At 35.1% G+C, this 129,236-nt stretch overlaps 9 protein-coding genes and 4 pseudogenes across 9 annotated transcripts; 3 read left to right on the top strand and 10 right to left on the bottom strand.

Annotated features, from left to right (window-relative positions):
• Nucleotides 1-2,200: 2,200 nt before the first annotated feature.
• On the bottom strand, nucleotides 2,201-13,313 carry LOC120334333 (dipeptidyl peptidase 1-like). Its single transcript, XM_039401816.2, has 9 exons — nucleotides 13,085-13,313; nucleotides 12,733-12,833; nucleotides 11,747-11,970; nucleotides 5,548-5,712; nucleotides 4,927-5,047; nucleotides 4,133-4,265; nucleotides 3,481-3,566; nucleotides 3,045-3,197; nucleotides 2,201-2,757 (listed from the first exon to the last, which is right to left on the bottom strand). The coding sequence occupies exons 1-9, from the start codon at nucleotides 13,245-13,247 to the stop codon at nucleotides 2,473-2,475; spliced, it is 1,431 nt and encodes a 476-aa protein (XP_039257750.2). The 5' UTR covers nucleotides 13,248-13,313; the 3' UTR covers nucleotides 2,201-2,472.
• A 1,093-nt stretch (nucleotides 13,314-14,406) lies between these two features.
• On the bottom strand, nucleotides 14,407-16,687 carry LOC144432425 (deoxynucleoside triphosphate triphosphohydrolase SAMHD1 pseudogene; annotated as a pseudogene).
• A 9,754-nt stretch (nucleotides 16,688-26,441) lies between these two features.
• On the bottom strand, nucleotides 26,442-27,890 carry LOC120334558 (deoxynucleoside triphosphate triphosphohydrolase SAMHD1 pseudogene; annotated as a pseudogene).
• An 8,604-nt stretch (nucleotides 27,891-36,494) lies between these two features.
• On the bottom strand, nucleotides 36,495-38,477 carry LOC120334369 (deoxynucleoside triphosphate triphosphohydrolase SAMHD1 pseudogene; annotated as a pseudogene).
• Nucleotides 38,478-41,024: 2,547 nt separating this feature from the next.
• Nucleotides 41,025-43,642, bottom strand: LOC120334334 (deoxynucleoside triphosphate triphosphohydrolase SAMHD1 pseudogene; annotated as a pseudogene).
• A 1,886-nt stretch (nucleotides 43,643-45,528) lies between these two features.
• Nucleotides 45,529-59,638, bottom strand: LOC120333966 (myosin-7-like). Its single transcript, XM_039401394.2, has 38 exons — nucleotides 59,472-59,638; nucleotides 59,159-59,265; nucleotides 58,517-58,660; nucleotides 58,262-58,418; nucleotides 57,895-57,922; nucleotides 57,691-57,793; nucleotides 57,347-57,439; nucleotides 57,201-57,264; nucleotides 57,024-57,122; nucleotides 56,830-56,933; nucleotides 56,336-56,474; nucleotides 56,119-56,237; nucleotides 55,679-55,828; nucleotides 55,398-55,568; nucleotides 54,984-55,157; nucleotides 54,505-54,737; nucleotides 54,123-54,296; nucleotides 53,836-53,959; nucleotides 53,613-53,749; nucleotides 52,977-53,232; nucleotides 52,475-52,717; nucleotides 52,040-52,216; nucleotides 51,497-51,877; nucleotides 51,101-51,238; nucleotides 50,688-50,795; nucleotides 50,482-50,608; nucleotides 49,765-50,080; nucleotides 49,406-49,589; nucleotides 49,012-49,177; nucleotides 48,794-48,897; nucleotides 48,481-48,617; nucleotides 48,081-48,273; nucleotides 47,818-47,993; nucleotides 47,367-47,520; nucleotides 47,112-47,282; nucleotides 46,537-46,737; nucleotides 46,299-46,433; nucleotides 45,529-46,082 (listed from the first exon to the last, which is right to left on the bottom strand). The coding sequence occupies exons 1-38, from the start codon at nucleotides 59,566-59,568 to the stop codon at nucleotides 46,059-46,061; spliced, it is 5,808 nt and encodes a 1,935-aa protein (XP_039257328.1). The 5' UTR covers nucleotides 59,569-59,638; the 3' UTR covers nucleotides 45,529-46,058.
• Nucleotides 59,639-61,328: 1,690 nt separating this feature from the next.
• On the bottom strand, nucleotides 61,329-62,756 carry LOC120334133 (nuclear migration protein nudC-like). The gene has a single exon (XM_039401584.2). The coding sequence runs from the start codon at nucleotides 62,629-62,631 to the stop codon at nucleotides 61,621-61,623; it is 1,011 nt and encodes a 336-aa protein (XP_039257518.2). The 5' UTR covers nucleotides 62,632-62,756; the 3' UTR covers nucleotides 61,329-61,620.
• Nucleotides 62,663-64,162, bottom strand: LOC120334134 (small ribosomal subunit protein uS15m-like). The gene has a single exon (XM_039401585.2). It carries the CDS (start codon nucleotides 64,074-64,076, stop codon nucleotides 63,360-63,362), a length of 717 nt encoding a protein of 238 aa, XP_039257519.2. The 5' UTR covers nucleotides 64,077-64,162; the 3' UTR covers nucleotides 62,663-63,359.
• Nucleotides 64,163-69,257: 5,095 nt separating this feature from the next.
• On the top strand, nucleotides 69,258-71,894 carry LOC120333968 (transmembrane protein 231-like). Its single transcript, XM_039401395.2, has 2 exons — nucleotides 69,258-69,417; nucleotides 70,219-71,894. The coding sequence occupies exon 2, from the start codon at nucleotides 70,226-70,228 to the stop codon at nucleotides 71,159-71,161; it is 936 nt and encodes a 311-aa protein (XP_039257329.2). The 5' UTR covers nucleotides 69,258-69,417; nucleotides 70,219-70,225; the 3' UTR covers nucleotides 71,162-71,894.
• An 879-nt stretch (nucleotides 71,895-72,773) lies between these two features.
• On the bottom strand, nucleotides 72,774-85,590 carry LOC120334702 (uncharacterized). Its single transcript, XM_039402209.2, has 8 exons — nucleotides 85,401-85,590; nucleotides 83,399-84,775; nucleotides 82,704-82,958; nucleotides 81,685-82,485; nucleotides 81,202-81,499; nucleotides 79,493-79,647; nucleotides 78,705-79,194; nucleotides 72,774-74,147 (listed from the first exon to the last, which is right to left on the bottom strand). Exons 1-7 carry the CDS (start codon nucleotides 85,501-85,503, stop codon nucleotides 78,725-78,727), a joined length of 3,459 nt encoding a protein of 1,152 aa, XP_039258143.2. The 5' UTR covers nucleotides 85,504-85,590; the 3' UTR covers nucleotides 72,774-74,147; nucleotides 78,705-78,724.
• A 20,586-nt stretch (nucleotides 85,591-106,176) lies between these two features.
• LOC120334156 (ornithine decarboxylase-like) lies at nucleotides 106,177-114,973 on the top strand. Its single transcript, XM_039401607.2, has 13 exons — nucleotides 106,177-106,338; nucleotides 107,531-107,671; nucleotides 108,006-108,215; nucleotides 108,677-108,850; nucleotides 108,919-109,091; nucleotides 109,181-109,315; nucleotides 110,209-110,374; nucleotides 111,179-111,365; nucleotides 111,763-111,896; nucleotides 112,018-112,144; nucleotides 113,271-113,358; nucleotides 113,954-114,023; nucleotides 114,456-114,973. The coding sequence occupies exons 3-13, from the start codon at nucleotides 108,105-108,107 to the stop codon at nucleotides 114,537-114,539; spliced, it is 1,449 nt and encodes a 482-aa protein (XP_039257541.2). The 5' UTR covers nucleotides 106,177-106,338; nucleotides 107,531-107,671; nucleotides 108,006-108,104; the 3' UTR covers nucleotides 114,540-114,973.
• Nucleotides 114,974-115,122: 149 nt separating this feature from the next.
• LOC120334653 (glucokinase regulatory protein-like) lies at nucleotides 115,123-122,345 on the top strand. Its single transcript, XM_039402160.2, has 16 exons — nucleotides 115,123-116,297; nucleotides 118,376-118,519; nucleotides 118,944-119,017; nucleotides 119,089-119,155; nucleotides 119,275-119,423; nucleotides 119,497-119,537; nucleotides 119,634-119,698; nucleotides 119,764-119,930; nucleotides 120,130-120,287; nucleotides 120,359-120,429; nucleotides 120,546-120,675; nucleotides 120,949-121,046; nucleotides 121,127-121,297; nucleotides 121,365-121,439; nucleotides 121,894-122,031; nucleotides 122,119-122,345. The coding sequence occupies exons 1-16, from the start codon at nucleotides 116,169-116,171 to the stop codon at nucleotides 122,239-122,241; spliced, it is 1,800 nt and encodes a 599-aa protein (XP_039258094.2). The 5' UTR covers nucleotides 115,123-116,168; the 3' UTR covers nucleotides 122,242-122,345.
• A 93-nt stretch (nucleotides 122,346-122,438) lies between these two features.
• On the bottom strand, nucleotides 122,439-126,776 carry LOC120334654 (protein unc-93 homolog A-like). The gene is made up of 8 exons (XM_039402161.2): nucleotides 126,565-126,776; nucleotides 125,885-126,034; nucleotides 125,318-125,502; nucleotides 124,424-125,071; nucleotides 124,104-124,277; nucleotides 123,419-123,653; nucleotides 123,042-123,209; nucleotides 122,439-122,578 (listed from the first exon to the last, which is right to left on the bottom strand). Exons 1-8 carry the CDS (start codon nucleotides 126,701-126,703, stop codon nucleotides 122,484-122,486), a joined length of 1,794 nt encoding a protein of 597 aa, XP_039258095.2. The 5' UTR covers nucleotides 126,704-126,776; the 3' UTR covers nucleotides 122,439-122,483.
• Between the last annotated feature and the right edge of the window lie 2,460 nt (nucleotides 126,777-129,236).

Genomic DNA, 129,236 nt, shown 5'->3' with positions numbered 1-129,236 from the left:
TATTGCAGGTGATGTAGAGATGTTAATTTCAGAAGTAAGTTTTGCCTGACGAGTGATTCAGCTAAATCTGCTAACTAGCCCATGATTAAGAAAACCGAGGCCATTAATAAACATGCAAAAATGGGCACTTGTAATTTATTTCATAAAGAACGACCTCATTTACGAATTTAACTGGCGGAGGTATACTAATACCTTGATACACAAACAACAATCATAACGTTGTAAATCCGCGAAAGACTCACACAAAAGAAGTCATTTAAAAGTCATCTCGTTTATATTCTGCTAGGTAACCGTGTACAAAACATGTAACTAATATCCGAATCCCTCGCGTTGGTTTTCGAATGCGCCTGGCCAGATTTACAAGGTGAAAAAACAGAGGTAAACACTTTTTATTTTTCCTCCGTCTCGTGTATGGCCAACTCATTCGAATATCAAAACAACTTTCATTGTATTCGGTAGTTTACTCCGCCCACTTTATTTAATACGGAGAACAATGTATCGAACAGACGATATATGTTGTCAAACAACACTCGTACAATAGGCGGGGGTATGTCTGATGTTTCGCAGAATGGAGGCGTTGCAAGGGACAAAGTTGACTACCGGTAGGCATCGAACGGGTGTGGAAATCACAGTATTCATTAAGTTTTGCTCTGATAAACATAGCGACGTTTTTCAATGCCTGAAAACATGTAAGTAATACCGCCACAAATGCATAAGTACATGTATCTGAAATAAATTACTGGCTGACTAATACCATACCCCACGAGATGCTGTGGTAAGCCATATGATTAAGTCCGCTCGCTTATCAGCTTCTTTTTCTCCTGGGATAAATAGAAAAATCCTATCATAAATGTCCAATTTGAGATGGACAGGGCGCTTGTAAATATAGTTGGGGAGTATGAGTTCCATTCGGCAGCTCCAGGTTCAAATGAGACGACCTTGGGCTGTTGGAAAATGTTGGCTAGCTCTTCGTTTTTGGACACGTCAGTGTACATAACGATCGTTTCAATATTTGGTCATGATGAAATCGATTTTCTTTTCAAATACTAGACCAATTGCTTTGAAATTTTCAGTAGTTGAAGATTGATTTTTTTGCCAGAAGGCTATTACTTTTACTTATTTCGAAAATATCTGTGGACTTCAAAAGATTCGTTTTTTATGTGTCAGAATAAGAAAAATAGCGACACCTTGTGACGTGTCCATGTATTTAAGCACGGCTCTTTTGTCTTTATGGACCTTTCCCCGAGCATCGACTTCCTTGTTTATTTCGTAACATTGGCCAATCGGCAAGATGCAAAATGTGACGTAACAATGCACCCTTTTCGCATCCGCTCAGACACTTTTTTTACTCAGACAGATTTTCAAGCGTGGTCATAAACATTACCTCGTTTTCAAACTCTATTCGTTTGTTTTCTGTTGTGTTTCGGAGACCTAAATATAAATCAGGTAATTCAATGCGCACTCTGTCTTCCTAGGAGTTTTAATTTAATTACAGTAATAAAAAAATTAGTGTAAAAATAGCTGTGATAGACTAGGCTAAAATTCTTTACCGATACTTTTTAAAAAACAGATTGTTGTATGCGATGAATCATAATGATGGTTTGAACACATACCCTATTATACAGGCGCCAACTCGCAAAAGCACTCTTAAAATAGTCCCGGAAATTTTGCATTAGTAAAGTACAGGAAGATTGTTTCGGGGGTCAAAGGTTCATTGTTCAAGTTCGGTTGCATATTTTGGCCAAGACACGCAAATCAAATCATACTATAGTGAGTCCAGACCACAGCTCCGAAAATTTTGCAAATACGAATGCGAACCGCACTACAACAACTCTTCGTATAGAAAAGAAACTATACGTTTTCTCGATCACTCGACTCGGCGGCGTGCTTTCACACCACTGTCTTACGCCTCCGGTTTCAATTTGGTGCCGACAAAGTTTTGTTAACGTCTCAGCAACATAATGTTTTTCATAGATTGCGATTTCGGTTTGTAAAATGTAACTTTTTACGTCACACTTACATGCCCCACCAGTCTAGGTGGGCAAAAACCATCCTATGTATACCGTACGTTCTATTAACGATCGAACTTCTTATTTGAGTATGGGTCATTTAACCATAAATTCCAAATCATTGGGTCAAGGATATATATACCTGGTTTGGATTGGGGGTCTCCGTAATGGATGTAAGAAAACTCGTGGCGTTCGGCATTGCACATGAACTTTTATTTGCTTGCATTTGAAAACATTGCTGCATAAAATAACACTAAATGAATAATCGCCTTAAAAACTGATGAAAAGGGAAAAAATTACTTTACTCTCATTAGGAGTTCAAAGAGATAGTGTCATGTGTACGTTTGGTGATCATATCGATACAGAGCTAGATAAAAGTTCCTTGGTGTAATTTGATTAAATAAATGATAAAATCAGTAAAATATGATGGAATAAGATAGTTAATACAGTACAAATTAGCCTTTTACATGTCGGTCATCGGAAAACTTTCAACAGCCAAACTCTCCATTCCACATTCATCATTGCCACGTCTGATTCTGAAATACCCCTTTTCACCCCACTCTGGACCCCAGCTATTTTTAACGGTCCAGTATTTCTCACCTGATTTGGGGTCAGCCCCGTAACCCACTACAAGAACTGCATGGTTTGTGAGCTCAAAAGGATCAAACCGTAGGTTATTTGAATTGCTTGAAACTTGGAAAACGTGATGGTAGATACCAGTTTTATAATGCATGAAATCAGGATATACCTAGAATAAAAATCACATTTCAAAATCAACAACATGCCTAAACAACTTTAAAAAATGCCAATGTCAGGGGGTACCAAACCATCATGCGTTAAAATTAAAATGCATGTCATCATCCTTGCTTACCTTCTATTTTGGATTTGTATGTAGCCGTTGCTACAAAGGTGAAACAGCAAGATAGTATGGAAATGATAAATTGGAACAATATAGGTAATCTCTTTGCGCAATATAAGAAGTTAGAATATGATCTAACCAGAGTTTACAGAAATATACAGGGTAACCCCCGTTACCTCGAATCCCACTGCAACTGGCCCGTTCTTGACAAGAGCAAGTTTCATCAAATCTTCAGTGCATCCTCCATAATAACCACCAACATACCAATAATCATCAACATAGTGACGGCGACAGTTTGGTTTTGTCGGCTGGCAAGACGAATCTTTTCCCTAAAGAAAGTAGTCAAAATTATTGAGTTGCACATTTATCTTTATACAATATCTGAATAAGATTTATCAAAAAATACACAAATTTTTTAGATGTTCAATTAAAATCAACATCACAAGCGATGAGTCATATTTTCAGACTTTTCAAATACAGAACTCGTAGGTACTCGTACTAGTCCAATTGCCTTTTAAGCGGGATATTACCATACAAAATAATCCAAACAATTTAAAACAAAAATCCGGTCCAATTTGATCACAAAATACTGTTTCTTGTAAAATTTCATACTTGATAAGGATAGCATTCTTCATCAATCACTCCATAGTCTTGTGCATATTTACCAGCAATTAAATATGGAAATCCGCCAGCACATCCTGTAACACATTGAAAATTTGAACATCAACTTACATACACAGGCCAGAGTTGAAGCTTGGCAATGGGATGTGCAAATCAGAATACCAAATACGAAGGATCCGATAACGAGATCAGATTTCCATCTGTTCGGCGCCAAGTGTTAATTATTGTATTTCGGATTTCTAATTTATTAATCAAGGCAGGCGTTTTTTCTCGCGTTGTAATCTCTCTCGCTTGATTATACTTGCTCTCTCAAAAAAAAACGTAAAAGCGACAGACATCAAACACGGTAATCTCATCCGAATATTCAAAATGAGAAGACAGCGGTAACACCTTGAAGCAAAAACTGGTTGCACAATATTTGCGTTTACCATCTATTTTTTTTTATTTTCTCATAGTCAGGATAAGTAGAATAATTACAATCATTTTTGGGTCAAAATTAGGTTCTCCCAGATTCATAATCGGAGCTGAAGTTGCAATTTTCTTCAACGTGGAGTCAGGAATCGAAACTAGATTCTGGTGTAAATTTTCCAATACTCAATCTATGTGAAATACTCGGTTTTGCCTCTCCCATCCAATAACATACCTTGGGAATAATTTGAACATGATACAACTTCCTGAGTTGAAAAGACAGGAGTTTGTGAATTGTTTGATCTAATTCTAATTCTTGCTTCCAACATTCCCATCGATGCAAAGGTATAACAGCTTCCACATTGCCCCTATATAAAGAATGTTATAGAGAATTTAAGACCATATGAATATTCATAGTTTCCAGCATAATATAGTTGAACAGAGAAAGCTAGCACATTACACTAATTGCTAAGCCACCAGTTCTCAACCAGTGGGCCATGGCCCACCTCTGGGCCATTTTGAGGTGGGCCACAGACCCATAAAAAGTTGCCAGTTTTATTTGTGTCACTATAGTTCATTTTGATTGTAGCAGAATGACTTACGATGCTGTTTTCTGCTACTGAGTAGTAATTTTCATTCTGATTATTACTAATGTGAAAGTGTCAATTTTAGCGGAAAGATTTGGTTTTTCTTGTAGTTTTTCCTTTGTATAGAAAAGTTAATGGCCACGGAATTTTTGTTGAACAAAAATGGGCTACGAAAAAAAAAAAGGTTGAGAACCAGTGTGCTAAACAATAGGAATACGCTGGCAAACGGCCAATGCACTTTCGATTACCATGCGCTGGTTAGAATTCCATGGGGAATAAGTATGTGCAAGAAGATTGCTGATCCACGTAATCAGTGGTCGCCTTGATACCAGTCCAAGTTAGGTTCCACCTACCTGCTGTTCGTTTCGTATCCACGACATAGTTATTGTCCACAAAACAGCGCGATTTGCCAAGCATCATAATATTCGGTCTTATTCGTTACCTGGTTTCTGATTGGTGAAACATAATCGACTCCGCCCACATTCCTCCAGTCATATGAATCGGGTAAGTCCTTGAATTTACTCTTCGTTTCTGCATCCAGTTCTTTTTTTGGTAGTTTAGGTCTGGAATAAAACAATCAAATAGCCTATAATAATTGAAGATTTGCATATCTTTTTAACTACCTCTGAGTTGGTGTCAAAATTTTGGATCCTTTGAGGTCCAAAAAATATGACAAATTTCTGTTAGAAACTTGAATAGCATTCAGTCAACGCAGCATTCTAAACGGATAAATAAAAAAAACTTGCATACGCTAAAGTTTTTGCAAACAAAATTTTTTTTTTTTTTCAAGACAAAAAAATTTGGAGACAAAATCTCCTTCCAACTGGAGTTGTCAATCGAGTAAAAAAATGTTCAACCAGTGTCTTGGAGTAGCAGTCCCTATTTAATGGCTCAAAGATTTTTTTTTACTGTAAATTTGCCCAAACTCTACAAGGTATACCAGGACAATAAAATCATGTTCACATTAAAATATTAGGATACAACGAGAACATGAAAACAAATAGCCAAAAACAGTTTGAGAAAGCTTGTTTTACCAGATTTTAATCAAATATATTATACTCACACACTTATTTTTCCTTGGCTGTGCCCAGCCATCCTCAACAGATCTCGATGTGTAAGTTTTTCAAATTGTTCATATCTCCCAGCCTCCCATGATGATTGGACTTTATTTAATTCATAAATGAATTGATTATCATTTTTAAACATTTCATCCAATCCATATAAATCACTGTAAAATATAAAAAATAAGTGAATATAGTGCTTTCCACGGCCATAAAATAAAATTAAGTAAATGGAACAATTATTTTACAGTTATTTTCCCAGAAATCAAAATGAGAAAAAGGTTGTGTTCCATCAGCGAGTTTTGAAATTGTGGCGTTGCCATAAGCAAAATAAATGCTGCCAAGTTTTTACGCAGTGAACTATTGAGCAAACCTTACCAAAACAAACACCACACAAAAAAAAAAATTTTCTGAAATAGAAACTCGCAAAAACCTGCAACCCAATTTCGGGTCGCAACCCGTAGGTTGGGAAACACTGAGCCAAGTAACCTGTAATAATTATAAAAACTTTCATTTGTATTTCTATGTCAATGAAAACATAACCACACATGAATACATGGTCTAGAATTCCTTACTGAATTCAAGACCGGACACGCCCCCAACCCCTCCCCCTGCTGTTCTATAATAATATCTAGAATTGAGGGTTTAAAATATGGAACACAAAAAAATTCTGAATCAATTCGAATAGTCTGTCAATATGGACATTCCCAATTATTAATCTAAATAATCAATATCATATATACCGGTGATTGATTGTGAGTGTGGCAAACAGTGTTCACTATTAGCGCACTTTTTTGCGAAAATTGCGAAGCACTTTCGCAACTTTTTTTAGGGACTGCGAAATAGCACTTTTTTCCGATTTTGAATGGAATAAAAATTTAAAGTTGATAAATATTTTCGAGTATTAAGTTGACAAATAAGTAACATACTAGTACTTTTGTAACTCAATTCTGCATATCATAACGATATTTACCGGAATTCTAACCTATGAGATGCAGACATAGGAGATAAAGCTTTTGCATTAACGACAAAATTCTTGTTTATAATATGATTATTATACAAGCACACCGATTCCGCTTCTCCCGCAAAAAACGCTCCCGGGTGATTGAAACCAGATGTTGGAATAATACGCAGTGCTTTCTTTGAAGAGAGTGGTCATGTGACTATCAATGATATCGATGAATTCAAAATGACTATAAAAGTGTTAGTAACATGTTATAGTCACTTTGGATGAATTGTGACCAAACTGCACGATTTTCAAATCAGACGAAACTTTTAGCAGCATGTCACAGATTTGAAAAATCACCAAATTCACAAAATACCATTAAGTGCCATTTTATTGTAATCACAATGTTGAAAGGAGTGGCATTTTCCGTAATTTTGCAATATTTACACAACTATTTCTCATTGATATGCGAGGACGGGTGGGCAAAATTCAATATTTTTTTGAATCGAATATTTTTAAGGAGTACCGAATAAACGTGGTGGAAACATTAAAAAATTGACAACAAAGCCTTTTTACTGGTTAATTCCGTTGTAATCGCTAATTGTTCTTGTCACCGAACGTTTTGGCAGCGATATCCAGGTTTTGGGTAATCTATATTCCCGCCATCTCTTTTTTACAAATATGAATTCTTGTGGGTCGGCGGACATCGAAGTTTTATATTTCGGGTTTACCCGTTCGTTCACATCGGCAACAGCTGTTGAAGACATTGAGGACAAATTAACATTTGCGTTGGCTTTAATATTACCTATCAAGATTTGTAAATTTACCGTCACAATTTTATGCGAATGGTAATATTATTGTCCATACCGTGATGCAGATATTTATTAAGACGATAATTAACTTTCTCATGTATTTCTATGGTGATAAACTTCGCAAATCTGAAATTGTGACAATCCTGAATGTTGATTTAAAATAGTGATTGAATAATTCGGCAATAAAGGCATTTCTGCGTGGTCATAAGACGAGATGACGTTAATGAACAGCACTTCTTTTACAGGATATTTTACGTATGCGACTTAATGCTAGAAAGATTGGGCTCGAGTGCTTTTTTTTTCGAGTGCTCGAGTGCCTAATAGAGGTCAGGCGCTAATTGTAACTAATTCCCTCAAGTTTCAACGTGTTTTCAACAAAACAATACCCCGGCGATAATTATAGCTTAAATGTTACCGAGCAATTCACAATTTTATTTATGGAATTTGCAAATTCACCAGTTTCTTGACGATTTTAATATTGTCACGCCCTAATTATTAGTGCAAAAAATACTCCCCTCCTTCGGCGGCGGTTTGACGGGTTCTTTGTTCCATTCTTCAGAAAGTTCTGACAGGGAGGATATAGAATACTGAATCCGGAGGGTTGAATCCCTGTCCACTTACTGGTGATTTTCCGTTTTGAAATGCGTGAAACATTCTCTATTTTAAATTAAATGACGTTTCGCGGGCTAGAGTTCTCCCCGAAAATGATGTGTTCCAGACGTTAGTTAGACGATAGATAAAACATTAGATTAATAATTTTCGTGACGCCCCGTTTTCGAAAATACAAAGTTATATCGCAAAAAATGCGTTATGATACATTTGGAATGAATCATTATTTACGGTTAATTCAGATCATATTTTACTCTTCATGACACCCGGTATCCGAAAATACAGTTGTATCTCGAAAAATGTGTTTTGTTACTTTTAAAATAAAACATTTTTGCAATTAATTTAGATCATATTTTACTTTTCAATACACCCGTTTTCGAAAATACAAGGTTATATCGCAAAATGTGTTTCGTTACATTTAAAATAAAACATTTTTGCGATTAATTTAGATCAAATTTTACCTTTCACGGCAACCCGTTTCCGAAAATACAAAGTTATATCACAAAAAAATGCGTTTTGGTACATTTATTTTGCATTCCCAATAAAATACATATTTTCCCTAATTAAGGTCGTCGATGAATCTGTTCCTGTCGTTCAAGCTCGACACACGTTTGGACGAGTGTTGGGCGGTTTTTTGGTCGACGATAAATTAAAAAGTTGCCACACGTTGTTTGTATAACGATAATAACTGAAAATTAAGATTTTATAATAGAAGTGAATTTGTCTCAAGATGGTATTTTACGATTCCTGCCAACAGAAAATAAACACGCTGACAGGCTTGGTTATAATTGATATTCGTTTAATTTATTTTACACTATTAATAAACGCGCCAGACCAATTGCGACCATATAAATTGCAGTCGCATCGGTATGGACTGTATGTTTTTGGCGCTCTCACATTAATAATAATTTTCAACAAAACAATACCCCGACGGTCATTAAAACTGATTTCGTTACCGAATATTTCACAATTTTATTTACGGAATTTGCAATTTCAAGATCTCACTTGACGATTTTGATGATGTCATGCCCTAATTATTACTGCTTAAATGCCCCAAAATACAACAAATGTAATCATTTTCGACGATAACAGGCGCAACAATCCGTAAACGAGCCGTTATAACGAAATTCGCGATTGATTTTACCTCTCTCTTGTTTACAATTTTAACATCCCGCCGGCTACGTATGGTCGAATAAAATGTTCACATATTCGAAACATGACTTGGCCAAGGATGGAAGGGATCACTAAAGAGCTAATAGAAAGTACATACGCGAGGGTATGATATTAATATCGAGAATATTTGTGAGCATATCACAGGACGGAAATATTTTGCACTCGGCTGTTTGTTGGCAGAACAACGATACGCTAAAGTTAATTGATCGAATACAGGGAAGTATTTATTTATCATCTCACTTGCGAACATCGAGGTTTTGGCGGAATTGTACGATCATGTTGTATTTCTTAAATAATAACTTTTTCAATAAATGTTCATTTTACTTTTGCCTCTTTATTATATGTCGGGTTTTCATTTATTTTAAATTCGAAATTGTCCGAAATACTCCAACAGGTGTATAAGTACAATAATAATAGTACTTACCAAAGTACTTACCAGGGAAGTTTAATACACACGATGTGTAGAGGGCGTCGTAACTCCCGTTTATTAATTATAATTTTTTTTACATTCTGCTTAAAAAACAACGGCAGGGCAGTCATCTCACGTAACTCTCGCGACCAAATCTTTTTTGTTTTGTATGGCATCGTCTTGGCGACGAATTTATTGCCGACTGAATTTTAATTGTGTTTTAGGATAAGTTATTTTCTGTTTGTTGGTTTCTAAACTTTACAAACTTGGGTAGCAATTACTATTAATGTGAGATTTGTGCATATGAACGATTGAATATCGCGACTGGATGTCCGATATCTGAGAATGCGGAATTCTCTTTCAACATTAATTTTCAGGATATCAGCGTTCATGTGGTCGAATGAAAGTTATTTATCAAATGGATTGGTATTTCGAGACACTCTCAAAATTATTTGGGATCCACTATCATATCATTCGTTTGATTCGTTTTTATATTCATGTTTTTCTCAAGAATCACCCTGGTTATATTTAGTGTACCTTCGCAAAAGAAAACTCTTTGGTGTCATCGTTCCTATTAGTGTAATTGAAATATATGGAAACCTCGCAAGTGGCGTTGTGATGCGAATATTTGATACTAGGTCAGCAGCATTACAAAGAGTGCTATTTATGAATGCTGAAAGTACATGACATTACTAAACATTTTGCTAAAATATTAAGTTTTCTGCCCGGGGGGGGGGGATATTTTGCACGGGATGGATATTTTGCACGGGATTTGAACAAACGATCCACCCTGTAACTAATATGGTTTCCTGCCTGCCTCGTGTCTGTTAGATGAAAGGAGTAACAAATGTGAAAGTCTTTGCTGTTTACGCGAGTAAGCAACTGACACTGTGATACATTGCATGAAAGTTTTGTCCGGGCAGGTGTTAGCAGATGTCATTTCGTTGCCGATGAATTCGCTTGTTTTAATTAAACATGAATTCGCTTAAAGGGAACTCCGTTGACGAAAAGGCTTCTCTTTAATTCATAATATTAACCGAAGGAGCGCTTTTTTGAGTATCTATGCCGTTTTAAATGGGTTATATGAAAGGCTAGGGCACTAACTTGTTAAAATCGGCAAAAGCACTTTCGCACTTTTTTTTTCGACTGCGAAGCACTTTCGCACTCCTAATTTGCTTAGAGTTAACACTGGTGGCAAATGAATATCCTCAAAATAATAGAATTACTGTAGTACAAAGCAGAAATTGACTATTATTGAAAAATAAAGCTCTTAAAAATATCAGCAATCATGGCAAAATTACATCTTATGTATCATGACAGTGTACAAAGCTCACATACCTAGATGATGTCATATTATGATACTCTATATTTGGGTCAAGCTGGATTAATATCTTTCATGGGATACATATTAAAATCTTGATAAATAGGTCAACAATACTATTTTATTGTATTAAAAATGCTGATATGGATATAGTAAGTTTCTAATTGTATATAAATGTGTGTCAATAGGATCAAATGGCACTGCTAGGTCCTATTTAGTACAACAAAAGACATCATGTGACTGTAGAGAATAATAAAAAATTATTTGGTACCATGTGACCTAATTTTGTCAATTCATGAAAAATTGAAAGTTTGAAAATAACCACATGATTTACTAAATTTGCTATCTCAGCTATTGAAATTAGCAAACTGTTTCAAAAAAATTTGGTCATCTTTAAAGGATAATTTTCTGACTAATTAATTTCAATATGAAATATTTAAAATATTCCACATTTGGTATATGCAAGTATGGAAAGTATATTTCACTAGAATAATTGGAATAACATGAATATGATTTAATCAGTTTTTGAATTTGCCCCAGTTTTTTCAAAATCCAATGTTTTGCTAAATATAATTTTTTTTTAGTCGAACTAATACAATTCATTGCTGAAATCAAAAATACCTCTAATACAAATAAAATTTGAAAATTCAGTTTGTTTTTGGAAAGTTTATAAATATCAAACGGGAATATCGGTCGGACCGAAGACTTGTCAATCAAAACTGCGGTTTCGATTCATGACCCTATAGTGACACACCGTGTGTACCATCACTAATTAATACCGATCTTAAGATCAATAAGTAAAAACTCAACAATATTAAAAATTTCTTACTTAAATTTCTCATTTAAATTGAGACCTTTCACACAGTCGTTTAATAAACACAAAATAAATGCAAATGAGAAATTGCATGCCCATAACTAGGCCTATACTTACGCATCAGGATTCTTTGCAATTGTCGGTGGATAATCCCAAATCATTTTATATTTAAATTTGTGTGTTTGCTTGACGGCGACAATGCAATTCCATTCTCTTCCGAGAGCATCATGCGCCCATCCATACATAGTACGATTGCACCAATATTTAGAATAAGTTGCATTTACTTTTTGCCATTCAAAGAATGCAAAAAATTTTCTGAAGCCAACTTCAAATTCAAAGCCCTTTTAAAAATATAAAATAGATGGAACAAAAGAATATATCATTATGAAAACAAGACCCACTTAAGGGGGTTTTGAAGGGTTAGTACGTTTAATCAAGACTTAGGTAATTAAAAATATTTACTACTAATATTTTTAAATGTTAGGGTAAGAAATGAGTATATTCCAGTTTACCCTGTTCTATTTTAGATATTTAATTTAACGCTTGTCACATCTGACATCCCTTGTATACTACCAATAATATAGAAAAAGGTTTTATTCTGAAAATTATTTAATATACATAAATTGAAAATGCAGAGTTCTGGAGAGCAAGCGGAACCTTCAAGAAAGGTATAATTAAAACATTAGAAACCCAATGCACCTGCTCACCAACATACACACAAATAATTAAACAAAAATACAAACCTATGTAAACGAGGCTTGGGCTAGAAATACCGTAACACACAAAATAAATGTAAATGAAAAACCTCTGGGCCGTTGTATTCTCAAAATAACTTCGCCATAGATCACATTATCAAGGTCTAATCTACCTATAACAGGTGGTGGTATTCAGCCGGTTCGCGCCGGTTCTATAGAACCATCTCCTGGAATTTTATGAGATCAGCGAACCGGTTAGCATTACTTGTTACTGTCAATGTTCTGTTTGTAACAGAATCGGCTGAAAGATAAGACTTTTGTGAAGAAACCGGCTGACAAAAAAAAATGAATCCCACCACTGCCTACTGGCCTATAACTCTCGTTAGGCAAAGAGTCATGCATTTTTACCTGGTTATAAATAAGAGTAAAATTTCCTTCTTCTCCATCTGAATCTTTGATCAACTTATTCAGTGGTGAAAATGTAACTAAGACTTCTTTAACAAAAGCACCTAAAAATAATCAAATAATGCACTGAATCAACTTATACAGTTATATCTGTACCGTAGCCTATATCAGTATATGTTTGATTGTTACAAATATTCAAAGGAGATGAAAATCATTTGAATCACCACACTCAAACACGAAAAAGTCCTTTCCCAATGTGTAAAGTCTTCAAATAAGTCATGGCAGCATGATGTTAGAATGCTCTTAACTCTGTAATCGCAGAACTGTATAATCATTCAGCCACATAAAAACTTACCTGGTTTTTCTGAGCATTTGACTGTTTCTCTTGTACCAGCAGGTCCAATATATATATTCCATTGTCCTAGTAAATCTTCATATGTGCAGTTTGCAGGAGTGTCAGCATACACAGATAAAATTGTTGATAAAAACGATAAAATCATAAAGGTTTTTGAAACCATTTTGCTGGTTTATCACACAAACTGGTATCTACAATTCTAAATCACAGCGAAAGAGTATAATTAGGCTACAAATCTGATAACATCGAAACAGGAACAAGTTCCTGAACTCGTTAATCGCAATTTCAGAATTTAGACAATCGTGCGAGTGTTGCAGTGTTGGGTCACAGCACCGGAATCATGGTATGACGAACTACGAAGTAAACGATATCACTTCTGTATTTATATTATACTATCCTAGTCGGCCGGCAAATTGTGAACATGAAAAGATATTACATTCAGCTGAGTTTGCATACATTTCGCTTGTACAGTTGTAAGCATACAATAATCTGCAAAACAAAAAACATCTCAGCGACGTTCGAAACAGCACCGATCTTCGAGCCAGACTCATAAACGGAAGAATTAACAGTGCGATAAGTCCCCGTTTACGATTCATCCGTAACTGTAATTCAAAAAAATAAAAAATAAATTCGCTTTGTACCGCATATTTACGAATAAATATCATAACTATCAACAAACGCAAATATGGAAAGTGGCAAGATATAAAAATTGGCAAACAGAATCAGGCGCTCAATGTTTGGGAATCACATGATCGAAACTCGTGACTATTTGAGTATTTGTCATGAACATTCCTATTAAACCAGCATTTGTTTGTCTCGGGCAAAGGGTACTTGAACCTAATTCAAACATCTATAGTATTGCTATCATTGCATCCGTGGTAGAAAGCGCCTTTTTGTCAGTACCCTTCCACAAATAAGATAGTAGTAATTTCACACGAACAGTCAATTGCCTTTCCATCCACGTATATTCGTGCAACGACCTGCACCTGAATATTTTTCTAGCCGCAGACATTTGCACCACGAACATTTGCACCCACAGACCACAGCTTAGTCAGTCTAAAAGCGTTTATTAATTTATGTTTGATTTACATTACGCAAATAAAAACCTTTATTTTCCTTTGTTCATCCTTCCCCCATTAGCGTGAGCACGCATACAATTTCAACACAAGTTAATTATTGAAATAATGTAATTCACATGATTATCAAAATAACTAACGGCTCTGTCTTCTTACGTAGTTCGCTATATGAATAAACTGTCTTATCGGATTTCCTCTCCGCTGGGATTTGGGTTGCCAGCCGTCCTTAATTTCAAAGGACAATCCTTTAATTAGGCTTTTCGGTCCTTATCTTTTTATAGCATTTAGAAAATATGCTAATTGTCCTTTCCAACGTCGTTTTGCCCGGTAGTTATAAGACTGTGTTTGATCAGAGACAATGCATAACATGTTATGTGAAATCTATGGTTTGATATTATTCCTTTCTTAAAAAATCGCCTTCGTTTATGTATTTGCAAGATTTTAATTCTTCTTTTAAATTTCGTTTTGGTCCGACTCAAATAGACAAAGAAATAACGATTTTATTAACATTGTTTGGGCCAAAGTTAAATAAATATTAAATGAAAAACAAATGAAGATTGTTTTAATATATCTTTTTAGCTTGTATATATATAATTTTTATTACATTGTTTTCTATTGTTCTTTCCTGCAAGTTACAAAATAAATGATGGAAGAAATCTACGTCCTTAAAACTTTTCATAGTTGGCAACCCTACCTGGGATAAATATGTAAACTTATCTTATGCCAATGAAGAAGATGTGTCAAATGGGCACAGATTTATGGTAATAAATCAGATTTATTGAAGCACGATAAATTTAACATATATTATATTACATATATTATTCTATCCTATAAAGCGAATCAATCGAAAAAAATATAAAGTAATAGTCAAAACAGTAGAATAAACTATTATTGTTGAATCTTGAATGTAAAATTAATTTTTTTAATATTCAAAATGTACAATTCGAAGCACAATTTGTTGATTTAAGACGTGATCCAGCCAAAATATTTCTTCTTCATTTGCGTGCTAAACTTGCTACTCCTTTACAGGCCCTCTTATTAGTGCCTTGTTCGGCTTTTGACTTTCTCTTGCGTGCTTCCGGCATTTCTTTTTTCCACCAAGATTCAAAAACTTTCTTAGCCTCTCGAAACTTTCCTGGATCTTTACAGAATATTTGCAGACGAAATTCTTCGAATACAGGTGGCAACATGCTGGAAATATCGACTTTCAAAATTGAATCAGCAACATTCGGTTTTTTTTTAGAGTAAAAATTATACTGCTCAACGGGATCTTCCCGTTTCATTCCGTAGTTTAGCTTCACTATTTTTACAATCAAATCTTCTCTCAAATTTTGTTGGAAACCAATCTTTTCTTTTATACGTTCTTCCGTGTACTCCGGTCCTCGTTGGTGATCTCCCATCTTCTCGTTTGCCACTGTCTGATAAATTTCTCGTCTCATTATTCTTTCAAGTATTTCTCTTGACTTCTCCAATTCCTTCTTTGTCGAATTCAAAATTGTATGAAAAATTCCATCATCAAGTTTCATGAAGACACTCAACTTTTTTGCACATTCTGACAATTTCATACCATCGATAGCGTGTTCATTAGCATGAACCAAAGCCTCGGTGAACATTTCCTCAACGGCATTAACAACGGGGTGTTGGTAAGCCCTACGATGAAGGCAATACCTCGTGTGAAACATTTGGTATAGATTAAAGCATTCTTTCTTGTGAACGCACAATTGCCGTTTTCCTTTTACCTCACATACTCTCATTAATTCCATGAAACGATTGTGATCGAAGCCATTCTGCATTCCAAGCTGATAGCAATCTCTTGCAATGTAATCCCACTTGTCCACGTCAACTTTATTTCGCTCATTAGAAATTATCTCATACAGAAACTCTTTTTTAGACGGTCGGCCTATTTTTTTTCTCTTTGGTTTTCCTGTGATCATTTCTTTTATGAAAGTCCAATCATTTTTATCAAATTTGAGAACTGCTTGATCGAATCGATTACTTTTATCTTTGAGTAAATATTCAAACATTTCATACGAGATCTCTTCATGTTCAATTTTCTCCACACCCACTGCACTATAGAATTTATTATCAAACAAGTGGGAAAAGGGGCCGTGGCCAAGATCATGACAAAGACCAGCGATTTCCACACAAAGAATATCTTTATCTTTAATTCCAAGCTCTGGTTGATTTTCCTTCAAATGGCGGACAAGTTTTCCTGCCAAGTGCGCTGTTCCAATGCTGTGCTCAAATCGGTTATGGCAAGAACCTGGATAGACAAAGTAAGCTCCTCCAAGTTGTTTGATATTTCGGAGCCTTTGAAACTGTGGTGTGTTAATTATTTTAACCAGAAATGGATGAAGAGAAATGGTGCCATGAACAGGATCATTGAAAACTGTGTATTTTACCTTATCTTCGATGACTTTTATTTTGTCAAGTCCCATATTTACTTTACCATGTGCTATATTCTATAGCTGAAAAATATAATTCATTGATGAAAATTTTTGAAAGGTTATTTACAAAGCTATCAATGGATGCCGTGGACCTTGTACACCTACTGTACTTCTTTTCATACATACATTGTGACTGATTTGCAATAAAACAATGTAGAACATACAATGATTGCTTTCACTTTGACTACTCGCGGATGATTTGCGAGTTCAATATAATATAGGCTATATATGATGAAAACGAGAGATTTGGGTTTTCCTTTGAACGACCTGAAGTTGCAATCTAGGCTCAACATATAATTTATCTTGTCCTGAATTGAATATAGGACGCCTTTGGCTCAATGCGTTAAATCTCTTCAGCGTACTTGTCAATTGTAAGCCAATTTTCGAAATACAAACTCTCTTCCGTCGACGAAACTTTTGGCACTTCAGTCCTTTTCAGATGCTTTGCTCAGAGAACACTTTCACTATTCAGCGAGCGAGTTCCTTTGAAAAGTGAAAAATAGTAGACAAAGTACCATAATGTAGGCCTACTTCCTCACAGTGGGAGTAAAATAAGATATTCAACTCACAATATCCGGTATATATATCACATCTTATGAGAATTAATTTTTAACCAAAATATTTCAATTCATCACGAGAAAAAAGACATCTATCTCTTCGCGACAAACAGCTGCTGGATTATATGTATATCTCAGTTAATGATTCATATATATTCACAGTAAATAAAACCTTTGTTTTTTGCTCATACTCGACTCACACGCTCTTTGTTATAGCAACACAATGACGCCGCGTTAATTTGTTTTTCATTACTCATAGGTCATAAGCTCAAAATGCATAACTAAGAGAGAAGTTGCAAAACAATTCTTACACTGCAAAACACCTGACATTAACTTCCTCCTAATTCAGCAGCATTTTATGAAAATACAAGGAAAGAAATAGCTGCGTGAAAGAAATTCATTACTGAATATAGTATATATCATGGGTGGCCAACACGTCGATCGCCACGTCTCAAATAGCCGATCGCGTCTGGTGTTGAGTAAATTTAATAACATACCCCAAAAAATTGCCTTGAACCAGTTTTATACATCGCCTGTTGTGAAGAATATAGTACTGGGCATGCGCCAAATACGATATACACATGCAGTAATTGGGTATGGACAAGACCGATATTGCATATTATTATGTGACAAATGCAAGTTTCAATATTGCCAAGTATAGGAAATGAACGTACTGAATGCCATCTGTCTTGACTGGCAAACGATCTTACAACAATTTCTGCACTGTGTGGAAGTTATTGTCTCACTCCAAGAGTAGTGTGAACAATTTTATTCGCAACGGTAGCAATGGCATCGGAATGCCCAATATTTTCTCTAATTCCAAGCAAGAAAAGAATCGGACTTGAAGAAAATTGTAAATTAGATACTGCAGTTTGAAATGTAACAATTATGGTTTGAGAATCCTAATTATTCGCTGTTTAGATAACATGGATACTCTTTAAGGTTTTTTGAGGAATTGAGAACACTTACGACCAAAAATTAGACAGGCTCTAGATCTGAATTGTATGATTTGAATAAATTTAAAATAAATGATGAAATAAAATAAATTAACAATCAAAGTGAAAATCCAAGCTTAGTGATCATATTAACGAAGGCCTATTATATATCTGTCACTTTGATACGCATTACCGTTGCACGTAGCACCGGGATAGCGGTAATATGTTAATGTTTTATTTACATCTCGCTATTAAAAACCTTTATCTTTATTTGTTCATCCTCCACCCATTAGCGCGAGAACTCGTACATTGTCTACACTATAGCTATTTATTGAATTAATGTAATTCAAATGATTATCAGAAATGACTAACGGCTTTGTCTTTTTCTGTGGTTCGCCACATGTTTAAGCTGACTTATCGGCTTTCCTCTCCCCTGGGATGAATATGTAAATCTTATGCCAATGGAGAAGATGTGTAATATAAGCAGAGCATTATGGTAATAAATCAGATTTATTGAATCTCGATAACGTATATATAGACATATATATTACAATATTATTTGTACAACATAATATTATGATTTAACTGCATACATTATTCTATTCTATAAAGCAAATTAATCTATTGAAATATAAAGTAATAGTCAATAACGTAGAATAAACTGATTCTGTTAAATCTTTGATAAAAATTAAATTTTCAAGATGTACAATTCAAAGCATAACTTGTTGATTTAAGACGTGATACGGCCAAAATATTTCTTCTTCATTTGTGTGCTAAACTTGCTACTCCTTTACAGGCCCTCTTATTAGTGCCTTGTTCGGCTTTTGACTTTCTCTTGCGTGCTTTTGGCATTTCATTTTTTTATTCCACCAAGATTCAAAAACTTTATTAGCGTCTTGAAACTTTCCTGGATATTTACAGAATATTTGCAGACGAAATTCTTCGAATACAGGTGGCAACATGCTGGAAATATCGACCTTCGAAATTGAATCAGCAACATTCGGTTTTTTTTAGAGTAAAAATTATACTGATCATCGGGATTTATCCGTTTCATTCCGTCGTTTAGCTTCACTACTTTTACAATCAAATCTTCCCTCAAATTTTGTTGGAAACCAATCTTTTCTTTTATACGTTCTTCCGTGTAGTTCCGTGTAGGTGATATAGTTTTACTTTTTGGCATTAGAATCGGATTCGAACTTTCACACTCTCCGAATTTGATGCCGGAGACGAAATTCCAAGCCAAAATCAGAATTTCATACTTCTAAAAGTGAGTCACGAAAAAGGCATGCAAACACCAGTTTTGATGTATATTGTTCACTGCAATAATTCAAATGTGCACATTTCCATACCGACCAAGCATTGCTATTTGTCAGCAATGAACTATTACTTTACTCAATATATTTCAATAAAGCCTTTGCTCTCTGCCTACCTTTCGTTATATATATGGTGACTATGTGCAGATAAAGCAGGATATAAAACCTCTTGATCTTCGCCCACCCTATTTATTGACTGATAAATATATATAAGGCGAAACGCGATTCAAAACGTGGCTGCGAAAACTTAAATTGGACGCTCTTTTATTTTGAGTAGCATACTGAAAAAATATTGGCTTGGACTGTCACACCCAGTAAGATAAGCTATCACCAGTCGGTAAAAAATATTGGGCCATGTTATATATATCGGTTTCTTCAGTCTAAAGCCCTTTAATAAATTATCTGTTTAATATTCGGAACGTCGATAATTTTAACCGAAATGAAGCGAACTTCGTAAACTCAACATAAAATTGTGGGTAGTTCTATTGTAATAAGAATAAATTCTTCTACGTAAGAACAGAGTACCGATACAGGAATGTGAAAATCCAACCTCAGTGATCATATTAACGAAAGCATATATATATGCAGTGGTGGGATTCGAATTTTTTGTCAGCCGGTTCTCTCACAAAATGCATATTTTTCAGCCGGTTCTGTTACAAACAGAACGTTGACAATAACCAGTAATGCTAACCGGTTCTCTGATCTCATGAAATTCCGTGAGACGGTTCTATAGAACCGGTGCGAACCGGCTGAATCCCACCACTGCGTATATGTCTGTCACTTTGATAAGCATTACCGTTGCACGTAGCACCGGAATAATGGTCATATGTTAATGCTTTAATTACATCTCGCTATTAAAAACCTTTATCTTGATTTGTTCATCCTCCACCCATTAGCGCGAGAACTCGTACAATGTCTTGGGGAGAGGCAGGTAAGTTGATACATAATTTAGTTTTACTGATCCATAAAAAATACCGTTTGAGTAATCGCCGTTCTGGTTTGTCCTATTTATTCATTTATAGGTCCCTCACATATGACCACAAAATGGGGCTCTCAGTCATTTCCTAACTTAGCGCTTACAGTCGCTAAAGTTTTCTTGTCAAACGTATCAAATATTCTGCCTGGTAAGGTTACTTGATGCGCAGTGGTAGTTTTTTTGATACACTCTGCATAAAGTTTTTCAAAATCAGGCAATTACTCCAAAAATGAAATGGAACGAGGCACAAATATCACATATAACTTGTTTCAAAAGAACGAGAGAGAAAGTTTCACCAGGAACGGCGGCAAAAAAATAAAAAAAGAACAAATAACTCATTCAACGAAATGGTTTTCTGGATGGTGGTAGACAGACAACCTCTAATTTACATTCCATTTACTCAAATTGCAATCAAATTTAAGTCGAACACATCTCCGAGCTGATCCTGCAAGAATTGTTGGCTGAGGTAGTCTGCATATTATGTCCTCATGCGAGAATGAAGTCCCATCATCTTCATTTGGAACAAATACAAAATCAGTGTGCTCTGCTTCGACAGAAACTCGACTAGAAACTTTCTTCAGAAAAACTCCCTCATACTCATTATTTTCTAGCAAATCTATACTGGCGATGTAATGTACATTTCTAGATCTCCCGTCTACTTTGACAACCACGCAATCACCTTCCATGATTTCTTCTGCAGATAATTCATCTTCATCAGTCGTGTCATCATATCGAACAACAGCACACTCCTCTTCTGAACTATTGCTAGTATTGTGGGGGCGAACTTTCCTATTTTTTGTAGCGAAAAGTTTTTTCCTCGAACTGCATATCTCGTTGTTCTTTCTTTTTTCATTCCCTAAGGAAATCTCTTTTAATACAGGCGTGGATGTTAAAATCTTTGTCTTTCCTTTTTTTCGGGAGCGCTTGGTCTTTCTTTGTGGAGCTTTTGGGATTTTTTGAATCTCGCTTGGCGATACGTACGATGAGCAAGAATTTGATAGGTCGGGATCTGGGTTGCCCGTTTTCTGGATCTGAAATGCTGATTCAAAAACCCTCGGTGTAGGAGTGCAAAGATTTTCAGTACTACAGCCCGGGGCCAGTGGATCCGTGCATTTTGAGGACTGTCCTGGTTTATTACGATCAACGCCAACGACTTCTCGGTCTGTCAAAGTTGCAGCTGCAAAATCTGCATCAGTACAGCAGTAAAAATATTGCGATTGAAAGGGTATATATACCAGTGCTTTGAAATCCAGATAGAATATTCCTCGATGTCATTGCTGACATTTGAGCCTCTTTTACAATGCCAGGAACATCATATATTGTAACAGTTTTCCCAGCATGACTACGTAGCCAACTCCCCATCGCTCTGTTATAACTGGCTTTGAAAGGACCATACACCGTTTTATCAAGCGGTTGCAATCGATGAGATGTGTGAGGTGGTAAAGTAGGCATAACTACTCCATTGGATCTTACCATCTCAACCGCACGTAAAGAAATATGAGACTCGTGGTTATCCAAAATCAAAAGAATTTTTCTTTCGGGAGTACAACGAGTCTGGCGAACCAGATGTTCTAGATCAGTGATTCTCAAACTAGGATTTGAGAGCCGCATGCGGCTCTCAACAACCTTTCCTGCGGCTCCCGTTAATGTTCAAAAAATTAATTATTTTCAAAGAAATTTTTTCATTGAAAACTAATCATTGACTCGAAATTAAAATGCTGAAGTCTATTAGTTAGTCGAATGGATTCCCCCGTGTTTATTTGCGTAGCGTTGACTAACCTATAAGATGCAATAGTGACGCAACAGTGAGCGTTTTCGCGGCCAATCGGACACTTTTCACTTGGAAAGATTTTAGACAGGGCTGTAATCATTGGCTTGCTTTCGTGGATTTTCAGTTTTTGTCGCATTTCCAGATCTTATGTATAAATCAAATAACTCGATGATTATTTTAATTTCTATAGCATTTTAATTTTGTTCCAGTAATCGAAAATAGTCCCGAAAAATCTGTCGATCATCTCAAGCAGCTACTGCAGCTTGCATCCTCAACGATTACGACCCGCTTTGACAAACTTATTAGAAATCAAAGCCTAATTAAAAAGCTGTTAGGGTAGGGTGGGCAAAATTGAATCTTTTTTCGAATCGGATAATTTGAATGTTTTTTTTATACATAACAGGGATCCAGAACGTCGGAGGTCGATACTCCATCTGGAAATTAATAGAAACATCAAAAAGTCGGCAATAAAGCGCTTTTTAATGGTTAATTTTATCATAATTTCTGGTTGTCTTTGTCACCGCGATCGTTTTGGCGGCGATATCCTAAAGTTGGTATTCTATATTTCCGCCCTTTCTCGTTTTTGCAAGAATAAGCGGTCGCCGAATTTCGAAATGTCCTATTTCTAGTATACCCTTGCGTTCACATCAGCGACAGCTGTTGAATACATTTTAAGGACTGATTTCAAAACCAAATTAATTCTATTCTAAGGTTATCCTCTGCCTTAGATTCGATCTTCCGTATCACCACATGTAAATTAACCGTGCATGTTTAAAGTGAACGGTAACCGAGATGCAGATATTTATTATAATGATACTTTTTTTTTCAACAAAACAACACCCCGATGGTTATTATAGCTAAAATACGTACTGAGTAATGCTCAAGTTTCTTTACGGAATTTGCTAATTCAGCACTTCACTTAATGATTTTGATTATGTCATGCCTTGAGGCTTAATTAACTGTCCAAATGCTTCAAAATTTACCAATTGTAATCATTTTCGATGATAATAGACGCAACAATTCGTGAACGAGTCAGTGTGCATTGTTACAACGAAATTCACGATTGATTTTACGTTCTACTCTTGGCTCAACGGCCATGCAGGGTCGAGTAAAATGTTTACATATTCGAAACATTACTTGGCAAAGGATGGAAGGGATCACTAAAGAGCTAATACGAAGTGCTTTAATAGGAGTAGGACATGACATTTCTTATCTGGTTACAACTTAATGAGTGTTTTCCATACAAGTAACTCATACCAGCTTTTGGAAAAACTTTTGGTCATTTTTAAATCCATGCTATTTACATAACTAGAGTGTTTTAACGACCTAAAATCGCCTTTTTCACAATGAAACGACGAAAAGTCATTTTAACATTTAGTTTTAAGCAACTTTATGTTCGGTAATGCAAGAAATGACTAATGACATGTCACCAAGCATGCCGAGTTTAAATCTGGGAAATTTATTTTAAATACCTAATCTGGTTTGACGTTTCTAAATTTACGGAACGGTCGGTACGTTTTTTTTTTTGCAAAATGATGAATTGAAAGGATACGTTAAGTGCAAAAATGAGCATATAACACCATAACGCAAAGACGACTTTTCAAATTTTTCTTTTTTTTCTGATAGCGTGCGCCGTTGGGAAATCTCGCACAATTGACGATTGAGTTGGGGACGCTCGAGTTCGGTGTACAAGCAGAGTGGCGCAGGTCACGTGGTACCGGATATTCGAATCGTAAAATGCCATTCGAATATATTATTATTAAATTATTTTGCCCAGTCCCAGTTGTTACGTGTGTTGTTGTGACGATGACTTAGTATTTTAATTACGCGCTTAAGGTTTGTTGCTATTTTACCTCGCGTTGTTTGTGTGCGGCTCTTCATACCTTTGAGGTTTGAAATGCGGCTCTGGGACTAAAAAAGTTTGAGAACCACTGTTCTAGATAAACGAGAAAAAGTTCTTCATTAATCCAGCCAGACTTTGTTGCTTGTCCAATGCAGCCCGGTGGCCCTTCAATGATAAAGTGTTGTGGAAGTTTACGCGCGGAAATATAAACATAGGTGGAAGCCCATTCCCAGAGGCGCAGATGGTGTAGACTACCGTAACCAGTTCACCACGCTCAGCAGACGTAGCTGCACCCACTTGTTTTTTACCCTTGGCTGTAACAATATCAGATGGGGTTTGAACAGTGGTGCACCCGGATTCATCGAGATTGTAAATATCTTCAGGGTGAAAATCGTCCACATCCATGACCTGTGCTAAGTTGTCGAAAAATTCACCAACCGTGTGACGATTAAATGCAGTCGCCCTTCCGAGTGAAGTTGCCTCTGGAGTCCGTGTGGAAAGATTTTGTCGTTTTTTGAACCCTAGCCACCAAGTTTTTCTCGCTTTTTTGTTGATCTTCGAAGATACTGGCATAAACAGCTGGTTTTGAAATGCAAATTCATAAGCTAGTTTACAACACTGTTCAGAAGAGAGTACAAAAAACATGTCGGCCAATCGTTTGACATGATTTCCCAGATCTTCTTCCATTTGCTGAGGAATAATATAATGTGCATGAGCAACAGCAGCGTAACCTGTAATTGCGTTAGGATTATTTTGCGCTTGACTATAAAACGAGACAAAGTCATTTTATCGATGCCATATGCTTCAGCTACACTCCTCAATGATCGCCCGCGAACAACATCGTCAGCCGCCCTCGACATCACATCCGGGGGAGTGCTTATGGCTCTGTTTGTTTTTCTTCTATAGAACTGAGGCATCACCTAAAATACGTTGAAAACAATATTGGCACCGTAAAAACATTGACAATGCCGCAAACCATAAAACCCGGTTAAAAGGAAGTCTGAAAATATATTTGCTGAAAAATATGCCTAAATAAATACGTGGGATAAATAGCAGGGTTAGTCGATACACGTATCAACTAATGGAACCACGATTGTATCAACTAGTCAACCTGTGGCCATTTTGAAAAAAGGGCCCGTAGTGGGAAGAAATCAAATCAGTATCCAGAAACATGTAGGCTGTTATGTAAGCGATATCATACACTACTGCAAGGAAATACTCGCTTGCATCGCTCAGTTACAATGCCTGAAAAAATAATCAATTTACCTTGATTTGACGTTTTCACTCCAGATCTCAAAAATTGATTTTTTTCGAAAATTTTAAACGTGCTGCAACCAACATCGTCAGACGACTAACAGAAAGGAAGATCATCTTTTAGCCAAACACCAGGTGGCGCATCAGTTTCTTAAAGTGCATTGCACGGCCGTGAGAAGCGCTGTATCATCTAAACTACAGCATCAACTAACCTGCCTCTCCCCTACACTATAGCTATTTATTGAATTAATGTAATTCAAATGATTATCAGAAATGACCAACGGCTTTGTCTTGTTCCGTGGTTCGCCATATGTTTAAGCTGACTTATTGGTTTTCCTCTCCCACGGGATAACTATGTAAATCTTATCTTATGCCAATGGAGAAGATTGGTAATATAAGCACAGCATTATGGTAATAAATCAGATTTATTGAATCACGATAACGTATATATAGACATATATATTATAATATTATTTGTACAACATATTATTATAATTCAACTGCATATATTATTCTATTCTATAAAGCGAATCAATCTACTAAAATATAAATAATAGTCAAAGCAGTGGAATAAACTATATTTGTTGAATGTAGAATTAAATTTTTTAACATTCAAAATGTACAATTCAAAGCATAACTTGTGGTTTTAATATGTGATCCAGTCTAAATATGTCTCTTTCATTTGTGTGCTGAAATTGTTTCTTCTTCACAGGTTCTCTTACTAGTACCTGGTTTGTCATCTGACTTTCTCTTGAGTCCTTATTTTTCAAAATTGCTGCTTGGTTGGCAACGATTATGCCGTTATGTACCATTGAGGTGTTATATACACCTCAATGTTATGTACACGGTCTAAAAACCTAATTGTACGTTTATTAGAGTTTCATCTACTTTTATTACGATTGGTTTCTCTTTGAATTTGGATTTTTTCTCCTTCATATATATATATAAAGAAGTTTGTAATAGCTATTTGGTGGTTTTCATGGTTTTCAAATTTGTTATATACACATATTATTCAATTGTTTGATGTCATGTTTTTTATGTTTTGTAAATAATAATGATTAGAAGCATAGGCGTTAACTAAATTTATTTATTAAGCTGAATCAGCATCGTAGGTGTCGCTGCTCGAAGACCTTCCGTGGTCCCTCGCGACTCCTGTCACACATATGAAGTTCTTTTTTTTACTTATTATATATCTTGCCATATTTCCGTGATATATATATATTGATTGTGTTGACGAATAAATGATGATTGATTGATTGATTGATTGAGTGCTTCCTGCATTTCTTTTTTCCACCAAGATTCAAATGCTTCCTTAGCGTCCTTAAACTTGTTTGGATTTTTACAGAATATTTGCAACCGAAATTCTTCGTATACAGGTGGTAGCATGCTAGAAATTTCGTCTTTTGGAATTGGTGAAGCAACATCCAGGCTGTTTTTAGAATGAAAATTGTATAAATCAATGGGATTTCCCCCTTCTTTCATTCCGTAGTTTAGCTTCACTGTTTTTACAATCACATGTTCCTTAAGATTTTGTTGGGAACCAATCTTTTCTTTTATAAATTTTTCCGTGTACTTTTGTTGGTGATCCGTCATCTTCTCGTTTGCCACTGTCTGATAAATTTCTCTTCTTCATTATTCTTTCAAGTATTTCTCTTGACTTTTCCAGTTCCTTCTTTGTAGAATTCAAAATTGTATGAAAAATACCATCATCAAGCTTCATGAAGACACTCAAATTTTTTGCACATTCTGACAATTTAATACCATCGATAGCGTGTTCATTAGCATGAACCAAAGCCTCGGTGAACATTTCCTCAACGGCATTAACAACGGGGTGTTGATAAGCCCTACGATGGAGGCAATACCTCGTGTGAAACATTTGGTATAAATTGAAGCATTCTTTCTTGTGAACACACAATTGCCACTTTCCGTCTACCTTTATTACTCTCATAAATTGCATAAAACGATTGTGATCAAAGCCATTCTGCATTCCAAGTTGATAGCAATCTCTAGCAAAATAATCCCACTTGTCCACGTCAACTTTATTTCGCTCATTGGAAATAATTTCATACAGAAACTCTTTTCCAGGTCGTCCTGGATTATTTACATCTTTTTCCCCGGTGATCATTTCTTTTATGAAAGTCCAAGCATCAAATCGATTTCTTTCATCCACGAGTAAAGTTTCCAACATTTCATACGAGATCTTTTCATGCGGAATTTTCTCTGCACCCACTGCCTTGTAGAATTTATTATCAAACAAGTGGGAAAATGGGCCGTGGCCGAGATCATGACAAAGACCAGCGATTTCCACACAAAGAATATCTTTTTCATCAATTCCAAGCGTTGGTTGATTTTCCTTCAACTGGCGGACAAGTTTTCCTGCCAAATGCGCTGTTCCAATGCTGTGCTCAAATCGATTATGACAAGCACCTGGGTAAACGAAGTAAGCTCCTTGAAGTTGTTTGATATTTCGCAGCCTTTGAAACTGTGGTGTGTTAATTATTTTAACCAGAAATGGGTGAAGAGAAATGGTGCCATGAACAGGATCATTGAAAACTGTGTATTTTACTTTATCCTCGATGACCTTTATTTTTATTTTGTCAAGTCCCATATTTACTTTACCATGTGCTATATTCTATAGCTGGAAAAATATAATGGGTTAAAGGGAATTAGCCTTTTTAATTTAATGATGAAAATTTTTTTGAAAGGTTATTTACAAAGCTATCAATGGATGCCGTGGACCTTGTACACCTACTGTACTCCTTTTCATACATACATTGTGACTGATTTGCAATAAAACAATGTAGAACATACAATGATTGCTTTCACTTTGACTACTCGCGGATGATTTGCGAGTTCAATATAATATAGGCTATATATGATGAAAACTTTTGTTTTAATGAAAACGAGAGGTTTGGGTTTTCCTTTGAAGGACCTGAAGTTGCAATCTAGGCTCAACTTATAATTTATCTTGTCCTGAATTGAATATAGAACGCCTTTGGCTCAATGCGTTAAATCTCTTCAGCGTACTTGTCAATTGTAAGCCAATTTTCGAAATACAAACTCTCTTCCGTCGACATAGCTTTTGGCACTTCAGTCCTTTTCAGATGCTTTGCTCAGAGAACACTTTCACTATTGAGCGAGCGAGTTCCTTTGAAAAGTGAAAAATAGTAGACAAAGTACCATAATGTAGGCCTACTTCCTCACAGTGGGAGTACAATAAGATATTCAACTCACAATACCCGGTATATATATCACATCTTATGAGAATTAATTTTTAACCAAAATATTTCAATTCATCACGAGAACAAAGACATCTATCTCTTCGCGACAAACAGCTGTTGGATTATATGTATATCTCAGTTAATGATTCATATATATTCACAGTAAATAAAACCTTTGTTTTTTGCTCATACTCGACTCACACGCTCTTTGGGTGACAGCACATTTGAACCTACGTACATTTGAACCCGTACATCTGAACCCGTAATTTGAACCCAGGACAATTGCACCTGTATACTCTTGCACCTATGGACATTTGCACCTACGGACATTTGAACCCATACATTTCCACCCGTGGATTTTAGCACCCGCATATAGATTGAACCCGCGGACATTTGAACCCGTGTACGTTTGCACCCGCGTACATTTGAACCCATGTACATTTGCACCCGCGGACATTTGAACCCGTCTACGTTTGCACCCGCGTACATTTGAACCCATGTACATTTGCACCCGCGAACATTTGAACCCATGTACATTTGCACCCGCGAACATTTGCACCCGCGGATATTTGAACCTACATACATTTACACCCGCGTACTTTTACACCCGCTTACAATTGTACCCACAGACATTTGCACCCATGAACATCTACACCCATGGGCATTTGCATTTACGGATATTAGCGTCTTCACATATACACCCGTATCCTTCCATGCTATATACTATAGTATACTTCGCGTATACTTCAAAATACTTCGCGATCGACTAATCGGTAATAAGGTCATAACAAAAATGAATGAATACTAAATACGCAGATAACCGCACACACGCATACAAAAATTCCACCGCTGCTCGGTAATAATAAGCTTGGTTCTGCGGGCGCATTCTCAATGAAATTGCCTCAAAAATTTGCATTTTATATATTCCATTCAATTTGTTAATTTGAATATATAATTGTACCCGGAGTAAATGTTTCATTATTTATTTTAGATTTATTCAAATCATACAATTCAGATATAGGGCCTGTCTAATTTTTAGTCGTAAGAGTTTTCAATTCCTCAAAAAACCTTGAAAAATATCCATGTATTATTATCACATGACTGCTAAAACTTCAGTATCTAATTTACAATTTTCTTCAAATCCACTTTTTTGCTTGCTTAGAATTAGAAAAAAATTTGGCATTTTGATGCCACTGCTACCGTTGCAAATAAAATTTATCACACATACTCTTTGGAGTGAGACAATAACTTTCGCATAGTGCAGAAATTATTGTAGGATTGTTTGCCAGTCGAGACACACGATATTCTGCAGGTTCATTTCTAAAACTTGGCAGCAGTGAAACTTGCATTTATTACATAATGATTTGCTCTATCGGGCTTGTCCATACCAAATTACTGCATGTGTATATCGTATTTTGCGCATGTACAGTACTATATTCTTCCTGTTTAATTAAAACACACAACAGGCGCTGTATTAAACCGGTTCAAGGCCATTTTTTGGGTATGTTATTAAATTCACTCAACATCAGACGCGATCGACTACTCGGTATATAGGATTGGAAGGTACACTTAGGATTCTTTCTCCAAATGCATACGTTGCGAAAACAATCAATATTATCACGGAATTCTCGATTATATACTCGAAGGCTTTAATACAACTATTTTCTATATATTTAAATTCTATTATATATTTATATTATACTCCATCTGTCATTGTCATCGCAATTGTCGATATCATAAGACTCAATGGACAAAATGTTCCGCTGTAGAATGCGAGCCAAATTGGGGAGTATGATTTGTGCTTTGAACGGTCGACGACTCTTGAAGAGCGCCGCGGGATGTGTTAGTTCGATCCCGCGCAAAGTTTTTCCTCGCATTAATGCCCTTTTTCCCTCGCAGACAATTCCAAACTGTTTCTTCAGGACGTTGCAGCTGCGAAGATGACAAGTCCCTTTGCGAAAATAAGTTGGAAACATGGCGCCTACATTTTCCAAGACCACAAGAGAAAACGACTTACTGATTTACAAAACCCACGAATATTGTAAGCGAAATGATCGGGTTTCAGATGCTACTCATTGGCGCTGCCGTCAGTTTAGGAAATTTCGATGTAAATCGACTGTTGTTACGATCGGTGAAAATGTAATAAAAGAACTAGGATATCACAGTCATTCTGGCGACAGCATTAAGACTGAAGTTAGGATCATCCGTGCAACATTTAAAGAAGCAGCATCAACACCATCAAATACATCGACAAGATATATTTTAGGTGAAGTATTGAATAATAGATCAACAGATGTACTAATGCGCTTGCCAGGCAAGTCGACTCTGGAGGCCAATATACGTAGAGTAAGGCGACAGAAAAATTGTTCACGTACGAATCCTACAAGTGCAAGCTTCGATATTCCGAGCGAATATTTAGATATCATTTTGCATGACACTGGCCCGGAATATCGTCATCGGATAATGGCCATTGGAGATCGATCACTACTTGCACATCTAGATAGTGACACATATCTTGGCGACGGTACATTTGATGTGGTGCCCGATATTTTCTTCCAGTTGTATACAATTCACTGTAAAGTGGGCGCATCCTATCCACCATGCGTATATTTCCTATTACGAGACAAGCAACAAGAAACATACGTTCAGATGTTGGAAGTGTTGAAAATCATTTTCCCAAATGCTAACCCCCCCAAAATCATTGTTGATTTTGAAATAGCAGCTATCAATACATTCCATGCACAATTTCCTCTGGCCGATATTAAAGGATGTTATTTTCACCTGTCACAAGCTATAATTCGAAAAGTTGGTTCTATCGGATTAAAAGAGAAGTTTGAATGTTTACCCTCTTTCAATCTGAAAATTAGAAGTTTGGCAGCTCTGGCTTTTGTTCCCATTAACGAGGTTGCCGAAGTCTTCACCTTGCCTTGCGACACCTTCGAAGATTCGCCCGAATGCAATCAACTTTTGCAATATTTTGAATCTACCTACATTCGTGGACCTCAAGTGGGTTCACGTCCAAGAGAAGCAAGATTTCTCCTCGATTGTGGAACTATGCCAAAAAGATTGAAATTATGCCTTCGGCCCCAAGAACAACAAACGCTGTAGAAGGATTTCACAACGCCTTACAAGGAATGTTCCGATGCAAACATCCGAGTATATGGGGTTTGCTGAATGGCCTACGAAAAGACATTGCGGTCCACAAACTGACTGCGGCAAATGCTCATGTAGGAGTTACGGCCCACCAAAGATCAAAGTATGTACAACTTGCTGTTAGGTTGTCAGTTAAAGTTTTTTCATATGGAACTGAAACCGACAAGCTGAGGTATCTCCACTCAATAGCTCAAATGCAGTCTATTTGATTTTGACTTTGATCGTGATATCGTAAAACTTCGTTTATCGTCATTATTTTGATTTGTTGTTTAACTATTGTATCATAATTGATAAATTCCCATTTTGTAAAACGTCCATAGCTACTCTATCTCAAAATTGATCGCCCATTCGACACAAATTTGTGAGTGATAACTTTATTGAGATATTAAAATAAATGTAATCCGTAACCTATGACGTCGTTTGTAAATTGCAATATCATATTCAACAGACCTTATATGCTGAATATGTTCGATTTACTCTAAATAGTGTAAACAGCAAGAACCATTTTTGGCCACGATAATGGTTTTAAAACTTCTTCACTTTCGAATATTCAACATATTTACATGACTTACGATTTCTATGTATAGTTTTGTTCTGACATTCTAATGAAACAATACTTCAATAAAACTGGCATTTGGCTATGAACATGTTGTTACAAAAATGGCATAGTTTCATTATCTTAATTTCATATTTTCTTAGAAACGAAGAATCTGTGCGTTTATTTATTTATATACAGACAATAGTATTCAATTTATAGATTGATTTTAGGAAAAATGGCAAAACCTGATTTGAGACAACACTTATTTTCAACAGTAAAGCGTGGTCGTGTGTATGCAAACATATAACAATTTTGTAAACATGCTAGCAAGAAAACATGAAGTGGCCACAGAGCTCCCAAATCTCATGCTGGGCGGGATATCATAGTAGGCGTTTTCGGTGCAATAATTTCAGAACAAACTTATAGGAGTTGACCACTAAAAATATTACTGTAAAGCTAGTTTTAGTAAGACCCTCATTTAAGACTTCATTGGTCTGTGAGATATTTGTTCCGTATTAGCCCTGGTTTCAGGTATTTCAACGAAATACCGCTTTCTAGGTCATCGTCTGTTTTGGAGATCGCGGCTAACGAATGAGATAAGGATTTACAAATGTCAATGTAAAAAAAACAGCAAAAGAAAAAAGACCTTGGCAGAACAATGTTGTTTATATCGTTAAGAGACGTTTATCCCTCGGACTACAATGACACTCAAAAATGCTTGCTTCGTAGAAGCGGGTAAATGCATATACACCAAAACTAACTACAAGTGAAACAGTGTTGAAATTTAGAATATTGAGCTTGCGCCTGTAACATGAAAATTATTTGCGACTGGAAATTGCCGTTAGGGCAAACATTTTTTGTGAAAATGTACGTGGGTTCAAATGTACGCGAGTTCAAATATAATATACGTTGGTTCAAATATACGCGGGTTCAAATGTCCGTGGGTTCAAATGTACGCGGGTTCAAATATACGTGGGTTCAAATGTCTGTGGGTGGAAATATACATGGGTTCAAATGTCCGCGGGTGCAAATGTTCGTGGGTTCAAATGTACATGGGTTCAAATGTCCGCAGGTGCAAATGTTCGTGGGTTCAAATATACATGGGTTCAAATGTCCGCAGGTGCAAATGTACATGGGTTCAAATGTACGCGGGTGCAAACGTACACGGGTTTAAATGTCCGCGGGTGCAAATGTACATGGGTTCAAATGTACGCGGGTGCAAACGTACACGGGTTCAAATGTCCGCGGGTTCAATCTATATGCGGGTGCTTAAATTCATGGGTGGAAATGTATGGGTTCTAATGTCCGTAGGTGCAAATGTCCATAGGTGCAATAGTATACAGGTGCAATTGTTCTGGGTTCAAATTACGGGTTCAGATGTACGGGTTCAAATGTACGCGGGTTCAAAGATAATGGAACCGCTCTTTGTTATAGCAACACAATGACGCCGCGTTAATTTGTTTTTCATTACTCATAGGTCATGAGCTCAAAATGCATAACTAAGAGAGAAGTTGCAAAACAATTCTTACACTGCAAAACACCTGACATTAACTTCCTCATAATTCAGCAGCATTTCATGAAAAAACAAGGAAATAAATAGCTGCGTGAAAGAAATTCATTACTGAATATATCATGGGTGGCCAACACGTCGATCGCCACGTCTCAAGTAGCCGATCGCGTCTGGTGTTGAGGAAATTTAATAACATACCCAAAAAAATTGCCTTGAACCAGTTTTATACATCGCCTGTTGTGTTTTTTAAAGCAGGAAGAATATAGTACTGGGCATGCGCCAAATACGATATACACATGCAGTAATTGGGTATGGACAAGACCGATAGAGCATATTATTATGTGACCAATGCAAGTTTTAATATTGCCAAGTATAGGAAATGAACGTACTGAATGCCATCTGTCTTGACTGGCAAACGATCTTACAACAATTTCTGCACTGTGTGGAAGTTATTGTCTCACTCCAAGAGTAGTGTGAACAATTTTATTCGCAACGGTAGCAATGGCATCGGGATGCCCAATATTTTCTCTAATTCCAAGCAAGAAAAGAATCGGACTTGAAGAAAATTGTAAATTAGATACTGCAGTTTGAAATGTAACAATTATGGTTTGAGAATCTTAATTATTCGCTGTTTAGATAACATGGATACTCTTTAAGGTTTTTTGAGGAATTGAAAACACTTACGACCAAAAATTAGACAGGCTCTAGATCTGAATTGTATGATTTGAATAAATTTAAAATAAATGATGAAATAAAATAAATTAACAATCAAAGTGAAAATCCAAGCTTAGTGATCATATTAACGAAGGCCTATTATATATCTGTCACTTTGATACGCATTACCGTTGCACGTAGCACCGGGACAGCGGTAATATGTTAATGTTTTATTTACATCTCGCTATTAAAAACCTTTATCTTTATTTGTTCATCCTCCACCCATTAGCGCGAGAACTCGTACAATGTCTACACTATAGCTATTTATTGAATTAATGTAATTCAAATGATTATCAGAAATGACTAACGGCTTTGTCTTTTTCTGTGGTTCGCCACATGTTTAAGCTGACTTATCGGCTTTCCTCTCCCCCGGGATAAATATGTAAATCTTATCTTATGCCAATGGAGAAGATGTGTAATATAAGCAGAGCATTATGGTAATAAATCAGATTTATTGAATCTCGATAACGTATATATAGACATATATATTACAATATTATTTGTACAACATAATATTATGATTTAACTGCATACATTATTCTATTCTATAAAGCAAATCAATCTATTGAAATATAAAGAAATAGTCAATAACGTAGAATAAACTGATTCTGTTAAATCTTCAATGAAAAATTAAATTTTCAAGATGTACAATTTAAGCATAACTTGTTGATTTAGGATGTGATACAGCCAAAATATTTCTTCTTCATTTGCGTGCTAAACTTGCTACTCCTTTACAGGCCCTCTAATTAGTGCCTTGTTCGGCTTTTAACTTTCTCTTACGTGCTTTCAGCATTTCTTTTTTCCACCAAGATTCAAAAACTTTCTTAGCGTCTTGAAACTTTCCCGGATCTTTACAGAATATTTGCAGACGAAATTCTTCGAATACAGGTGGCAACATGCTGGAAATATCGTCCTTCGAAATTGAATCAGCAACATTCGGTTATTTTTGAGAGTAAAATTTATACTGATCAACGGGATTTTTCCGTTTCATTCCGTTGTTTAGCTTCACTACTTTTACAATCAAATCTTCCCTCAAATTTTGTTGGAAACAATCTTTTCTTTTATACGTTCTTCCGTGTAGGTAATATAGTTTTATTTTTGGCATTAGATTCGGATTCGAACTTTCACACTCTCCGAATTTGATGCCGGAGACGAAATTCCAAGCCAAAATCAGAATTTCATACTTCTAAAAGTGAGTCACGAAAAAGGCATGCAAACACCAGTTTTGATGTATATTGTTCACTGCAATAATTCAAATGTGCACATTTCCATACCGACCAGGCATTGCTATTTGTCAGCAATGAACTATTACTTTACTCAATATATTTCAATAAAGCCTTTGCTCTCTGCCTACGTTTTGTTATATGATGACTATGTGAAGAAAAAGCAGGATATAAAACCTCTTGATCTTCGCCCACCCTATTTATTGACTGAGAAAAATATATATAAGGCGAAACGCGATTCAAAACGTGGCTGCGAAAACTTAAATTGGACGCTCTTTTATGTTGAGTAGCATACTGAAAAAATATTGGCTTGAACTGTCACACCCAGTAAGATAAGCTATCACCAGTCGGTAAAAAATATTGAGCCATGTTATATATATCGGTTTCTTCAGTCTAAAGCCCTTTAATAAATTATCTGTTTAATAATCGGAACGTCGATAATTTTAACCGAAATGAAGCGAACTTCGTAAACTCAACATAAAATTGTGGGTAGTTCTATTGTATTAAGAATAAATTCTTCTACGTAAGAACAGAGTACCGATACAGGAATGTGAAAATCCAACCTCAGTGATCATATTAACGAAAGCATATATATATGCAGTGGTGGGATTCGAATTTTTTGTCAGCCGGTTCTCTCACAAAATGCATATTTTTCAGCCGGTTCTGTTACAAACAGAACATTGACAATAACCAGTAATGCTAACCGGTTTGCTGATCTCATGAAATTCCGTGAGACGGTTCTATAGAACCGGCGCGAACCGGCTGAATCCCACCACTGCATATATGTCTGTCACTTTGATAAGCATTACCGTTGCACGTAGCACCGGAATAATGGTCATATGTTAATGCTTTAATTACATCTCGCTATTAAAAACCTTTATCTTGATTTGTTCATCCTCCACCCATTAGCGCGAGAACTCGTACAATGTCTAGGCCTACACTATAGCTATTTATTGAATTAATGTAATTCAAATGATTATCAGAAATGACCAACGGCTTTGTCTTGTTCCGTGGTTCGCCATATGTTTAAGCTGACTTATTGGTTTTCCTCTCCCACGGGATAACTATGTAAATCTTATCTTATGCCAATGGAGAAGATTGGTAATATAAGCACAGCATTATGGTAATAAATCAGATTTATTGAATCTCGATAACGTATATATAGACATATATATTATAATATTATTTGTACAACATATTATTATAATTCAACTGCATATATTATTCTATTCTATAAAGCGAATCAATCTACTAAAATATAAATAATAGTCAAAGCAGTAGAATAAACTATATTTGTTGAATGTAGAATTAAATTTTTTAACATTCAAAATGTACAATTCAAAGCATAACTTGTGGTTTTAATATGTGATCCAGTCTAAATATGTCTCTTTCATTTGTGTGCTGAAATTGTTTCTTCTTCACAGGTTCTCTTACTAGTACCTGGTTTGTCATCTGACTTTCTCTTGAGTGCTTCCTGCATTTCTTTTTTCCACCAAGATTCAAATGCTTCCTTAGCGTCCTTAAACTTTTTTGGATTTTTACAGAATATTTGCAACCGAAATTCTTCGAATACAGGTGGTAGCATGCTAGAAATTTCGTCTTTTGGAATTGGTGAAGCAACATCCGGGCTGTTTTTAGAATAAAAATTGTATAAATCAATGGGATTTCCCCCTTCTTTCATTCCGTAGTTTAGCTTCACTATTTTTACAATCAAATCTTCCCTCAAATTTTGTTGGAAACCAATCTTTTCTTTTATACGTTCTTCCGTGTACTCCCGTCCGCGTTGGTGATCTCCCATCTTCTCGTTTGCCACTGTCTGATAAATTTCTCTTCTCCTTATTCTTTCAAGTATTTCTCTTGACTTTTCCAGTTCCTTCTTTGTCGAATTCAAAATTTTATGAAAAATTCCATCATCAAGTTTCATGAACTCACTCAAATCTTTTGCACATTCTGACAATTTAATACCATCCATAGCGTGTTCATTAGCATTAACCAAAGCCTCGGTGAACATTTCCTCAACGGCATTAACAACCGGGTGTTGATAAGCCCTACGATGAAGGCAATACCTCGTGTGAAACATTTGGTATAGATTGAAGCATTCTTTCTTGTGAACGCACAATTGCCACTTTCCGTCTACATCTATTACTCTCATAAATTCCATGAAACGATTGTGATCGAAGCCATTCTGCATTCCAAGTTGATAGCAATCTCTAGCAAAATAATCCCACTTGTCCACGTCAACTTTATTTCGCTCATTGGAAATAATCTCATTCAGAAACTCTTTTTTAGACGGTCGGCCTATTTTTTTTCTCTTTGGTTTTCCTGTGATCATTTCTTTTATGAAAGTCCAATCATTTTTATCAAATTCGAGATCTGCTTGATCGAATCGATTTCTTTTATCTTCGCGTAATTCTTCCAACATTTCATACGAGATTTTTTCATGCGGAATTTTCTCTGCACCCACTGCCTTGTAGAATTTATTATCAAACAAGTGGGAAAATGGGCCGTGGCCGAGATCATGACAAAGACCAGCGATTTCCACACAAAGAATATCTTTTTCATCAATTCCAAGCGTTGGTTGATTTTCCTTCAACTGGCGGACAAGTTTTCCTGCCAAATGCGCTGTTCCAATGCTGTGCTCAAATCGATTATGACAAGCACCTGGGTAAACAAAGTAAGCTCCTCCAAGTTGTTTGATATTTCGCAGCCTTTGAAACTGTGGTGTGTTAATTATTTTAACCAGAAATGGGTGAAGAGAAATGGTGCCATGAACAGGATCATTGAAAACTGTGTATTTTACTTTATCTTCGATGACTTTTATTTTGTCAAGTCCCATATTTACTTTACCATGTGCTATATTCTATAGCTGGAAAAATATAATGGGTTAAAGGGAATTAGCCTTTTTAATTTAATGATGAAAATTTTTGAAAGGTTATTTACAAAGCTATCAATGGATGCCGTGGACCTTGTACACCTACTGTACTCCTTTTCATACATACATTGTGACTGATTTGCAATAAAACAATGTAGAACATACAATGATTGCTTTCACTTTGACTACTCGCGGATGATTTGCGAGTTCAATATAATATAGGCTATATATGATGAAAACTTTTGTTTTAATGAAAACGAGAGATTTGGGTTTTACTTTGAAGTACCTGAAGTTGCAAACTAGGCTCAACTTATAATTTATCTTGTCCTGAATTGAATATAGGACGCCTTTGGCTCAATGCGTTAAATCTCTTCAGCGTACTTGTCAATTGTAAGCCAATTTTCGAAATACAAACTCTCTTCCGTCGACGAAGCTTTTGGCACTTCAGTCCTTTTCAGATGCTTTGCTCAGAGAACACTTTCACTATTGAGCGAGCGAGTTCCTTTGAAAAGTGAAAAATAGTATACAAAGTACCATAATGTAGGCCTACCTCCTCACAGTGGGAGTACAATAAGATATTCAACTCACAATACCCGGTATATATATCGCATCTTATGAGAATTAATTTTTAACCAAAATATTCCAATCTATCACGAGAACAAAGACATCTATCTCTTCGCAACAAACAGATGCTGGATTATATTTGTATCTCAGTTAAGGATTCATATATAATAAATAAAACATTTCTTGTTTGCTCAAATTCGACTCACGCTCTTTGTCATAGCAATGCAATGATGCTACGTTAAACCTTCTTTGATAACTCACAATACCCGGTATATATATCGCATCTTATGAGAATTAATTTTTAACCAAAATATTCCAATCTATCACGAGAACAAAGACATCTATCTCTTCGCAACAAACAGATGCTGGATTATATTTGTATCTCAGGTAAGGATTCATATATAATAAATAAAACATTTCTTGTTTGCTCAAATTCGACTCACGCTCTTTGTCATAGCAATGCAATGATGCTACGTTAAACCTTCTTTGATAACTCACAATACCCGGTATATATATCGCATCTTATGAGAATTAATTTTTAACCAAAATATTCCAATCTATCACGAGAACAAAGACATCTATCTTTTCGCAACAAACAGATGCTGGATTATATTTGTATCTCAGTTAATGATTCATATATAATAAATAAAACATTTCTTGTTTGCTCAAATTCGACTCACGCTCTTTGTCATAGCAATGCAATGATGCTACGTTAAACCTTCTTTGATAACTTTATTTGTCTATCATTACTCATAGGTCATAAGCTCAAAATGCAATACTGAGAGAGTAGTTGCAAAACAATTCTTACACTGCAAAACACCTGACATTAACTTCCTCATAATTCAGCAGCATTTCATGAAAATACAAGGAAAGAAATAGCTGCATGCAAGGAAGTCATTACTGAATATAGTATATATCATGGGTGGCCAACACGTCGATCGTGATCGGCCGGTTGATAGCCACGACTCGAGTAGTCGATCGCGTCTGGTGTTGAGTAAATTTAATAACATACCCCAAAAAATTGCCTCGAACCAGTTTTATACAGCGCCTGTTGTGTTTTTTAAAGCAGGAAGAATATAGTACTGTACATGCGCCAAATACGATATAGACATGCAGTAATTGGGTATGGACAAGTCCGATAGAGCATATTATTATGTGACCAATGCAAGTTTCACTACTGCCAAGTTTAAGAAATGAACGTACTGAATGCCGTCTGTCTTTACTGGCTAACGATCTTACAACAATTTCTGCACTGTGTGGAAGTTATTGTCTCACTCCAAGAGTAGTGTGAACAATTTTATTCGCAACGGTAGCAATGGCATCGGAATGCCCAATATTTTCTCTAATTCCAAGCAAGCAAAGAATCGGACTTGAAGAAAATTGTGAATTAGATACTGCAGTTTGAAATGTAACAATTATGGTTTGAGAATATTAATTATTCGCTGTTTAGATAACATGGATACTTTTTAAGGTTTTTTGAGGAATTGAAAACACTTACGACCAAAAATTAGACAGGCTCTAGATCTGAATTGTATGATTTGAATAAATTTAAAATAAATGATGAAATAAAATAAATTAACAATCAAAGTGAAAATCCAAGCTTAGTGATCATATCAACGAAGGCCTATTATATATCTGTCACTTTGATACGCATTACCGTTGCACGTAGCACCGGGACAGCGGTAATATGTTAATGTTTTATTTACATCTCGCTATTAAAAACTTTTATCTTTATTTGTTTATCCTCCACCCATTAGCGCGAGAACTCGTACAATGTCTACACTATAGCTATTTATTGAATTAATGTAATTCAAATGATTATCAGAAATGACTAACGGCTTTGTCTTTTTCTGTGGTTCGCCACATGTTTAAGCTGACTTATCGGCTTTCCTCTCCCCCGGGATAAATATGTAAATCTTATCTTATGCCAATGGAGAAGATGTGTAATAGAAGCAGAGCATTATGGTAATAAATCAGATTTATTGAATCTCGATAACGTATGTATAGACATATATATTACAATATTATTTGTACAACATAATATTATGATTTAACTGCATACATTATTCTATTCTATAAAGCAAATTAATCTATTGAAATATAAAGTAATAGTCAATAACGTAGAATAAACTGATTCTGTTAAATCTTTGATGAAAATTAAATTTTCAAAATGTACAATTCAAAGCATAACTTGTTGATTTAAGACGTGATACGGCCAAAATATTTCTTCTTCATTTGCGTGCTAAACTTGCTACTCCTTTACAGGCCCTCTTATTAGTGCCTTGTTCGGCTTTTGACTTTCTCTTGCGTGCTTTTAGCATTTCTTTTTTCCACCAAGATTCAAAAACTTTCTTAGCGTCTTGAAACTTTCCTGGATCTTTACAGAATATCTGCAGACGAAATTCTTCGAATACAGGTGGCAACATGCTGGAAATATCGACCTTCGAAATTGAATCAGCAACATTCGGTTTTTTTAGAGTAAAAATTATACTGATCAACGGGATTTTTCCGTTTCATTCCGTAGTTTAGCTTCACTATTTTTACAATCAAATCTTTCCTCAAATTTTGTTGGAAACCAATCTTTTCTTTTATACGTTCTTCTGTGTAGTTCCGTGTAGGTGATATAGTTTTATTTTTGGCATTAGAATCGGATTCGAACTTTCACACTCTCCGAATTTGATGCCGGAGACGAAATTCCAAGCCCAAATCAGAATTTCATACTTCTAAATGTGAGTCACGTAAAAGGCATGCAAACACCAGTTTTGATGTATATTGTTCACTGCAATAATTCAAATATATATGCACATTTCCATACCGACCAAGCATTGCTATTTGTCAGCAATGAACTATTACTTTACTCAATATATTTCAATAAAGCCTTTGCTCTCTGCCTACCTTTTGTTATATGTTTACTATGTGCAGATAAAGCAGGATATAAAACCTCTTGATCTTCGCCCACCCTATTTATTGACTGATAAACATATATAAGGTGAAACGCCATTTGAAACGTGGGTGCGATGGCTTAATGGTTAACGCATTGGACGCTCTTTTATTTTTGAGTAGCATACTGAAAAAATATTGGCTTGCACTGTCACACCCAGTAAGATAAGCCACTTTCATTCGTGTGCTGAACTTGTTTCTTCTTCACAGGTTCTTTTACTAGTACCTGGATTGTCATCTGACTTTCTCTTGAGTGCTTCCTGCATATCTTTTTTCCACCAAGATTCAAATGCTTTCTTAGCGTCCTTACACTTTTTCTTTTCTGGATTTTTACAGAATATTTGCAACCGAAATTCTTCGAATACAGGTGGTAGCATGCTGGAAATTTCGTCTTTTGGAATTGGTGAAGCAACATCCGGGGGGATTTTAGAATAAAAATTGTATAAATCAATGGGATTTCCCCCTTCTTTCATTCCGTAGTTTAGCTTCACTATTTTTACAATCAAATGTTCCTTAATATTTTTTTGGGAACCAATCTTGTCTTTTATAAATTCTTCCGTGTACTTTTGTTGGTGATCCTTCATCTTCTCGTTTGCCACTGTCCGATAAATTTCTCTTCTCATTATCTTTTCAAGTATTTCTCTTGACTTCTCCAGTTCCTCCTTTGTCGAATTCAAAATTGTATGAAAAATACCATCATCAAGCTTCATGAAGACACCTAAATCGTTTGCACATTCTGACAATTTAATACCATCGATAGCGTGTTCATTAGCATGAACCAAAGCCTCGGTGAACATTTCCTCAACGGCATTAACAACGGGGTGTTGGTAAGCCCTACGATGAAGGCAATACCTCGTGTGAAACATTTGGTATAGATTAAAGCATTCTTTCTTGTGAACGCACAATTGCCGTTTTCCTTTTACCTCACATACTCTCATTAATTCCATGAAACGATTGTGATCGAAGCCATTTTGCGTTCCGAGCTGATAGCAATCTCTTGCAATGTAATCCCACTTGTCCACGTCAACTTTATTTCGCTCATTAGAAATTATCTCATACAGAAACTCTTTTCCAGACGGTCGTCCTGGATTATTTTCATCTGTTTCCCCGGTGATCATTTCTTTTATGAAAGTCCTATCACTTTTACATAATCGGAGATTTGCTTGATTGAATTGATTTCTTTCATCCGCGAGTAAATATTCCAACATTTCATACGAGATCTTTTCATGCGGAATTTTCTTTGCATCCACTGCCTTGTAGAATTTATTATCAAACAAGTGGGAGAATGGGCCGTGGCCAAGATCATGACAGAGGCCCGCGATTTCCACGCAAAGAATATCTTTTTCATTAATTCCAAGCGTTGGTTGATTTTCCTTTAACTGGCGGACAAGTTTTCCTGCCAAATGCGCTGTTCCAATGCTGTGCTCAAATCTGTTATGACAAGCACCTGGGTAGACAAAGTAAGCTCCTCCAAGTTGTTTGATATTTCGGAGCCTTTGAAACTGTGGTGTGTTAATTATTTTAACCAGAAATGGGTGAAGAGAAATGGTGCCATGAACAGGATCATTGAAAACTGTGTATTTTATTTTATCTTCGATGACTTTTATTTTGTCAAGTTCCATATTTACTTTACCATGTGCTATATTCTATAGCTGAAAAAATACAATGGGTTAAAGAAAATTAGTTTTTTTTCAAATTTGATGATAACAATTTTTAAATACCATTTACAGGGCTATCAAAGAACATTGTGAACCTTGTTGCTTGTACTCTTTTTTATATTATTTTTAATGGGTATTTTTACTTCGACTATCCGGGGATAATTCGTGTATATTGAACCTAATATATAATGAAGACTTTCGTTTCAATCAAACCCAGAGATTTTGAATTTATGGGGGCATAGGAAGGACCCTCTGACCAAGTTTTTCTTACGCAAGTATCTGAAGTTGCGAGACAGGCTCAGCTAATAAATAACTTATTTTGAACGATGTTTGTTTATTCTTACTGCATCATGTACTTACTGCAGTATGTAATGAAATATTCGGAAATGCATTATTATCTTATCTTGAACTGTATATATAACGCTTCTGGCTCAACACGTCGATGATAGTTGAATCTCTTTACATTCCTCTTTCTTTAGTCGTAAGCCAATTCTCGAAATATAAACTTTTTCCCGTCGACGAAATGTAGCATTGCTGTTCTTATTATACATGCACATTTTGTAACGGACCGTGTTTCTCTTAACTTCCGGAATCTTGCGGTTTTATAAATCGGTACTACTAACGGAATCCTATACCACCGGAATCCTATACATCTGTTTTAATAGCTTTTAGCACTCTAGTGATTGTCCTTTACTTCGCTCAGAGGTCACTTTCACTATTGAATGAGCGCGCGTTATCTTGCTTGAAGTGAAAAATAGATAATAAATAAATACAATAATGTACAGCGTGTGTACATAAGATCTTCAATTCACAATCCACGGTGTCTCATATTAGATATTATGAGAAATAATTTTTAACCAAGCTATTTCAGTTCATTACGAGTGCAAAGACGTCGCAACAAACAGATGTTGGGTTATATGTGTATCTCCGGTAATGATTCATACATGATATCCGTGCACTTATTCGACCCACGCTCTATTTATGTTATGGTAGCGCAATGACGCGACCTCAAACCTTCTGTGATAACGTTCATTTGTTTGACAAGGTCGTAAGCTCAAAATGCAATACCGAGAGATAAGTTGCAAAACTTCAAAACATCTGACAATAATTTACTCGTATTTCAGCATTGTTTGATGAAAATACAAGAACAGAAAATAGCTGCATGAAAGGAAATCATTACTGAATGATGTATGGTCGGGGACACGCATAATATAAAAACAATTGTTATAATTTAAATGTCTGCTATTATAGCGTAGGTGGCATCATACGCCAAATATCTAGCGTAGACCAGTATTGACTGGTTTTATTTTAAGAGGGCCACACAGCTTCGAGACTTCGTCTATAAAAGTGGTTTTTCTTTTCAGAGCCTGATTTGCGCCGAGCTACGTTTCCCAATCAGAAGGCAACTCCCAAAGGAAGTGAATTCTGTCGTTTTTGTGAAAGATAACGTTTCTTTTTATTTACTCTAATATTCTTTTTTGGTTCTTCTTTATTAATACTTTAACACTTATTCATGCACACATTATAAATTAAATAAACTGTGCAAAAGCGGGGGTGCGACTTTCACATAACACTATCTAAAGATACGTTGAAGATTAAATCAATCGAGTAGTATTTATGCACAGAGTGGGAAGAAGAATGAGCTCCAATATAAGCGAAAAGGGGAGTTTAACGAACCACTGGTGGGTGGAAGGTAATGGATCTTTTGTATCACCGACTGGCGCGCTTATGCTTCGCATCTTGCCTATAGTTTTGTGATGTTATGAAGTCAATGTTTTTGCAATTTAATTTTGTAATGATGTTATATCTTCAGTTAATGTGGAACTAAGGCAATAGCACAGTAATTCTAAATGAGAACAGCATTGTATCACAACATATATTCATGTTAAAATTTTATTATTATTATTATACAATGTAATAATAATAATAAACTGCGAAGAAATCAGGAAAGACAAAAAAAAATTTAAAAGTAAGGCCACGAAAATGCCGCTACATATCGTATCGAGAGCACAGGGTACATAAATAAACGGAATAAATAGTAAAAAAATGAGAGTAAATATGAATCCATAATTATTTTATGAACCTATATCAAATATGAATATATATATTAAATTGGATTATGAAAAGAATCAGTCAGACTCGAAGGTCTATTGAGTAATACAATAAAATGTTTATTAAAAGTATCGGAGAAAAAGAAAAACTACAGCAAAGATGTTATGGCGTATAAGAGAGCGATGTAAAACAACCAGGTAAAGATAAAATTGAACTCATCTAAAAATCTACAAGATATGTTAAATAAAAATTACAATCAAAGCGACGTGAAAACATAATGAACATTGTTATGACCAATTCAAAATTTAAATTTGTTGATGTTGAACTTCTGTTGTATATTTCGGCAACAGGTTCTGCTTATTCATCCAGAAAATCCATTCCCTGGAACAAAAAGACAATTTTTTAATGGCCATTGAAACAATCGGTTTTTAATATATATAACTGTTACTAAAGCATGGTATGCAAGATTTTTATCAGCGGTTGAGGGTTCAGATTCTAATTATATATATGGAATACCAAATTTTAAAATACAGAAATTTTGAACCGCCTCAGAACTTTGGTTTATAATAATCAGATTTTAATACATTAATTGCATACCTTGTTGCATCCTTTTTGTGCCATGGGTCTCAGTTTATTGAGAGCCGATTCAGCCATATCAGCGCGCTCTTCTGCATCATCAAGATCATGTTGTACCTTTCGGTATTTGTTCAAGTTTGTATTCGCTTCTTCTTCCTGAAAATGATAATGGTTCATATTTTAAAAAGAAAAAGAGTTAAATTCAATTCATATCAGAACAAACGGTATTGGAATGCGTAACCTCCTATTATTCACTTACCGCAACTTCAGCTTGTCTCTTGTATGCTTTCACTTTAGATTGAAGTTTCTCAACAATTTCTTGCATATGGAACAAGTTCTTCTTGTCTTCCTCAGCTTGGTAAACAACTTCCTTCAATTTACGTTCCATTCTCTTCTGTTGTTTCAGTGCCTCAGCATGACGAAGTTGCTCAGCATCAAGCTCGTGCTCGAGAAGTCTCACCTGAAACAATAAAGACAAATTAAAGTTAGCACTGATATGTTAGCGTGAATTGTTAAAAATAATATAGATTTCAGTGACAGAGTCTGCTTTCTACTTCTATATTAAAACTATATCACTTTTGGTGAGAGCTCGAAAGCAATGTTCTGAGATAATTTGTAAAACTAAATTACAAAAGTAGCATTTTTATTTATGTAATTAAGCCTGAAGATGTTGCATTTGTCGGTGTGACTATTCGACTCAACACAATATTAATCGAAAAACTGGAAATACAGTATTAGACAATTCAACAAATTCGAAGGCGTTTTCTTTTTGAAAATATCATTTTGGCACATAATTCTTCCTACTCTGAGTCTATATACAAAGTGTTAACTTACTCTGTTTTCATATTTCTGGACTTGTTTCTTTCCTCCCTTGAGTGCAACTTCCTCAGCAGCATCTAATCTTTGTTGCATATCTCTGATTACTTGTTCATTGTTTTTCTTGATTCTCTCCAAATGAGAAGCAAGATCTTGTTCCTTCTTTAGTTCTTCAGCCATGGTTGCAGCCTGAATATAATCAAGATGTGGAATTTGAATAACGGTTAACCGAACAATTCAACAATGGTAGAACGTTAGAAATTTATAACTTACATCGACAACCGCTCTCTTTGCTTTCTCTTCGGCAGCTAGTTTTTCTTGTACTAGTTCTTCGATTTCTCCGTTAACGTTGTGAAGTGCACTTTCAACTTTTCTTTTTTGATTGACCAATGCAGTATTTTGTGCGTGAAGAAGGTTCGATCGCTCACTGGAAATAAAATAACGCAGGGTAATTAATATGAATTTCAGCTTTGGGGTAATCGAAGATACCAGTTCAGAAGTGATCCAATTTAGAATAGAAAACGATTAATATTTTCATACGAATCTCAGGGAGAGAAAAAATCGTCAAAACGGCTTAATCGTACGGCTAACCACCAGCTCATGTCTTGCCACCAGTCGAGATCGAGATCGAGATGTTAATGAAATTGTGTTCCTGAGGCTTGGCACAGTGTGCCAACCGCAGAGGTTCCATAACAACAGATTAAATTCTGGCTTTTCTCCTTACCTGCATTCAAGGAGTTCAGTTTCAGCAACTTTTCTGCTTCTTTCAGCTTGATCCAATCCAACTCGGAGTTCATTAATTTCGCTACTGTACATAGTTTCCCTTCTATCACAAGCTGCGAGTTGTTCTTGCAAATCTTCATTTTCTCTCTTGCTATCTTCAACTTGCAACTCGAATTCCTTCAAAAGAATATATAATAAGCATGTGATGAAAAATCTATATATAGTTTGCACATCAAAATTTCGCCCTTTCATAAGGGCATTTACCTTAATTTGATGTTGTGCTTGTTTGCAAGCTTTAGTCACTTCGCCTGTTTGTTTGTTGGAGTGAGCAAGTTTAACTTGCATGTCGTTCAAATCTCCTTCCAATTTTTTCTTGATTCTGTAAGCTTCTTGTCTGGCTTTACTTTCAGCTTGTAGAGTTGTTTGCATTGATTCGAGTGATCGTTGGTGATTGCGTCTAAGAGAAAAATTGTATGATATTCGCTGGAAAGTGGGAATTTACACAATTCTAGGCATTTGGGTTAGAGACATTTGAACACATGAATAAATAACAGTCATTACATGAACATTGGCAGTTAATAGTTTTTCAGTAAAGGCCATTCAAATAGTGATTGATATATCCATTTCTTTTACTGAATGTTCTTTATTGGGAAGATCATGTTACCTTTGGTTATCAATTTCCTCTTCTTTTTCGATGACTTTTCTTTCAGAGTCTTGTTTCATTTGTGCTATTTCTAACTGGAATCGCATAACCTTCGCTTCTTCGCCTTCCAAAGCACTCTCAGCTTCGTCAAGAGCAGCCTAAAGAATAACATCAATAATATTGGTAAGATTTAGCAAAAGATTGATAGTTTGAAGCTTAACCTACATAATTAATCTTAAAATACCAAAAGTTTTGCAAGTCTAGAATAATATTACTTGCATTTGCTTATAACAAAATAATAAATTATATCTTAGTTACAAATGGTTACACTTACCACAAGTTGTACTTTTTCTTGCTCCAAAGTTCTCTTAGATTTTTCAAGTTCGTGAAAGTTTTTGCCTTCCTCACCAAGCTGGTCAGTGAGGTCAAGGATTTCATCTAGATAAAAAAATTTACCTTTAATTTTCTTGCACACCAAATCGATGTATTTCAATTGCTGGGATTGACAATATAGCATTTTCAAATCCTAGTTTTATAGTTTATAAAATCTACCTTGAAGATTCTTGTTCTCTCTTTTGACTGTTTCCAATGCATCCAAAGCTTCCTCATAAGCATTCTTTGTTTTGAACAATTCAGTTGACAAACTTCTTGTTTCTTTTTGTGCAGTTTCTAACTCAGATCTTACTTCTTCTTCTCTATTTTTGTACTCAACAATAGTCTAGGAAAATACCATATTACTCAATCATGACGTCATTGTACAAAAGATGACGTCATACCACAATATGTGATATCACAATAACATTTGGTGATGCGATCGGTTCGATGAATATCTTTCTCAAATATCCAATTGTATTGCATCCTAAATGCCCATTATTAATATTACAAAACGTTTATAGCCACATACAAGAAAATTGATTAGTAATAGTATTCCAGTTAAATTACCAACCTTGTCGATGTTCTTTTGTTTCTTTTCGAGAGAATTAGCGAGTGACGTCATTTTTTCTAATTCGATGGTAATCTCTTCCATATCCATTTGCATTCGACTCTTGTTCTTTTCTAAGCTTGAGCATTTAGCTTGGTATGTTTCAACTTGTTCCTCAGCCTCTTGAAGTCTGGTGGCAAGCTTTTTCCTGAATAATGGAAATGGTTGGTTCAGCAAGGGTATGTACTGTGCCCTATTTTTTTTCTTATATATATATGCTATACAAACGTTGACAACACTTTTTTCTTTTAAATTGGCTATTCGTCTACTGTTAAGGAGGAATAGTAATTTAATTGCGTTAAATGTTATTAAATTTAGCTTACTTTGCTTCTTCCAATTCTTCTGTTCTTTGAATAGCGTCGGTCTCATATTTGTTTCTCCATTGTGCGATCTCGGCATTTGCCTTGGACAAAGAACGTTGAAATTCAGCCTTAATTTCTTGTTCTTCTTCATATTGTTCACGAAGAAGATCGTTGTCGTGTCGGGAAGCTTGAACTGCGTGAGCAAGAGCTGCTTTTGCTTTGGTCTCCTCTTCCAACATCTTTTTCAAGTCATCGTTTTGTTGGTTTGCGCTGTTCTTTGTTCGTGTTAATTGAGCAACCAAGTTTTCACGTTCTTCCAACAATCGGGAAATTTCGCCTGCAAATACGATGCAAAATTGAGACTCGAGTAAAAGTCGAAAAGAATAATCAATAACGACGTCCTAACTATCGTTTTGCTAATTTGCCGATGTTTTGAAAAAATTCTTATTAAATAGTTAGAGTGGTTAGATTGCTGATAGTTTGTGACCATTTTGTCATATTATGACTGGGATATAGGAAGCATAATGTGTTCTATCAAGCTTTGCTGGCTTTAGAAAATTTGCCACGTGGACGTTCCGCTTATCGATTCGGTGACCAACGGTTTGAATGCGCCAGTAACAGTACTTTGTGCCTATATATTATTACCTTTTATCTTGTAACAAATGATCATTAATGATTGGGTATAAAAAAACCAACTAGAATGCCCAAAGTCAGCTAAATTTAACTGTGCTAACTTACCATTTTCCGAAGTAAGTTTAGCTTTTGTTGCATTCAATTCGTTAACTTCCTTCACGAAACTGTCATTCTTTGATTTGGCTTCCCCAAGCTGTTCCTCAAGGGTGCGAGCCATTTTCTCATAATTGATCTAAAATAGAATAAAACGATAAAATAAAATAATTCTAGCATATTTAAGCACCATAAATAACTGAGTAATATGTATATACCTTAGCCTTAGTTACACTTTCCACATTGGCGGCTAAATCATCATTTTCCATCTTCAATTCGCTTCTCTCTTTTTCCATTTTCTGTTTGGTTCTTTGCAAGTTGTCAATCTGAAATAAAAATTGAGTAAAAAATACGTTCTTATGGAATATTGTAGGGCTATGAAGCGCGAAATTAGCATTTTTTGATGATATTGGTATCGTAATTGTATTTTCAAACTCTTCAAAGTTTGAAGTGTAAAACCAAAATGGGAAATTCATACTTCTAAAACTATGCACACCCAGAAATCGCAGTCGAGAGCCGGATAGTAAAATTTCAATTCTCGAGTTGAAGCCATTGTTTAAATTTAGCATAATTCGCAGTCGGGAGGAACTCCACATTTCCGTTAATTGCAGCAAAATAATACCATTCTTACCTGTTCACTCATATCGGCGGATGAGTCGGCATGTTTCTTTCTCAACATACAGACTGTTGCTTCGTGAGTCAAGTTGGATTCTTCTAAGTCTCGTCGAAGCTTGGCATAATCAGCCTCTCTTCTCTTGTTAACTTCAATCTGGAATGTAAAGTCACGAAAATTTGAAAAATGAAGTGTTTTTTCTAGATATTAGCTGATAAAAATGACAAATTCGATAAAATTTGATGATAAGAGAAGTAGCGGTAAACACATGGTAAAATTTTCACCGCAGAACAAATAAATTGCCAGAAACGCATAAGTTACAAAAATTGCTGGTATTTGCAGTATTCTAGCTGGTTTTTAACCTTTTTTTATGTCAAATAACATTTTTACAATTTATTTTGATAAAATTTTTACCTGTGCTGCAGTTGCCCCGCCAGCTTCTTCCAATCGCTCACTGAGCTCTTCAAGTTCACGTTGAAGATCAGCTTTCTGTTTTTCAACTTTAGCACGAATGGATTTTTCAGTTTCAAGTTCTTCTTGAATTTCTTCATTACGAGCAATGCTTTCTTTAATTTTCTTTTGTAACTGGAGTACAAGAGCTTGCTCGTCTTCAAGTCTGGTTGAAATTTGTCCAAACTCAAATTCCTGTTTTTTGATTTTTTCGTCTAATCTTTGTTTCTCGTTTTCAAGATCCATAACACTTTCTTGTGTCATTCTCAAATCTCCTTCAAGTTTTCTTTTAGTTCGTTCCAAATCCATACGCTGTTTCTTCTCAGTTTCAAGAGTAGCCTCCAACTAAAAATTCGATAAAACTTACAGTTATTTAACAGTTAGAGCTTGAAATTTCAACATAACAAATTATAGAGTACACACGTTCCCCAATTCTTTACATATTTCAATTTTGATTTGAAAAAATTAAAAAAAGATACAATTGAAAATGACGTCATGAATTCTTACGTCATCAATTTGGAGCTCCAATTTGTTCTTTTGTTTCGACAAACTGTTTACTTTATCTTCCTCTGATTGAAGATCATCGAGAGTTTGTTGATGGCCCTCTTGCAAAGCTTTCTTTTCTTTTTGCAATCTTGCAATTGTTTCATCCATACTTGCGAGTTCTTCTTGCACATTTTTAAGCTAAATTCAAAGAAATATCTCAAAGTGGTGTCCAATGGATCTTGTGTTTGCTCGACCTTGATGATCCATGACTCGACTTGAATGACCCTTGGCCCGACTTGACTCGACTTACCTACCACCACCATGTAAAATGCGTGGAGAAGCCTCGTAATAAATGTTATGTTGGATTTAAAATATTTCAGTCCTTTCAATATATATAGATTATCTTGAAAAATTGCTTGTCTAGGGCCTATTTCGGTTCGAATATGTGAAACTTACCTTATTCTCAGTGGCGTGTTTCTCTTTCTCTACTTTAGCTAAAGTAAGTTCAATGTCATCAATATCTTTCTTTAATTCTGAGCATTCGTCTTCTAATTTTCTCTTTTTAGATACGAGATCATTGTTCATTTCTTCTTCGTCTTCTAAACGTTCTGTCATTTCTTTGATCTTCCCGTCCAATTCCACTTTAGCTCTGATCAATTGATCGCATCTATCTTCTGCGTCTTCAATGCTATCTTGTTCCTAAATTTGGTAAAAATATTTGTGAATGGGGGGTACTGGTTTACAATTACAAATATATTCCAGAACTTCACATTTTCAGATATTTATCTTCGAATATATGCAGGTTCATTGCCAAAAAGATGTTTATTACTGTCATGGCTACATTCTTTTGGGAATGAATCCTATATAAGGCCTAATTATCGGAAATAAATTTGGGCATAAAAATTTGGATTACTGGCGAAAACCTACAACGGCATATATAAAAGCAATGTAAACTTACTGCTCTCAGTTGCAGTAACAAATCATTTTTCTCTTGAACGAGAGAAACTTGTGATTCTTCCAACTCCTTTCTTCTCTTTGTTTCTTTTTCAAGCGAAGCTTTCAATTCCTCATTTTCTTCTTCAAGTTGTTCCATTTCTTTAGCTGCTTCAGCAGTTGCCAACAAAGGCTTGATCTTGTACATAAGCTTCATCCAGTCCCAATCTCTTACACTGAAGAAAGCTCTCAAGTTGGACTGCAGACAACGGATGGCAACTCTGCAGAGGTAAATATACAGGAATATTAAAACAATGGTATTTTTCAAAGTGAAGAGTTATATTTTAAAAATGCGAAGATATAAGTCTAAATAATTTCTATATATAATATATAGGATATGAGTAATCTGTATTTGGAAAACGGAATACTTCATCGAATAATCGTTCAACCAAATTTTTGCTTTTGGTGGTTACGAATTTTTCTATCGTTCACCGCTGCAATTGTATAAATTGGCCTTTCATTTCGCAGTATAGAAATATTGCATTGAAAATCGTTTGTTTAAATTTACTATGTGCATGTAATATATTATTAAGTACCGTTTAGAGCAGTATATATTAAGATTTATATATTTATGTTATGTTCGATATTATATGTTATTTACCTTGATTCAATGAGTTTCTGGTAATGTTCTCTCATAATTTTAGATCGGAAACGAGCCTGGATAAGCTTGAAGATAGACGACAGTTTGTTGTCTCTTAGTTCTTCCAATACACCCAACATACCAGCACGGAAGAAGACCTAAAGTAAAACCATCGCATTGTAAAGAAACCTCAAAAATCGCAATCGCGATAAAAACAAAATTCCAATGAAAGAAATTACAGTACCTTGGTGTGACCTAATTTGTATTGAGTGTGGTCGATATCCAGAGAGCTCAAAATCTTTTCGGAAGCTTTCTTGTTGTCCATAAAAGCACCCTCTGGGACTGCTTCAGAATTTAGGATACGGTAGCTAAAATAGAAATGTAATTCCATTGTCACAAAATAAGGGAAATAGATCTAGTCGGCTGATCAAGGGAATAAAGTTTGAAAACTCCTTATGTAAAGTGAATTTCACGGCATATTACCATTATAAAATGAAATGTAATTACGTTGAGCAGTTACCAATTCCTTACCGTTGCTTGAAATCTCCATATGGCAGTCTGTTGGGGAAACCTTTGCGACAGATACGAATACCTTCCAACACACCGTTGCAGCGGAGTTGATGAAGAACAATGTGAGGTTCCATAACACCCGGAGTTTTAGTGTCGTTGGGAACGATACAACGAACGAAATGTGGGGCTGTAGATCTGTATAAATAAAACCGTTACTTGTTAATTTTCTGATGTAAGAATTGGTAGCGCATTATATATTTTAAAATAAAATAATACTAAATATAATTTGCTTCGGAAAGAGCATTAGGTTGGCATCGTTAAGACAGTGTTCGTTTAATGATATAATGTCGCCGAAATTTGAAAAATAAAGTTTAAAACTGTGTTCACTTCCTTATGTCGTTACCTCAAGTTGGTCATTAGTTTGTTTAAACTTTCTCTGTGCATAGAGGACACAGTGTTGAAGGAACCTCCCTTCTTTCTCTTCCCCCCTCCGCTTGATTTGGAATCCTCAGGTCCAGCATATCCTTCCCAAATCGTTTGCATAAGTTTAAGTGAAGATTTCTTGTAAAGCTCGACTACACTGGCGTTCAAAGGTTCCTTGTTCTTTTCAAGCCAGTCAGTAATACTGTATCCGACCTAAAGTAAATGAGGAAAATTTTAAACGTATACGAAGTGGAATATGTTATGCTAAATTGTTGTTGTGCGGTAATTTCTGTTTTTGTTGTTGGGAAAATGTGGTTTTTCTCTACAACTAATAAATTAGTCGAGACCTTTCCGGTCCGTTGCATATGCATATGCTTTCGTGTCCATATATATGAGCATTGCTCTCTTATTTATTAATAAGCCGTTTCGTTATTTTTACAAAATTATGAGATAACTTACCGTTCCGGCGTAGTGATGAAGTTCAAAATGTGACTCGAACTTTCCTTTCTTTACGGGTTTGCCGAAGCTTTTCGTCTTTCCCAAATGGTTTTGGTAAAGTTTTTCACAGAAGGATTGATCAGTAGCTTTGGGGAACATGCATTCTTCTTCAAGGATGGACATAATACCAAGTGGCTGTAGTGATAAATAGAAAAAGATATCGATTGGAGGCATATTTTAAATCGCTAAAATAAGATCTGGCGAGTCGTGTGATATCGAAACAAGTTATACTACGTGGTTAGTTTTCAATATGGAGTTAAGTTTTTTTGTAAATTGATTTCATGCTAGATATGGTGAAGCAATAAATTTGCGCAGTCAGCTGAAGCCTATTCAGAACGGGCCAACTAGAATGCGATAGGCACAATAATAACATACCTTTTCAATCAGTTCAATACAAGCGGCCAAGTCCATTCCGAAATCAATGAAAACCCAATCAATTCCTTCCTTCTTGTATTCTTCTTGCTCAAGAACAAACATGTGATGGTTGAAAAATTGTTGCAATTTTTCGTTGGTAAAGTTGATGCAGAGTTGTTCAAAACTGTTGAACTGAAAACAAATGGATAAAAAATGATATTGGTAAGATTTCGAAAATTCCATAAGTTTTATCATTCCACATAATTAAAATCAGTATTATGACTAAGTAAAATTCGAAATACCTCGAAAATTTCAAAACCGGCAATATCAAGGACACCAATGAAATAACTTCTTGGCAGCTTTGTGCTCAGACTGTTGTTGATAATCTTGACCAACCAGTTGAAATGCTTCTCGAAAATTCCTTTGCTGAGACCACCAATGGAATGGGCGACCTGTAATATAAAATTTGGTAAGATATGTACTCAGATACCATTTTCACGTTTCAAAAATAGAAACATTTAGATAATATTCCATGTTACTATTACAATATAATAATAAAATTTTATTTGTGAATTATTATAATAAAAGTGTTGCCAGTTAGAGTAGTTTTGTAGAGTGGTAGAGTAGTAAATTTGAGTAGTTTTAAAACGGATCATTAAAATACTAATACAATGTGCAATAAAATAAGACTCCGTTGTGAACCGTTAGATAATACAATGTACAATGTTGTCAGACCCCGTACCTGTGGACAGGTTTGTCCTTTGGTGACGTATTCGTTTCCAACTTTGACGCGTGGGTGGCAGAGATATTTCAATAGGTCGGCAGAGTTGAGACCGAAAAGATAAGCGACCTTATCAGCATCTGAAAAGTAAAAAGCGTTTGTTGTACTGTGCAATACCATACATGTTAACGTAACATAATCTACTCGCTATGTCCAAAATAACGTTACTTATTCGTACCTTCGGTTCCATCGGCTTCAGCTTGTTCTTCGCGTTGTTTGTTCTTAAATTTCATGTTTTGTTGGTGCATAATACCAGCCATCAATCGGTAAATACCGCTAATTTCTTCGGGAGTGAAACCAAGAATCTTGAAAGCTTCCTGTTAGCGAAACAGTGAGAAGTTAAAAGAAGAACGTAATTAAATACGAGAGAGTAAAGATAAGAACGTTAAAGTGTGAGAGAAACGAGATAAAAGAGATGAAAAAAGAGAATGAAAAATTCGAGAGAAAATCTGCTTTTCTCAATAAAAGAGAAAAAGATGAAAGATAGAGAAAAAGAGAGAGAATAGAAAGCAACGATTCAGAAGAGAATAAGAGTAAGAACAAAATTATGATGATGATAAAGGAAAGGAATAGGACAATGTAAAGAGGATCAAGTTTTCATTGGACCCAGTTCAAATGAAGGTGAAAAGAGGAGAATTAAAAATTAGGAAATGATAAATGAGGAAGACTCACATCGGTCAACAAAAGTTCTTCGCCGTCATCCAAGTTGTCAACTTTTACCACACCCTGGCTGATACTCTTGTAATCGTATGGGTCTTTTGTCACTAGAAGTTGGTCTATAAAATAAAATTATATTAATTGAATACAATGCGTCATGAAATGAATAAAAACTTCTTCTTCGAGAGTTGCAAATTTTTAAAACTCACCTAAAAGTTCTGGTTTTGATCCGGAGATGATTTGGTAGAAAATATGGTAATTACGTTCGCCACCTTGTTGCCAGATGACACGGGATTTTTCGAGCAGGTCTAAAATGGATTAATTTATTAATATTTACTTTCAATAGGATCTTCAGTAATTAAATGGGGTGGGAAAATTGTACTTACAATGCTCAATATCAGCCGAGGCCAAACTTCCACTGCTTCCAAAATGAATTCGAATGAATTTACCCTGAACAAAACAAGTTGATATATTGAAATTTTCATTAATCAAACTTATTGCACCATAAAATTATAACAAATGTAAAACTTACGAATCTGGATGAGTTGTCGTTTCTTACTGTTTTGGCGTTACCGAAAGCTTCCATAGCGGGGTTACATTGAACAATTTGATCTTCGAGAGTGCCCTGAAGGAAAGCGGAAGATTAAAACACAAATTGTAACGACCAAAAAAATGGTTAAAGACATACAACAACATTGATACGATTAAAAATGCTACAAGGCAAATAGTTGAAACATAACTCCATATCTAGTGAACTAATCTATCAATCTAAACCAGGAGACGAGAACACAAATCGAAAACTAGATGAGAATCCCTTTAGTCCGATAGAATCTATGTTTATATTTAATTGTAACTCAATATTACAGCCCAGCCCACCTTATCACTATTCTGGTTCATGGACTCTGCAGTAGCAGCAACCAAAGCAAAGTATTGGATGACTTTCTTGGTATTGACAGTCTTTCCTGCACCAGATTCACCACTGAAAATAAAATAAAAAACATTCGAATTGAATATTTAGTTTTGAAAACAACTGATAAGACATTGATATTTGATAATTGATTTTATAAAAAACAAACTTACGTGATCAACATAGACTGATTCTCGCGATCTAAAAATGATGAAAACGTTTATTAGTAAAAATCATTTCTAAAATAGACAAATCAACAACACAAAATAATTTCATGTGAAGCGACTTATTGACTTGTAGAGTGTAGGACGATATTTGGTATAGCATGCTGTCTAAGTAAAGCGTCCGCACATGGGCACAGAAAATCGTCCAGCCCCCTAAAATTGACATTTTAACTATTTAATTAAGCAATCAGCAATGAAAGGTATCAGTTCAAATTCACTCATTAGCAAATGCATGAAGAGAAATTTTTCAAGTTTTCGTATAAACGTTATTTTTATTAACGTTATAAAGGTTATTTTTATCAAATTTTAAACTCACTCATCAACATTTCGGTGTATGCATTGTCAGCAATAGAGTACAAGTGAGGAGGCATTTCAGTTCGCCTCTTTCCTTTGTAGGCTTGGATGACGTAGGGTGCGTACACTGGCAACATCTTGTACGGGTTGACAGTGACGCAGAAAAGACCGGAGTACGTCTGAAAAAAAGTAAAAGTAGATTGATAAAATCTTTAGTAGCTATTCCAAACTAACGGAAAAAGATAACTAGGCCTACTCTGATATCATAAATACATACGTAAATCATGAATGCTTCATAACGATCTTTCAAGTTATTCAGTACAGAAGCTTCATTGAGATGGGTCATGTTAACCATGTCTTCGCATTTGTTGTACCGAGGGGGATTCATTTGCTGAAGGTCTTCTTCTTTCAATGTGACTTCCTGTATACAAACAAATATAAGAAGTTATTTAACAATATGGAATGTAAAGAAATTAATTCTTGTAAAATTCTATATCATCAGAGATCAGTATTGGAATTGCCGGTTCAAGTTCGATGGAACCCAATGTCGAATAGCGTTGATTTCGCATGAATGCATAAAAAAGTTAGAATATTTAAAGAAAATAGTCGTTGCTGCTTTCAAATCAAAATCAAATTTTCTCAGCATTGAAGCTTGAATTGTTTAAAACCGATGAAGCCACTACGTAGGATGTCATTTAGCATGCTATTTGCAAATCTTCGCATTTGTTATGAAAAAGGTTGCTATATATGAAATTTGCATCGGAAGAATATGTCGATTCGTGCTAAGAGAATTAGGACGAAAATTATATTTTGACCAATGATCATTCAATATTGCCAACATTGGATATATATATATATTACAAAACTTGACAATGATAATTTTTTTTTAATTTCTTTATTCATTAATCTGTGTACAAACCTTTTCGCCGTCTAAAGATTTTAGCTTGCATTTTCCACCTTCAATTGAAAGAACTTCTCCTCTCAAATAACTGTCATTCTCGGCGGGAACCCAAGCGTATTTCTTACCTGTAAAAATAAACAGAATATTAATCTAAATTTCTAAATTCAATACACGCCCCTTCCGGAAACAAAATTGCTTTGTTATCTGCCTAAACGACTTCAATTGATTTCTTTCATCAAGAGTTAAGAAATGCCAGCTGCAATTTTCAGCACTTCTCAATCGTGTAAATACACCATCCAAAAATGGCTACACCAAAATATTTTGCGCTTACCGTCGGGTTTTTGAGTTTGCAATTCCAATAATTCCTGCTGGGACATGCGAAGGTACGGTGCTGCATCTTGAAACATAGAAAGGTCCAAAGTTGCCATGTTGATAAGTTCCTGATTAGGTTTACTAGACTGAAATGTTGCTCGAAATATTCGATAAACTGCAATGGAAATTTTAAGATTAACAGTAAACTGAAAACAAACTCGAAGCAATCGAAAGCAGGCCGAGTCTATTTCAAACATAAACAAGGCAATCGAAGTTCTGACGGCAACAACACATTATTTCATCTACATCTTGGCGAAATACATATATATATATATATATATAGTTGTTTGTTTCTCTGTATTAATAGTATCCGTTGCGCACGTGCCTTACTATTCCTTATTACTGGGATTGTACTTGAAAATATAATTGAATAAAAACCAAAAAAACACCAAAAGCAAAACATTCTAAAATGAATAATAGATTAATGATATCATGAAGCTAAAGAAATATTTTTATGCTGTTTTCGACTTTTTTATATACATAGTTCCTGTCGCGTTTGAAGAGGACTGCCCTTTCTGGTATTGCTAAAAATATTTCGCAACAAATCCTAGTACATTTTACGACGCTTATTAGACTTCTTACTCACAAGACACACACATGTGAATAATATTCTGAACACGAGATACTTTATTATTTAAGATAGTCTTCTCGCTCCTTACCTGCGATTCCATTTAGCACGAAGTAACATTTCGACAACTGTTTTACGAGGTGTCAGACAGCTGAGATGTTTTGTCGCACCTTCCGTTGAGCGATATTCTAATTGTACATGGAGGTGGACTAGAGGTGTAGTCTTCTGTCTCCATCGGGCAGTCACACATACAATACAACCGGAGCGATAAACTGGCTACAAGGAATGAAGAAATGAGACGGAAGTGTAACAAAAATGCGATGATAAAACAACATCATCTGAGTATAATCAAAAATAACTCAAAAAACTTCTCTCCACAAGATATCTGTATTCTTCCGTTTATGTTATAGTCTAATTTGTGCAAACAAAACAGGATCTTCGTCATCCTAATTCCTGCGTTCAAGCATCCTTGTGCTAACTTAACGTCCACATATCGATCCGAACTGAATAAGAAAAATGGAAAACCTGTAATTCAACGGTTCGTACACGTCTGGGTTTGGTCTGGTGTAGTTAAGTACCACATTACGTCACTGCGACATACTAGGGCCCGCAAAAATATACGGATTATCGTCCAAAACGAGCCGATGACCATCTATTTCTCTCGTCGTATCGACCCCGATATGAGATAATTCGTTATCGTCGGCGCAGATTCCATTTGTGGCGATTGTAAGTCAGCGATACTTTGGCAAGCTCTATCGTATCGTGAAATCGTAGTGACGTAATTTTCGGATGACGTAGTCAGGTGGGGTTAGGAATAACAAACAAAAATGGTTGTGGCACGATCTGAAGTACACGTGGTACTAAACTACACCCAATATCCTAGTAACACCTGCATCGGAGTATAATTTGATGAACTTCCAAGTAGCTGTAATATGTCATTTGTGTATACTAAAATTTTATTAGAAATAACCAATGGCACTTAATCTTAAAATACTTCTCCTAGGGCTCTTAATTTAAACTACTCTAATATTACAAAGGTTGAATGTGATCGACTTCTCGTCGTTATTGGTGCACTCACATTGCAGTTTAAAATGAATTTACCTGTCTTGGACTACTTTATCCAAACAAACAAAAACCCATTGACGGCATTGAAATTGTCATATGTCTGAAAACTCAACATTTCCACTTGATATACAGTTAAAAATTCTGAATTAACCCGCAGTAGTAAGAAGAATGACCAGAAAAATGTGAATAAAAAAATGAAGCATTTAATAACAAACTTTTCATTCTCTCAAAACTTGAGACCAATCATCAACATATGCAACAGTTCTATCATATTCAGTTTGACAGCATTTGTGCAATTAAATTACAGATTATGTATGATTATTCATTCAACAATGGAATGTAAAATATCATACAGTTACAAAATAATACATTGCAAAGTATAAATCACAAATTTCATGTGAATATGATTAGGGTTATCTAACCATCTGTTGCATTTATGAGGATACCAGGTTCATCATATGGATTTAGGGTTAAATCATGAAAATTTAGCTTTCGAAAAGTCCATTTCCGGATGTTGCGCCATAAATTTTTTCAACATGTCTTGCTTCTTTTGTTCTTCCGATGTCGGAAGACCCATTTCTTTTTGACGTTGATCGAACATCATCTTTTCTACCATTCCTCTTGTTTCCCCATCAAGATCACTCAACTTGGAATTCTCAGGGTTGACTTTTCGTGTATTGATTTCAGGGTCAGAGGTCACAAGTCGACTCCACCAGCTCATCTTATCAACTTTTTCAATATTAACAAGGAGTGCTTTTCTGTCTGTTATTGTCCAATATGATTCATCAACTTTAATTTCCGCATACGATTCGCCATCAATGATAGGAGGATGACCTTTTAGACCAACTTTCAAATGTTTGCGTTCGATTTCACAAACAACATCTTTCGATCGCACAGGAAAATTCACATTGAATGGCACTTTTAGTTCCAACTCTTGTAAACTCTGTGTCCAAGAATAATTTGGTAAATCAGCACCATTGCCAGCGTTCGGTCGAAGTTTTCCTTTATCAGCTTCATCCTCTTCTTCTTCTTCATTGTCTTTCTTGGTTTCTTCTTTTACCTCTTTTTCAGCAGAGTCCCCGTTTTCCATTTTACTATTGACATTTACTGAATTCTCCTTTTCTTTTTTCTTCGCTGATTCTTGTATTTGTCGTGCTTCTTCTTCCGTAACTTCAACTATTTTGCTTTCCTCTATTTCCTTTTGTCTTTGCTTCTTTTTTTCTTCCTCTTCTTTCCTTTTCAGTTCTTTCACTTTTTTTTCTTCCTTTTTCGTTTTGTTACTGAGTGCTATTTTTTGTTGTCTCTCCATCGCAGTGATTACAGCTTTCTCCGCATCTCCTGGCTCTCCTCCGACAAAAAAGTCTGTTTTTCGTCTCAAAAACGCAAAAAATGTGTCTAGTAGTTGGTGAACACCACCTTGGTGCTGTGTTGCAATGTGCATTAACAAACCATCCCAATCTTCTTCTTGTTTGGTGAGTTGTGCCATAGTGTTTTTTAAAATTTTACTCTTTAATAAGTCTGAAATATTAAGAAACGAATCATATTAGAAAAATAAGAAAGCCAGAGAAGCAATTCAAAGGTGATGAACCAATATTCATCAGTTGTAAAGGGGCTAAATATTTATCTAAAAAATTAAAATAAATTTTATGTTTATTGAGTTTAAAAAGACTGCACTATTTCTGGTCAAACCTCTAGGCATTGACCGCTTGAATGATGGAGGCATGAAGTCTCTAACATAGAATGTCAAATAGATAATGAACTAACAGTTTTGCATTTTTCAAATAAATGGAGAATTACATATTTCATATTACGAAGACATCCAGCACACCCAGTGCAACTTGACAATGTGAAAATACCACAAACAACATTATTATTGTTTCAATTATCTCATCTTTATTACACCAATTATTGTAATCGGATCACTTGAATAGTTTCTTAAACTGAATATTAGGGTCAGAAAGCAGAGGTCGGATCACTTGAATAGTTTCTTAAACTGAATATTAGGGTCAGAAAGCAGAGGTCAAGCAATTATGTTTTGGAAAGTATAGCTGGAGTCTGAGTTAAAATTTTTAATCCATAACCTGAGCTCAAATTTTCCTATTCTACTCCACCTAAAGTTAATGAATGGCTCAAAGTTGAATAAAACTCTATCATGTCTTTAAAGCCAGGAAGTGGTTGATTTATGATTAACCAAGGATTACAAGAGTAGGTATATCATGGTATAACTAATTCTCCTGATTTAATTTTCTCTTCAAATTTTGCTTGGAGTTTTGCTACTTCATCTCTGCGTTTAGCACTTTCATGCTTTTCCCGCTCGATTTCAGCGAAAGTCCGGAATTTCATATCCATGGTTTCCTCAGCACGCTTCGTTAATTTAACATCATAATCAGGCCAATGTATTAGATTTATATCTAAAACTTTTACAACAAGACAATATCGTTCAAAATTCATTTGTCTCAGTTTTAGCAACAAGTCGTTCCTGAGTTTTCTTTTTCTTTGTAATTTTTTTTCAAGATATCCACTTAAATATTCTCGTTTCACATACTCCTCTTGGTCTTTACGAATTGTGATGGTTAGACCAGCGATTTCCATTTCAAGCGAATCAAAGTCATATTTGTGTCTTTGCAATTGTTCACCATATTGAAGAAATTTTGATTCCAACTTTTCCTCTTTTGTACCAAACTCTAGGGTAAAAATTTTACGCACATTTTCCGGGGCGGTTTTCAGTGCTTCGATATGTCTATATTGTGGCCGTAGCATTGTCTCATCCAAGTCATCAAGTTGACTTATGCGTCTTCTTTCTTCTGGAATATCGTTATTAACTTGTTTTGCTGAACGCCTGGTTCGACATGAAATGCATGAATTTGTTGTGACTTTGAGAATAGTCAGAGGAATCTGATTAGTAACCGTCACTCTTAATGACTGTAACATGGTTATTAGGCTGTTAAACTGTCACCTGATCTAGCACAACACTGCATTGAAAAAATCAGAAAATAATTTGTAAAACACAAACAAAACACCTACCAGTATATTTTTCAATCAATCAATCATTTTAGTTTCTCCGCCGCAAAATATGGCTGTATGGCCACCTAGACCAGTGGTTTTCACCCTTTTTTTGCTTGTTGGCTTGCGGAACGGTTAAATTTCAGGACCGGTACCGTACAGTAAAAATAAAAAATATATCAAAGTTCCAGGATTCGCAAGTGCCTGGTTTTAGGGAGACCCCAGTAAACCTTCAAAATTTTTTCACTCAACCGGTGCGGTACCGGTAGGATAGGATAGGATTTACATATTTATCCCGGGGGAGAGGAAAGCCGATAAGACGGCTTATCCATATGGCGAACCACGGCCTCTCGTCCGGTTACCATTCCAAGTCGGGTACCGGTATGGGATTAGTCTTTACTGTATTGTTTGTTTTTCGGAACATGGACTTGGTGGTGGAGGAAGCCGTAACCGACCAGCGGTTACGTGAACCACCCAACGACGGCGAGGAGTCCAGCAATCCTCTCGCACATAACCATCCCTGCATGGGATTCGAACCTGCGAACCCACGCAGAGCAATTAGAGGTGCGGTGGCGAGCGTATTCCTAACGCTTAGCCCGTTGAGCCACACCGCCGCGCCAGCAGTACACCGCCGGTACTTATCCACACATTGGAAATTTCGGTAAATATCAACCCCAACATCATTATTAGTATGCAAAACATTTTGATTATGAACAAATAATAAATTTAAAATAAATAAAAGAAAGAAAGTGCTGGATACACCTTAATGCTGTAATGTGGCGCGGCGGTGTGGCTCAACGGGCTAAGCGTTAGGAATACGCTCGCCACCGCACCTCTAATTACTCTGCGTGGGTTCGCAGGTTCGAATCCCATGCAGGGATGGTTATGTGCGAGAGGATTGCTGGACTCCTCGCCGTCGTTGGGTGGTTCACGTAACCGCTGGTCGGTTACGGCTTCCTCCACCACCAAGTCCATGCTTCCGAAAACAAACAATACAGTAAAACTAATCCCATACCCGACTTGGAATGGTAACCGGACGAGAGGCCGTGGTTCGCCATATGGATAAGCCGTCTTGTCGGCTTTCCTCTCCCCCGGGATAAATATGTAAATCCTATCCTATCCTATCCTATGTGCTGAACAGACCACGAAACGTCGATTTTCGAAATCGCTGCCAGCATGATGCATTGGCAAAGCTGTTTGGTGGTGTATGGAGTTTCTTCCGGTTGGCCACAGACCGTAAAAACAATATTGCGCAAATCAGAGAAATTTTATTCGTCCCTCTCATTACATTGCCATGCCGTTTTTATTAATTGAATAAGCGAATTATAAAAAATTACGCATTGCATTCAAAAAACGATGTTACCACATATCCATCAAATCTAAATTTGCCTCTCACAAAGGTAACATCAAGGCAGTATGGAAAACAATTAATGAACTTATTGGTAAAAATAAAACAGGTTCTTGTCCTTTGATTGGACTCGATTGCAGTAATACACAAATTGCAAATAAATTTAATGAACACTTTTCCCAAGTGGCACAAACCCTGCTCGACTGTATGCCACAACCAGCTGGCTGTGACAAAAATTACATTTCATATCTTGGAAAGCAAGAATCCTCATCCATGTTTTTAAGGCCAACTACATCATTAGAAATAAAAAATATTATACGCGAAATGAAGCCCAAGTCAAGTTTTGGAATTGACGGTATTCCATTCAAAGTATTGAAACACGTTCCAGAACATATCATTGACATCCTGACATATATATTTAATCTTTCACTATCTAGTGGGTTATTCATTGAAAGCTTCAAGACATCTAAAGTTCTTCCTCTATTTAAAAAGGGTAGTGTTTCAGATCTTGGAAATTATAGACCTATTAGTCTTTTACCATCATTTTCTAAGATTCTTGAGAAAATAATGTATAGTAGAATGTCAAACTTCTTTGAAACTAACAATGTTTTCCACTCTCATCAATTTGGTTTCCGCAAGCATCACTCCACTGCTATGGCTGCTAATGTTTTGGTACACAAACTGACCAAGGCCTTTGAAAGCAAACAACATGCAATTGGAATATTTCTTGATATTTCAAAAGCTTTCGACACCATTGACCATTCCATCCTTTTAAGTAAGCTCTATCACTATGGAATTAGAGGCGTCCCATTCAATTGGATCAGGAGCTACCTGCAAGACAGGAAACAAATTGTGCAATATGACAACTCATTCTCTACAAATATTTGTGTCATGAAGCACGGAGTTCCACAAGGATCTTTACTTGGCCCATTATTTTTTCTAGCTTACATTAATGACATGTCCAGGTGTCTGAAATCCTCTGAGTCGATCATGTTTGCTGATGACACTGACTTGATTCTTCATGGGAAAAACCTTGAAGATCTACTCACAGTTGCAAACCAAGAACTAACCAACATTCATAGCTAGATGTTGGTTAACAAATTATCTCTTAATGCTAACAAAACTAAATTTGTATTATTCCACCCAAGCAAGCATAAAAGTGTGAGTAGTTCAAAACCACTACTGCTCAATGACAATGAAATTGAAAGAGTGAAAGAAATAAAATTTCTAGGAGTTATCTTTGATGAAAATCTATCATGGAAATCACAAATGTTGCATGTTATTGGTGAAACAAAAAGGAACTTGGCAGTTGCTGCTAAAGTATCCCAGTGCGTTAATCAATCAGCTTTACTAGCAATGTTTCAATCTCTACTACTAAGTCATATCCGATATTGTAGCTCAGTCTGGCTCCATGGTAATAAAACACTTGTCTCGAAATTGCAAAGCATTTGTAATAATTTTTTAAGAATTGTCTTTAGGAAAAGTAAACGTGAAAGCGTAAATCATTTCTATAAATCGCTAAATATACTCAAGGTTGAAGACATAATGAAATTTGAAGTATTATCATTAGTTTATGATTTTCATGACAACTCATTGTCAAACTGCTTTGACGACATACTAACCAAAACCACCTCCAATCGAAGAAGTAATTCCAATTTATTTATACCGTTTATGAGTAAATCTGTGAGCCAGCATGCCCTATGCTATAATGGACCTAAGCTATGGAACTCTCTCCCCTTGAATTTGAAGTCATTAAAATCCAAAAAATCATTTCAGAAACAAGTTAAGTCGTACTTGGTATCCAAATATTAAAAGTTATTTTCCCATAACCACACTGATATATATACTCTTTCGTATGAAATTAGCTACAACGTTTTGATAGCTCGGACACAAAAAATATTGAACCTTCATGAATGACCATGATAGAAAGTTGGGACACTCTTCACTTGCACATACTTATTTTCATGAAAATATTAAACAGCTACAATATTGCTATTGCTCCTGCAGCTGCTGATTGTTGTTGAGCCGGCAGTTAATCTCTCTCCACCTGTTCTACATCTATTGTTGGTGTGTCGGGTTCTGTAGCATGCACAGCAAATTATTTTATTTATTTATTTTTCAAATGGCTGTTTACACTCTGACATCTGCATGCGCATGTTCCCTTTTTGCTTAACGTTGGATTTTTGACATTACACATGCATGATCTTTGTTTCTATATGGGTGGTGTGATACCTTATGAGGGTTGTAGACCGTATAGTTTAGCTCCTGTACCTATTATTGTAATTAGGCGACCAGTGGAGATATATTGGATTCTCCCCTTCATTTTAATTTGTTGTGGTATTCTATGATTTGTTTTGTGTGTATACAAAATTTTATCCTAGGTTGAGGTTCTGCTGTGAAGTTGATGTGAAGGCCAACATACGAATGGTCAGTGTGGTTTGAGAGTTTCTGCATGGTTTGCGAGGAATTCACCCTGTGTCCCAACCATATTTCAACTCTGGTCTTTGAACTAGCGTTTTATAGATAGATAACTAATAATCAATATCTACTCGAAATAATAATTAATTCTAAACAAAAGTGTAGGGTAGTGCTGTTTCCAAATATGTAACCCTTGAATATCCTACTCGCAGATTTGTTTTCTGTTTTTCAGGTCGTTCTGTGATGATCAATACAATGGCTAGTTTATTGAATATAAATGGTGTCTACAACAACAAAATTCGCAGGCTGATGTCTCATCCACGATAAACTTGAACCTATTACGCCATAATAATTAAATGAAGAAATGATCCTGTGAAATAACAATACTAATTCCTTTATTCCTAATTCCTTTATCCTTGCAGAAGTCAATATCTAAGAATGAAAAAAAAAACCTTATAACCTTAGCAACCAACATATTCCTATACCCTGTCTTTCTACCTTAATTAATTATAATTACTCATACTTATAAAGTTACTGATAGATTTAAATACTTATTGCAATCTGGACTACAATTTGGCAATAATAGGCTCTAGTTTGGGCAATGAAGTGGTCTAGCCCACCTCTTCATGCACCCAATTCTGGCAACTTTGGTTGGGCATTTTGGCATTTGACTCCATCTATAATCAGCTTGACAATATATTTTTTTATAAAAGTTTATCTTTACTGTTCACTCCCATTTATAAAATTGATCAATTTGGCAGTGGCAATCATGATAAATTTATTAATATGGTGTGGCAAGTAATTTTTATTTATTTATTTTTTATTAACTACCAGTATGTAATTTTTCATGTTCCCTTTACTTAATAACTTCTATATGGTTGTGTGTGTGGGTGCGTGTGAGCGTGTGTGAAATATTTCAATTATTTTAGGTGAGTGAACACGTACCACATCTTCTTGGCAAAACCTTCCATCTTATATACATTCTGTACGTTTTAAACCTTATCTAAGGTTTTGTTCGCTCTCCTGATTTCATAATCAGTTTTTATTTATTTATTTTTAGCATTCATTTTATTGTTTTGCTGATTATGGAGTCGAAATAAACTTATACTTATTAAACTTATTATCCGGTACTGTTCATCAACTGCTTGCCACTCTGCGTCAAACACATTACCAATTTTAAAATGTAAAACGATGTCATAAATTTGAATAATTTTTAAAATTTCATTTATGTGTTTTGAAATAATGTAGTTAAAAATCGTTCATTTATACCTGTGTTACCTAACATCTTTTTTACTTCTGACTCTCTACTAGCCCCACGTGATTAAAATTTCCCCGTTTTTGCATTTGTGTACATTATTTCAAGCGGTTAGCCAATTATAAAATAAAACTTTGTTGTGGGCTTTCTCAGTTTCTCTTAAATTTAGTAAAATGTTAGTGATATACGGTAGTTAAATTGACATCCAAGATTGGTACCTGACTTCTACATTACTCCTAAGATCACTGGTAAGTTTAAAATATGTTTAAGTGAAAGGTGATCTTGCCACCTTTGGCAATTCTGTCTGGGCAATTTGGATGAAGTAAACTTTAACAATAATTAGCTTGGCGATATTTTTGATAAATATCATTTTTTCTGTTTACTTGTGTTTATTGATTTGGTAGTCAATGATTGAGAAATTTAAAAAAAAAATCAGAAATCATTGATATACAGATATAGGTGTGGGAGTGGCAAATATATTCTTTTTATTTTTGCATAATATATAAATCAGAGTTTCCCAAATTTTTTGGGCTGCGGACCCCTATTCGAGAATCTTAATTTTGATGGATACGCGCTATGTATCAATTTCCATTTATAACACAAATGACATTAATGTGATGGATTAGATTGCTTTCCACTGCAAAATTTTTCGATTCTAGGTCTTGACCTGTATTTTGTCATCATATTTATAAGAGTTGAAAATGCTGCCTCACGCATGTAGGACGTTGCAAAAGGCAATAAAATTTTAATTGCCTTTTCTGACAGCAATGGATATTCGTCCGCAACGCTCAACCAAAAATTTGCAATTGCTCTTTGATTGAAATCAATCATTAAATATCTATCAGACTTTTTTCGTATCGTTTCGTACCCTGTGCAGTTGTCACGGACCCCCGGGGATCCCTGAACCCCCAGTTTACCTCCAGCGACACCATTCTGTTAAAATTCTGTATGTTTTAAACCTTACTTCCGTACATACAACTTTATTCGCTTTTCTGATTCTGTAATGATTTTTTTATTTTCATCAGCTATTTCTTGTTTATTTTTCTTAGATTCAAGATGGCCGTGTTTGAGATCTACTCATTACCTGCATTGTATCGATACAAGTCGAGTGTTTGGTCGAAAGCTTCCTTCTATGTCCTGGCAGTGTTAGTTTTAACTTTCATACCACCTCTGCTAATTGCATACAGAAGCCAAGGATTTTGGATTACAACAAACACATATCAAGAACAACCAGACGTCACTTATAAGAAACAACTTCTTATTGTGGCGGAACTTGCAAACCCTGGTGAATATTTTGCATGGAGCACGTATGCAAATTTTAACAATTTATTACAAGGCAATTTACGTGTTCCCCAGGTGTCTTCCTTTGAACTTGATAATAATCGTGATGGTCTTAACGATCAACTCTCGCTTAATATAAGTGTTCCCCTCACATCTTCAGAACAGGTTGTTAGTGTTCACCTTCTGGTTATCTTTGACTACAAGTTATACAGAATGTCAACATTTGAAATGGAGAGCATGGTTTACGTATCACAATCTTCGGCTTTAGGTGGGGCGGGGGCGAAGGTGACTGGTGATCTTGGATTGTATCAAAGAGTGCCGTTATATCACAGAGGCACTGACATTAGATTCAATACTCCTATCATTGATTCGACAAGCACTTTTGCTTCAAGCTATGATTTATTTACTATCCTAAAAAACTACTCCCAAAGAAACATTACCACAAGACTTGAAAACTCGTACAGTGTATGGTCGCCTGGGCGTTTGCCCACGGAGCCCTTTGTTTTACAACTTGATGTCTTTTATCCTACAGAAGTGATAACCTACCAGCCTGGATTTTGGGAATTAATCAAATGGGGATGGGTCCAATATGCCACCATTTTGTTGCTCTTTTTATGGGTGTTTAAACGAATTAATAGAACTGTATTTGAAGGAAATGTCTTCAATACAGTAGTGCAACAACCAAAAGTGAAGATAATAAAAGGACTTTAGCATGTAGAGTGGAATTTAGATTAAACTATTTAGATGATGTGAACATCTCTGTTTTACATGAATATCAAGTGACTGAAGCTTTAGTTGGATTCCTGACCCTTTTTTATATCAAACTTATTCATTACTCAACTCTCAAGCATACATGTCACACTCAGAACCGGATATTTGGTTTGAAATCAGAATGGTTCGCTCCAGTATAATCAAACTGTGGCTAACTTGGGAGTTGAGCTTCTTCAGAACTGGAGCCACTAATACTTCTGGTAGCTTGATTGGCCTCAGCTTCAAGAAATTTTCAAGGCTCCAGCTCAGTCCTGATGAAGTCGAAGATAGGTTTTGTCAAGACTTTCAAGCTAGTCAGAAACAATAAATTCCATTTGACAAATATTGTGGCCATATTGCTTCCTGACTTTTTAGTTTGAAAAGTAAAACTCAAACACCAGACACTGGAAGACTAATTTTTGACTATAAAAATTTTGGTGTCGGTTCTGATTTTAACTGATGAAATTCAGAAAAAAGGGTTTGGAAATCAACTCAAAACTATTATAACAAAGTATTCTTTCTACTGCAATAGAGTATCAGTATGGAATAATTTCATTTCTGGTTGTATTATTTTGATAAACCAATGGTTTTATTTTGATTAGCAATTGAACGTAATTTGATATCAAGGTATTTTATTTAGTGATACCTAATATTTGAATATGAATATATTTTTACAAAAAAAGTTGAATTCTTGCTTACGGTATATCTTTGTTACGCAAATGCAACGCAAGAGGGATGTTGAAACCTGGTCAGTGCGGGGACTGGCCATGTTTATGCACATTGTAACAATGAAAAAAAAACTTACAATCAAATATGAAAATTGAAGGGTGAATGAATCTCATGGAAACTGGCATTAGAAATTACCATTGAGTGGGTGTCACACAGTTGGGAACACCATGCCATTATCTTAGCTTGTGTAATTCAGGAATACTGTACAGCAAAATGTCTTTCTCTCGACTTAATTAAGGTAGTCCACCCATGGATTAATGACCAATCAACCTTTACATCCAACGAACCCGGTCATAGGAAATTATGCTTGGCGGTGTGGCGTATCGTGTAAGGCGTTAGGGATACGTTCGCCACGGCACCTCTGATTACCGTGCGTGGGTTTGCAGGTCCGAATCCTATGCGGGGATGGTAATGTGCGAGAGGATTGCCAGACTCTTCGCCGCCGTAGGGTAGTTCACGCAATCGCTGGCCATACCTGACTGACAACCGGAAGAGAGGACATGGTTCGCCATAAGATTGAGCAGTCTTATCGGCCTTCCTCTCCCCCAGGATAAATATGTAAATCCTATCCTACTTGAATATATAATCACTTTTGTATTCACCTCCGGTATATTGCAGTGGATGTAAATAGGAGAGCAATTTGGATGCTACCTAGCTGCATATCTTCACACCACTGCTTATATCTTCATCAAAAATTCAATCACCCTCCAAATCACAATAGTTGCTGTGGCAACTAACTAAAATCATTTTTTGACAATATATTTTTTGTGCATAAAAAGCTAATACGAATAGGTTGTTCTTATGTGTCCAACTACCCAGCCTGAACAAACTACAAATCAACAAATTAAATCACATGAAACTATATTGTAAATTCCGATAAAAGAGAAGAAAAATGAATAATACGATAAAAGATAAAACATACACGATCATCCCCACATGCACACACTTCATATATAAAATAAAAACAAAACGGGTACAATATTCTATGTATGGCAGGGATATAGTCCTTTATAAAGGCAAAGATATTAAACTGTCCGAGTAATACTCAAACCAAGGCTCCTTTCTATTCATAAAATTGGAATGACCTTTTGTTACCACAATCCGGCTATAAAATATAATATTCGAAACATCATAATAGGAAAGGGAGAAAAAAATCTTGAATACCGAACTAATCGAAATACAGGCTTTAATGTGGCATTGTTACAGCATAAGGTAACAAAAACATATTTTCTGTGATTTTATGATCTGATAGAGCAATAATATTACAGTGTAAATTTTTTTTAATAAAACATAGGCTACAATAAAAATAATGATAAAAACAAGGCGATGCATTTTTGTCATAAATATAAAAAAGGGATAGGATATTTCATGCAAATTCTAATATTATACACATAGAAACCAGTTTTGCAAGAGATGGTAGAGATCTGTTGTTTGTGCTTAAACGTCGAGCATTTTGCCATTTTCAAGTTATATGTTATGAACTACATGAAAAATTTCCAATTAGATTTATTGTATACTTTTGAGGCAACAAATTCATGATGTCAAATACACTGAAAAAAAATCTTAAACAGGATGTGTGACATTTTTAAATCACCAAGCAGTTGCTAAATGTACTTTATCAATAACAAGACTTTCATATAATTGATCTTTTGCCACAAACCTTCAGGCAATTCTACCATTTAAAAGGAACATTATCAAAAATATCAAGACAATATATATAACGTTGGGGAAGACTGGAGATCATTCATTCATAACAAAACACTATATTCATGAAGATATGTATGAAACAACATATTATCAAGCACTGACTGATATTTCTTTTTAAATTCTGGTATAGACATTCAATTAGTTGCTTGGATTTCGAACTAATAATAAGTGCGGTTGTCATATTGTTTATCCAAAAATTACGTGAAATTTTATCACACCCTAAACACATCATAACAAAATTCAAATTATGCAACAAGCATCTAAATTTTAGTGCACTATTATGTCATAATCAATACGATGAATTCGTTCAAAGCAACTTTTTATTGAATCCAGTATGAAACAACTATAACAAATACATAATATATATATATAATGATTTAAATTGTCAACATTTTGGTCAGAATTCAATACTTTGGGAGTTTTCTTGTTGAAGTTTGGTGTCTCTATACGATATGATGAAATGTAGCAGCATCTATCTTTTTTTAATCAATATTGTAAATTCATTCAAGCACTGAAAAATAGGAAAAAGTTTTAGAATAAAAATCTACAATTTCATCTTCCATGGTACCAACTCAAGTTACAGCAATATATTGAATACAAGAAAAATGATCTAGCCATGAAATTTAGGTTAATTTTCTAATTATTGTTTACTTGAGGCAGAATTTGATAATACAACATCAAGTATTTCTGAGCTTCTAGTGTTTTTTTTGATTGCTCCCACTGATATACCCCTATAAGGGTAATATAGCAAAAGATATTCCAGGTGGAACGATTTTTCAACTTAAACAGGGATCCAATTACATCACAAAATTTTAAAAAATTTATTGCAGCGGTTTTATGACATCATAATGAATAGGTATCGAAAAAACAATGGCATAAAAGTGATGTCATCTTGTCCTCAGCACATGGCATACTTGACTAGACATATTTTACAATAGTAAAGAATTTGTGGAATCTATAACAATATACATTGACAACATGCCGACTGCCGGGACGCTTTAAAACAAAAGAAATGGTATTCGTCGACATAATATGAATGCAAACAATAGCATGAGTTCGCAGTCTGAAATTTTTTCAATTCAAAGTTGGCTTTTTATTACTTGTCTGGTATAGGACATCTTTTGGATATATCAGGTTGGGCCTGACCTACTTTGGCACAAACTTTTTTAATATTTATCGTTCAATTTTTATCTTCTGTACCAGTATGAGTTACCGTTAGGTTTAACCACGATTGTCGCTGCTCAATGACTAGTATTTTATTTCCCTGGAATGACATTTTTTTACATTCTGTATGTACTAAGTGTATTTCCGTATTGTGTAAAAACGAAATACTGACTTGTTGTGAAAAAAAAGTGTTTTCTATTCATCTATTGGATAGATTAATTCTCAGTGGTTAATGACCGTTGTTGTTGCTAGAAATCTACTACTTTTATTTATTTCAAAAATTTCTATGGACTTTGTGACTATGGGATTCATTTTTTGTGTGTGGTGATATCATCAAAAATAAGAAATTGCGCAACATGGCCGGTCACATGATCCATTTCAGCGGTCTGGTGGTCAGTGAATTCAGGGAGTTTTCTATAAGTATGACTAGCTGGTACTGTAAAAGATTTGATAATTCTTCATTTTGGCCTTTGTGTCTGTATATTTGGGCATTCATTTCACTGCATGCTATGCTCCCAATTACAATTACATAAGTGTATTCAGCTCCCAATAAAAAGCGAGTAAACACTATTCTTACACAAAGTGGAGAAGTTGAAGTCATCTTACCACCAATACCTATTTTTACTACTTATAAGACGTACAAAGCAAATACATTAGTGACTATAAAATCATACTGCAATAATAGATGTAGGACATGGAATGCAAATACATTTAGTGACTATAAAACCAGATTGCAATAAATTCCTTCATTTTTATATACTACTAGACAGCTTTCAATTTTGCAAAACTGATTTTTCCTTCTCGTGTAAATTTACTAAATTTCAACTGTGCTGTTATAAAACTCAGTGATCGTGACAAAATTCAATGAAGCATGTCAAAATTTGGTAACAGGATCATACGACGGATCAAATTCCGTTAATGCATTTACAAAGGTTAAAAATTCCGCATTTTGACCTCTTCAAGTCAAAAGATTCCGATGTAAATCCCATATAAGGAAACAGTGGTATAAATACTTGTTGCTATTGTAAACAGACGCTGAAGCTAAAGTCTGTTATCATTTAAACCGCATCAAATGAAAACAATCATTGTTCCAATTATTTAAACCTTGTTTTATCAATTATGAACCATCCATAAAACAAGCATACTATATCACCTTTCTATAATAAATTGCAGAGATATATTAGAATGGTTGGTAGGGTCAAACCTAATAGATCATAAAATAAATTTTACAATTAAATTATGGTTGGTCAGACATGATTCAAAAACCTATAGGCGAATTGAATAATATAAACAAATGTAAATGTTCGAAACTGTTTTATATCAGATATTAGATTGGTCAGAATCGATTTCAACGATATATTACTGAAACAAAATAGCTTTTTTGATCAATTAATATGTACTACACAACACAAGGACCTTCATATTCCCAATTTCATATAACGTTTACCTTTTTGTTTTTTGTACTAATATTATTACCCGTATCATACATAAGTCAAAAATTGAAAAAATAAAAAAAAAATTTATTAAAATTTTCACATTGGTGTATCTCTGTGCATACATACATTCATAAGGCAGGACCTTTTGACTGGTTGACGAGGTAGCATTACCATGCGCCATGGTTGATTTACGAAAGTAAACACAGCCTAAGCAATGTATGTAACACTCTTTAATGTCACATTCCATGCATTGCAGACACGTTTAGACCTGTTTAGACTGCTTAAAATCATTTTTCTAAGACCAGGCATGGGTTGGGGAAGAATTAGACTAATAAACCTCGGATTTTATTTATACATACTTGGCCCAAAATATTATTTATACCACAAAGTCACATTTTTTTGGCTGTGAAAGAATGTGTTACAGTTATACTTAATTTAGAAGGGAACAAAATTGTCTTTCTGACCACCAGTTGAGGAAAAGTGAAATCAGCCATAACATCCTTCCACGAGTTCATATTGTTCGTGAAACTAATGTAGGTGTATGGAAATTAAAACAATATTATGCAATATTCAGAAAAAGTCTGCCATGTAGACAGTAAAATGAAGTTTTTATTTGAAAAACTAGGGTAGCAGAATTTTAATTTTTTTCTCATTTAGATTTTTTTATGATGTAAATTAATTCAAAAATTCTATACCGAACTGTTCTGGTAGATACCTAACACATACTTGTGAATAATAACAGTCTATAATTGGGTTAGATTATTTTTTTGGCAATTAGCGGAATAAACTGAACCCACTAGTCACAACCTATTATTAGTATCTTAGATGCATGTGTAATGAATATACACAAATGAGGAAACCTGAGAGAGCTCATAACCAAAAATTAACATTAGGAAAAAGGTAATATCTATATTAGGAAAACCCTCATGGATTTACCAAATGAGGTAATTTTCCACTAAGTCTCTTTTGCAGGCCATAATTGAAAGAAAAAACAAATTTATACCACTTTGTGTTATGATCCATAAAATTCTCACAAAAAATTGAATTTTATTTAAAATATTTTCACATGGTAATCGACAAGCCACCATTTATGCTAAGTTATTATCGCGGTTTAACGCTTCACACAAACTGGAAGTATTTTCCGCATGAACGCAAGAATATTGTGTGGGTGTACATATCCATGGGTAACTTGATAACCCTTTTTTATATACGCGGAAACTATTATGCACTATTGCATTCATAAGTCATTCACATTGTCTCTACTTATAAATAATATTGAATGAAAAGTTGAAAGCTACGGTTGGTCTATAGATCACTAAGAAATAATGCTTGGAAGACGCACAAAATGCAGTATATTTTTACAAGTCATATAGGCAAAAAATAGTCCTGTTGGCATCAAAATTTTGTTATGAATTCAGTTCCCAACATATCTTCCCAAGTTAGGATTCTTAACCAGATTTATTTTATTCCAATCATTGTTTATTTAAATTTTTCTATTTCATTGAATACACCTTTATATGCCCAACATCAGTTGAATGAAGCACATCAAAGTTTTTTTTACCCAATTCAATTTATCGTACTTTAGAAACTTACTTTAGAAACTACAAAATTTATACATAAGTTCAAATAACATAGAAATTAAAAAATAAACTTTGTTTTTTTTTTAGTGAATAAAGGGATAAGTGTTACCCATCTCCCGTGATCGGTGAGAATATAACTAAATTTTGTCATTCGAGGTAATCTTCAGGTGTAAATTGGTTTCAAGTTTCAGCTAAATGAGGAACACGGCGCCAACCGGAAAATACCGTCTTTATTACTTCTAAGTGATGTAATCATACCTTTGCCAAAATTTTTCAATCTGGGGAACAATTATACAAATTATCCACTTTGCTAGATAATGTCTTATTATTTTAATCCGCAATATAGAAATATCTCATTCTCATTGGTTTTCAATATTACTTTATTTATGGTGTAATATGGGTTGGTTATGTATAACATGTTTACTCGTGTTGTAAAATTTCTTTAAAAAATGGCATTCATTAAACCAAAAAAATGAACTGTGATACCCTATAACAGCGTTTCTCAGGAATTTTGTTATTTACGAGGTGGAAATTCAGAAATAGTGCTTCATATTTGGTGCGGTTCCACTGATGTTGATCCGTTATTTGGTAATATTTGAATAATCATCATAGACACCATATAAATCATACTAACTGTGCAAAAGCATAGTAAGTTGCCCAAAAAACTGGCTAAGAGTTCTTCAAAGATTGAACAAATAATAGAATAGGAATTTTATATATATATGGAACGAAATATGATATCCGGGAATCACTGACACTGTACTATAATGTAAACATTGTAAATGCAATATAAAAGTGCACCCAACATTGACAGACTAAGCCTGTGGTTTTTCCTACAGTAAATCTCTATACAACGAATTATCATTTCAAACAAAATTTTACACTCACAGTTAAAAAACTGTAGCACATCAAACATTCGACTCCTTAGGTGCTCCGACAAGAATTGCATCGTTATGTGGTGGTTGGTATACTGCATGTTGTCGCTGATATGTTCTTGGGGGTATCGGAGGGGGTGAAGAAGGGTATGAACTCGTATTAGGTTGAGAGCTTGGTCTCAAAAGAGGGGCTTGGTGTGACCCAGAGTGGTACCCATTGGAAATTGGGGCAGATGTGGGCGGGTATGTCGATAATAATTTATGAGAGGGTTTTATTGGTTCTCGAGTCGAGGGAGAAACTGGCGGTGATTGTGAGAGGTTTTCACGAGAGAGTTTTGTTGTGGTACTTGATTTTCTGTTCTTTTGACAAGTCATCAACCATCTCATAACTCGAGCGTTTTTCTCAATGATACTGACAGATTGAGGGCCGCGTATTAATGCAGTTGTTACAGGGTCAACATCCATGGCTTCATCGGGACTATCCCTAACATAAGCAGATGCTCCTAGAAGAAAAAGAGATAAAAACACTCAGACCTTAGTGGGTTTGAGGAGCTTTGAGTGATTTAGGTCTGTTAACCTAAATGAACTTCATTTATCAACATGCAAAATTTTACTTGTAATTAGTTCACAAAAGACGGTGAATTTTATAGCAAAGTACCAATGGTAACAATAACAACCTATTGAAATGGCATCTATCTTACAATCATTATATATATATATATATTACTGTTCAGCCAAAACTTTTCTCGAGATGTGCAAAAAATTTAGAAAATAAAACATTAAAATTCTAATTGCACAAACCTGCAAACGAAAAATCAGACTCGCTGCTCAAATGATTTGAATACAAAGTGTCATTCATAGAAGAATGATGTGCCAAATTCATATATTCTTCCATTCCCATTGTTGAAAAGAACCTATCGAGTTCATGTTGATGAGAAAGGACATCTGACTTTGATCTGAATAAAATAAACATCAATATGGGTAAAATTGAATATTGAAGGCCAAAATAGCATGAAATTGAATGCATTGCATTATTAATATTGCTGATGATAATTACCGGTAGTCCCACTAGGTTGGATCAAACAACACAACATTGCATATCCAAAGCAACAAACCATTGCATCCGGGCACATTTGAATTTGAAACGTTTCAAGTAATTTTATTTTTCAATTCCTACTTTTTTCTTAAATTGAAAGTTTATTTCTTCCATAAAAGATTTTTTCAAAATCCATTTAAAGCTGAATGATTACGAAAAGGTCAAGTAGGAAAACTTCATTTCAAGATGCGTCACATGTTCACATCAAGAGTCACAGAGTAAATAAATGAGAAAATTTATTGACAATTTAAATTTGATGACGATTTTTTTTTACTAAGTTATGGAAAATTTAAACCCTTGTCCCAGTTCCAAGAATAAACTAATACCAATGTGTATACTAACAGCTGCCAAAATATTTTAGCTACCTCACCCAAATCCAAAAACAACATTTTTGCTTATTTACCAAAAACACCCACACTGGCAAAAAATAGACAAATTCAATAAATTTCTATTAATAATCAATACATAAAGTTCCAACAGAAGCAATGGTTTCCCAGTAAAAACAACATAGTGTCACGCTCCATTCCGAGTATATAAATGATACATTGTGTGTATCGATAACTTGTTGACATTGGCATACCAAGTATCATAGATAGCAAGTGGGCTCTATAGGCAACGGAGTAAATACAACAGGAGCCGTGTCTAGTCATCTACGTCTGGGAGTGTATAAGTTTTAAAGTACAATACGCAATAAAAACCATAACAATAATAGCATAGAGCTATTGAAATAATATATCAAAAAAGGTATCAAATGAAAGCTGAAATATAATCCCAAGCTTTTGTGAAACGGATTATGAAAATGTATGAACGTATACAAGACAGGTGTATTTCAAATCAATTGTGCAATATAGAGAAAATGTCCCTAGCAAGTATGAATTTAATATACATACGGCCACACAAATTTGGCTGAATTAGTCTTTGCCCATCCTTGAACAAGCATAATATAATATCGACGCAAATAAGGAATATATAGGATTTATCTCAGTCTTACAGCGCTCAATCGTAGATAACATTTGAACTCCTTTTGACGTAAATTAAGATTTATTATTGTTTTCGGTTCGCATAGGTCTGATGTATTGGTATCAAATGATGCTGTTGCCACTACAATTGAACGGCAAAAGCGAAACCTTTTCTCAAAGTGTGTACAAAATATATGCTGAAAATATTTTCACTTTGTGCTGGCATGTTGTTTATAAAAACTATGGCGAAATGGTTATTATTTATTATTATGAAACCAGGTTTACCAAAAGCAGAGTAATGTCAAAATGAATTTAAAATTCATTTTTATTGAAAAAAGTCAAGATGTGGTTTTAAAACATTTTAATAAATTTCAATCAGCAAATTTGGAACTTGTCATCTGCAGATAAAAATGTAAATTTTTCAAACAATTTCTCAACAGTAAGCAATGACCAACCTGTGTCTATTCCTTTTTAAAGACGAACTTCTCGATGATGTTGGAGTTCGCTTTAGTGACGAGTACGGAGTGGACGAGCACGACCTAGTGGGTGTTTGCGGTGGGGTCATTCTAGCCGCTTGCTTGTTCGGTGACAGTGTAGGAGATATCGGTGTTGTAGTAGGCCTTTTTGGATTGTGTCTTGTCTGTGATAAAGGTTGCCCAGGGAATGCAAATGTGGGCTTTATAGGAGTGGATTGTGGAACAATTGTTGAATTGTTTTTGTTGGAACGAGGCTTCAAATCATTTGCAGTTAAAGCTGAAAATAAAAACAAGAAATTTTGAGCAAACGAAGCGGAATATTGTGACACTAAATTTGATATCACAAAATAACGCTCCAACTTATAAGTCAAATATTTCATTTGAGCATTACATGTCAATGTTTAGGTCAAATATTTGCGAAGGTAGAGACCAAGTTCCGCAACTCACTAAAATCATACATACCTGTAAAAGGTTTATTAGCATTTCCAGAAGAACTTGAAGTATTGTGGGATTTCATCGTGTCATCATTTTTAGGATGATGTTGTTTTCTGTAATCGGGAACAACTTCTCTTCTAGACTTTGGCGCCAACATTGGAGAATTCGAGAGATTACCATCGTCAGATTTTGTTGTTGGTGCGACTGGGTGATCTTGGGGGTTTGCAAACCCAATTGGGGCGGAATGTTGCCGCATGGGGACATGGCGTAAATGTGTCGTGTTATTTGGTCCATCAAAATATGACGGCGTTTTTGTTGAAGATTTTGTATAATGACCAGATGAGTCAAGCAATTCCATTGAAGATGATTCCTTTTCTCTCGATTTTTGCGTCACTGATTTTGGTTTATTACTATAAGAGGCAGAAAACTCCTCTTTTTTAGACCTTGAGTTTGAGGAGGTTTTTGACCTATCTTGTCTCTTATCTGAGTTGTCTGAGTTACCACTACCCAAACTTCCCTCTATGGCACCTCCGAGCACAAAATTAATATTATCTGCCACGGATGAATTTTTGGTGCCAGCGTTACTACCGTTACCATAATTTGTCGCTGTGCTTAAATTTCCGAAAAAACTTTCTCGATTTTCAACTAATGTATTTCCATCCATGCTCGCAATGTCCGGTGATCCAGCAGAATTTCTTTTTATGTCATTATTTTTGGTGTTTTCTAAAACAGGGTTTATGATTTCTTCGATAGCTTCTGCTACGCTCTTTCTAGATCCAGTTTTTTGGAACAATTGTGAATTGGCATCCTTGAAAGGTTGCATTGAATCTAGAAAATGAAAAATTGGAAAATTAATCACAAAGAGATGAAAAATGATGACATTTGAACAAGGATATCTATCATAGGGATATTAAACATCCACATTTGTAAAATTTATTCAGAGACAAAATTTGTGACTAATGAAGGCAAACTGCATTTAATAAAGACTGTAGTAGTGATTTACTAATGAAATAAATAGCATAAGTATTGCCACAGTTTGCATTTACCTTCAGGCAGAGACATTCTTGATGATAAATTGCTCTTTCTTTGATCTGAAGTATAACTGCGAGGTCGTCTTTGTCTTGAGTGAGAATGAGATGCATTGGTATCCATTTCTATTGATGGTGGGGGTGTGTTCTCTTCACCAGATGTTTTGGTATATTGCGTATTATCAGATGCATGTAATATATCCCAAGATCGCCTTTTGACTCGGTTGCAATTCGAGCGTTTGGGTTCATTTTTGTTGAGATTTGATCCAGATTCTGAAATAAATGGGTAAATATTTAAGTCTAAGATCTTTTTCCCAATTTCTAAACAAGTTTTTAGCCATTGTACTAGAGTGCGTTCCTCTAAGATGAGTTCCTTTACTTTGGGGTGAGTTTGCATAAACTTGCTCTAATCAAAACATACGCACCGTAATTAATTTTCCCTCAATAACCAAAATAATTTATAAAAATATAAAAGAATAAGTCTGTAATGTAATACTACAAAATTATCACTGTGAACCAAATATTTGATATAAGAAGAAACGAAACGTATAGAGGATTTACTGAATTGAATACTTACCTATATCTCTTGAGTTTGCTTTCCCCAATTAATTTCAAAAACCTGGGTTGGGTAAAATGGTCTGAACAATAGGCATGCATGATACAAATACACTCCACCTAAAGCGAATACAATCTTATTAATACCAGTAACCCACCCTCAGTTTCAGTTCCCTCTTTACTGGAAACAGAGCTAGTTCTCTTTTTTAAACTTTCAATAGAATGAGGTTGAGAATCAGAACTTGCGGTTCGTCGAATATTCTCTTTTTCTTTCTTCGAACGAGGCAGCATAGGTGGTTTTGCTTCAACACGAGTGTCTTTTGTATCCATGGCATTTTCCGCAGTATTAGACGCATCATTTTGGAAGTTTTGAGACTTTTTCTGCAAAGCAGGATTTACAGTGAAAGTCGTACCACTGACTTTTTTGAGTCCAGACTTATATTCAGCAGGTACGCTCGTCTCCGAGTTTGTATGCCTTCGAGTGTGAATACGCTCGGACCCAATATTGACTTTCTTTAAATTTTGTCTCACATGTTTAAGTTGCGACCTCGGACTCAATAGAGGATTTGTGGCATTACTTGCTTCACTTTTGGTAACGGATAACAAATTGTGACCCATCTCTGCACTGCTTGTAAGCCTAGGATTATATTGGGTTGTTTTGTTAACATTCGGCCCAGCACTTGCAGACCGATACCTACGACCATTTGAGCTATTCGCTGATCTCGGTTGTCGTTCATTGCGTTGTTCGGTGTTCAGAACATTTTTAATCCCCTCTTTTGCTTTGCTTATATAAGTATTAAGTGCATTACTCGCAAAGACACTTTTGGTTTGTTGGGAATTCTTTGGAATGAAACTTTTGCTTTCAGATTCAGGTGATTTCATGATAATGGGTTGTGTTTTTGATCCCTCGTCTGCGGTGGATGCAATGGTAGGTGAAGGCGTAAAGGCATTACCAGTTGATCCATTACTTGACTGGCTATTCGAGCTATGTAGCTTTTCACGAAGTCGAGTGAGAAGCGGACTCGGAGGCGTAACATTATCATTTAAATTTCTGTTATTTTTCTCGATTTCACTATTTCGTATTGCCTTATTTTTCATCCTTTGTAATCTCCGTGTAGCCGTCATACTATGTAGTACTTCAGCATCTGTATTATTTAATTTTGTCGCAGGTTTCAAAACAGTTGCATCTTCGGTGGAGAGACGATTCTGTCTTCTTCTGGATGTCACAGGTGTAGCATTCTGTGGCTTTACTTCGTTATATTTGGTGAAGTTTGCCATAGCTTTCATAATGCCTTCAGTAGTGAAGTCCCCAGTAACATCATTACCAGTTAAAACTTCATCATCCTCTTCCATATTGATAGGCGAGCCAGTAGAAGCCGTACCCATTGACTGAGTTCCAGTACTGTCATTATTTGGAGGTGAGCTGGTCCTCAATTCCAAAGTGAAACGACGCTGTCGAACTTCCTCACTTTTCACATACTTGAATTTATCTGCCTCTAATCTCTCCGTTGCAGTTTTTCTTCTGTTTTCATTTCCTATGATAAATAAAATGAAAATTTTTTAACATCAGGGAAATTATTAATACCTATAATGAACATGATAAGCTAATAGAGGAAATCATTATCGGAAAATTAACAAGCTGTTATCATCCGATGATACACAATTTCAAAACTGACTTCAAAAGTAGCATGCAAGTAAGAGTATATAAAGGATTGATTCATAGATTGCTCGCAAGTCAAAACTTACTACTTTGCCACTTTATTATTTTGAGTTTTGAATATAATAAATCCTTTGTTAAAACTCTTTTCATAAATTATACTTTAATAAATAGTTATCATGGTAGGAAAGTTATGAGTTATGCTCTCATCTTTTTAGAGGAATTTCATGAAATACCGTACATTGCTATTTTAGCTTATCAGAAATAAAAATATGCTGAATGACCAGTGACACCTCACCAATTCTCAATATTGAAAAAAATGGTAATACTAATTTTATTTAGGTACGGTATACAATCATCATAAGCTACAGAACTACAGAAAGGCACTAAATAATCAAAAAATTTCATGACTTCCTCATTTGGTATATGGTTGAGAAAATCTGTCAAGGAATACGGCACTTTAATTCAATTATTCAAGCACTGATCTACACCAAGTAACTTACCAGAACGTTTAGAGTTCCGAAAGTATTCAGGTCCTTTGTTTAATATTCGCAGTGGGGTTGTACCTCCATAAGATGCTGGAGTTGATGGCACAGTGCTCATCATGTCAACGAATTACAGTGACACAACAATAAACAACTTACAACATTAAAAACTGTAAATAAGCATGATATTCTGAAAAAACAGAGAAAATTGCAATAACAGCATTATTACAGTATTATGAAAACCTGAACCACTGCAAATACTCGAATATATTCAAATATTGCTAGACTCATAATTAATTGGACTAAATTAGATATTTCGAATTCCTGATTTTAAGAAAAATTTAGAAACTGAAATTTCATATTTTGACCATTTGTAATCTATATCTGATAATCAATACAAAAAAATACACTCAATCTGGCCTCTGATATCCGGAATTTATAAAATGATAATTTAAATAGAATGAATTCAATAATATTCATACAATCATATTCAAAAATGTCACAAATTCCCTTACCCTACCCTGACTCTGACACGAAATGCGACAAAACAAAGGAGACCCAACCTCGCGAGGATAAGAACAAACTGAGCTACGATAGAGGGAAAACACGAAATATGTCTCGAATGTTCAAAGTAAAGAGAAAAGGTTCGTCCGAGCTACCATCCATAACGTTACGTAGACTCGTCAACCATAAACTTCCCCGTAGTGTTTTATGGTTGTTTTTAATCCTAAAATGTAATTTTGAAAGAGTTGCTACTATTTTGCGCAATGCTCTAAATATGTATAAACAGAGGATTAAGATTAAAAATGAAAGCGCAAGCGCGAATTTCACTAACGAACTCGTATTAACCTGTCAAATTATGAATGATAACATTTCCAGATGTAATTCCTCGTGATAAGCACATTACGGTGTAAAATGCACAGTAAGCAAGTGCTGATAAACAAATAGCAGGCCTATTTAGCACGAAGGCGTCAGCGAATACTGGAATAATTTTATGCGGTCGACTCTGAGAAATGCTTTGCTTACTTTACAACTTGATCAGAGGTTTGTTATTATTGTTTACATTATTGATCTATAATTTTGTTAATGAAATTAAGTAAACTCCTAGTTGCTATTTGCTACCGAATTTGAAGAACTCAATCAGAGATCGTGTGCAGTTGACAGTTTTATTAAAATTTATTGCTCTTAAAAAATTGACCAGCATGCGCAACCCGACAATGCGCAATGGTTCACAGCCAAATTGCCCAGGGCGGGATTATTTTCCAATTACGAACTTCTTAACGTTCCAGGAACACTTATACAAGAATTTAAACGCTGCCAAGCATCAGTTACAAATTGATTGTTCGTTACGACTAAACTTAAGCATGGCCTATAGCTACGCTATTTACGTATTCCATACAGAAGATTGCCGAAGTTGGTACAGATTTGAAACTGTACTGCATTCAGTAAATACGGCAATGTGTTTCCATAACAGGAGCAGGCTATCACTCACATACTACAAGTACATCTCTGGCATAGTTTCAAAAATACACTGTATTGTTCCATTTGCTTATTTATTATACCTATGCTGATCAAATGGGCGTGTTTTGAACTTTAGAACACTGATAGAAGAGCCTCAACAATGGTCATCAAACATGCGATGACGAACTGAGTAAACACGCGATCTCCTGGACGGTGCAGATAAGAACTGACGTCTCTAAATGGATTGGAATGTTAATTGCGTTTTAGTAAGATCAGTAATGTTTATCCAATTCGATTTTTATGCTCGGTATAACTAATTTGTTATATCATTTTTGAAGTTTTATAGCCTAATTATGTTTTTAAATTACAACCTAAAAGTAAACGTTGGAATATAAAGTAAAATACGACACCAACTGGGCTACGTACTGTAGTCTGTATTGCTGCTTCAACCTCGGTCTCTAGAATCCATGAAAATGAAAAGGAATTCTCAGGAATATTTGCACATATGGAACGCGGAAGTACCTCTACAATAATAATCAAAATCGGAAAATCACGGCATCTGCATATATAATATATTTCTTTTTATAAGCTGACAATCTAATCCCTAGCGATGTCACCACATCTGGTACTCTACTCACCAAGCATTTGTATTCTAGCACACGGTGTACTAATTTTACACGGTAATATTGATCTGAGAGAACACCGTTGATGAATTGTTAAACTGTTGATCTGGTTCGACTTGTCATCGCCTAATCTAAACTACAAAATTGGTGGTTTAACAGCATATTTCACATGCGAAAAGAACCATCACCCATCTGTAGTGTCATCTGTATAGCTACAAACCGACTTGATATTTAACAAAAATCCAGCTAAATTGCTAGTTTATTCGATGTAACAACAATTGGACAATTTGCCGAAAAGGAGCATTTGGTAACAAGGTCTAAACAACTCCTATGGGAAACTAGTATCTAATAGTAATAACAACAAAATAAACAGAATATGTTCAGCGTGTAAATTTAACACATGAACGACATCACCGGGATGGCTTCGGCGGTGAACAGTCCGCCACCATTTTAATGCTATGTTTATATATGATTAGAAATAAACACACGCATAAAATGCAACAAACCACCATCAACCTACTCTATTTAAAATCAATAGTATAATTGAAAATGATATTCGGCATCTCCTTAGAGACGCCAAATCGTCTGTACCGAAACAAATACAGAAAAAATACGTATGACCAAATCAAATTTACTATACCGAGTCAGGTATGGTTCATTGATGTAGTGCGCTGTCGAGTCACATTCTTCAATGGTACACGCTCTATCATTGATCGCAGATCAACAATAATTCTACTCCCAGTGGGTCGCCTTGAATCATCAAAATTCGACTTTGATATAATTTTAACGTTGAGTGTTAACATTATCATAGTTTCAAAATTGTCCATGTGTGATCATGAACCTAATTTGTTTTCAATCTAACCACAATCAACGCTGATCTAGTGTGAAATTGTAATTTCATTATTCAATATTTTAAAGTAATTTTGTCATTCGTCACGCCTGATTACTCAAATCAACCCTCCATTGAGCATTTGAGACTAGATCCTGTTTTACCAAGTATATATGAAACTTCGGTGAACGAATTCTTTCGAACTTTTCTATTTCACTTGTTGTCAAATAATGTATTTATTGATGTGATGTAATAAGATTTATAATTTTCGCTGACGAACAGGATGTACAATATGCCCTATTTCCCGTCGATCGGCGATAAAAATATTTTAAAATAGCTAAAAACGCAATTTCCGATAGAGATTTCCTTTCTGATGTTAGGAGTGATTTTGGTGTAATTTATCGCCTGTTGCGCTCACAAAGTGAAAAATTTGCTAAGGCAGATCTTTTCCGAAAGTTACCAAAATATCACCAGACAAAAAATAACTCTGTATATATTATTAAGTAACTTGTAATATTTATGATTAATTAATATGACAACCAGTCATAACTTTTCCGGGAAATATTTTTTACAGTATGATGAATCCCTTTGGCATAACAACAATACAAAAATGGCAAATTCACCTTACATCTGCGGCAAGATGCCCCAAGAGCAAAACCAACCAAATATTTCAATTCTAAGGAAAATTCTTGCACGAATGACAACGATTTAACAATCGACACAATGTGAGATCTTTCAGCTTAAACAGTTAAGCCTCGCCCGGTGGGTAAACAATGCATTCCAATAAATTCAAACACTATTACATTGTGAACTTAACCAACCATAGGCCAGAGAAAACAACAATATTATGCTTAATTTATCCAAACATCGGCCAGGTATTACTACTTCTAAGGCCATGCTTGTTGAGTGTTTAAATTACGCATGGCTAATAGCTTTTGAAAATCTTCACGTGAACGTGGGTTCGCACAGTAACGCCTGCTCAGACCACGTACAAGAACATCGGCGTCATGAAGAGGGAGAATTTCATCGAACAAACAAAAAACTGTTCTCTGCGTTCAAAGAGCACTATCACGTGGCGTCACACACTACTGACGCATACGATGAATTTTTTTTCTGTCCCGGGATATTAATACCCAAATTAATTCGACGTAACATCGCTATTTTATATATATATATATCATCAGCCACGTACCGCATGAAAACTACCTATATATATCCATTTTTCGGTATAGAACGTTACATAGGCAAGTTTTACTGAACTCCTCTCGAAGCCTGTACAAAATCTAATACCTCCCATGCCTATTCCCCAGAGAACTTTCCTTTTGCTAAAACACAGTGAACAAAGTAGCTAACAAATCGACATTACCAGCTTTTAGTAACGCAATCAAATTAAGTTCGTCCTGGGGGAAATCAAATTACGCTTTATCAACATTCTAACCACTGTATTTTTTAGTTCAGACAAAAGCTGTCGAAGAAAATCCATTAGACAAAACTTTTTGAAGCTTGAGAGCTAAGTTGTTTTATGCGCTATTTCAAATTTTAGAAGACGACTAGAATTAAAAATGAAATTCATATTGACCATAACTAATCGGTCGATGCGGTATAACTTCATGCGCGATTACTCACTATCCGTGTATAAGTACACTTGAGCATATAAAATTTTAGTGTTTTTCTTTTAGCTAAATCAACACGCCAAATTGTCCTATCTAGCTCACCGCGTTTACTCGTAATTAAGCTATTTCAAAATCAATTTTGAACCTACTTCAATAGGAATATAAAATTATTTCATCCTTTATTACCTCGCTGTCAGTTGGCCCTCGAAATAACGCGGTTTTCTACATCGCTTTCCCACGGAATCAAATTGGCGAAACCAGAAATTAAATCCGAAGCTTGGATATCGCATCGTTTGACTTCACTGGAAATTCGATTGCGTGTAATGGAAGTTTTTCGATTAGATTTAAGCTGAGTAAGTTTGCATGCCAAGTTCATATCAGATTCTTGTATTAAAGGGTAAAAGCACGTTCTTACTGCTTTGGGGAAATTCCGAGGATATATATTATGTTCGTAATTTATGGTACAAAAACTAACATTTGTATAGGATTTTAACTAGTTGGATATATGAGTATTTTTTTTTTGTTTGAACTTCCAATTAGAAAACATTCAGGCGCGTCGATATATAACCAAAACTGATATATAGGATTTTTCAAGGAAGTTTCAAACAAGCCCTGTTAACAACAACCTTCCAATACATGTTTTCAATTGCATTATCGAAATAATGTAAGGAATACGTCAAATTTATTCAAGTTTATTCGTCCTGGTCATTCACCATTTGGAAATCACTATTACATTCTGTACGATTTGGGCGGGAATAATTTGTTAATTTACATATCTCTAGGTATACTTTATAGCAGAAAACCTTCACCGAGATGTGATCTATCTGTCTGACAAACTGTAATGTTGTTTGTTTGGTGAGATGTCACTAAACCTCGCTAGTAATTATAACCTATGGGATCGTTGCACGTTTCATTTGAAGTTTATAATCACACGATTTATTTAATCGATAAGTCACCTAACTATGAACCTTCTCAACGGAGTCAGATCGGTTTAATACAAATCAAAGAATTTTAGTCAGCACTAATCTGCTATCACTGTGGGAAACGTTTGATTCCCACCAAGAATATTATCATCGTATAATACCTCATCATATTCGAAATGTATATATATTTTTATCCAATTTACTTATATATCAGATCAAGCGTGGGCATGATGATGAACCATTGCGACCTGACTTCGATAAAACCGGAGGTCAAAGTTCAAATAATACGTTTCAAAGAAGCCTGATTCAATCATGACCCAAATTGAAAATAATTCACCACCATCGTTACCAGATTTTATAATGTTTGAAAGACATATTACGTCATATGTTTGTAATCTTTACAGACTCATTTGGCACTAACAAGGACATAGAATATTACGTTAATCTAATTTAGTTCGACTCTAAATACTTGTGTCAAAAAGGTCTGCATCTTGCTCCGGTAAACGATTTCGACTATTGGAACCCATAGGAAACCGTCATCCATCAGAACGCGCAAAATCTAACACAGGGTTCATATGTTAAGCTAACGAATGATGAAATACTAAAATAACCCGTAAACATGATGAAAAATATTATTTAAACTTAAAAGATATTGGTCTCGTTTTGTAAGAAGGTCTGTTTAAAAGTCTATAAACAAATTAGGTGGCGATGAAATTTAAGATATGAGAATCTGCGTTTCTTCAATCTATAGCGAGGTGTAGAGTGATTCGTCTAATGATAGCGGCTACAATGTTTTCAGTGATAGAAATATCGTTTTCAAAATTTTTTTTTTTAAGTTACTACAGAAAATCAATTGCATTTTTGTTTACAAAGCGAGAACTAAATGTCTTTTTTGTTTGATGTCCCATATGTAATTCCACTATTCTTGCGAGTAATTTTGCAACTTTGATTTCAACTGCACATATATATAAGACCTGTTTGTGTGTTCACAAAACGTTTCAAGGGATACACAAAGCCCTAATTCAGGCGAACTGGTGGTTTAAGGGTTTCATGTTTCACGAAGATTCCATTTACATGCCAGTTTCACATGAAATAATCAGAGGAAAATGTCTCATAAAATGGATCCATTTACATGCCAGTTTCACATGAAATAATCAGAGGAAAATGTCTCATAAAATGGAGATCTACCTAAATCATTTCATTGATTAACTATAAATAAATCGAAAAACATACGAATTGTATCCTAAATGCGCCATTTTGTCAATAATAACGTCTAAATATTGATGAAGAAATTCTATATAGATGAACAATTATTGTTCGATCGATATTTATTATAAGTACAATCATCTCGATCAACCAACTCAAAATCAATGCGCAAGAAGCGAAGAAGATTCGCTCCTTGATTTGAAATATTGGTGTATCAAGAAAAAAAATTCTTCACAATTGTTAAATTAGAAAAGCGCAAGCGAGTAGACGACGTTATTTGGAAATTTCTTCATCTATGCTACATAGCACAATTAGCTCGATTAGTTTTGCATTTTGTGATCAACATATTATAAATATTCCCATATTTGACGACGGACATATACCGGTAAATGTACCTTTCACTTGCTACTACTTTTGACTTGCCATACATTCCATGCCAAAGAAACAATACTCCAAGCACCGACTGTATACTTAACGAATTCAAAATATTTTCGTCGCTAAGTCCCTTTGTTGCAGAAGGGAAGTATATAAAGAGAAGAGGTCCTTGTCGCTTAACTTCGGTCGTCACGTGCCCAGGGCTTACTTTTCATAGTATACATAAACCCTCGAAAAGTTCCTGTTTGTGCTCTCCAAATCTAAGTACCGGTATATATGTCTAAATAATCGATGATCAAGAATGGACGGCACATTGCGTAAGTGATTTCTGAAATAACTAAACTGGCTAAATCCGCTTGAATGGGAACTGCTTGCTACCTTGACGATACTTAAGAAACGCGAGCGACCCGTGAACGGCATAGCTACGGTATTTTTTTTATATCTTGATAGCCTCAGGGATCGAAGAACGATTGGCTAAATCGTCATTGATTTGACGAACACAATTTTACAAAATGAGCTTACCAAAAACCGCATGTTTTCGACAGAGTGCCACTTATCACCGCTTTTCATTCCAAGATTAAGCAATATTATAAAATATCATTACATCATCCTAATTATCATAAAAGAAATGCCTGAAGGTTTATAAGTTGGAATAAAGCCAATATGAATACAATTAGCTAAAAGCCAATCTCAACATGTGATATACTTAATTAAATCAACTTGAAGGCTACAACAATGCTGACTAGATACACAACTATAGCTAGCTTATTAACAGCTGATCCAAGAATGGTGCCATATGAACTTGAATACACTCGAGTCATTGCTCAAAACTATATTCGTTACCCAAGGGAAGCGCTCTACTCCTCGAGGCATTCGGCATCCTATTTCTTAGTCAAAATCTTTCTTATTATATTTTGATTGCCAAACAGTAGGCCTTCATCGTCCTGTGACAACTTGACGTGAGAGCGCTCGATAATTCCATGCATAATTCATTTTAGACCAGAAGGCCGTAAAATTTGAAACCTAGCTGGAAGACATTGTCTGATTACTCCTATCTATTGACCACTACCAATACAGTGGTCTTTGTTATAAAAACTCATACTTTATAATCTAATTGGCTCGCAAATGTGAGCTTGATAATTATTTCACACCGAGTGCAACAAAGAACGGGATTCCGAAGAGCTAAATTTAAAGTGACATAAAAGTAAGACCAATAATATTTTAGGTTTTTTTGCGCGATTTCCATAGTTATTAAATTTAAATTCCGAGTACTTACGTTCGATACCTGCATATTTCGCAAGATCTCGATGCGTTTTCATGAACAATGCCGGTGTTGTCATCTATTTGCCCGTCCTCCAGAAATGAAATACAGAGGAATGAATCATTTATTTCTCGGTTGGATTTGAATTCACCGTTGTTTTCAATTAGCTAAGGAAACTGAGTGATGCCATATTGGTGTTGAGAGAAGCCCAAGAGTGACGCCGTAACCTCTGAGATTTTACTAACATATTAACGTTACTTGTGTACATTTGTGTTCGCTCGATGAATCCCAACTGACTGCATATTCCACCAACCATCCCCCTGCTAGTTCAATTTCGAACTGGTCAGTCAATTCCAATCGCAGGTTGCCCTGTAGTCAGTTTTAATTGTTTTAGCAGCTTGCAACGTACAATGAACGTGAATTTCGACACGTCGTTAAGCAGCTATAACTAGTCAAGCGCAATATTTATGATTCTTTCGCTCGATGGTATTCTGATTGACGCGTGTAGATTGGAATATAAATACAAAACAGGTTTTCAAATTGTCGATCAAAATCGCAATTGGTTAATCCCACATCCTATTAACAGTAAGCCTTCCAAAAATGTAGACGGTTTGTTAAAATAGTGATTTTTTAGTACTGATGCACAGTTAACTGTACACATCTGGACATTCAGTTTTAAAGCATTATTTATGAGGCGGTCGTTAACCTAATGTGTTTTATGTGATCAAACATGGCTGCAAGTACACCGCGCACAAATTCGTGGCAAAATTACAACCCGAGCTTGGTCGAAGATGCCACAAGTAATGAACGATATGGCACAGATGTTAACTACATTTACTTTTCCATGTAGGTAAATAATGACGTAACATAATGTGAACTAAATTAAGACGATATGCGCACAGTCAATCGTTCACATAGTATATTTGAGGTTAAGTCGAAGGTATAGGTAGTTTTTACCAGAATACTAAAATTAACCCATTTTTTTATTGCGAAACATTCAACATGACTGTGCTTATTTCTGAGAATATGGATAGCAATCAACGCCAAGCAAATAATCGAAAGAAAATGCAAACTACCACTAGAGAAATAGCAATGACGCGTCTATTTTACGAAGTGTTTTGAACATAGAAGGTATATTTAATAAAAAAGTTTGTGGTAATCACATTTTAATACCAAACAAATATCGGATTATTTGTTTTAACATTATTAGATATAATATGACCAAGTAATTATGAATTGACGACGAGTAAGTTCCACAGTAAGTTTTGAGCATCGAGTTCAAAATTGCCACTCTGAATTCGCTGATAATGAAGTTTCTATTTAGAGACGCTACTTTTTCGTGATAATTCGAAGGCAGAAAAAAGGGGAAACATAATTCTGACATTCATCATATTTCGAGCACGGCACAACGCAAAGGTAAGTAATCGAGCTGAACATGCATCTAATATTATACATTTCATCTAATATTATATTGATAACAGATTGACGTCTAGTGCAACATTATCAAACGAGAGGGTATGAACTTGATTGCTTGAGTGTAGAATTATAAGAATGCCGGAATATAAGAATTATAATATAAGCCGGAAGAGATCAATTAGGTATATTGGGCGAAGATAATTATGAAAATTTCGGTAAACAAAACTATTAGTTCAAGGAGATTATTGTTCACTCTCGTCTAGTCTGGAAACATGCGCTGTCGCAGTAATAAATGTTTCACTTTGACGGTACAACGCGCTGTCGATGCTCCCTTTTTATTCCATGATCGTTTAACTAACCTAAGAAATCTAACCGATTTTTGGTGATATCAAGATGGAAAAGAAAACCCATGTTATTTCAGTTATATATTGATATAGTTTTGATGTGATTGTATGGAAACATGCTTCTTTACACAAGGTATTTCCGGATGTAGCATAAATATCCTGAAATTAGCAAAAAAGGTCACTTTGGATGGGCACATGGGTCATATGAATGCCGCTGTTGAATTACTATATAAAGCTCTGAGAGTAAGATTATGCAAACGGGATTCAATATAGGGTAACTGCAAGTGAATAAATATACCGAAATAAAGAAAATAGGCCATGGAAAAAAATTCGATGGAGAACTTCAAGTTTTAATGTTAGAAAGCAAGATAATTTTTTCTATGAAATTGTAAAAATGACGTCATATTCCCTTACATTCGATGACAAAACTTGTGAAGAATTTTAAACGGAAATCACAACAGAGATAGCAGAAATCTTATTACCAATTTCCCCAAAATCAAAAATTGACTCTAGTAATATTATGGCAACATTGGTCTATTTGCCATGTTAAGTGTGTTCGAATTTTCAAGGTGTATGATAGTTGAAATATACAACAAACACCCATTCGCTGGATGTTAGCCAAACTTTGAGTCAAACCTCAGTGTGGACTTTTTCATACTGCATTGTCTCTATGTCTGAAAACGCCTAATTGCTAAATGCAGTTCTAGTGAGTAGTGACCCTCTTCGTGGACTGTAGGAGCACTTAACACCGACACGATAGCCATCAATCAAACCATAGGCAGGTTGGAAAACCGTGGTAAAATTTTATCAATTAAATTACATGCTGCCGAAGTTGGGAAGTGTATTTTACTATCGGGTATGGGCTATTGAAATCTAATTATGGTTCGTAGTTGATTGAACGTACATTTACACAGTAATCGAACTCCGTGTAGAGAGGCATCATCGTTCATATTTCTCTGTCAATAGAGGGCCCTTTTCTCATCAAGTTGACGCTCTTCAGTAAACTGATTGAGAAGAAATTCGACGAAACATGGCGACAGCTGGCTTATCCAAGTACTCAAAGAATAGTTTATAACATATATTTTCGCGCCAATACACTATCTTTAACCATTAGCTGAATGTGAAATAAAAATAATCCAAATCGAAAATAAACGCAGAAGACTGGCGTCAGTGAAACGTCATACGACACACCGAAACACATGGCTTTATTAAAATAATTAGGTAATTGAAAGTTCAAGTTGACATTTTGATAATTGTCATGGCCTGGCAGAAAATATATGATATCCATGTAAAAAGTAGAGTCTTTGTATTGGGTGTGGAACCAAAAATCTCCAACAATATACGACGGAAGTGTCGGTATCTCCAACAGTCGACAAAAACAAAGGTCAAGAACGTTCAAGATTCACAAGGAACTAGTTAAATTATTTAACATATAAGAATAATTACTGATAAGACCGAAATAATCGTACTCGGCCGAACTTTTGTTCCACTCTGATACTTCGTTCATTAAGTCTTCCCGCGCATGACGCCTTGCGGAATATTATGACGTCATAATCGAAGTAATTTTCATTCCAAGGTCAATGTCGTGGAAAATCTGTTAATTGTAGCTTTTAACATCGATAAAAACATGTTTCACGCCCTACTGATTTAAAAAAAAAATCTAGAAGTCTGTTTTTAATATATCACAGCGCATACAAAGGCATTTCTGGCGCTTAAACATTTGAACACTATTAATTAAGCAGATTTCAAAAGTCCAAGTGCACTTCAAACGTTTTAATTTGAGTATCTACGCTAAGGGGGAAGTTATACAAGGCATGTTTGCCTTTGCTCAATTATTCGTATTCGCGAAGTGTCGCTCGGATTAAAATGCTCTTGAATTTAGCATATGGGCATTGTCAGATTATATAAGCATCTCGCCAAAATTATTGAGAATTGAAATTTATACATTGTTATCAACAACAAGCACACTTCGACGTCGCATTTTTCTACGCATAAAGTGGACTAAGGACGTTTTTGCGGCGATTATGACAATTGAAATAATATATAAATGATTTTATAAAATATAAATGTCAATCAAACAATCCTCTTAACTTTGTCTTCGGAAGCTACATACATACCTTGAGCAAAGATGAATACTTGATTGGAATCATATCAAAAATCTTCGTTTATGGGATGCGATGCTACAATAATCAAATAGTTGAAGATTCGAATCCTCAATATTTTCTACTCTAAATTCTACATCACCATTCACTACCCCACAATTTAAATAATGCAACTTCTCTTCTTTTAAGCTTATTCTAAAGACTTTAATATTTAAAAACTTGTAACCCACTTTCGGAAACGATAAGATCAGTAAACCTATTATGACAAAAACCAACCTTTGCTCGCGGCGAACAAGTGACGAATGACTTCATTTATCGAGTCCCATAAGCCGTGACGCGATGGCCGCGTTTTCTCCTCTCGGCGTGGAAAAAAGTGCGAGTCGTTTAGTTGTTCACAAAATACTTAATAACAGAGGTACTGCCCTGACTAATAAAACTAGAAGGACGCTGTATTTCCTCAGACTGCAGAAGCAGTAATCTTTTCCGCTATTTCTCGTAAGACTCCATGTATTGGAGATAAATCTTTAAACACAAAACTATTTTCATCGTGATATCCCGCTAATACTCAATAACCAATACAGTTTTATTAAAATTGCCGTTCCTTATATTTAAATAACGAAATAACTGCATGAATTTTTTTTAATAGTTTGCACAATAAAGCTCATATCTCATTTTGGCGTTGTGTACAAACAATATTTGGCCATGGGTGATACGATCCTGATTCAAGTATGAACCATGCCTGTGTTGAGAACAATTTGATTTGCACGTCAACAGGAGAAATTAGATTGTTGTTTTCCAAGACTCCCACTGCGTTAGTAATAGCATTGCAAGCATTTTAAAATAATGCTTCCGCCAGAAACATTTACCTTCACCGCGGGATATTTGCTATCCTATATTTAAAATGCGAATCTAAGATTATCTATTATTCACAGGAGCTTCCGAGGTATGTTCCCCAAGATGACGCACAACCTGAACCCCAACCTGGTACACACACTATGTTCAGGTTGTGCGCCATCTTAGTGCACATACTTCGGGAGCATCCAAAGAATGACTAGGCTTATGTTGGAATGGAAAATTCTAACGGGCGCTACTGTATGATAGAATGTGGCAACGGAATACAGCAATAGAAGACGACAGCGCCTGTCGCATTTAAATTTGAACTCAATCACAAATAAGCAGCGGTCATCACCCAAATCAGAACACCGCAAAAAATATTGCCGCAACATCAATCAATCAAAAATGTGCAAAATTTGAGAATAGTCATTTTTTTTTATAATTGTCCACGGGAAAATATTGATAAATACTTCCACATTTTTTCTATATTAAAATTGATTTTAAGTCCAATTAAACATAAGGGAGTATTCCTGCATTTAATACAAGATAAGATTTTAAGAAGCTTTGTCCCACGAGAATGTTCTGTAATCATACAGATGTAAAATGACATTATACACGGAGGTTATATTTGGATGAACGAGTTTTAGTTGTGTACATTTGAATGCAGATCATGGAATAATATTGGCGATATGTAATGGGTGCACTAGCCATGCGTGTCATCTAAGTTTTTTTGATGCTGAAATCTTTTTGTTAGTATAAACTTGAGTAGACAATGATATATAAAATTACCATAAAACGGCAAACGAGCATATGAGTAATAAGAGGGTATCCGAATTTATACGATGAATGAACTGCTCAAAAAGTGTATTTTTATGAAGTTCAGTGGCGCTATATGTTTATGTAATATACACTATCATTTCTAAAAAAGGATTGTGTTATGCGTCGCCAGATTAATCTATTACGACGTTACGGTATTATTGTCAATAGGACAAAAAGATTTGTCGCACCACTTACCATCCATGGGTCAAACTTATTTATCTAATACAATTACCCACCTCAGCAGATAAAACGCCTGCTAGACATCACCAACCTACGCAAACACTTTTATCCAAAAGTATGTTGAATCATTCATTCAAGTACCCGATGATCTACTTGGTAAACATTCAAACTTGAAAATACACATTTCAGAACACTCAAATCGTTATAGCGAGAATAACAAATTTGCGCGGGAATCAAGAACAACGACGAGTTTATTTATTTTAGTTCGATGACACCCAAAGAACGATAATTTTGATTCAAGGTATACCGTTATCGGTCTGTAAATACAATAATGTATTGTACACATTACATCATAGTCCGCAAAATCGCATTTCGCATATTTGAATTCAATTTTTAAAAGAGATGAGCCCTCTTGTAGTTTTTACCATTTGGTAAAATTATCTGAAATAAAATTTGGCGGAAAAATTATTTTATACTGTAATTTTTCTCTTTCATCTCACTCATATTGCGAACTTTGGATCGATAAGATAGGACTAAAGTTCACATTGAACAAACTTTTGTTGAAAAGTAGTCACGAATAAATATGAAGTAATTGGCATTGAAAAAATCAGTAATTATAACTCTATCTATAGTTTTTGTTGACTGGGATACCTACCAATATGTTGGATGTAATAGCAGTTGAGTGAGACTACTTGTGATGGCTGACGAGTCGGAAATTGATCGGGTTTCTGGCCAAATATGTCGTGAGCATTGAGTTCACCATTGTTAATTGTCAACTTGTTAACATCTCAAAACAAAAAATAACCTGGCAAGACAACAAAAAGTTTCATCCTCAAATTAACCAACCAACCAACGGTCGTTTCATTCTCGACGCCTTACATCATGGCGAAGCCTTTTCACTCCAGCGTCGTCAGATACGAGGCTTAATTGTTATGCATCGGAACATCAATCAAATATACATCTGCTCGTAAAAAAGTATTGTCTTTAGGAAGAATGATTTCGCATTGGCAAGCAAATACACAATACGAAATATGAAACGAATGACGTGAGAAACTAGAGGTTAGGATTTCCACTCGTATGTCACATGCGTGGGAGAAATGAGTCGTTTTACAATTGATAAGGGACTCACTAAGATTGAGGTTTATAAAATGTTGATTGAACAATGCACTTCTATCTACGAGCCATGCCCGATCGAAACCATGGTTATGAGTTTGTTCAATTAGAGGCGTGTTATAGATGAGTTTAATTCTTTTATAAATTGGCCAAATCGGATTTCGTGTCACTAGAGTTGCTTTACTTTCCTGGGTTACCTTTAAATGCTTGATAGTATATATTGTTATTATAATTTTCCAATATGAAGTATTGCAAATATTGTAAAAAAAAACATAGTAGGAATCATATCGAAAACGGCTAAACAAAAACCTTATGTTCTAAGTTGGAACTACCTAAAACTTCTTCAATTTCTCTAGAAATAGTTTGAAACACTTCACAAGTGTTTTTTTAAAAGTGAATGTCATGGTGATTCAAATAAATCCTTTCACTGCATTGACACCAAATGAACATTTCAAAGAAATAAGGCCTACTATCTGTTCACATTACTACGCTTCAGAATACGTCAACCCAAATTATCGATTTTTCAACACCAACGAGTGTGTTTATTCCGGGCGAGTAAATTGCATATTTTGCAACTAGCTGTCGACAAGACCAACAGTGTTATATTTTCACATGACCCTTTTAGCAAAGGCCGTTTCGCGTTCCGTCGTACAATAATATTTCATGCCCCGTTAGTTTTTATTTTAAAAGAAATTTTTGCCCATAAACAAATGAACGATGGGTGTCAGGTCAATCTGGAGAGGGAAGCTAATAATACGGCTTGTTCAAATTGAGAAGGTTTAGCTAATCAGTCTTGCCAAGTATCTACACTAATAATGAATTTGGCATTTTTCAAAACGTCAATGAACGTGGCGATAAACAACAATCAACATTCAGGCTTGACGATGTAATTAAGAGTCTTGCAACTAGATAACTTCTATCCCATGAAACATATATTTACCATTTGCATTTGAGCTGAGTTCGTAGTTTTGAAATGGGCGTGCTGATCACTATCTTGTTTTATGGATAGTAAGTAAAAAGTAAAAGTACTTTTGCGCGAAAACCTTTTGTGGGAAAAATAAAATGAACCATTGTGTTCGAAAGTAAATTTGACCTGATGATGATCTGCGATAAAAAGGTATAAATATCCTAATGCAAATGACCAAGGTAAGCTTAGAGAATAAGATTTAGGGCAATATGGTGGTGCATTTTGCACAAAAGACACCAACCCGCATTTATGCTCCGTTGGATACCAAAAAGTCGTCTTCTACGTTTTGCAGTTTGTCTTTGTTCTGAGTATAATATCATGGTGGTAAAATTACTTACGCTTCAATGAACATAAAAGCCAATACAGACTTTGGTATCAAGACGTGACGTATGATTCTAATTTAAGGACAATCGATGAGGTTCACAGTCAGAGTTGTTAATTTCGATCCGATTCCGACCAACAATTATGTACGACTCATTTGCGCACCACGGATTATAATTATTGGAATAAAAACATAAAAAAAAAACTACCACACAGTCAAATATTCACAATGTAAATTTTCAACAATATTTCAGCAATGTATTGGACTGATTTTTTTGTGTGTAGTGTATAGAACATTCAGTTGACTTGCTCTGAAGTGTTCTGTTCCTGTTTGTTTCGTTCCTCTACTTTGTCAAGGACACTTTTGAATATTTGTTTAAATGGTATTAGCGAGTTTGAAGCGTTAGTCATTCACCACCAATGATTAGCCAGACTGAATCATTAACTTGACTCTTATTGTTTTTTCCACTGTGGTTTTTCAGCATTTACATAGCCAACTACTGGATGATAACTCAAAGCAAAAGCTAGATGGGAGCCAACCTGAACCAGGATATTTTAAAATACATTAGTTTAGTAATCACCTGAAAAACTTGAATATTTTGGAAAACATAAGGCATCATAACATATACTATAATTTTAAAGTCACAGTAGCACCATCAAACTAATAACGATCTAAAACCCAAATACTATGAAACTATTTGCATAAACCAAAATCAATTTTCTATGCCCGATCCTTATATTAATTTTAAAAAATCCTAGGAGGCATTTTTTGCCTTTTTGTCGTACATTTCCTCGCCTGTATGCTGAATTTAGAGTTCAAATGAAATATATCCATTAAATTTGATTTTTTTATATTCACAATTTACTCTCTGTTCTACTTCATCCAACCTCCCATGCGGCCACCGTTGTCCGTTGATCTAAAGGTATTCGATCACGCCCGATCATGCTTCCATACGTATCTTGCGCGTTTCGTATTGAAGTCGTAAAATGACATATTTTTTTGTTAAAATAGGTATGCCAATTTTTAAAATATTCATTTTGAACAATAATAAAACTCCATTTCGCACCAACGACACGTAACAATGCACAGACAATAAGTCATGGAGATTAGGTGGTAAATTACTCTGAATATCGCACGGTTGCATGGTTACCGCACAGTCGGTATTCAAAACGTTTTTTTATATTTATTTATACTATATATATTATATTTTCAAATATAATAAAGTTCTTCTCTGTCTCATTCTATTAGTTATACTGAATATTACCACGAATGTGGGAGAGGAAAAAATGGTATGCTAGTTGAGAGAGTGAATAAGATTTATTTTTGGATTTTTCGAGAAGGCAATTCGATTTCAAATTTTTTCAATAAAAAATAACATTTGATTACAAAACGCATTAGATAGTGCAAATACGAAAAATCTCTAAAATTAATTTCAAAGATTGATAAAACGTCCAAAATACTTGGGCCACTGATACTCCACAATCAATAAAGTATATGAATCTGTTTTTAAAATCTCTCAAAAGGAAGCATGAAAAGGCAGTGTGTCTGAAAGTCTATCCAAGAACACAGTCTGTTTTCAATATTTCAAAATATTCTGCTCAATATTGCCCACTGGCGACTACCAGATTCTATTAATTCTCGCTCTATTCTATATACATACCATGCTGTAGAATCGAAGTTTTATATTGGTATGTGGTTATTGGTACTGGTGCCGACGCCAGAGACAAAAATTTGACTTATTATGAGTCAGAATTTTAGAAGTTCTTGAAGCGGGAATGAAAAATTTCAACGAATACATACAGAATTTTGGTCATTCAGGTTTGGTTCTCTCGAAATGCGGAGTTGTAATTGGAGTAGAATGTAATCCAGAATTGAAACTCAGGAAAGTTATGTATTTGTTAACCAACTACAATGATTGTTAACACTGATTAAGTGACAAGAAAACCTAAATTTTGATACGTGAAATGAAGTATTTCACCAAAATCTGCATGGTTCACATTTTTGCTGAAATAGTCACATTCTATTGAAAACTCTACTATCACCCTTGAGTGACGCATACCATATAGACACAAAAACCGACATTCAACTTTTATACTTCGCTCATTTAAATTATATGGTCTCACCACTCAAAGGTCTTGTAGTTACGCCTAAATTTTGATTTCATCATTATGTATCTGTATTTGGTGTTGTGTTGTCTCTCTATTTATATATATTGTCTTGTCTTATAAACTCCTCGTATGACCAGTTTTGCATACACCACCCTTACCAGTTACCACTTTCACCACACCAATCAACCCACCTTGCACAACTGTCCATATAAATGACCATAATATACATATTTAATCTAACATTTTTGGACCCGTCAGTGTACATAACGATCGTTTCAATATTATGTTGTTGTTCTTGTTATTAGTATTATTCTTCTCTTTCGCCATGATGAAATCGCTTTTCTCTCCGAATACTGGACCAATTGCTTTGAAATTTTCAGTGGTTAAAGATTGTTTTTTTGCCAGAAGGCTATTACTTTTACCTTTTTCAAACATTTCTGTGGACTTCAAGAGATTCGAGATTTTTGTGCCTTTGACAGGAAACGATTGCTTCTGAGAGCAAAACTCATAAAATAACATCTTGAGACAAATTCAATTCTGTTATCAATTTTTATTTCCAGTTATCATCGCAACTTTTTTAATTTATCGTCAACTAAAATACCGCCCGACACTCGACCAAGCGTGTGTCGCGCTTGGGCGATAGGAACGGATTCATCAGCGACTCGAAATCCAAGATATATGTATTTTATTGGTAGGGCAAAATAAATGTGACAAAGCGCATTGTTTTGCGTTATAACTTGTTTTTTCGGAAACCGGGTGTCGTGAAAAGTAAAATTTGATCTAAAGTAATCGCAAATAATGTTTTATCATCTAACGTCGGGTACTCATCATTCTCCGGGAGAACTCGGAAAGTCATTTGATATAAAAGAAAAGAATGCTCCACTATTTCAAAAAATTAAGATTGTTGCAATCGAAAAATCGCCTGTAAGATGACAGTCGGCACCAATGATAATAAAACAAAAGAGCAATGCTCAAATATATGGACACGCAGAACAATTCTCCAAAAAATCATATTCGGTGACTTACCAGTACCTGTATAAACAACGCACCACATCACAGGAATCAAACAGACAAAAACACGGTGGTCGCAGATTGGTTGACAAAGATATTGGGAATGCGCACCCCCCTATTCTCCCTCCTTTAAATGTAAAAACGCGAACCTTTTAAAGATGGTTAAAAGAAACACAATTCTACCCACCTGCCAAAGGTCATCTTTTTATCTCTTATATTTGTATGTATTTTCAAGCTTTTGACAGCTACGAGTTAGTTCAGTGTCACCGCGCTACCAGAACTTCTCTATCTTTGAAAACATTGAGCTTCTAATTGCATTTCTGACCGTCATATATATTAAGAACACGGTTATTTCGAACAAAACTCGTCAAATTATAAACAAAGCACCACATCACAGCAAATAAACGGACGAAAAGGCTAAAAAATCAATCTTTACTCACTGAAAATTTCAAAGCAATTGGTCCAGTATTCGGAGAGGAAAACGATTTTTTAATGAAAATGTCGAAAGAAAATAACAATAACAACAAAATTTTGAAAAGATCGTTATGGCCACTACACGTGTCCAATAAACGTGTCCAACAATAAACGTGTCCAAAAATGGTGCAATAACGCCGTCTTCGCGTTCTGAATATCCAAGCTGGGATTACGGTGTTTGATATCTGCCGCAAACGCGTTTGCGAGCTCTTTGCGAGAAAACACAAGTATAAACATGTAAGACAGATTTCGTTGCGAGAGTATAACGCTCGCCCCTGATTAATAAATTATCAGAAATACAAAAATTGACGCACGGCGCCGAAGAGGCGGAAACCGAGTCCTAGGGATTCAAATCCTCCAGATTCGGTATTCTATATCGCCCATCCCTACTTGGGAATATCTAAATTCTTAATTTTGTGCTATAATCCTGGTATAAACCTTCAACTATCATCCAATAAATGCAATCACAGAACAGCAGTAATACTCTGCCCCTATTCCACTTTGATACGGTAACTTATGGTACCGACGCAGAGATGGTTGGCAGATGCCACGACCCCCTACTTTATCCTAATGCCTCAGTATATCTTTTCAGGTATTTTAACCAACAAAACCGTTCCTAATACGCAAATAAATTCAACGGAAATCTTCGGAGGTCTTGTGCATGCATCACGTCTTAAATATTAATTAGAAATTTATTTATTTCTCACTACAGTATTCCGAGACGAATAAACATACATACATACATCCGGCTGAAAACTCGCGAAAGTATGACGTCATTATCCAACAGCGCCACCGCGTCGTACATAAGGTCTTTCACCAAAAGATTTCGCCATTCCCTTTTCAGCTGCTCGCGCGATCCTTTTCGCGTTATTTCGATGTCGATCGTGTTTTCTACTTTTTCGGAATTTGAAAGCTTTCAAAATTCCGTCGTTTAAAGAAATTACCGTGTTACCATCCAGGGGGTCGCTGGAATTGGTAAGTGAATTTTAAATTTGAACGTTTTAACCGATACCAGTACCGTACTGCAGTACTGTTTTCCAGATTAAAACAGTTTTCTTCCAGCTATTGGCATTAACAGATTGGGCCTAACGTTACTGTCTTTATAGATCTATATGTAATATTAATGATTCACACTGACACAGCCCATTCTAAGCATTTACTGCTGAACTAATAAAGTCAGTAAGTAGTTTTGCGCAATATCTGAATATTGATTATTTGCTAAAGATCAGAAGATTTGTTTAAATACAGAAATACATTTGTATTCAAATATTCAGAATTCTGGCATTGATCATACATTACAGCATTATGACAATAAATATTATTTAGATAATTTAAGAATATAAAAATTGCCTTATTCGATCATTTTTTGAGTTTACCGAGATATGGAGATTCTGGGTGTAGTTTCGTACCTAACATAGTTCTAGTGGGCGTAGCATAACAATTTTTCGATATGTCAATTCTAACCCCCATATGACTACGCAATTCAAAAATTACGTCGCTACGACATCACAATCACGTCATAGAGCTTGCCAAATATATGTACAATCGCCCGAAATGGCATTGGCGCTGTCGATAAAGAACTAACTGACGTTATCGATCTCTCTCCTATTGGAATCGTTGCGACGAGAAAACGAGAGAAATAACTGTTTGATTTCCGGTGCTTGTTTGCGCGTCTTGGATGGCAGTTCGTATAGTTTGAAGGGCTCTATTATGTCACTGTGACGTCGTGTTGACCTAATTTTTGGATGGTGTAGTCAGGTTGGGGTTAGGATTGATACGTGAGAAAATTGTCATGCTACGCCCGCTAGAGGTATGTTAGGTACGAAACTACATGAAACCCGAGATTCTGACTATAGCACTAAGGAAAACTTGTTTTTTATTTTCAAATGTATACTGGTATACGATATTTCATATTGGAAAATAATAATTTTGAATGTATTCGAAAAGTTGGAACTATTCCTGTATTCGGTATTGGCCATCCCTTTGGCAAGCTCTGTGACGTTGTAGTGGCATAATTTTTGGATGGCATAGTCAGGTGGGGGTTAGGAATAACACATGCAACATATACTTGTGGTACATTACTAAAATAAACAATTCATACTAATTTGAATCATTGGAATGAGATTTTATTCTAGTCATTGCAGTGTTTTACAAAATTTTTTTTCAGCCTTCCTTTGGGAAGTACGTTGCCATCGAAGGCGGTCTTTGTCTCTACCGTAGCCAGCTCGACTTTAACTTTGAACCACCCTGGGATCCCAGCTAGTACACGCCGGGCGCATTCATACACTGCAAATTGGTGTTTTTATAAGTAAGTCTATATTTTAAAATCATTTTGCAACATTTAGAGATGTTCGAAAATATTAAAAACGATCTAATTTTCTAACCTGTACTTTCTTATTTAACTTACGACCAATTGTGCATAAAAATTTAATAATAAAAATTAATAGAAATAGAAGGACAGAAGACGATATCATTTATTCGACTAATTTCATAAGATCAATATAATAAAATTTATTCGTTTTAAGAATACGCCACTCGTTGCAATTTTTTAAAATTAAAATATCTATATATGTCAGTGATAAAATAGCTCAAAATGATTTGCTTTTGGGATGGGTATTTCATAATTAGACATTTCTCTTTAGTTTGCGGTGAAAATCTTGTGGTCTCCCTCTCATACTCATCACTGTTGATAAAAAATCATCTATATCATCATATCAAGACTGGCCATTGATAACATAACAATGAAGCAACTTATTAACGATAGTAATACCAATACTGTGATTGAGGTCATTGACAACTTGGATGCCTTGGAGGTGTCAAAGGTCAAATCCCAAGCTGGTGCAAATCGTGAGGTAATTAAATACTATTTGTTGCTGTCAACAAGTCCAACCACTTGTACATTTTTTTAATGAGCCTTTGGCTTGTATTCCTATTTTAAGTTGTGTTTTGTCTTTTATGTAAATTATTTTTTTATCACGTAATTGTATGTATGTACGTACTTACGTTTGTCATATACTTGAACCTCACTAAACATAATTAAAGTTTTTCTGTTTTTCTAAAATTCATTAGAGAGTATAAATACCAATTCAAATGAGGGATTCAAAATTAGTTCTAAAATGTTTTTTTTTCCTGGATCATACATAGCATTTTTTTGTAGATCGAAACGCTTTTTACACCTAGATAGGGATTGTTTATGATATACCGGTACTTGTCGTTGCTGCAACAGTTATGAGTATTTCAGCTTCTATATGTCACAGACGCAAATTCTGTAGAAAAATAACAGATCTTTGATTGTCAATCTTCTGTATTCCAGGATGGAGAAGATGCCTTCTTCGTTTGCGATATAGGAGATGTTGTTCATAAGCATATAAAGTGGAAGAAAATCTTCCCCAGAATCCATCCATTTTATGCCATAAAGTGCAATCCGAGTGAGCCTGTGCTTCGCTGTATGATCGCCATGGGAATGGGATTTGATTGTGCAAGCAAGGTAGGACTATCGTAGCAAAGTTGGAAATTTTTATTCATTTTATAAATTTCGTTTTGTTTTCTGTTTAGGCTGAGATAAAACAAATGCTTGAACTCAATGCTGATCCGAAGAAAATCATCTTTGCGAACCCATGCAAGCAATCCTCGCACATAAAATTTGCGAGAGATAATGGCGTCACAGACCTTGTTTTCGACAACGAAATAGAACTTTTCAAAATTAAAAAACTGTTTCCGGATGCCAAGTAAGTATTATCAAAAAAAAGTTAGCATATTTGTACGATCCTATTTTTTTTCCCCTATTCTTTTATTAATAACAATTTTGCTTCTTTAGTTTGGTGCTACGCATCCAGACTGATGATTCTGCATCTATTTGTCGATTCAGTATGAAATATGGTGCTCATGCAGATTCATGTGAGGCGCTTGTTGATACCGCTAAAAAACTTGAATTGAATCTTATCGGCGTCAGGTAGGAAAACCACTTTAACATTTGAATATAATTCCAAGGTGAAGATATAGATAAATAGGAACATTTTATTGCCTTGGTGACTGTGTTTTTTGACTGTTTGCCACCAAGTTTTTGCAACTTTGCAACGACAGTTTCTTGTAAATTGTTTTTGCATAAATTTGTTTTCGTCTGAATTTTTCTATTCATAATTAAATTTTGAATGAGAGGAATAATAAATTGCTGCATTTTCCAGGCCAAGTTTTACCGTATTTCCAGAAAAATTTAAGTTGAACTTAACATACTTGAACAGAAAGGTTCAATGTGTTTTTTTTTTGCTTCATCTATTTTGTTAATATTCTCATTTCAACTTGTTGATTTAAAAATAGGCCGAAATTCAGCCAAGGAGTCCAAATTCTGTCTTTTATAACCCTACAAATTTACTGTGTGATTTCATGCCACTCAAATTTATCAATATTGCTAAATATATCCCAGCTAACACATGATTATGCCTCTGTCGAGTAGGAAGCTGTCATATCTGATCATAAAGCTGATTGATTATTAAGTGATGAGTTGTCTCATTTCCTGCATTTGTCATCCTTAATTACGTTTATATTTATATTTCCCCTATCGGGATAAAAATTTTCGTTATCAATATTTAGCGATGTAATATGTAGCCTATATAAAAAAGGAGTGTGATATATCGCGGAGATATAAAATACATAAAGTGGTGGTCTCAATTGACCTTGACTTGCGGTCTGACATTGTTATGGTGTTGTATATATCAGTTTAAGTAATACTGATATTGCGAATTTTGCCTTATTTTGCAAATTATGGATAACCGTTTCGCCTATATAATAATTTCGGCCATTTTATACCCTCCTAAAATAATTATCAAAATTCATATATTTCTTTAGTTTTCATGTTGGAAGTGGATGTCAAGACCCAACAGCATTTGTGAAAGCACTCCAGCTTGCTCGTAGAGTCTTTGATTATGGTTCTTCTATTGGTTTCGACATAAATTTGCTTGATATTGGCGGAGGATTTCCTGGTACTAATGATGTACAATTACCTGTAGAAGAGGTAGGTTCCGAATTTATGCTGAAGGAGTATGTGTAATAGTAGCAATAGTATGAAGGTTGTGGGTTCCAAAATTTTACCGGTTTCATCCATGCCTTGTAAGATATGTTAGTAATGTATTTTGCAAAACCATACAGTACTCGCAGACAATACCAATAGGTCCGTAAATGAAATTACCGATCTTTTAAATTAGATAGTGGAACCTTGGGTGTCGCTGCTCGATAACCAACTTCATTTCCCCGCGGCTTCCCTTCCACAGTAAAAATATCTGATTATCTTTTCTTCAATATTGTATATGATTGTTTTGGTGACCGTACATTTGAACCCATACATTTGCACCCGTATATCCACGGGTTGAATCTATATGAGGGTGATAAAATCCATGGGTTAGGGTTAGTATGAGTTCAAATATCCGTGAAAAAAAATTTCCGTAGGTGCAATAGTATGCAGGTGCAATTGTCGTGGGTTCAAATGTATATGATTTCGAATGTAATGGAACCGATGGTTTTCTGCTGGTTGGGAAAATTGAACTTGACACGACTACTCGACGGAAAGATTGGTGTCGTTAAATTAGTAGTACATTTCAGCTTTGCTTGTTTTGGGCCTCGTTCAGAGCAAATGTGTTCTTTGATGGATAGCGGTATTCATAATTCTCTTGCTACTATAGATCATATTGGTATATTAATCAGATAAGGTGACACTTTCCATAGCGTATTATCGCTCTTCATTTGTATCAATCGAGTTAATCTGTAATCAATCTGGAGATTAACCTAGATTAATCTCGATTTGATGACTTTATCCCTTTAGATTGCTCTCATTGTGAACGCTACTTTGAGTGATCTTTTCTCTGTACCTCAATTCGAGAACCTGAAGATCATTGCGGAACCTGGGCGTTATTTTGCGGCCTCCGCATTCACCCTCGCTACCAACGTCATCGCGAAACGTAAAGTTTCTCGTGATAGACAGACTTATGAAGATGAAACTGCAGCGAAAGGTTTGCATTTATGACAATTTAATTTTTTTTTTTTCAATAAATTTTCCTAAATTTGCAATGTTGAGTTAGAAGCAGGTATAATTTCTATGATAATAATTGAGTAAAAAGTTAAATTATATTTATTCGGGCTCGCGTGGAGTATAATATTACGGTAATAAAGAAGTTGGGCAAATTGGTAAGAAGTCGTTTCAATGAATTATTACACCTGATGCTGTATTGGATGTTTTCTCAGTCTTGAGACCAAAGAAAAATTATTTCTATACCTTACCAATGCACAGAAGTTGCTGCTTGCGGAAATGTCCATTATCGTATTAAGCCAACAAACTGATTGTAATCGTATGTAAAAATGAATAAATGGCTATTCTGATATTCAATGACCATTGTCTCTTTCTCACAGATGCCATTCTTAATGCTGTTTTGGCTGATAGATCTGATGAACCAGCGTTCATGTATTTCTTAAATGACGGACTCTACGGATCTTTCAATTGTCTGTTCTACGACCATGCTGAAGTGAAACCAACTTTGCTGAAGGTTAGTGTTTAAAAAACTTAGTAAAATCAACTAAAAAAAATTTTTAGAAAGTATAGGAGAGTAGTCTCGATCTGCTGAATATTTTTTTTTATAAGATAAGCTTGTTATTTTTGTTTTACAGACTGCTGAGAAAAATGCACTTGAATTTTCTTCAAGTGTTTGGGGGCCGACCTGTGACGGATTGGATCGAATTATTGAAAACTGTAATCTGCCTGAACTAGATATCGGAGATTGGATCATTTGGAAAGGTCAGTATTAGGTTATGTTCCTTTTTGTCAGTTTCCTTTAAACCTCTTTGTGCTTGCAAGTTATTGCAATTCAGCTGAGAACCATCATGCTCAAAATGATTAGAATATAGTTATGTTTAATATTTTAAATCTTGATTTTCAGAAGGAGACTAATACTTTTAATTGGAAAGTTATCAATGCAGTTGACATTTTCGTCGACTTCCGGCTGTAGAATATACAAAATAACAATGTCCAAATTATCAAATTCAGTCTTCATAGGATAATTGACTTGTGCAAATTTCTGAAGATGACCTAATTCAGCTTATATTAAAAAATATCTCCTAACCATTTAACAACCATTAATATTGAAAATGCATCATTTAGCCAAAACAAACCTGCAATTTTATTTTATTTTTTCCTTTTAATGGTCTTTATAAATATAAATCAACTTATTGCAATAAAATTTGTTTAGAGCGAATAACATGGTATAATATTCTGTTAATTTTGTCCTGCAGTTTGTTACCTGCTTGTGTATCTACTACGTAAACACTAGTTTGTACGCATTCATATGTCATGGGATGTTTGTTTTCAAATTGACATAGACCATAAAGTAAATATGTGTGCTAGGATATGAATTCAATATGTGCCATGTCATCATATGATAATCACGATATGTAGAAAGAGAAATAGTCCTGGGGACTTTACTGGATATTTTTATGGTTTAGTACAGTACCTTAGGGTAACATTACACCATGTTACATATCAAATAAAGAATTTCCTTTGTTATTGTTCCTCAAGTGAAGTTGCATTGCAACACTGTGTGTAATAGTATTGACGTCTGAGAAATTCCTGAAATTCCTGCCGGTGTCAGGGAATACAATAGTTTTTAAAATATCATTTATTTATTTTAAATTCAGATCTTAACATATATTTTGAAACTCTTATCTGTGTATGAAATCACAATTTATGGTAATCAATAATAATTTTGTAAAGATATTTTACACTTGTAAAGTGTTTGAATATATAAATTTATTTTTGAACAGCATTGCCGTTATAATATGGCTTCTTGAAAACCATATGAAATTCTATTTAAATCATGTTATTTTTTGAGGCTCCATATTAATAAACATGTTATTTTTGTCTTTAGATATGGGAGCATACACTGTGGCAGCTGGATCAGCTTTTAATGGATTTAAAACTTCCACTATTTATTTCATGATCAGTAAAGATAGCCTGTGAGACTTGCTTTTTTATTTAGAATCGGGAGTAAACATTTTCCAAATATTCCCTATGTTTTGAATTAATGAAATTTGATTAGGTCATCTGACTCATCTTACAACATTCGATTGAATAACAAGTGATTAAGCAAAATAAATATTCATCATAATTCCTCTTATTTTTTCAGAAATGTTAATGATATTTTAATATTCATAGGAAGTTGTTTTCTTTGGTTTTCAATACACTATAATCTCATTTATACTGTGCCGGAAAGGAGTTTTGCTTTCGATTCATTTCCTAATCGATCAGGATTAATTGATTAATTTATTATGCCCATTTTTCACAATCTAATCATGCCTGCTCTGGCATCATTTATCCTCGTTGTATTTTTTGCGAAATGATTTTGCACTTTATTTCTGTATATTGTGCATCTGTGTATTCATATGCGTTCACTTAATAATGATGATACATAACGTTAGAATCAAGCCAGCCAATTTCAATTGCATTTGTCGATACTGTATAGTTTGGGGTGCTTGTATTAAGTTTGCTTTGTCTGGCATGAACAATGAATTTTTCATGTAATGGAATAATGTTTGTTCATTCATTTCTCAGTGATCGATTGAATGAGCTTTGTGGCAACAAAAAAATTCCAAACTTGACTTTCCGTGTTTCAGAGCTTCAGGTATGTGTGAGTGATTAATTTCAAGGTAATCTGTTTATTCTCACATCAAAAATACTTTTACGGACAATCGATTTTGGATAAGACTGAGGAGTTTTTTCATTCTACAAAGCGCTCAAAACATACTCTCCAACGTTGCAAATTGGGGAGTGAATGTGAAAACATTGGAAGTATACAACTCATGAGGTCGCAATTTTGTGGAGTACTCAGATGAGAACATTACCAGTCTCCTATTGTGGCAGACACAAATAATCATAAGGTTATGGCTTCTTTAGACTGATAAAACTGATTGGGTATTTTAACCTAGACTAATTACCTGATTCTAAATGGTCGTTGTTCTTTGGAGCCTGCTTGATTTTTTTTAGTATTTAATTTTTAATCTTGTCAAAAGTGTCTGTCATCACATAAAACTCTGTATGAACTTCTATTTTACAGGAACAAGATTTGACTAACCAAGTTGTCAAGACCTGTCATCCTGACCAGTCTACCTATGATCTCGAGTTCATGTTCACTAATTAAGTTCTATCAGAAGTCATCACTCATTACTTTTTAACAGGACATACCGTACATAATTGATGTTTATGGGCATGAGAGGGAGACCCCAACTTTTGTTTGTGTTTTTTTGTTTAATTGTTTTTATTTATTCGGTGAACCATTTGTCAAACCTAATTATTATTATTCATTTAAAACAAGTTCTAATTATAAGCTCGAGATGGGACAAGTACCTAATAAATATAACTTCATCCTTTTCGTCTGTATTTGAGAAACTTACAAATTTTTATGGATTTTGTTGTAAAGTTTGTCAAACTGTGGGTGTTTTAAGTCATGTCCGTATTTTGTTCTTACTGTTGTATATATGGTGTTGATAATAGGTTAATTTGATTGATTATAAAACTGTTTGTTGTGCATATATGTCCGAAACTTAATAAAAGCCCTCTGAAGAACCTTTTAAATGTCTTGTTCAATAGTAAAGGCTTGGGTTTTGATGGAAACTTCTATAGTTTCCACAACTTTCAATGTGATATTTTGTGCCAAGCAAATTGTACCAGTGTTCATTAAGTTAATGTTTTAACAGAAAAGACTTCGATAGCATCTTGCTTCAGGTTTGAACCAGGTCAGTTCAATTCGATCTGGTTTTCAGTCAAACTAGTCTTGTTCACAAAAATGTTTCGTGTTGATCTTGATTATACCAAATATGTGGTTATAAATAATATTTGATTGAAAATGATAAAAAAAACTTCATTGGTGGATTTGGCATATCGCCATGTTTAGACTCCTTTATAACTATAACAGGTATGTAAAGTATAAAATAGTCCGATGCGGACAAAACGAAGCTAAAACTAATAAGGGTTATTGTGGGGTATCAATAATAAAGCAAAGTCGTGTTTTTTAAAATTGAGTTTGAGAATGGAGGTGGAAAAGTCAACCTAGCGGACTTCTAAACCCAAATCTCCCTTTTCCGAAATTTGTTGTGTATAGCAGGGCCACTCAACTGGCGGTCCGAATCCGGACCTTTTGAGTATTTGATTCGAACCGCACTTAATTCTTTATTTTGGATCATTAGCCTCACTTTTAAAGTTTCATTTTATAAAATGACTTTTATTGTTTTGAATATATACGAAAAGAACTATAACACCATAATATACAATCTCGATTAGCTGATATATATAATCATTAGCCGATCGAGGAAGTGCGTGTTTGAGGATGCCGAAATATAATTTCTGAAAACACCGGACCCAAATAATTGTGAAGTTTTGAATGCGGATCTCGGTACATTTTGAAATCAAAAAATAGGACTTGTTCCCCTAGCCCCTACCGCATGTTTACACTAGGAACTAGATGTCTGTTTTCAACTAATTTTATGATTGTCCGACTCCATGTCACCGTTAGTTCAAAGAGAATGTTTGTTCTTTCTATATTTATTCAAGACTCCGGATAACATGAAATGCGTTGCGCACCGTTTGGCCAAATCGACGACAGTTGCCAATGTCAGCAGCACTGTAATTTCGAAGTTTATTTCGACCTTTGAATAATTGGGCGATTGCGCAACTAGAATGCACAAGTGAACCATTAACTTAAGTCGTCTTCGATAGTCGACGCCGTTTTCAGTACACTGCAGTATTAGACAGAATTGTAGTTTAAATCAAAATGGACAACACTCCTTTCACTGAACGCAGCAATGAAATTACAGAAAAAATAGACGTTAGTACTCCTGCAGAAATGGTTGAACTTCTGCGGCTGACTGATTCGGAGATATTTTCTGGTGTAAATACAGAGGTAAAGTTTTAATTACATCTGGTTTTCATATTTTGCTTGGACGGCAACGGACTGAAATTGCACACTTGTACCCTTTGTGTGTAAAGCACGAGTGGGATTTATATCTTGTAATTAGAATTTTTTGAATAGGCGAATTAATGAAAATTCACTACAAAGTGAAGCCATTCAAAATATAGTTTGGGTGCGGGCACATGCGGCAGTGGAATCTTATTCAATCAGAAAACATTTATCAGAGGTCTCAAACTCAATTTACTTGTGGGCCGCTGGGGCAGAGTCTGGATGAGTCCGGGCCGCATCAGGTTTTCCAAAATAAAAGCTTAGCAACTCGTTTAAATTGTATTCCTTGTGCTCTGCAACTTTAACTGTGTCAACAAAGAAATATTGCATATTTGAATTTCCCATTTTTTTTAAAATTGTCTGTGCTCATCACCAACCTCTGTTTACTGAAACTTCACTTCCAACGACACGTTTAGGAATATGCGAAATTATAAAATTCCATTATGTAATAACTGTTGCGCTGATGTTTCAATCAAGCATTTAGCCGATGGACAGTGGTGTTTCGCTACATGGGAAACATGGTTACAATGTATCAAGATAAACCTAAGCGTTAGTGATTGTGACGTCCAATATCATGGAACACTGTTTTTAAATTATTTCCGGCGGTCCCGCGATTCAATATCAGGCTTACAGGTATGGTACTGGTAGGTTACCGCACCACAAATTTCTTCAGGGGATAGATGATAAAATATTTTGATTTGTCCTACGTGAGAGTTTCCCTTTTTCGGCCACGGAACATTTACACTTTTTATATCTCCTCGCGGAACACCAAAAAATGAAAGGGTTAAATTGATAAAGAAAAACGGTGCAATGTAGCGGTTCCTAATGGTTTCGCCGTGGCGAGTTGCAAATGCGCGACAAACTTTCAGCATTTCAAAGTAAAACCAGGTAGAGATGGAGGAAGAACGGTTGACCTTTTGCTTTTATTTATGTCTTTAACAAAACCAAAGTTAACAGTCAAAAAGCTAAACCGACGGTTAACGAAAATGGCACCAACTTAGTTAGTCCACTTTAGGCCGACGGTGACGCGATTTTAAACGGTCAGTTGGGCAACAACTTCATGATTTTCAGATCGCCATGGCGACCAATTTAGATGTATTTTTGATTCCTTTTCCACGCAACACTCGGGAGATGCTCGCGGAACATTAGTGTTCCGCGGAACACAGTTTGGGAAACGCTATTATATTAAAAGCATTAATCATGCTAACTGAGTTAAGTGACTTGCGGGCCGCACTAACATTAAACTTTAATACCAAGGCGGGGGCCACAAACTATCATCCTGCGGTCCGCAATTGGCCCGCGGGCCGCGAGTTTGAGACCCCTGAATTTAAATCAATACTTGGGATCAATTTGACCCAGGGTATATAGCATAAATTGTAAATACAGTAGGCTATATTGAAATCTGTACTCCTTTTTCTTCACTAATTGCAAATATTTCGGCCGAACTGAATAAACATCTTTATACGACGTACGCCACTTTTCGTATTTCCCCTTAGTGTGGTGGCATTACAATTTTTGCTGAAGACGATAGTAATTGAGCATTATATTTGCTAACCCTTTTGCGATAGAATAAAATGCTACTTATAATTCGAACCACGGCAGCAAACAAAACAATTTACAAAAATATTTCCTATTTTTTGACGATATTCCTTATATTGCATAGTCAGTTTTTGCGTTACATGTCGCATTGGTTATAACCTCAACCGCATTTATAAAAATGGCAAAGGTGCTAAAACGGATAATATTCCATAATTGGATACTACTACACTTTAGAACTTGTAGATCGCTCGAGATTTTGAGGTGCTTTAGCTTGTTTTTTTCTTCATCTAAAATGAAATGGCTTTTCCGGAAGCTGGTTAACGCCATGAATAAGTAACAATTCTCCCCACTCATCTTTCTTTTATCGTTACATTGTTTTTAAAAAGCCAATTATCCAAACTTTAAAATTTTGAATTTAAGATTTAGGTTGATACAATAACATAAACGATGTCCCACTCATAATAGCCGCTTGTTTTCTATAGGGGTTGTTTTCCGAACGAGTCTTGGAGAGCATCAGTGGAGTAACTAGTTTGGTTGAGGAGTTCCTTCGAAATTTTCCTCCAGAGGACATAGCTATTGTACTTGCAGGATGTGGAACTTCAGGACGATTAGGATATCTCATATCCGTGAGTACGAATATGAATGTTCAAGCAACACTTATTTTATCATAATTTAGAATTTTACGAGTTTATGACCATCCGAAGCATTTTTGTGGTTTTGAATACATTGAACGTTGTATATATACCCAAGATCTCGGAAATTAGGTTTGGCCACTTTTATAATTCATTTGTTGAGCATTCACATCGAATTAGGCCAAATCCCATATTAAAGCAGCATTTCAAACTTAATTCAATTCTCGGGAACTTTATGCAACAAATGGAATTATAAACCATTACAGTGACGGTCATGTCTAGTATTCAGGTCTGAATAATAATTACATGAAATTGTGAAGTCGCAATGGGATTGTAAGTAGAATAAACAACCCAAAATATAGTTAAAATTGAATTAGGATAAACTAAATATGAATATATTTATTGGCTTTTCATTCAGAAAGTATGTAACAAACTAACGAGCAAACTTTCGAAGGGGAGGCCATTCTATTACTCGATCGCTGGTGGAAACAAGTAAGTTATTAACGTAAGTTATTAGTCATTATTTTATGACGATTTGGCCTCAATATTCATTTTGGTAATAGGTCGATACTCACGTCACAAGAGGCGCCAGAAGACGATCCCAATGCTGGGGTGCAATCGCTGTTAGAGGTGAGGTTATTTTTCGTTTTTTTCGATGTCACTTTACAGGAATACTATGTAGATCCAATTCCCTATGTTTACCTCAGTTAGCACTATAAAAATTTGTTTCATATGCTTACATAAACTAGATTTGCCACAACAAGAAAAAGGTTATCTACTTTGGCATTACTTGTGGAATTTCAGCTCCATTCGTCGGAGGACAACTTGATTACTGTATGAAACACTTAGATAAATTCATACCGGTTTTGTTGGGTTTTAACCCCCTCAACATGGCAAGGTAGGTAATTTAATCAGAAAGCTATGACAGAATTGTTTGTATGAAAGTTTTCATTTTGTCCCACTTCTTTCAGAGATGTCGAAATTGTTGGCTGGGATAAAACCTTGAGAACCGGTAATGTTTAAATTTTGAATGCTTAAAATCAAATATAAATTTGTGAAACGGCTAAATGATCTGGTAACAGTATTTTTAACACATTTTTACCTTTAGTTGCATCTGATTTAAACGTCGTCTCTCTTGAAGGAAAGGGTTTTGTTATCAACCCAGTGTTAGGGGTGAGTATGATTATGATAACCTCTTATAAATAAATATTGATGCGATAAATCAATTCATCTTTAAGGGGGAAGCTATAACGGGATCATCTCGTATGAAGGGAGGTACTGCAACCAAGGTGATATTGGAAACAATCTTTTTGTCTGCCCTGAATGATATTGGAAAAGACACATCGAACACCAGAAGTTGTGGGAACGTCACAAGTATATTAAAACTCTATGAAGAAGTTTGCAGGCAAGTTAAGTTGAAAAAAATTCTAGATTGATTTCCAGATAAATTTTAATTTATCAAAAACTAAAAAATGACAAAAATATGTATTTAATATTAATAGGATTCCTAAAGATTACCTTGAAGTTGGTTACGTGATAGAATGCGATCTTGGGCACTAATTCACTATTAGAAGATTTATACAAATACTTTATACTTTTTTTAGAAATTTCTATAAAACAACTGCTAATGTCATGTCAGCCCTAGTGCAACGAGGTGGAGTTGCGTTGACAGCAGATGCAAAAATCCGCTATGTAGCGTCCGGTTGGATGGGTGTGGTACCGCTTATTGATTCTACAGAATGCCCGCCTACATTTGGATCAAGTAGGTTCAAGTATTTAATATTTTACATAAGTACAATCATATTTTCAACCCTTTTACTTGCTTTCCGCCAGGTGTTGATGACGTTCGTGGATTCGTTCACGGAGGATACGATTTTCTCGGAATAGAAAATTTTGGACAGCAGGTCAGACGGTGTTTTCATCTATGTGTTGCGAATTGTTCCATTTTTTTCATAGTTCTCTAGTCAATATTGACGCATTGCGTATTTTCGGTCATAACACCTTATTTTCCCTCAATTAGGAGAAATACTTTCAACTTGGCGTGAACGATTTTATCAAAATGTATAAATCTCAAGACGTTGGCAATGACGCAGTAATCGTCTTCATTCAATCACAAGATGACCCGATCATGACGTCAATATTAAATAACGGTATCTATTTACGTTTTTTCGTTTTCATGTTTCAAATAAAAAATTAACACATTTGGCTATGTGTGCCAAGGTAGGTCAAACATGTTCATTCAGTGGTAAAGAAAAGGAAGACTGGCCTTTGAGTTAAGTCTAGCGCGGTTACCGAATATCAAAAAAACTACTTGGAAGTTGCACAGAAATATGGTGGTACCAACGGCACCTAATTTATTAGAGAGTCCAAATTTTCTCAATTTAACAGTATAATTTTGCATTTATTATATATATATTTCATAGACTTGGGCGATGTTCTCATAAACCTCAAAGGAAAAAACAAAATTGTGGCAGTTTTGTTGGAGAACCCTACAGCCGAGAAGATATGTGAAACGGATATGGTAAGTGATTGGTGTAATCTATTATTTAGTTGGGCGGTTTAATAGTTCTTTTGCTTATACATTAACACTACTATTTGCAGAACAAGTATTTCGATGATATTCTACGAGTAACTTTCCCCGAGTATGACAAGACGGCACTCACTTATTGGAGTGTGACATGCAGAGAAGCTCTTGAGGAATCTCTCTATAGTTGTTGCCTGAAATGGCTGGTCAATGCCACGTCTACTGGAGGGCATGTCTTATTGGGCAAGGTATATTGGATGATTTTGGCATGTTTATAATAGTTTACCATTTATGCAATTTTTTGTATCATTCCAGGTTTTTATGAATTACATGTGTGATGTGAAAGTCAGCAATAATAAACTTTATTATAGAGCAATTGAAATTATCAAGGTAAAGAGGTTTTTGTTCTTTGGATTTGTAAAACAAATGGATTATGTACCTCTTTTTCAACCCACTCCCCTGTTTCTATTTATAAGGGGCTTTCCACACTTTGAGCAACTTCCTGTGTGTATTATTTCAGAAATAAATGATAATTTTAAACAAAACAACAACAAATGAAATAAATTTGATGAAAATCAAATAAATATTTTCAAAAATGCTAAAAAACAAAGAAAATACATATTAATTATCTTATTGTCTTATTGAATATATTTAAGTCAACTCTGCCATTTTTTAAAAGAACAATTCCTGAATCGCCCATCTGATAAAGTGTTCATTTTTCAAGCATTCCGACGCAGTACAAGCGTGTTTGTGAAAATATTTCAAGTTGAAGCAAAAATGTATTATTGACTTTTATTAGTTTTTTTTCATATATATGATTTTTTCACAAATTTAACGATCGCAGAAAATGTGTCATGGCGTTAGTCACGAGAAAGCTACAAACTCTTTACTGAAATCGATTTACGAAACAAACGTTGTTACTGAAGAAAGACGTAACAAAACTGTTGCTGAGCATTATATATTTGCAGCCAGGAAAGACAAGGTAAACCAAATACACGTATTTCATCACGTCTGTCTTGTTGATGAGATAACTGCTTTATTATAATGAGTATCAAAATTATATTTTTAGGTCGTACCTCTTGCAATTGTTTTAGCTAAAATGGACTGTTCGGTCAAAGTGGCAAAGGAGACATTACAAAAACACTCTGTTGTTAGGCAGGCAATACTTGAAATGGCAAAACCACTGGAATAATCTAAAACAATAATACCAAGTATTATATTCTGTATAATAGACTTGAAACGTTTTTTGAAAGTGGACGAGAGTTATTTACTTTTTAATGGCCTTAGAATTCCACTTTTTATTCAGATTTTTGGAATGTTGTTCCAGCTGTAGTTCAGTACACTGATCATGCTAAATTTTTGATCACTGAGCCTTTTTTCAAGTGTAGGCGTATATGAAATACCCGTTAAAGGTTGACCCATCGGTTTTAAATTTCACAATTTAGTTCTCTTTTCGACGTATGTATTTTCCACATCTTGTTGTGTGTTCGAATTTTTCTTTCCCGTCGTGTAAATCAACTCCGTAACGACTGTAAAAGTAATAAAATATAGGTAGTTATGACCGTCGTAATTTTTATAGTTGTTAAAAAATCTACAATAAATATTATGTTACGAGCGATAAACTTTGTTCACAAATATATCTCATTAAAATACATGGTATCCCTTGTGTTCAATATTTTTGTAGCCCTCATATATCTATGTGTTTTTGTTGTGCTCATATTAATAATATCTTGGTTATTTCCAAATTCTGTAATATTATTGTGTTTATATTCTAGATTTATTACCAATGGCGTACATTTACCTAATTCTACGTTGACGAGCACTAACCAACGTAACATTTCATAAATTAAACTGTATGCGTGGTATTGCTACACGCCAGATACTGTGCAGTCGCGGACAAATCCGCCATTTTGTATCATATTATGTGGTAACAGCCACCCATATTCATATAAGAATAATTGTTAATAAAGCTACTTGGATGCATGTACTTACCAAATAATACAACCCCAAGAACCAGCACAGCTACTTGAGTATATAGCTTGTCTTCGACACACATAAAAGTACTGAGGCCATACTGCACTCCTAACCCACCCATGAACCAAACGTTAAAGACGCTGAAAGCCACGTCTTTATTGTCCGAGAAATGAATATTGAATACCGCTGAAATTATAAATACATACTGTGAATTCTGGTAAGATGATTGAATGCAACTCATTCAGTAATTATACATCTCAATAATAACTTCTACGTGATAAATATTTATTCTTTGCTAGTAAAAATAGAAAATCAGAACAGCGCATGATTTGGAATAATTGTACCAAATGGTGTCGTTTTTCTAAAAAATGTGCTTTTAACGATACGGTACTTACCTACAATATTTTGACGAAATATTCCATTCACTAGTCCAAATCCAGCAAAGAGAAGATAAACAAGCCAAATAGTATCCGGATCTGGCACCCACATATAACAGCCAACATACAAAAGAAATTCGAGTCCACATGATGCTCCGTATAAAACATATCGTCTATGAGGGAAGATCAGCTTTCCATATATGTTTGCAGATAACATTGCCGGTGCGCCAAAAACAATAGCGAAAAGTCCCGTCTAAAAAGTTGTTAAACGTGAATAAAGCAGATTTAAGCAGCTGTGAGTATATAGGGTGGGCCAAGAAAATGTTACCATTTTCACATTTACAATTTGTAAAAATAAAATTTTGGCCCACCCTGTATATATATATAAACAGAAATCATTTATGACAACCCCCTCAGTCTTAAATGACGCGTTTTCGGCGCACTCGTTATTATTTTTTATATAAACAATTTCTTTTAGATTTTTGTATTGATCTGCATACAATTCTAAATTTATGAAATATAAAAACTTTTTGTATTTTTGCTTCTGAAAAATTAATTGAATGCTCTCTTCAAGTATTTTATATACTGGCTCATGGCAATATCATCTTGAATCATTATGAATTCAGTTTCGGTAAAATCATATTTCTACTCAACGGGGCGCCAAGAAAGTACATGTTTTTGTTTTATGGCTTCTCTTACTTACCGTTTCAACTCCTGCAACGCATGAGGCGTAAGCTCTAGTCATGTCAGCGAAAACAAATCCAAGCATCATTCCGTGGTGGAGAACTGAAATACTCAGCATTAATGATTGGGGATGAATTAGAAACACTCCTGTTGCTTTCAGTATTTCCAAATAGCTCTTTTCAACTTTTTCTTCCTGGTTAACGTAGAAACAAAATTAATTTGACGAGAGAATAATAGGAAAGTTCGCCTAATAAAAGCTGCTAATTTATAGCTCTATCTTAATCAAGATTCAAGTTATATAGAGTGGATGTTGGCAACATTTGGATTTATCATACACACCTTCTTATCATTATCCGCCGGACGTTCGACATCTTGCTGATTTTTAGTCTCATTAGGGACGTTATCTTCGGACAGAGTTATAGAAGAACTGTCAATTTTTTTCTTTTCTTCTGGTGAAGGAATTGTATATCCATTAAGCGAAATGTCTTTTTCGTCATCACTGAAGCTGGAATTTTGATAGCAAGTCACTGTATCCAAAACCTTTTTGTCCGTGTCGTTATTGTTATTATCGGCGACATCGCCTTGAAGTGAGATGTCAGTCGTTACGTTTGAAACGTGAATGCTGACGTCATTGCTGTTGACGACAAGTTCTTTAATTTGCTCGAGTTTGTGACTGAATGAGCCGATACCAGGATAGATCAAAGCGTGTATTAAAACTGCAGATATACAGAGGGAACTTGCAACTGTAATGAGCACGATAACGCTGATTTTTGCTGGAGGTACGTACTGATCTATACTTTCGCTGACAACGGAAGGATCCTGGCAGTCGTTAACGCCACAGTATCTGTATGGGTCGACTAAGGCTACTGACGTTGTTATGTTTGGTGTGGCTGTTACATTCGGTACTATTGCAGTTTCATCGCTGCCGGAACTGATTGCTGCAGATATGCCGTACAGAATGGAGTAGGACAAGCCATTCCCGATAATCTACGAATAAAAAAAGAACTTCTTAAATGCGAGTTATCAGGTCAGTACAATAACTCTTTATCGAAAAATCATGGACTAGCACCGTCCTTTGTATTTTTGTTTGTTTTGACGCGCTGCTTAAGTATTTAGTATTACGCTGATCGCTTCTCAGTCTACAGTCAAATCAAAACGTTCACCAAATGACTTTTGCTGGCATAAAGTGCCATTTTCGATGTTGTTTACGATTAAACTTATTGATAAACTCACAGATACGCTTTCCACACTCGTGTAGAATCTGCTCTGAAACAGGTCAAAATAATATCCATCCGATTTTTGTGGTCCGATATCGGTACTTGTAGTTGCAAGTTGAATTATCAAGATTGTATAAGTTGGAAAATACAATGATCTTGCCACACCGCTCACCACGGCTCCGAATGTTAGAACCCCAAGTTCTAAAAAGAACAATGTATCAGCATATCTCAATTTTCTCAGCGTGTTATTTATTGTTGATTGAATTAGTTATAGATATTTTTCCAAAACAGCAGTTTATCAATCGTCATTACAGCTTGATCTTTGAGTCCTAATACATTTAATAATTTACCAGTATTCCGATATTGTTGACTCGTTCTTTGACGAAATTATTTATTGGCACATGACTTATTCCTGAGTGTGAATTATGAAAAAGCTGGTTCCCCCCTGCATTTGAAGATAATAAATACATATACTGAGATAGTAATTTATGTTTCCATAGTTACTGAAGTCTTATTATTCAATTCACGATCGAGCATCGATCTAGCATACACGTGAGATATTTTTGAAAGCTTAGTAACGTACCAGGATAAAAATTCGATAAACAGTAGACCAAATAGCATGCATCTGCGACGACTATTCCAACATTCGACCCCAGACGTTTGATTATGATAGGACAGCAGAATACACTAAATAATATTGATGTGATGTAGCCTGCAGTCAGTGATATAGATCCTGAAACAAAGTACATATCTTGTATTTATTTTTATTCCCTGTACTGTTATTATTTTTGTATCACAAAATATTTAATTATGGTCAAATTCATCGATAAAGATTTGTAAGTGGTGTGTGAAAAATACTATCAGTTACCTTATCTTATACCTACTTGCAAAACGAATCAAATTTGAATCTAGGAATAATTTAGAATATTCAAATTTGAAATTTACAACACAGATGAAACGTTGACCGTCATATTTACGTCATTTTAGATATGATCAACATAAAGATATAGTGATTTACGTACTTTTCCACACGAACTTGCCCCCAATTTAAAATGTAAAATATTCGAAAATATTTTCTTAAAATGCATTCGGTTTTGGCCATCCCTAGATGCACTATTGTTTTAGTCGTTTTCCTTACTTTTGGGGTATTTACCACACAACAGTACTACGAGTATAATAAAATCTCTTTTACAAAGCATGTGCTTAATTTATCTTTAAATAAAATTCTTATATTACACAATGGGGCTTGTATGTTTCTCTTACCGACATTTCCTTCGATATTTATACTTGTCTGAAGAGTTTGCAACGCAGCGAGTGAAGATATAGCTAATATTACTCCAGATGTTTTCCAATAAAACAAATGACGAATCTTTTTCCTGGCCTCTTTTACCGAATAATCCATCACGCAGTTGTGTGATTTAATATTCGATGTCTAAGGTTAAAATAAGTCAAAATTGGCTGCAAAGAGAATTAATAGTAAAGTTTTCTTGAGATTCATGCTGGAGAAAATTGTTTCAACTTTTTCTACCAATAGACAAAGTCACGTCATTCAGAGCGAGTACTGTCAAATTCAAAAGACAAAATAAAGTTTTACATTCCAGTATATATCTTTATATAATAACAATTACATAGGTTTGCTTACAATTATCAACACTCATTTTGTTCAAAAATTTAACTCAAGTAATCGATACCTGTTAAAATTAATACAGTACAATGTTGTAATTCATTTGCAAACCAATAAACCGTTTTTGATTGTTATAAAGCCAATATTTGCCTTTGTCTTGCTGTACAGGATTCACGCGACGCAATATAATTCATAATATGATGTTGTTGCTAATTTTTATCTCATCTTTTAAATTCGTTATCTTTAGGTATCTGCATATACTTTATAACCGTTCCATATAGTTTTTTTTAGTAGTGGTCCATTTTGAGATTGATTTCTTCTCAAAATAAGGTCGTATATGCATGAATTCTGATCCGAGTATTTCTATAATTGTTTCATAATTTATTTAAAAAATCTTAAATACGCCTTAAAGTGACGCCCTATTCTTAACTTTTGCCTTATTTTGAACGATAATTGAGTTTGAATCGTTGCAGTGTCTATGCTGGAAATATATATTACCTCACCCGAGACGCATCCCCTTAACCTTCTTTCCAGTCAATTACTACTGCGTAACCTAACTTATATATCTTTACACCTATTTCAATGTCATATATACTCGACCAACTTATACCGCTTCTGATCAATTTAACAAGGTGCACATTGTTTTTTGTTTTAGTATTTCTGTTGATGAAATATATGTTGCGCAAGACGTCCTGAGCGGAAGATGGGGATGTCCCATTTTGTTCACAAAAACTCTTTGTTTTTCATGACCCTATTTAACGTAAGATACCGATGTGATGTAAAAGAGCACACCGTCTCGACACTGTTGCAATATTTACATTAGGCTAAAACAACTAAAATTCGTATGTCGATGATTAACTGATGAGAAGATTCTGCCAAATCATAGTTGCGCCATTCCGAAGGCATCGGGAAAATATTTCAGCTCCGGAAGTAAGCTAACAAATTGAGGTTGCAATGACTCGAATTATTGTGGTCAATTTCGTCATGGTCTGTACATCAATAACTTGAAAACATTGCATCAATGATTACATCACATATTTCGAGATCAATTTCTCCTATACAACTTGTTAACTCGCTTGCTATTAACTTTGTGCCTGCCCATAGAAAGCCTCCCCTTGGATAATTTTGATGGCGCAATATGGAAGGTGATCTAGCATTCCATTCTTCCGCTTCCCAACGTTTTACCTATACCCATGGTTGTAGAAGCGGAGTTAGGCATGTTTTTATTGTAGCCGGAGCCGAAATCATATTTTCAAAATTACCGAAGTCGAAAGTCGGAATTTCAGACTTTCAATGGTAGTGAGACGACCACGTCTATAACCCTGTTTTATTCTGTTCGCCCATATTTATTCTTACCACTTGAGTCACTAGTGAGCAGCTGTGTAACTTTCTCTTTCAGCTGGTTTGTCAGGCTGCCGGCAGTGTAGATATTTCTCTGTATATTAGGTTATTATTATAGTGTTTTAATGCCGTAAATCTATGTAATTCTTGTTGTAAAATGATATTAGTAGTACAGGTTTACTATTTCTCCAGTTTGGCATAGCTCTGTTCACTAGTTAGCTTGTATTTAACACTTCCGTAACTAGTCTATCTTCGCAGTTTATTTCCTGTGTGATTTCCGTATTTCTATGCGTATTTCAATGTCTATTACGTGTTTGTCGATAAGATAGGATTTGTGTTGTATCTTTAGTGTCATACTAGTTATTCTTGTATATCTAGGTATGTTTTACCCGGTTTTTAGTATCCCATTATAAGTAAATAGTTCATGACTGTGACGTCATAGACCAATTCCGTATCTTTTGGTTTCGTATGTATCCTACGGTATTTGTACTGTGTTTTTCATGTTTTTATTTGTTTATTGTATTTCTTATTGGAGTATTTGGTTGTATTAAGTTTTTACAGGTGTATAATTAATCTAGTTAGTTAACTTAGTTACTCTGCTGTATTTGGAACCGCAAGAAGATTATTTTGTGATCGACATCTATAGCAATTACAACGTCCAAGAAGCTGGCAGAAAGAACCTGAGTGGTGATATCAATTTTGGTACGCCACAGTAGTAATCAAAATTCCGACAGGTACTAAAAAGCGTGAACTTAAGTGAGCGTTCCCAGTAAATATTTAAAAATAGGCTGCGAAGTTTTTGTGGCCAAAATTTGATTTACTCGGAGTTTCCAAACAGCTGTCGAAGCGGAGTTATTTTTTTAAAACTTCGAGGTCGGGGTTTAGCCTATTCTATTCATTTTTGCTATACACGGCGATATCTGAGTGTATTTCTACAATGCAATCGGCTGCTGCGAGCGGTTGAACATTT

This window comes from Styela clava, chromosome 15, assembly GCF_964204865.1.
Source record: "Styela clava chromosome 15, kaStyClav1.hap1.2, whole genome shotgun sequence".
NCBI lineage: Eukaryota > Metazoa > Chordata > Ascidiacea > Stolidobranchia > Styelidae > Styela > Styela clava.
Note: the sequence above shows the minus strand (reverse complement) of the source record. Positions and strands in the feature narration are given on the sequence as shown.

Coding starts and splice junctions, on each gene's coding strand:
- LOC120334333 (XM_039401816.2), bottom strand. CDS start 13,247: ATGGTTTCAAAAACCTTTATGATTTTATCGTTTTTATCAACAATTTTA. Junction 4,266..4,926: donor TTTCACCAATCAGAAACCAG/GTAACGAATAAG, acceptor TTCTTTATATAG/GGGCAATGTGGAAGCTGTTA. Junction 2,758..3,044: donor CAGTTGCAGTGGGATTCGAG/GTAACGGGGGTT, acceptor TTTTTATTCTAG/GTATATCCTGATTTCATGCA.
- LOC120333966 (XM_039401394.2), bottom strand. CDS start 59,568: ATGGCAACTTTGGACCTTTCTATGTTTCAAGATGCAGCACCGTACCTT. Junction 52,217..52,474: donor AACACGCCACTGAGAATAAG/GTAAGTTTCACA, acceptor CTTTGAATTTAG/CTTAAAAATGTGCAAGAAGA. Junction 47,521..47,817: donor ACTGAACTCCTTGAATGCAG/GTAAGGAGAAAA, acceptor TTTTATTTCCAG/TGAGCGATCGAACCTTCTTC.
- LOC120334133 (XM_039401584.2), bottom strand. CDS start 62,631: ATGGCACAACTCACCAAACAAGAAGAAGATTGGGATGGTTTGTTAATG.
- LOC120334134 (XM_039401585.2), bottom strand. CDS start 64,076: ATGTTACAGTCATTAAGAGTGACGGTTACTAATCAGATTCCTCTGACT.
- LOC120333968 (XM_039401395.2), top strand. CDS start 70,226: ATGGCCGTGTTTGAGATCTACTCATTACCTGCATTGTATCGATACAAG.
- LOC120334702 (XM_039402209.2), bottom strand. CDS start 85,503: ATGATGAGCACTGTGCCATCAACTCCAGCATCTTATGGAGGTACAACC. Junction 84,776..85,400: donor TCGGAACTCTAAACGTTCTG/GTAAGTTACTTG, acceptor TATTTATCATAG/GAAATGAAAACAGAAGAAAA. Junction 82,959..83,398: donor AGAGGGAACTGAAACTGAGG/GTGGGTTACTGG, acceptor CATTTATTTCAG/AATCTGGATCAAATCTCAAC.
- LOC120334156 (XM_039401607.2), top strand. CDS start 108,105: ATGAAGCAACTTATTAACGATAGTAATACCAATACTGTGATTGAGGTC. Junction 108,216..108,676: donor AAGCTGGTGCAAATCGTGAG/GTAATTAAATAC, acceptor TCTGTATTCCAG/GATGGAGAAGATGCCTTCTT. Junction 109,316..110,208: donor TTGAATCTTATCGGCGTCAG/GTAGGAAAACCA, acceptor ATATTTCTTTAG/TTTTCATGTTGGAAGTGGAT.
- LOC120334653 (XM_039402160.2), top strand. CDS start 116,169: ATGGACAACACTCCTTTCACTGAACGCAGCAATGAAATTACAGAAAAA. Junction 119,699..119,763: donor TTATCAACCCAGTGTTAGGG/GTGAGTATGATT, acceptor TTCATCTTTAAG/GGGGAAGCTATAACGGGATC. Junction 120,430..120,545: donor TAGAAAATTTTGGACAGCAG/GTCAGACGGTGT, acceptor TCCCTCAATTAG/GAGAAATACTTTCAACTTGG.
- LOC120334654 (XM_039402161.2), bottom strand. CDS start 126,703: ATGGATTATTCGGTAAAAGAGGCCAGGAAAAAGATTCGTCATTTGTTT. Junction 125,072..125,317: donor CGAGTGTGGAAAGCGTATCT/GTGAGTTTATCA, acceptor TTTTATTCGTAG/ATTATCGGGAATGGCTTGTC. Junction 123,654..124,103: donor GCGTTGCAGGAGTTGAAACG/GTAAGTAAGAGA, acceptor ACAACTTTTTAG/ACGGGACTTTTCGCTATTGT.